This window comes from Genypterus blacodes, unplaced genomic scaffold (assembly GCF_046128005.1).
Source record: "Genypterus blacodes isolate CSIRO-AG114 ecotype Tasmania unplaced genomic scaffold, CSIRO-AGI_Gbla_v1 ptg000032l_1, whole genome shotgun sequence".
NCBI classification, from domain to species: domain Eukaryota; kingdom Metazoa; phylum Chordata; class Actinopteri; order Ophidiiformes; family Ophidiidae; genus Genypterus; species Genypterus blacodes.
Genome location: NW_027466845.1, coordinates 2,209,666 through 2,351,627, shown reverse-complemented (window position 1 = coordinate 2,351,627; position 141,962 = coordinate 2,209,666). Strand labels below are relative to the sequence as shown.

At 46.9% G+C, this 141,962-nt stretch overlaps 5 protein-coding genes across 9 annotated transcripts; 4 read left to right on the top strand and 1 right to left on the bottom strand.

Moving 5' to 3' along the window:
* The first annotated feature begins 21,721 nt into the window (after nt 1–21,721).
* cdon (cell adhesion associated, oncogene regulated) lies at nt 21,722–51,116 on the top strand. Its single transcript, XM_076146434.1, has 19 exons — nt 21,722–22,334; nt 36,703–36,841; nt 36,969–37,247; nt 37,699–37,848; nt 38,209–38,352; nt 38,439–38,729; nt 38,843–39,112; nt 41,771–42,051; nt 42,782–42,956; nt 43,194–43,313; nt 43,999–44,202; nt 44,345–44,526; nt 44,948–45,053; nt 46,679–46,801; nt 47,070–47,261; nt 48,101–48,396; nt 48,666–48,745; nt 49,516–49,772; nt 50,353–51,116. Exons 2-19 carry the CDS (start codon nt 36,769–36,771, stop codon nt 50,505–50,507), a joined length of 3,378 nt encoding a protein of 1,125 aa, XP_076002549.1. The 5' UTR covers nt 21,722–22,334; nt 36,703–36,768; the 3' UTR covers nt 50,508–51,116.
* A 17,925-nt stretch (nt 51,117–69,041) lies between these two features.
* On the top strand, nt 69,042–92,135 carry bcl9l (bcl9 like). 5 transcript variants are annotated; one of them, XM_076145943.1, is made up of 9 exons: nt 69,042–69,383; nt 83,942–84,015; nt 84,198–84,611; nt 86,522–86,641; nt 86,873–87,047; nt 87,155–87,239; nt 87,735–90,156; nt 90,242–90,496; nt 90,878–92,135. In XM_076145943.1, exons 3-9 carry the CDS (start codon nt 84,284–84,286, stop codon nt 92,050–92,052), a joined length of 4,560 nt encoding a protein of 1,519 aa, XP_076002058.1. In that variant the 5' UTR covers nt 69,042–69,383; nt 83,942–84,015; nt 84,198–84,283; the 3' UTR covers nt 92,053–92,135. The 5 variants fall into 5 exon arrangements, with proteins under 5 accessions (XP_076002058.1, XP_076002060.1, XP_076002062.1 ...); XM_076145945.1 differs by lacking the exon at nt 69,042–69,383 and adding an exon at nt 79,466–79,692; XM_076145947.1 differs by lacking the exon at nt 69,042–69,383 and adding an exon at nt 80,421–80,645.
* Nucleotides 92,136–92,586: 451 nt separating this feature from the next.
* Nucleotides 92,587–95,028, bottom strand: cxcr5 (chemokine (C-X-C motif) receptor 5). Its single transcript, XM_076145948.1, has 2 exons — nt 94,941–95,028; nt 92,587–93,985 (listed from the first exon to the last, which is right to left on the bottom strand). The coding sequence occupies exons 1-2, from the start codon at nt 94,959–94,961 to the stop codon at nt 92,885–92,887; spliced, it is 1,122 nt and encodes a 373-aa protein (XP_076002063.1). The 5' UTR covers nt 94,962–95,028; the 3' UTR covers nt 92,587–92,884.
* A 1,156-nt stretch (nt 95,029–96,184) lies between these two features.
* On the top strand, nt 96,185–105,171 carry ddx6 (DEAD (Asp-Glu-Ala-Asp) box helicase 6). The gene is made up of 14 exons (XM_076145953.1): nt 96,185–96,288; nt 96,964–97,612; nt 97,783–97,846; nt 98,049–98,153; nt 99,527–99,656; nt 99,778–99,924; nt 100,163–100,257; nt 100,371–100,493; nt 100,611–100,739; nt 101,130–101,246; nt 101,502–101,565; nt 101,821–101,922; nt 102,026–102,205; nt 102,391–105,171. Exons 2-13 carry the CDS (start codon nt 97,404–97,406, stop codon nt 102,199–102,201), a joined length of 1,461 nt encoding a protein of 486 aa, XP_076002068.1. The 5' UTR covers nt 96,185–96,288; nt 96,964–97,403; the 3' UTR covers nt 102,202–102,205; nt 102,391–105,171.
* A 150-nt stretch (nt 105,172–105,321) lies between these two features.
* Nucleotides 105,322–111,175, top strand: treh (trehalase (brush-border membrane glycoprotein)). Its single transcript, XM_076145952.1, has 15 exons — nt 105,322–105,733; nt 106,450–106,550; nt 106,629–106,776; nt 106,859–106,946; nt 107,076–107,176; nt 107,321–107,413; nt 107,493–107,609; nt 108,033–108,155; nt 108,251–108,300; nt 108,770–108,970; nt 109,054–109,271; nt 110,120–110,231; nt 110,625–110,737; nt 110,830–110,883; nt 110,985–111,175. The coding sequence occupies exons 1-15, from the start codon at nt 105,651–105,653 to the stop codon at nt 111,120–111,122; spliced, it is 1,740 nt and encodes a 579-aa protein (XP_076002067.1). The 5' UTR covers nt 105,322–105,650; the 3' UTR covers nt 111,123–111,175.
* Nucleotides 111,176–141,962: the final 30,787 nt, after the last annotated feature.

Below are 141,962 nucleotides of genomic sequence, written 5' to 3'. Positions count from 1 at the left end.
CTTACTCATATTTAGCCATGTAACGGTTTAGCCCTGCAAATATTTTGGTCCAGCTGTTGTGTAACCATAGAAGAAGAACGCTGTGTAGGAGCGCATGGATGGACAAAGAAATATTACAGAAGAAATAATGATATTCAAGTTTTCTTCTTTCTTCTTTTCACTTTAAAACTCCTCTGCCGCTGTACTGTAAAGCCTCACCAGCACCGTCCCTCTCGGACTCTAAACTATTTAGGAACGTTTTCTTTAAAAGTTCAATCACATCATCAGCTCTTCCATTACAAATTCCTATAAACCCTAAAACAAAAGTGGATTTCACGTCTCGCCTCTTTTCCTTTCTTTTCCAAGCGGAGCAGCTCAGGGTTCAGGGTCATAAAGAGTAACTGTAGCTCTCTACCTTGTCCTTTAGCAGTGTGCTAACTCCATCTGTTCAGTGTATAAAGTTTACAATCCTGACCAGGAGCCTCACCAGTCCTTTTTTCCCCTCTACGTTACAACAACTGGTCATTCTGCTGGTCCGGGTTGGAAGCCAGATCTAATGAGGCAGCAGGCGTTATTGTTGGCCCGGGGTGTCGGTGCGTCGCTCTGACCCTTCGTGCCAAGATGCCACTCTGGATCCTGCACGGAGGCATTTTCCATTCGCCTGCCAGTCTGGCTGCTCCGCACCCGTGCGACGCCCCACCTGTCCATCACTGTTTGTTTGCCCGTCCACCGGGCTGTCCTCCGCCGGGGCCAAGCCACACACACAACCATCTGCCCTTCTCCTGGCTCCTGTCCTCTGAGACGCCGATGGGCAGAGCTTGTTTTTCCAGTGTAAACCTCAGCAGAAGCAGAGGAACCCCGGCGCTTTGGCACGCTCCCGTATTGTCTCAGGAGATGTGAGACAGGCTGGAATGAGGGAAGCTGTACTGTAAGAGTGATTCCCTCACTTGGGAGCACAGAAGGCTTCAGACGGGACAGAACGTCGGGTCAGAGGTCTCCTGCTTCATCTGTTGAGGGGAAATACTGACACGAGGTACGGTTATTTAACCCTTGAGTGACCCATAGATGTAAATGCCATTAAGTGATGTCATTAGGTTAGATTTTCATTTTCAGTATTTCATTGTGATGTTTCTGAAGATCTTCCGAAGAAATTTCATTGTTGAATTGAATTATTAAGCTCTCATTGGATCTCTGTTTGGGGGGAAAAGTCAATCCCATCATGCATTGGGGTAAAACAGCCCAGGCAGGCCCTCAGAGCTGCATATGAAACACCCTCAAAACCCACTAAAGGCCTGGAACAGCATTTAGCCCCTCAGTGGACACGTGAAATGTTACATAAACGGGAAATTAGATTGCCAGTACATAACACTGAGCAGTTTGTGTAGAACAGTGAAGATGGAGACGCTTCATTCCTCAGGATGGAGGAACTTTCTCCCCCCTGTAGAACCTCTGCATCCATCCACCTCCATCTCCTCTCTCTCCTCTCTCTCCTCTCTTTGTTTGAAAACAGCTTTCAATTTCCTGGGTAGCCATCTTCAAAGGCGAGCGGGAGGGGAAGGGGGTGTGTGTGAGGGGTTCGGGGGGAGCAAGAGGCCGAGTGGGATGCCAGAGGCACAGTGACAGCTGGGAGGCAGGAGACTCCGAGACGAGATCAGAGGGTTTGAGTTTCTCCCCGCCACAGACACGCTGTCACTCTCTGAGCTCCTGCCCCTGCTGCTTTCACACACACACACACACACACACACACACACACACACACACACACACACACACACACACACACACGGAAGCAGAGCTGCACACGAACATGGCTCCATATGGTCGGGCATATACTGTACTATCAGCAGCCATACAGACAGAAATAGTCCTTTAACGGTTAACTCTCTCTCACACACACACACACACACACACTTGCGCATTTAGCCAAAAATGCACAGACTGGCACACACACACACATGCACACACACACCATTGCCCAGGCCGCTGGGATTGACTCCAGGCCCTGAGCGAGCGTGAAGAGGATAAGTTGGTGTAGAGAATGGACAGATGGATGTTACACAACTTCAATCAAACAACTAAAATACTTCATTTATACTCAGTTAGAAATAAAAGTCCTTCACAAGCAGAGGGAACGACCTCATAACTCCAATTAGCTCGAACTAGCCGGCACAAACCATCGGACAAATGAAGTGTGGGATGCAGACTTGCACGCACACACGCAGACACACACACACACACACTCCATACATTAAAGAAAACACCCAGCCGTGTGTTTACGTGAAGCTGTCACTAGGTTCACTTTGGCTGGCGTGGTTGCCAGGCGCACCTGCCCGACTCGGCCAGACGTCTGCAGCATCGCGCTCCGACTCCCAGGTGATGATGTAAGTGTTGGGAAGAGCGAAAATAATTTAATTCAATTTACATAATGTGTTGACTTTGGAAAGGAAACCATTCTTTGGGAGAGCAGGCGTGGAGCGTTTGACTGCCAGCTCTCTCTCTCTCTCTCTCTCTCTCTCTCTCTCTCTCTCTCTCTCTCTCTCTCTCGCAACACATTTTACTGATTAATGCTCTCAAACAGACTTGAAACATCTGTCTCACTCTCTCATGTGCCTGTCTTGGGCTTCCTGTGACCCAGTTGCTCCCTCACGCTGGTGCGTTTGGGCCCTCAGAGCGTCTCCCTGCTGCTTGATCGCACCTTTCTGGTGGCAGAGAGAGATTCCCTCGATAAAGGAGAGCAAATTGCGGGCGAATGGCACCTGGAAAAGTGATGCCAGGCTGTTTTTGTTGCTGCTTTGACATGTGGCCTGGCAACGCTGCTCCGTACCCCTGGAGTCGTGTGACATCATCCACCACAAAGCTCCCGTTCGCACATGAGCGGAGCGGTGGGATGGGATAGGATGGGGGGGGGGATAAACAGGAGAATCTGTTTGGAGAAGCTCAACCAAGCTTTGCCGCTCCTCACCTCAAAAACCAGAGTGTTGACTGCTGCCGTATTCCCAATGCATGTCGCACTCTCAAGGAAAAATATATGCACGAGTGGCAGAGGGAAGCCCGGGACTGGAGGTATGAAAAGAGAGAGTGAAGGGAAACGAGACGGTGGGGATTTGAGCCAGAGGGGAAAGGAGAGAGAGAGAGAGAGAGGGAGAGAGAGAGGGGGGGGGAGGCCGGCCTTTGTTAATCCCTCCACATCTGGCTTCTATTTGGATGTGGGGGCCGCTAAAATAATGTTTTTCACCCTACAAGCCTTTCTGTGCTATAAATTACCCACCAGCCACTGTGCCTTCCTGACTGAAACTCTTTCAGCCAGGCAGTTTTCATTTCTTAGTCGCTCCGCTCAGCTCAGCTCCTCCTCCTCCTCCTCCTCTTCCCTCCTCGCTCTTGTCCTCTCTCGTTTCTCCATTTTGAAACTCCCTCTAAGCGTTGACGCAACATAACGGGCCTTTCTTCCAGTCAGACGCCTGTATTTCCTGTCTGCGCTCAGGTTCTGTGTCGATGTCTCGGCTCTGTAGTTTGACTAAATCGACTTGGACCGCTGTGACAAGTTTGCAGTTTCATTAGTGGAGACGAGCAGCTTGAACTATTTTGATATCAGTCATCTACAATTAAGTCCAATGGTCTGGAAAGTAAAGTATCCATGTATCCACAGTATATTTTGTTCTTCATTTTGGATCTGCTAGTACCTAAAAATGGAGGAAGATGCATCTGATCAATCAGCTCCTAACCTGCAGGAGGAGCTCAGATGGTTGAAGCTTCTGCTGCTGAATGAAACTTCCTGATGAATGTTTGACATTTCTGCACTTATTCATTTGTTAGTGTCACCTTTTTAAAACTGTTATGGTGAGATGAAGAATGTCCTCAGTGTCTTCTGCGTCCTCGTGGTCCAGGTCTAAAGGAGATCTTCATCCAGGTCCAACCTGTCTCTGGTGATGTGTCTCTGCCTCATCAGCACCAAGGGTCAGACAGAGTTCAGTGTGCAGAGGTGCATAAAGTAGACAGGCTTTCGTGTGTGTATGTGTGTGTGTGTGTGTGTGTGTGTGTGTGTGTGTGTGTGTGTGTGTGTGTGGCTGGAGACGTGAGGGGTCTCAGGGCCGGGCAGGGGCCTTGTGATGGGGCCTGGAGGAAGGCGGGCAGGGCGGAGGGTCAGTGCCTCTTCACCAGTAACGCCAATTAGATAAATGAGAGCTGACAGGCCGGAGGATGAAAGGAGCCGATTGGCTAATGTGCAAATCCAACCGCACCAACTTGATTTTCTATCCATTAAGCACCTGTTTGAGAAGGGCAGCCGGTCCCAGGTGATCCCTGATACCTACACACATCTGTTCCGAAACCGGACCCCCCTGTGGGCACGGAGTCCTCTTCCTCCTTTGATGGCGACGTGATGGCGAGAGGGGATCAAAAATCGTGGCGAGACTTGAAAGAAGCGTCACCTCTCAGCTCCACTCCAACGCTTCACACACGGGAGAGTAAGGAGAGCCGCCACACGCACCCTCCACACACACCCTCCACACACACCTGGCACTTCATACGTGTGCTGCGGCCATGAAGAAGAGACGCTCGGGAGAAGAGAGGCGGAGGGATCGTGTGTCCTGGATGATTTATGTGTTATGATGAGGCGGAGTCACAGGCACACTGACTCAGGGGGGCTTAAGTTACTCCATTGCACTCCTGTGCACTTTTCTGATGACAGTAGTTTGACTTTAATTAGTAAATGTTGCTGTTGACACGTTAAACAAAACATTTTAAATTGTTTTGGAGCTTTTTGAAAGGTTATATAAGTCATTTGTTCTCTTATAAGCTCCTAACAGGAGCTTCATCACTTTGATAGGTTCGCACACTCACCTGCAAACTCTCCACCCGGCCTATCTGGTGACTGATCTCTTATGGAGCCTTTATCTCTCTAAGCCCGAGATAAACTCCTGCAGCCTGAGGAGACACAGGCGTCACGCTTACACACAACAACAGTTTAAGAATGTGAGATAAGCGCCATAAATCAGAGCACAGAAATGAATCTCTGGCTCCTTTAGAAGAAGAAGAAGAGGAGATGAATCTGAGGCCAGCATGCAGACATCCAGACAGTTGCCGGCTCATCTCAGCGGGCTAATGACACGGCTCTCTGCGGACATCTGAGGAGTTGGCAGACGGGCAAAGGAAGGGATTGGGTTCACTGAGTGAAGCTCGGCGAGGTAATTATGGGATGGAGTAATAGAGAGACGGGGGTGGAGGGTGTGTGTGATATGTGGTGTGAGGTGAGGGCCCGTCCACACAATGGGCTGACCCGTCCACACGATGGGCCGCGACCAGATAGAGTTACACCGTGCTGACATATGTTCTCCTACCTGTGCCGGATTCCAATCTGCAGGGATCGAAGAAGTGTTCAAACAAAGAAACACCAACCTGGGAAAATACACGGCTCAACCCTCGATCCCAGGTTGTTTCAGGTTAAATTTGTGTAAATCCGGGCAAAGACAAAGCATAATTCAGCTTCAGGACCTGTCGTGCAGTCAAACTTCTTCTTAAATAGGTTGAATAGTTTAGTGTTTACAGGTAATTGTACTCCTGTCTCACCTCATTGTGACAAATGGCAGCAAAAAGCTACAAACAACCTTTCATAACGCGACATGTCAGCCCGGCCCGGGAGACTAAAACCCACATCATTTCTCTGTCATGATCCATGGGATTATTTGGGAGGTGGGGTGAGTGTGTATGTGTGTGTGTGTGTGTGTAAGGGGGGCAGCGTGAACAGGAGGAGGCGATTCCTCCATGCAGGGGTCTAAGATATCAAAGCCAGAGGGCCGTGGGGAGGATGGAGAGGGTGGATGCGCTACGGCGGTGGGGGTCGGCTTCTTTTTGTGTGTATCAGTGTGTGTGTGTGTGTGTGTGTTGTGTTCCGACCCCTCTCCGGGATCCCCTGAAAAGATCACCGAGCAGGCCCGATTCGTCGCGGCTCCCGGCTCTCCCCTCTGATTGGCCGGGGCGGGCGAGCAGATGTTGGCGCTGGCAGCAGGGGGTTCGGTGCTCAGTGGCGTCCTGCTCACCGGCGGCTCCCGAGAAACAACCTGCTGCTGAATCAGGGGGCCCTCGCTGCTCACACACACTCAGGCGACTCTCACAAGAAGAAACACACACACACACACATATTCTTTCTCTGCTTCTTTACATCCAAACGGAACAGAAATAGCTTTTGGTTTGTGATTATTTAATTCATTACAAGTGTAAATTGACCGCCTGGTAATCTGGGTTAAGGTGGTTTTGCGAAACTAAACTTCCTGTCGTCGGGTGGCGAGGGTTTGTTTGAGCAGAGCTGACACAGAGCCAAAGCTTTGAATGTGATATGGGTTCGTTTCCCTCCCAGCGTGTTCCAATTCCATTCTCACCTTTATATTTACAGCCTTTACTGTGGCTTTGTTGCCATGGGAACGCAGATCCCCTACAGGGAATCACTGAACCCGCTTTCATACGAGCTGAAGTCACACGATACACAAGTCATCTTCTATAGATGGAGCAATGACAAGACACTTAGATGAGAATTTATATTTGGAGAAAGTTGTACGTGTATCTGATGGTTACTATGGAGTTTCTTTACAGATTTAGATTCCTGTCTTTCTCTCTTTGCTTGTACTTTTCTATACATTAAAATGACCAAAAACCTGGTGTTAGACGCTCCTGAAACATTCACAAACATATGGAAACGTGTGGCGACTAAAATAGACCAAAGCACCCCAAAGAAGCTGAGTGACGTCCCTGCAGGCTAATACCTCCACCCGCCCACCACTTAAACAAACTAATTAGAGTGATTAGCACACAGATTACTCGTCCGACGGTCATTTGTGTGATCCTGTTTCCTGACTCGGCAAGAGATCTTTGACCCTTATCTTCAGCTGCGGGAGATAAAGGGCACAGCATGTACGTGATGATGATGATGATGATGATGATGATGATGATGATGTGGTCTCCAACCCCTGTGAAGCCCTCATTGTAATCGCTCTGCTTTGCATCAACAGACTCCAGTTAAAAGAGGAAGATATCTGCACTATCTGCTGAAATCTGCAGGTCTGGAGCTGGAAACAGTCCCCGCACTGTCCCTCCTGCTCCTGGGCTTGGATGAAGCTCCAGAGTAAACAGCCAGTTGGACAGTGGTCTGGTTTCCACCCCCCCCTTTTCTCTCCCTGACATGTGCTTTTATGAGCAACAACCACGAAAACAAACTCAAGAAGCGAATCAAAACAAAGGCGATCCAGGAAACAAACTGACATAAAAAGCGATAAAGAAGAGACGAGGAGAGGATGACTTTTAATCATCTTGTGATTTATGACTGTAGGCGACTTCAGGTCCCGTCTGGTGAATCTCAACAAGACAGTTTCCGTGTTTAATTGTAGTAAATTATTAAACATTCAAACATAAATAAGAATTTACAGTGAAGGCCATATGCTTTTGTTTCTCTTTTCATCTTCATAAAATACTGAAGTCTGCAAATTCCGTGCTGGAGGGAGTCACACACACACACACACACACACACACACAAATCATAGCATTTGGAAGCCAACAAGGTCTCTTCAAACGAATGTCCCGAAAGATTTACGGGTCAATTTACGGCATTGCATTTTCCCGTTCGGAAACAAAACAGATGTAAGTGGCCGGTGATGGCGATGCTTTATTGACAAAAAGGCTTCGCCGAGCTGAAAACCGTTCAGGCTGCTGCTGGACAACTGCCACCAAAAATGAAATACAGGAGCGCAGTTGGCAGGACGTTCGCTCCCGACTAGGTGAGTTTATCAGAACCATGCCGGCTTCGTCCCCGAGGCCGGCCGATGCGTTTCAGCTTCATTTAACATTATTAGGTTTATGTTTCTGCCTGGCATATTTGCTGCTCCGCTTCCAGAGATCAGAAGGCCTTTTTTTTTTGTCCGTGCTGCCACGTTATGTTGCATGTTTCTGATTTCCCTGCGTTCCAAAAGTATGCAGAGACGACGAGTTAATGCCGAGTGATTTAAAGCAGCAGCAGGCGCGCACAGGAAGGCATCTCTGATTGATTGAAATAATGAACAGTCAGTATGTCAACGTTAAAGCCACAGGTCAAAGGTCAACGCTTCTCAGGGAACAGACAGGACTTGTCTTATCCAGTGAGGATCAGCTTGGTCGGGGCTCCTTTTGCGTGTACGAGTCGGGGCTCTTTGAAGCCGTTTGCTCCCGTAGGTATAGCATGGCGTGACTCGGGCTGAACGAGGGGAGGGAGGAGGAGGAGGAGGAGGAGGAGGAGGAGGCAGAGGTGTTCTGGTTGTGGTTATCGGCATGCTATGCTGGCATCCAGGCAGCACAGCATGGGAGAGAGATAACAGAGAAGGGGGGAGAGAGAGAGAGAGAGGGCGGGGGGAGAGAGAGAGAGAGAGAGGGGCCTTACCTTGTACAAGAAGTAAACATTATGTATTCAAAATCCTCTTAAGTAAAAGTTGAATTATACTTAAATATCCCAAAGTAAAGTATTCACTGTGTATATGAACCCATCAACAAGTTATGAAATTGTAGGAATTGAACAAGATTCCATTAAAATCCTCCACCTGAATCCATTTTTGGGAGATTTGAATGTTTCTGCTGATGTGTGTGTTTATAAATATCTTTAAACTGTAAATGTTCTGCAGTAAAAAGCATAGCATGTTCTCCTGAAGCATCCCATTACCTCAGACACTGTGCACTCGTCCGTCCCGTCCATCTCCTCACACACACACACACACGTTGTCCAGGCCTCCACCCAGATTTTGGACAAACTGAAGTCTGAGCCCTTAATGCACATCTGCGCCTTATTTTATTGCTGTTCTATTTCACGTCGGTATGCGCAGACGGCAACAAAACAAAGCACAGTTCCACCTTGTTCCCATATCCCAGACTGAGAACCCCCCCTCCTCTTCCTCCCCTCTCCTCCCTCTCTCCCTCCCCTCTGTGCGTGACCCATTTGGACATGCGTTGCGGAGAATGCAAAGGTACAGATCTCATATTGAAGTAGCATTCCAGCGTGGCCCCCACAGGGTAGATGACAGGGTTTACTTAAAAAGAAAAAAGGCAGCGGGAGACTCGGAGTCTGAAGAGGATATTAGAAAAATACATTGAAGAAAGACGCCTCGGGCTATTCCCTCTTTTTTTTTTCCACTTTCAGGAACAATTTGGTACCTTTCCTTCAGAGGGAAAAGTGTGCTCACTCTCTGGGCCTGGAGGGAAGGGAGGGATGCTGTTTTTTGTGTGTAGGTCTGAAGTGCAGCAGACGTAATGAAAACCAACTGGCAGGCCGTCACTATCTATCTATCCTGCTGCAGACTCAGAGAGGGAAAACAGGCCGGCCGCTAATCCAGCCGGGCCGGAGCTTCTCCTTTTCTTCCCTCTTCCTTCTGCTCTCTCTCCGTCTGCTTCATTTCGGAGATAGAAAACTTCTCAAAGTCGTTTAATGTCCTCAGGAAGCAAGATTGAGAATGACTGTGAAGAGGTAGAGAGAGTAACTGAGTACTTTTACTCAAGGAACTCTGGATGAAGCAAAGTTAAATTCATACGACAACGCTCCTGAGATCATTGTCTTTGTATGTGTGTGTTGACGGTTTTCAGCTGGTTCTGACTTTGTTCAGGCCACAATGAGACGAAGACCGAGACTAACGAACATGGACTCAGCTGAGCAGCCAAACCGCCACGACTGGAGAGCGACCAGAGAAGAGCTCCCACCAATCAGAGCCGTCTCTCATTTGCATACTGTCAACACCCAACTGAAACCGCTCACAGGGGATGGAAAGTATGGTAACTGTTTGCAGACCAAAGCTGAACTGAATCAACTGCATTGATTTGCAAGTACAGAGCCAAATTAATGCTTTAATAGAAATCAGGAAATAAATCAAAATTCAAATGATGAAGGTCAGATTTGTTGCTTTGAGTCTGGTGTTGGTTTGCGTGAACAGGAAGCATGTGTGTGTGTGTGTGTGTGTGTGTGTGTGTGTGTGTGTGTGTGTGTGTGTGTGTGTGTGTGTGTGTGTGTGTTTGTGTGTGTGTGTGTCAGAGCAGCAGGGCCCTGCCAGTGGACTTCAGTCAGCCGGACGAGCGAGCGTCATGTTGCGTCCCACCTGGCCACATGCTGAAAGCGGCCTTTGGAGCCTTGTTGAAGGTTAGACCTGCACCCAGGGGGGGTCGGGGCTGTGGGGCGATAAGACTCTGAAGAGAACTCTTTCACACCCACGCCGCTCGCTAATCCACACCGCGCCACCCAAACCACCAAACCCAATATTAGCTTTCCTGCAGCTGGGCCCGTCCAGGTAATGAATATGAGCATGTTTATGTGATGGCGTGCGTGTGTGCGTGTGTGTGTGGTGTTCCTGACCTCTGGACGGCTCGTGGATGTCATGGATGGAGTCATTTCATTCAATATTAACACACAAAATCCAGAATAAGTCAAATCAAAATCACCAAATCTCCACAGAGCAAATATTAGAATCAAACACATCGGTTCCCTCGGCTTGTGCAATCATACTGATGTCAAAACATTGAGTCAGGCTAAGCAAAAACACACGACAGCAGCTTGAGAGGTGTTCACATGGAGCATTGTAGTGCTTATTGTAGCTGTGAAGCATTCATGCCCTCTGCTGCGTAGTTAAACCTTTGTTGACACTCCATTTAGCCCTTTCTAATCATCAGCCATTAGTAAACTCCACCAGGCTCCTCTCATTAAGCAGCACGGGCTGACAGGTAGAGGGAGCTTTCATTCTCTCCCCATTTATTACAGCTTAGTAACTTTAATGAGCACTTTTGGCCATCACCTTGACTCTGTGATTTATAACCTTCTGAGCGGAGATCAGAGGCCCAGGCAGAGGCCCGGGTCTGAGGCCCGGTCTGAGGCCTGCGGTGCGCCTGCTGATGCCGGCAGCCTTTCCTGACACCCCGGGTCGGCCCGGGCACCGGAGGGGGGCACAGCTGGGACCAACATGGCCAGAGGTGTGAACTCCCCGGCCTTAATGAGCTGATGGGAGTGGCGGATTACAGACGGGGTCAGAGGTGATGGGACTGGGGCCAGAGAGGCTGCTCTTAATATCCATGAGCCAGATTAAAACACAGGAGATTAAATCATCAATGCCTCGTCTGGGGAAATTCCTCAAAGCCAAAATTCTCATTCTGGGAGAGGTTGCACTTTGGACAAGCAACCAAACGTTTCCTCAAAGGCTTTAAAATGAGGTTAAAGTGAATGATTATGAAGAATTTGCCGGTTTTTCCATTACAAGACTCTGTTCTTTTCGGGAATTTGCTCTTCTTGAATTAGATTTTGAGAGAGAATGGTTTTAAAGTGAGCAGAGGAGCGTCGGTTGTGAGGACGGTCGGTTCTCTGATGTCAGCAGGAGGCTTGTTTTGACAGTCACGGTGCTTGGAACAAACTACAAGCAGGGGAAATTGATTCTTTTTAAGAGGCCGGGGTCATGTTAGCCATGCCCTTCTGCTCCTCTGTCTGTCCACCAGCACATGTGCTCCGGACGAGAGCTACGCAGAGGTGAACACGCCACAGTTGCTGCAGAAACACCTCATAGATCCTGAACGCTTCCTGAAAGTTTGATCCCGGCCCTAATCTGTGATCCAAATCTGGATACACACTAAGGTTTAGAGCCCCCCCCCGACACATTAATGGCGCCGCCGCAAGAGAGTGCAACACATAAATCAGCTGGCAGCATCAGCATCCTGATGTCCTCTCACCCTGACCAAACACCGGGCTCACGGTCCAGTATCGCTGTGCTGAACCCGAGCCGCCTCTGCGTTCCCCATTGTGCCATCAATCCATCCTGATACTCAGACAGGAGCGCCGGCTGAGCCACAGTTTATCCAGGCGGCTCAGGTTCTTTGACACTCAAAGGAAAAATCTTCTTGTCTTCATTTTCATCTTTCATGGTTCACAGGATAAATCTAGCAGAAGGAGACAGTGTGCACAAAACTGGGGAATTAAAACAGAGAAAGGAAGTTAGTGAGGATTTGAAGCTTTTGAATTGTTTTGGAAATGTTGAAAGGAAAATGACAAATTGTTTTATTCCCGTTTTGCAAGTATTACAGATATGAACCTCGTTTCTTAAGTGGCCTGTGTTGCAGGGCCAAATCCAGGCCTGCAGTCCTGCAAAGAAGCACAATCTGTTGCTTCTTTTAAGTTTAGAAACCTACAATTCCAACTGGCGTTTAACTCGGCGCTGACCTCAGTCCGTCGGGGGCACAGAGGCAGAGAAAGAGAGGAAGTCCAGCGTACACCTGCTGGGCTGAGACATTAACTGTGGGAGCGCACAGGCCGTGAAATATGTGGCTCTTTGGAGAGAGCTTTTATTCACCTTTAACGGGCCTGTAAAGTGCCTCTCTGTGCCCCCATCAGGAGACCACAGGCACTGTGACACCTCCAGCTATCAGCCCCCAGACTGAATATGTGAGGCTACTGCAGGATGAGTTGTGTGGAAAATAACAGAAATACAAAACAAATGGAGAATCAACAAACAGGGAAACAGATTTCTTCCACTAAACAAGCAACAGTTCACAACAATCCAGCTTCTGCCAGAGATCTTTATCAGGACAAATTTAGAAGCTGAAATGGAAAGAATGGACGTGCACAAGTGTCCTCCATGTGAGCAGAACTACAGATGGATGACTGATGAACACAGATCGCTTAAACATCTCGGCTCGGTCTCTGACTATTGACCTCAGCCGGCCTCTTGTGTTGCATGTTAACGCTGCAAGTGTCGGCAGCGGCTTGGCGACTGTTGTCCAGCAGGCCTAATTTGAAACAGGAGTCCTTTCAGACAGCTCTATCCGTCTCCAGCTCGCACTGTCTTCTTCATCCGTCCCCGGGGGAGCTGCTGCGATTTATGCCCCTGGAACAGGCGCAGAGAATGGAGCTGAAAGAGGAGCAGAGGCCGCGTGGGATGGAGCGGATTGTTCACGGATCGCGCCGCTCTCTCTGGCATGAGGGGGAGAAGAAGGGGGGGGGGGGCGCCAAGGCCAGATAGCATGAGTGAAAGGACGGAAGGGGGGGGGGGGGAGGACGTTATTATGAAGACATCAGCGTCTGTCTCTTCACTTCACATCTGCCCAAGATTTCCTCCAGCTCGTCCAGTTCCGGGGGAGAGTCGTCCCTCTGGGGGTTTGATTCGACTCACACAATCTCTCGCCTCTTGTCTCTGATTTGATAGCAGACGTCATCGCAATGTGTGTTTGAGAGGCAAACACACACACACACACACACGCGCACACACACACACACACACACACACACACACACACACACACACACACACACATACAGCCTTTTAATTCAGCTCGCAATTTATGAAAAGCCCTTAAAATGACAAACAAGGACTTAATGAATGGGAAAGCTCCATTTATGAGGCGAATCCAGGGTTTTCAGAGTCTCAAGTCGTTGCCTCATTCTGTGTTGTTTCAGCACACACACACCAGGTGATTTGGAGTCTGACGCAGGTTGAAAGAAGCTCACACACACACAGATTTGTGTCTTTTCTCTCAGGACTCCAAACACAAAAATAAGCAAGTCAGTGGATCGTAACAGTTGGTTGTATCCATGTTTTTGCAGTGAAGCAAACACAAGCACACAAACACACACACACACACACACACACACACACACACGCAGAGACAGAGAGCGAGAGACACAGAGAGATACAGTCACACCATCCACACACACACATTGTCACACACACACACACACACACACACTTCTTTGTTTACTCTTGCTGCATTTCCCTGTGGCTCCACAGTGATTATCTGCTGATGCTCTGTGGTGATTGTGCCCCGGCTGCGGCCTGACAGGTCCCGGCGTCGGCTCTTCCTCTTGTGCTTCGGGAAAAGCGGAAGAGCGACTGATGTTATCTCCCCGCATGGTGTGTTTGACCAACGGGACGCAGAAAAACAAACGATAGCTCTCTGAGATGAGATGAGGCGCCGGCTGTGCTGTGATGGAGCGACAGGCGGAGATGAAGGTTAGCGGACGCTCTATCACATCCTGACAGCCTCCCTGTGTTTGCTCCTCTACCCACTGAGTCCAGAGTGTCCATCCTGAGCACAAGAAGAACAGAAAGTATCAAACCATTACATTTTCAAAGGATAGAAGAAGTAGAAGAATGTTTTATTGATGCAATTCTATGGAAAACCCTCTGCCACATGTTGAATTTCTGACTTTCTTACAGGTATTCAATGAGAGTTCCTTGCTTTGATTGTGGGATCCAGAGGGGTCGACTCAAAGGCCTACAGACCGGGTAAGTGAACGCCTCTCCAAAATGCTGCAATTTATGGGTGTAAATGACTGGAAAATCATGAAATTTAGTGGTTGAATTGTTCATGCAGTGCAGATTTGGTAGCAAAAATGGTTCTGGTTCCTTGGAGTGAAACAAAGGAAAGGTCGTTCTCATTCTGCTCCTGTAATGAGGATCCTCACACTCTTAGCTCATTTGAGAAAGGGAAGGAAGGAAAAAGGCAGGAAGGAAAGGAATAAAGGATGCCACAAAGGAAAGAAGGGAAGGAGTGTAAATCTAAATTTGGTGTTAAAAGTCCATGATCCCCCTGAAATGTGTTGGACAAGCAGAACAAAGACCCAAGTGAAGTCAAAGTGCCTCCAAACTCTGACCCAGGACAGTGCAGCAGCAAACACACTTCCTTACTTTTGACCCTCCGATTATTTTAGCACCTGTGGGAATTCCAATAACCCCAAAGGCCATAATGAGTTAAGTTTAAACATTCAAACATTTTAAGCATGTATCCTTGGGTTGACAAATGTGCTCCGCAAAAGCCGTGTTGAGGAATGCGTGATGACAGCTTCATGGTCTTGTCTCAAACAAAGCCGGCATGATGGATGGCGTCCTTCTTGACAATGCCAGCTGTTGTTTGTGTACACTGACATCTATGCGTGTGTGTGTGTGTATGCGTGTGTATGTGTGAGAGATTACAAGAGATCCCTTTCCTTCACCCCTGTGTCCTTGCCTCCGTCCTCGCCGTCTTTCCTGTTGCATTCCCCAGAGCTGAGCGCATCTACAGATTTATTTCCTCGCCTTCAACTTTTTGTCCCTCGGCCCCCGTTGCACCCCGGCTGGCGTTTTGCCCCCTCGCTCAGATCGTACAATAGCGTCTGAAACCCTGCAGTGTGACGGCAAACAGAGGAGCGACGGCATGCACGGCTCTCATGGCGGAACAATGAAGAGAGAGGAGCGCCTTCACAAGTCACAATGCACTGCAGAGGAATCCCACAAACAAGCAAATGACTCGGGAATTCCGTTGGATCGTGAACAGAAATCAAAGGGGGAAGAGAAAACTTGCATGCATATTTATTAAACTAGTTAATATCTGAACATTCACAGCATTTTCATCCCTGATCCGATCTGGATCCGGGCTACAATGCGGCCCTTCATCGACCATCATTAGTTTGGAAATCTGTGGACTTAAGAATTCTTCAGACTGATCTCATTATTCATCTAAACTGTCCTCCTCCTCATCATTGATATTTATGTGTCAGCTGTCCAATCTGCTCTGCACGCTCGGTTCCTCGTCTGCTTTCCATAACACAACTTCCAATTCCAATCATCATGAAAGGACTTTAGCAATGTAGAGCACATGTGGCGTTTGATCATCTGATTTTCCTTGTATGAGAAAAGAAAAAGCATCTTCAAATCTCTCAGATCTCATGTTTTTGCAGTGCAGATGAGGAAAAAAAAGTGGAATTCAGGCTCAGTTTTGCGGGTGTGAATGTGTGTGTGCCTGTGTGTATGTGTGTGTGTGTGAGAGAGCAGACGAGGGTGTGAGTGTGTGTTGACCTGTAACACCACCAGATCCATGACTTCTGTCTGGGCTTTTAAAATCCACACATCAGGGTCCTGGACTGAACCCACAGTGGACTTCAGTCGGTATAGACAAGAAACCCTGATGGGAGTCTGATTGTTTACTTAACGGCTGTTTTATGGAATACCTAGTGACAGGAAGTCCTTAAAACAGCAGCAGTTACTATTTATATAGTCCCTTTCGGAGTAAACACTCGCTCGCCCCTCCTCCCCCTGAGCAGACACCCTGCCGTTGAGGAATGCGCCCATTCACAAGCCGGTGGCCATGTTGGACGCTTGCCTCTCACTTCCTGTTTCCATGGCTACGCTCCAACGCCACGATGATAAGCGCCTCCTCGCATTCTCAAATCCTAATCCTCTTCATCTATAGCTCATTTTCTACATCGCTTCATAGCATTCAGAACGAGCTGGAAAAGCCAGTTAGCCTGAATGAGCGTCGCATTCTTAAACACGTCTAATCCCCTCGATTCACAAGAGGGGAAAACTGAGGGAAATTAACAGAAACGTGACTAAATTATGTTTTCTCCTTAACAGCTGGGAAGTATTATACTGGCCTGATTTGAACGTACCAAGAGCGGTGGGGTCCAGTGCCATTCGTGGGTCTGGGATACATGTGTGTGTGTGTGTGTGTGTGTGTGTGTGTGTGCAGCTATGGGGCAGCTGTATTCTGATCTGCTCCTCCAGCTCGACACCATAAATCAGCAGGTCACATGAGCCTGTGGGACCAGAGGAAACATCAGTGTGAAAGGGGAATGATATTTCACTTCAGCCTCTTCCTGCTCCACTATTCCCCTGGTAGCCCCCCGCCTCACCCCCTCCTCTCCCCCCCCCCCTCTTCATGACAGCTCCGTGTTGTGCTGATATGGTTGTCGGTAGCGATGCCAGACGGGCGCGTTCATAGGATTTACACCGGTACACACACTCCTCAGTGACATCTGCCATCAAGTCATTGTCCAAATGTTGTGTCCTAATCTTCCTTTGGATTTCCTTTCCCACCAAAGAACCAAGACCTTTTAGCTTCACAAACTATAGATCCTGGTCCATTTCTGAGCTCCGACTCCAGGGTTCAGACGTCTCAGATGGTTCTGGAGCTTCAGGGTCCAATTTGAGATGAGATCAATTCATCGATTCACCAATCATAGCAGGCTTACTCCAAATAGCAGACCCAGGTTAGGGGTTTTGTGGTGGGAATGCGAGTAAGAGAACTCCCCAAAGAGCCGGCGTAGCTCCTGCTCTGGATAGTCGCGGGTGAAGTCGTTTCTGCTTTATTTCTGAAGTTAAAATCCAGAATTGCCTCATAACTACGGGAGAACTGGGGGGCGTCTGGGCCTTTAGACAGTTTTATGCCCCGTGCAGCTTTTTGACAGACCCCTCAAAAAAAATGTGAAGGGGAAGCGAGGGGAGTGAATATAAGAGGGGAGGAAGGAGGCTGCGAGGACGGTCGCAGGATGCACAGGGTCACCGGAGTGTCAGGAGGGACACTGGCCCAGGTTCTGCTCCTCGCTGAAGCCCGGGGAGACGTGTGAATAAGTGAGATGTTACAGACTGATGAAATTCCCAGAGAGCCCACGATGGATAATGTGATCCCATCCCGCCGTGATGCAGAAACCAGATGGAGTGTGTGTGTGTGTATATGTGTGTGTGTGACTTGAAATTTCCCTCTCTCTCTTTCTCTCTCATTTTCTCTTTTTTACGCATACACACAAATACGACCGCAGCCGCCTGCCCGTACACACACACACACACACATACACACACACACACACACACACACGCACACACACACTGGCTCACACATGCACACCTGCCAAGTTAGGAGATATAAGGTCCTCCTCAGGGAAATCCTCTCGGTCTGTGTTGTAAAATATTGCGGTTTTTCTCACCCTGGTATTTGTGTTTCTTTGGCCCGTGTGAGGTTTCCGCTGGCCTGTGATTCCATTAGACTTCCTTTAACTACTACAGAGAAAAATGCAGAACGTAAACATTATTCTTCATCGTTTTCATCCGCGTCCTGCACGGCGCTCCAACGCTGAAAGTTACATCTTCATCATCTATCCCCATGCTTCAGGAGGCAGGATCGTATTGTCTCAGCCATCAAAACCCCCTTAACCCCCGAACGGCCCCCGGAACAGAACAGAGGGATGGAACTCCCGTTATCTCAAAGTGGCTTTTAATAGCGCTGGGAGGCCGGGCGTCCCTCAGGCCCCCGCTGACAGAGTCAACACAACAGAGCGGCGCTTGGCAGGTCGTAAACACTCTGTTGACAGTGGTCAGAGGCTTATTATCCTCAGAGCAGAGGACAGCCGAGTCGGAAGCACCGTATCCAAACAAACTGCAGCCGGCGGGGTTTGGAGCACAATGGCCTTGTTAGCTGCTCTGCTGCCATTTCCCAGAGCGGCAACACAACAACAAACGACACCTCTGTGTTTAGAGCATGAAGGGCAGAGGTGAGGAGGGACAGTGACTACAGATCCTTGATTCCTGCGTATTTACATTTTGAGTGACTTTGTACTCTTTTCAACATTCAACATTCCTTCCTTTCTTCTCCAATTCAACGCGTTTACATACACACACACACACACACACACACACACAGAACCCAGTAATTCGGTTAAGGAAGAGACACATTTACCCTTAAACTGATTTCTCCCTGAACAAAAGGATCTGACGTCATTGTACGACGAGTTCTGCGTCATTATTTCGCATGTGGGAATTGAGGTTCTTTCTCAAACCACAATAGTTCAGATGTACAGGCTCTTCTTCCTTCAGTCTTCTCCTGCTCTGCTCTTCACTTCTATTCTTCCCTCTGTCCTTCATTGTTTCTTTTCTTAAGCCCTCCCCCTTTTTTCCTTCATATCCTTTAAAAATGTACTTCTTGAGGACTTCTTGGTATTGAAATGTCCAACTTTGTTATCGTCAGACTGTAATCTCTCCTCATTTTGCTTGTCTGTATATAAAGTATAGACCCATGACGTTTTACAGCGTCTTTAATAAGCTTGTACTGACAAAATGAGCAGAAATCTATTAATATTTCATCAATCCTTAACTCAGTAATGAAGCAAACCTCATATCAGTTGAAGTTAAAAGTGGGTCAGAGGTCAGTGCTGCTTTGTGTCCTCAGAGTTGAGTTTTTTTTTGCTGCTTCTGCTGTGTGAAGGCGTCTTTTCTGAGGCCGGTGTGTGTGGAGTTGGCAGCTCTGCACAGATAAGTGAGCATGTACCCCCAGGGGGCCAGAGACAGCCGAACCCTGCGTGGATGAGAAGTGTCTGTGCTGTCAGCTTTGGTTCCCAGCGTGGCCTCTCCTCCCCGGTCCCCCCCGCTGCCCCCCGAGCCCCTCCCTGGCCCTTTGTGTGCGGACACTGCTCCCCGTGGACTCCCCGCTCTCCGGCCTTTCACATGCGACTGTGTCCAATCACCCTGCTCTCACCCCCCTCTGAACCCGCAGTCTCCATCTCCAGCCAGCTCCTGACCTCACACTGCAAAAGCTCCAACTCCTCAAGTCATTCTCCAAGTCATTCTCGCCTAGTTTGGCCTCCTGAAAGTCTTTAAACACGCATGGAAAAACTGCCAGTGTGTTGGAAGTTGTGTCAACCTGTTTGCATATCAACTTTTGGAGAATCAAGAGTTCCTTTTTCTGGATTCTCTTATTTTAATCCTCCTTGTTTTAGCTGCTTAAGGATACTGTTCTAATAAAGCAAGATGTTCCAGACTAGACAGGACCACTTGAGGAAATGACGAGGCGTCCCAGTGCAGCTCCTCTGAGCAACAACAGAGGGGAGACATCTATCCTTCATCAGGCCCCGTCCCCTCCACCTCCTCCGTGTTGTTTTCTCTCTCCTCCTGTGTCAGAGGTTTGCTGGTTTGTTGGTTTTGGCTCCGACCGGCTGAAGGCCCCTCGTCGGTCTGATCCAGCCTCGGGAGGAGTGAATCACACCTTCCATAGGAGTCAGCTGTCAGATGGTGAGCTGCACCTGCTGTCTTGAACCAGGGTGGGCCGCCACCGCCTCCAAAGACACCGCCGCCCCGACCCACGCACACCATTACTGCCTCAGAGATGATTATTCTGTTTACTCCGGCCCGTACGCACAACAGATGACTGTTTCACACACACATACCGGCTTCACTGGCTCAGCTCCCTCCCTCCCTCCCTTCGCCCCACCTCCCTCCGCGCAGGGCGTTTCACCTTCTGATGCGGAAATGGTAGGAGCCAACCAACATTGGACCCAACCAAGCAGATCCGGTGCCAAAAATGACCCCGTCGCTATTAGCTGTTCAAACATCTCCCTCCCACATAACTGTAATTCAAGTCAATGGGCCCAGTGAGAGCCGGTTTAATCTACGAGCTACAGGGGAGAAAAAAAAGGTTATTTTTGCTGCGGCACAACCACAGATAGAAGACATAGCTCACAGATTAATGATCAACTTGAAAACGGAGTGTGTGGATGTGACTAAACCATTCTGTTCTCACTAAACAAACATCTCCCAGGCTTGACAAAGTACATGAATTTTGGATTGAATTTTTTTTTTTCTTAACTTCCAGCTCCACTGCCACATGTTTGCCGTGGTTAACGCTGTCGTCTCAGAGCAAGACGGTCTGTGGTTCCAATCCGCCCTGGAGTGGAGTTTGCACATTCTCACTCCGTCTGCTCCGGTTTCCGCCCACAGTCCAAAAACATGCAGGTTTTGGTTTCTATACCTTGTGTGTGTGTGTGTGTGTATGTTGCTCTGGATGAAAGTGTCCAAATCTAAACTTAGGGATGAATCCATACCATGCAGGTGTCTGGGTTCTATCAGAAAGGACGAATATATACACTCAGTGTGCATAAAAAGTATATTTGTATCAAGAAATATTATGAATTTGTTTATATTCATAGCAGGTTTTGGTGTAATGATTATCTTTAGGACATCACAGGACACACACCATGTTATTGGAGATGCTAAAAACTGCAACCTGCAGTAAATTATGGTATAATTATTATTGTTTCTCGATCCACTTGAGCAGTGACACACACACACACACACACACACACACACACACACACACACACACACACACACACACACACACACACACACACAGTGGTTATTGCAGTGATCTGTAAAAACAAGACATCTAGCAGTGGATGATTACAACATAATGTAAACAGGAATCATTGATAGCTGCACCAAGCAATAATTCACCGCCGTGTGAGGGAAAGGATGGAGGTGAGGAAGGACAGAAGAGTGGATTGATGGAGGTGAACACACTGTATCTCTCTTTCCTTCTGCAAAAGTGCTTTATTCAAGTTTGTATTGAGATTTAAGTAAAAGTACTGATGGGCGTAAACTTATATGGGTCTGCAAAAGAAGGACAGGAAGCGAGGAAAGGAAGGAAGGGTGGAAAGATAGAGGGAAGGAGGGAAAGGAGCCAAGAATGTGGAAAATAAAATGGAATTAAGCAAATGACAGAAGGAGAGGAGAAAAGAAATGAGAAAAGGACATAAAGAAGCAAACGATAAGGTGGAATAAAGGAAGACAGAAGGATGGAAGGAAAGAAGGAAGCAAAGAGAAAAGAGAAGTCAGAAGTAAATACAGACAGAAAGAAGGAAAAGGGGAAGACTGAGGGAATTAAATAAAGAAGGAATGAAGGAGAAGAGGAACACAAAGGAGGACTCCTGGTAGCAGACAAACCTGAACTCTATGAACTAACTGAATGAGCTCTCACTCTGCAGGTGGGAACGATGTGTGTTTACCTGTGAAGTCACACAGGTAAGTGTGAACAGGGGAGAAAGAGAGAAAGAAAGAAAGAAAGAAAGAAAGAAAGAAAGAAAGAAAGAAAGCTACATGTTTTTTGGTAAAGTTGTTTAAGCAGAGTATACAGATGACCCCCCCCCCCCCTCTCCCTCCCTCTCTCTCTCTCTCCAGGAGCCGTGCTGGGCTGCGGGACATTCCTGGTTTGACGACCAGCCTCGCCGCTGCCATGATTTGCTGAGCAATTCGACACTGGGTTCAAAGATGCGTGTGTGGAGGAGGCAGCGGTAGAGAGAGAGAGAGAGACTCTGAGAGAGAGAGAGAGAGAGAGAGAGAGAGCGAGCAAGAGAGAGAGACTTTGAGAGAGTGAGAGAGAGAGAGAGAGAGCGTCAGGGAGAGAGCGAGAGGGGAGAGAGAAAGAGAGAAGCCACAAGAACCGACAAGAAACACACACACAGAGTGAGAGAGAGCGTAAGAGAGAGAGACGCACACCAAGCGTGTGTGTGTTTGTGTCTTTTTTTACGCGAACGCCAAACTTCCCCAAACAGAGCCGAGCTCCGCTCCAGTGAGACGCGGGGGGAGTCGTCGCACCTTGGCCCCGGAGCCCGAGCTGCTTTCCCGGCTGTGAGCTGAGCTCTCTCTCGGTCCTCCTCCTCCTCCTCCTCCACCTCTCCGCTCGTTTCCTCGCACTTTGAGCCCGTGTCTAATGGAGGGCCCCGTACGGATTTGCCACCAGAAGAATGCGTTTTGCTGCTAATTCGTCCGGCGGCTCGCAGCTTTCGTCCTCCTGGAAGAGAGGTAAGGCGGAGAGACAGAGACACGGGGCGGGGGGGGGGAGTCCCGAGCCGGGGCCGGGGCTTGGGGCTTCGGCTTGTCGGTGTTTGGCTCCTCGCTACGGCGCCACTTCACTACTTTTCCGCTAAATAAGTGTACTTTTCTAACTCTAAATCTCTTTTGTAACTTGCGCGGTGCTGGTGAGCGGGGACGCCCGTGTACGGAGCTCACTGCCCCGCTTCTGTCTTCACAAATTAACGCTTGTAACTCATATTTATGGCTCTCTAACTCTTGTCTTGTTCAGCTGCCTGGAAGTTTTGCTTTTCATTTATCTGGTGTAAAAAAAAAAGGCTTTAAGGTCACATAGCGTTTTCCTCACAATGACAGTAACAAGTAACCAGTCATAATTATATTTGTTTTATTATTATATTGTACTTTGACATAACAGTGTCACGTGTTAGAGTCATATAATACTCAGAAACTATTTAAAATATGAATTCTAACGTGGCAAAAGTCAGTTTAAGACAACCTCAGGAATCAATTTCAATATTTTGGACGTCGTAAATCGTCCAAATGTGTGGAAAACCTTCATTTTCGACAGCTTTCTGCATAAATCCCTGCAGTATAGTTCAGTATCACCGCCCAAACAAACTCAGAGTAACAATGTTAACAGTGGTGATGTGTTTTGTTGTATTTGGAAACAACTCGGTTCTGATTTCACAGAGCTGAAATGAAGGAAAGTCCAGTGTTTGTTGGGTGAAAGAGTTCTGGCTGTGGGCACATTTCTGCTCTGACAGATGAAAGAACGTCTCTAGTAATGGCAAATATGTTCTTCAGATGACACGCTGGTGTCACAGTCATAAAAGGAGAAAATGGACCGTGTCAACAAATCCCTGAAATATCTGAGATTTGACTTTCTTGTTCTTAAAGTTGTGTTTTAATGGAGCCGCTTCAGGAACTGAGTGTAAAGCTACTTTAACCACTGTGCAGAGACACAAATGCTTAAACTAATATTTGAAATTGTCCCACTACAAACAGAGAGAAAGAGAGAGGGAGAGAGAGAGGGAGAGGGAGAGGGAGAGAGAGCCTTTATTGTCTCAGTAATGCCCTGTGAGAGACGTCATCAGTGTTGGTTTGGTAAATCCGTGTTAGCATTGCTGTGTGTTTGGACACGTTAACAAATCAGATATCAAAGAACTGTAAAAACAAGTGTAAAAGTCAGTTTAAAAGTGTGTAAAAGTTGTTGATATTATAGTACCCAAAGTGATTTTTGGCTAGAGTCAAAGTAGTACAGTTCAGTCACACAACTGATAAAACCGCTGAAGGCAGAAGATAATGATTGAGCTTTAAAAAATACACTGGGAAGAGAAACCATGCCAGTTTGTGAACCAAGTCTGATGGAGATAAACAAACAGATTGTGCAGATTGTGATCGTTCCTATTGGTGCCCTCAGCATCAGAACAGAAGGAATAACCCAGAGGCGAGGAGACGGTGTGATCTGTCAAAACCAAACGTGTAAAATGTGTAGCAAAACAGCACAGGAATGTGTGTGTATGAGCTTAATTCACATCAGTCGGGCATTGGTGTGATCTGCTGCACTGTGAAGATGTCATCAGAAAGGTTACAGTGATGACCTGAGTGTGTAATCATCTTTTATCATCTTCTGTCCTCTAATAATCGTGCATTCATTTATTTAAAGATGAAACGACACACAGTGGATTTAAAGAAAGTTTAGATTCACGAATAATGTTGTAGTAAAGTGTGGGTAAAAAGAGGTAAAACTGTGTGTGTGTGTGTGTGTGTGTGTGTGTGTGTGTGTGTGTGTGTGTGTGGAGGCTGGAGTAAAAGTGTTCCTCATGATGTGGCTGCACAGATAAGTCCCTCACATTTTTTTTTTCTGAAGCAATTTCCTCCATCTGCTGCTCACCCCTATCATCAGAGCTGCACAGGGTCTTTTGTTACATGCGGGTTAGACTCAGAAAACGGAACACTTAAAAGTGATGGAGAACAAAGTCTCGCTCGAGTCACCACCCCTCCCCTTCCACCCTCCCTCCCTCCCCTCAAATGCATGACATCCAGTCAGTGGGACACACATGGCTGCTCGCAGATAAAACACTTTCAAGTTCAAACAGTTGCTGGAGCATTGTTACGTCGGCGGGGGGACAAGAAGACACTTCCGATAGCTTTCCAAATCCTTTCAGTGTTGTGCGATATTGGTTGAGCTTTTGACAGCGGCAGAGTGAGAGAGAGAGAGAGAGAGAGAAGAGAGAGAGAGAGAGAGAGTCGCCCTTTGTGCGGCTGAGGCTCAGACACACGATGGTGTAAAAAAGGACAAATCCACCTCAGGTACTAAATTGGTTTTCTGACCCAGGAGTTATTTTGTGATGAAGCGTTATTCCTTTTCCTGTTGCGCCCGCTTTCCCTCAGCCGTCCTCATTCATAGCACTTAAGTTAGTTCATGATTTCCTTTCCTTCTCCTCTTAAAATATACAGCGGTTTTGTGGCCGCATTGCATTCTGGTTTGTTGTCTGTGGAGAAATTGGTCTCTCTCACTTCTTCAGCTTTTGGTTTTCACCCCGTGTGACTGTGTTTGTGTGTGTGTGTGTGTGTGTGTGCGTGTGTGTGTGTAGGAATGAGAGAGTGTAGAAAGAAGCTCACACTCTTCTCTCACTGTTGATGTTTTAGCCGTTGCTATCAAACTCCTTCGTCACAGCGACATCAAATCTTCTTCGCTTGGCTCGTTAGTCTGTGGGAAATAAGAGGAATTGACCCAGAGATCCAAGCTGCCTTGCCAATGGCTGTTGCATTTCATTTTCAGTGTTTTTAGAGCATTTTGGTTTAATCCACTGCTGTTAACATGTGGGATTTCCCCGAATGGATAAATATCTGTTACAAACTTGATTGACTCAGACAATGGAAAAGCAAAGAAAGTTGTTTTGTTTTCACGTGTTTGTGCGGCTCCTAGAGAAATTAATAAACCGTTAGCGGCCCCCGGCTCTTATCAGGCCGAGTGGAACAAAGCTGGACTATACCATTAAGCGTACTCCAATAATGTTAGAGCCATTAGTGTGCTTACTAATGATAAACACATGTTGCTGTAGGAGAACTATGTTAAGTGGGGCAATTTGAATGTAAGCACGTGTAATGATACCAGCCCCTGCACTCATAATGGCTCTCTTGATTTTTCTGATGGAGTATTACAATCACACACACCATCAGCCCAGAGGGGGGGGATCCACACTCCTCGCACAGCTGAGAAATGCCGGCTGATCGGTAGTTGTTGGAGGTAATTACCTGGATTACACTACAAAGCGACGAGCGCTCATAAACAGCAACAAGTGGGGAAGGGAGCTTCACGCACGAGCAGGCGTTTTTAACTGGGAGTGTTTGGCGTGTGTGTGTGTGTGTGTGTGTGTCCAAAATTCAATTGCAGTCCAGTCAAATTGGAATAATATGATTAAAAAGTATTGAGATAATCAGATTGAAATCGGAGTTAATCAGATTACAATTGGCGTAAGCATTCTGCCCACTGGTGGACTTCCTGTCATAAACTGATTTAACAACAATGTATATGTATGTACGTATGTATGTATACGCAGCAAATGATGGCATAGATCCAACCATGTATACGTCTTTCTCCTCTTCTCTGCCTTCATCACAGTACAGACAGAAATCGGAGCACGGCGTCCTTGTCAACATGCTACAATTTACGTTTCTTTAATGAATATCTTGGAGAGGTCGCTGTGGTGGAAGAGGGTGTGTGTGTGTGTGTGTGTGTGTGTGTGTGTCCACAGGGTGGGTGACAAAAGTGTACGTTTTGAGGCCGATATGAGGCGAAGCAGCAAATCTTCAACCCCGGGCCAGAAGAAGAAGACAGAAGTGTGTTTAGAGCCTAAATCACAGAGTAGTTAGGTTGTTTATTTGGATTTGCGCCGTTATCTCTAATGTTATTGCTCAAAGGGATCAACTTTTGGCAGAGGAAGATGGAGATAAAGGAGGAGGAGGGGGGAGTCGGAATTTTGAGCTGCCAATTTGTCTTACATCATCGCTCCAATATTTTGACCTTTTTGGAATTAGGTTTTAATAATCATCTAAATCTCCAGTGACTAATCTGGGTCAGCATCTCAGTCTAATAAAGCTGAATTTAGTCGACTGCTTCATGGGTGAACCTTGACCCTCCAACAAGTATCCCCAAACTAAAATCTCTTCTGTTATGAACTATTGACACATTGCTCAGGGGTTGAGTCATGCTGTCGTCTCTCCCTCTGCCTCTCTTTCTCCTTTCTCGTTGCTTCCTTGTCTTCTAATGCCGGCCTTTACTCCACGAGGTTCAGCTCCTATTCGCCATGGACAAACCCAGAGCTCAGGGTCCATTAGATGGACACAGGGGAGGTTTGGGCTGCCTGCCAAAAGCCCCCATGTTCAAGGAAGGAGGGGGGGGTGCTGATTGACAACGCCCAGCAGCCATGAGCAGGGGGTCGATGGGAAAGATGGGCAGGTCAGAGAAAGAGTTTGAAGCTGAGTTCTTCTGACTGCTGGGATAGTGAGTGCACCCCGCGGCTGCACTCCATTTTCCTCCCCAAATTTATTCTAGGGACAAGCTTTGTGTGGAATCGGGGGTAGATTGAACCTCCGGGCCGTGTTGAAGTAGCAGGACAAAACGCGGTAGCCGAAGGTGTCACCGCTGTTTATACGGAGCTGTCATTAGCAACACTTCTTATCTGCTCCAAGCGCGCTCTGTCATTATTTTAGACTATACAACATGTACGTCTCTCAGTGGGACCCCCCGCCCCCCTCGCAAGGTGTTTCTCACACGTCCCGGGTCTGACAGATGATCCAAACAGCCTCCGCCGCCGCCGACTGGCTGAACCACGCAAGCAAGTTTCTCCGGGAGGTTACGGATGGGGTGTACGCTTTCTCTTGTTCGACCTCTCTGAAATGTCAGAGGTGAGCCGTCTGTAGCGCGGTGTATACACTAGCTTTCAACAGACGCTGTATAGGGTTTCTACAAATCCAGAACCTTGAAGGACCTGAAAAGGGGATAATGACTTTCGAGAGATTTTCAGAAATGAAATGAGAAACATCGGGGCATAATTGTTAAGACAAACAAACAGTTTTTGGAGCAGCAGAAACAGATGTTCCTGCCTGCCACTGAATGTAGCGGGATGAAGCCGTACGGCCGGAGAGATAGCGAGGCTAAGAGGTCTGCTGCTCTTTTCTATAATGTAATGGAAACACAGGCTTTGGAGAAATGTACGGTGTATGTCTGTTTTTCTGGCTGTAATAACGGAATGTAAACCAATAGCGCACACGTGGCGTGTCAAGGAAAAACATACTGTCCTAGCCCGGGGCAGATAATGAAAATACCTTTACAGCAGATGGTCAAGAGCAGCTTGAGACAACTTTGATAGAGACCATGGCTTTGATTATTGGGGGGGAAAAAAGAAAAATGACTCGTATCAAATCTGTGTAGCCGGTGGGCTTGACGCAAAGACCGAAAGAAAGCATAGCGCTGAATACTTACACACTCCCGAGACATTTATCGTCTTTGGATGTCTTTTATTGTGTGCTTGTAATCATTTGAAGGAGTGCTTTTGGCTCATGAAACCATAATGTATGTGCCTTTAACGTGATGCAGAACACCACATGTATGGGGGAGAACAGAAAGGGCCAGTTCCCTAGGAGCCTCCGACGTGGCGTTTTTGCACAATACACAACTATTTTTCTCATAGCTGTCCGGCGAACGCACGACGAGACCCTTTGTTTTCCGGCCCTGTTTCACGTCTTCCCCCTTTTCTTTTTTCTCCGGGTTGCACAGCAAATGAATCTCCAGCCCAAGGGAAGATTTCAGCGGGTGAACTTGTGAACCAGACCCTTGCTGACAGCTCTCACAGAAAAAAAGTATTTCAGAACATGCGAGGGGGGCGAATCTTTTTTTTTTTCTTCTTCTTCTTTGCATCCTCAACGTCTTCCTGTTTGCAAGATTCATTTCTTTTTCCCTTCCTGAAAACTGACCCTACTAAATATGCCTGACTTAGTCCACTGCCTCAGCGCGGCCCCAAGAGCTGAGACTCCTTCGCCTTAAAAGCTGTGAGTAACCGCAGCTTTCTATTTCAAATGCTGAACCAATAAGTCACATCTGACATGGGTTTCTGCGAACCAGAATGTGTGCGCTGTTGAAAAGGCAGCGAGGGGATCAGCAAGACTATATTAAGGCAAAACTAGTGGCTGGCACTCCCCTCCAGCTGACAAACAGGCTACTTGTTTGAAGGGCTGTTTTTCTCCCAGATCAGAGTGCGAGGCAGTGCGGGTAACGGCTGCTGCCTCCGGGCCTGTGGTTGTGGGTGCCATTTTGGGCCTTCTCCTGCTGGAAGATGTGGCCGTTTAGGGAGCAAAGGAACCCCTGATTTGTAAGAATATTCAGAGTGAGCGAAAGGAATTTAGGGCCGATAAAACATACGGTCGGTCTAGACTACCGCTGGCTGCTTTTACTCTCGGTGCACATGCCAGTATGTTTGCTGCCTGTACTGCGATGAAGGCAGAACTGCAGAGTAAGACGTGTGCGTGGATAGAATTGATAGGATTCACACGCAGGCGGAGGTTGCGTACACACTTACAATCATCTAATCACCTCTGATACCTAGAGTCAACCTTGATTATGCTGATTTGATTGTTGACATTTGTATAATTGAATTTGTTGCCTTGATGAGAGTAGAAGTTGTAACGTATTGATTGTTCTGTGAACTGAGGCCATACGTTACGTACAGCAGGAGTTGTGTTGAATTAAAACATAGGAGAAGTTTGACGCATCGAGTAAAATCAATCACTTTGGTGTTTGAGTGTGAGGCTCATACAGTAGCACGTACACAGAGAATATGTTGAGTTAGCAAATACCTTTATGCTTTCTGTTTTACTGCTGTCTGTGCTGTTGTCATGCGGTTGCGTTACTTTTGGCGCAAACCGAAGGCAGCGCGTCATCTACCAGCCAGTGCTCTCACCTCCATCGCTGCTGCCGCCGCCGCCGCAGCAGCGATGGGGCCGGATCCTTCACGTGTCGGAGCGCTTTAATGATTTGACCAAAAGCCAGGAGTGGAAAAGTCAAGGCGACGTTGTAGGAAGTATCGCCGCCAAGTTTGTTTAGCGAGCTCTCGATACCGGCGCAACAAGTGTGGAGTGTTGGAAGGTTAGACGAATAAACATTTAGACAAACTAAATAAAGCATTGGCGCGCTGTGTTTGGTTCTACATATTTATCTTCATGTCCTCAAACATGTACGTACAAGGGCGCGGGTTTGTTTGTTTGGGCTTTTTGGAAGAGATTTGTAGAATTGGTGAAGAAGACTAATTATATTTTAACCTTTTACATGTGTTTGTTTTTCTTCTGTCTGCTGGCCGCCCGGTTCAGGTTTTACCAGACAAGAGCAGCAAAGCTTTCTGTCCCATAAATCCCCCCCCCCCCTCTCAGAATATATGGCTGTGGCTCCATTATTTTTACCCTGCATCAATTTATCACTTTGAGAAATGAAAATATTGTGTGTGTGTGTGTACTTTCTCTCACATGCCGCAGAAGCAAGCGTACGCGTTCTGAAAGCGCCACGTTTTTCTTTGCGTATGTTCTTTGTGTAACTGGCCCTTTCTTGTCCGTATCTATTTGGACACCCTGTCATTTTGTTTTTGTTGCAGATGTTTGGAATTACATTATTTAATGTATGTTTTTGTTTGAAAGTACTTTTGGTCAGCAGCCAGAGACCTCTCTGCAGGAGACTGAGCAGAAACTGTTGTCTGCGTCTCTTGGCGCTTGTTGCCGTAGAGACATCGGCAGTGATGGAATCCAGGATAGTTGGGGAGGGATGGGAGATTGCGCCGAAGGGAGGAGAGGGGGGCAGCTGGATCAGATCACTCTATGCCAATAGTTCGCAGCCCACACAACTGGGTTTAGAAACACAGATAGTGTCTTGTGTAAGTGCAGACTCCCTAAAAAGGTGGAAAGTCTCAAGACGTCTGGTGAACTTCTTTTATAACTTTTTCCCCTCAGGATGGACGTGTTTTCCCATCATCCAGCTAATCAACGCTGATAGTGTGGAATGTGAATCCCTGGCCTCCTCTGCCCTGTGCCATGGCTCTACAAATCCAGATCCTCTCTCGCTTGGCGTGATGAATCAGACTCTTGGCACATGTTGGAGATCAGTGTTTTAACACACCCTGCGGGCAAGAAGGCCTTCTTGTGCATTCCTCCTTTCCATCAGAATTACCTTTCGTCTGAGCAGACGTTCCCCTGTGGGCTGAAAGGCCTGTGAAATCAACCGGAAGGGCCCAGAGAGCTCCGACAAAGGGGTTGGGTTGTTAGTTACATATGCTTTGCAAAAGGTCTGGAGGTGGCCTTGTATGGTGGCAATACCCAGGGATCTGTTTCCAGTGTCCGAGGCCACTATTGAGTTTCGCCCCTGTGGTTAATCCCGCTGTTCAGGACCTTGGGAAACAACCGTACCTCCCCACCCTTTCGTCCCCGCCTCACAAATTCCCAGGAAAAACAAGACATTGCAGAACAATCTCCAATTAAGATGGGTCTTACATACAGTACCATTCAGTCCCCTCTCCCTCTCTCTCCCTCTCTCCTTCTCTGTTTCGCTCTCTCAGTCCCCTCTCTTCTCAGCCTCCCGTGCTCTCAGCTCCCTTATTTGTGTCCCCGGCCAACAGGCCTCGGGGTAGAATTAGCGCTGTCTCCCAGGTCCCGGCCCTGGCACTTTGGGAGGGTTGGGCTTCGGTAAACGGGGGGGTTTGGGGGGTGGCGGGGAGGTGAAGAAGGGGGGAATGTGTGTACTTGGTAAACAGGGCTTTGTGGGTTGTGACAGTCTGATCCCTGGGGGCCTCCTCTTCTTTCATTCCTCCTCTCGTCTGATCCCACACCATGGCAGTGTCGCTGGGCTCTGCACCGGCCCTTCTGCGTCCGTGCGTCCTCCCAATGGACAGACGCGGAGACAGAGGGCAGTGTCTGAACAAAGTCTCCTTGAAGACGTGTCTTTGAGTCTCGCATTACTTTTCAGAAGGATCTCGGATTCAGACAAGGGCCGTCCTTTTCTATTATGGAAGCCCTGAACCCCTTGAATGTGATTCTCTCCTCATGTCCCATTGTAAACCTAAAAAAAGGACTCCTTCTAATTCCCTGTCTTAAGTCCAAATCATGTCCCGCTTTCTCTCTCTCTCTCTCTCTCTCTCTCTCTCTCTCTCTCTCTCTCTCTCCCTCTCCCTCTCCTCTGCTTATTCTCCTATTTTAAAGTCTGTCCCACTTTTAATAACGTCCCAGTCTTTAATCAGAGAGGGGTAGGCTCAGTGTTTCCACTCATTAGTTTCCTCCGTGGCCCCGAGCTCCCTCAGCCGGCTCACCCAGACCAGCAGAAGCCCATAATGGTCCCCTCTCTCTCTTGTCTGTTGTCTCGGAGCGGCTCTACGCACTTTCTGGGGTTTTTTAGATGATTGCTCCACGAACGTAACGGGCTGAATCATCGGCAGTTTGGCAGACATGCATGTGAGTTTGATTCATCATCTGCACACACACACACGCACACACACGCACAGGTGGGAAATAAAGACGCGCAGTATATCGTGCTTGATTTCAAAGGGAAACTTACTTTTGTACTTCTCGACATTAGTCTGATGGCTGTAGGCAGGTTATTACTTTTCCAGACTTGAACATTAATTTGAAAGAGAAGAACTTTTGCACGGTATATTGCTCGTTGTTGTCAGGTCAAGGTTGTGTCTCAGCCGGGCTTTAGCATGGAAAGCAGAGGAGGTCAGGGGATCTGGCGCCGTGCGGAGGAAGGAGCATGAAACCATTCCTCTTCCTGACACACGATAATCCTTAACGTTGCCAGATTCAAGGTTTTTCCTTAATGCGTGGATAATCCTGTACCCGGCAGAGACCAACGCTCCGCTATTCACATTTCCATGTGCAACACTCCAGGACACTTTTACTGCTCATACTTCTGTGGTACTAGTAGTTTGTATTTGTGTACTTCTTCTTCTTCTACTGCTGTCTGTGTTTCTCTGTCTTCCCAAAAAGGAGGCAGGAGGAATGAATCACAGCTTAGCAACTTTTCAACTCCCAGTGAATGTTTCACCTCTTTATACCCCCGTCTCTTTTTACTCCTCTCTCTCTCTCTCTCTCTCTCTCTCTCTCTCTGGCGTGGAGCTTTTCTTTCTATTATCTCTTGTCTTGTGCTTTTGCCCTTTGCCTCTCATCTTCTTTGCGTCTCTCTCTCTCTGTCTCTCTCTCTCTTTCTGGAATGTGTGCGCTGCATATCCTCTGTCAGTGAGATGTGGGGCGAGTGTAGACAGGTTTAGGGTATAGCATGTGAATCAGCTCCAGTGCACAGGTCAGATTAGACCATCATAGCAGAAACGACTTGGCTCTCTCTCTCTCTCTCTCTCTCTCTCTCTCTCTCTCTCTCTCACACACCGCCGCTCGCCACTCACTTCATTCCGTCCCTCACCGGGCTTTCAGTTAAGACTTCTTTCTCTCGTTTGAGAAAATAAACGGGTCAGATTTACGGAGCGTGGCTGCCGTTCGCTCCTGGTATCGATCTGCACAGCTGTCAGAATGGCCTCCTGTTATCTGAGCATTAATCAGCTTCGGTGGCGCTCTGTGTTTGCCGTTTGGCTTCCATTCAGCTGTGCAGTCTTGTGAAGCGGAGAGCCAAGGCCCCTTGCCTCAGTCGGCAGCACCAGTTGTGACCTGTTCTTCCCCTGCCCTCTGCCGCTTTGATGTGCCGCCATGTAGCTTTTGTCCCTGTTTACCCAATATGACAGGGATATGGGCCAGCCCCACATGGGGGCAGATGGGGCTTTATGTAGGCCCTGCAGAGAGGAGGCCAAACAGAAGTGCAGGTGCTAACCCCCCCCACCCCCCCCTCACCCCAGCCCCCCAGCCACTCTAACCCCTTTCCCTTCCCTGAGGGCAGCCTGTCAGCGTGTTTATTTTCTCCCGTGTCATCGCTGCAGATCCCTCTCGTTGTCCCTGCGAGAGGATAGATGGCACAATTCCGGTGTCTATCCTCCGAGTCGAGTTTAGTGTGTCTCTCCGGATGGTGCGGTGGCGGGTTGGGGGGGGGCGGGGGGAGAACATAGGGGTGCTACCTCTTCACCAAAGTGCTGGAGTTACAGTGTGTGAAGAGGGGACGCAGGCGTGTGTTTTCTTTCTCGCTCTCACACACTTAAGCCAGGTGTCAGTCAAATATTTCCCAAATCACGCACGGGTCAAGCCTGAAAAAATAGGGACTTTTCCACTTGAACTCACTGACTCCACCACATGTATTTTCATGAACTGTCTCTCTGTCTGTATATCAGCTTTCAGCCGAGCTGCAGCCCGGCCTGCTGTGTCCACTGGATGTCTCTTTGCTTTATAGCGAGTCGATCCGGCGCTGAGAGAAGCCACGCATCTACAACATAAGTGCAAAAACAGAGAGTAACTCAAGATTAGATTGGAGAGATGGGGAGGAAATCTGCGGAACAGGATTTTTCCTAAGCGGTAGAGTCTGGTTTTGGCGGAGGGGAGGAGCGAGGGAGTGGGACCGGCTGGCTGGATGTCAACTCTAAAGAGAGGAGACAGCTCTCAGGACGATCAGACTTCATTTGACAGGGACTTCCCTTTTTGTCAGAGGCTATGTTCCAGGGCCCTGCTAGCTTTTGTCTGGGTGTCTCCTCGGGGAGGAAGTGGAGACTTGTCTTGCCGGCATCAGGATGGATCCTCTGCGATGAGGGATACAAGATATCCGCACAGTGTCTGTCTCCACTGAGGCGGCTTCATGGTGGCGGATGTCAGAGGGAAGCCAAACAGATAAGGGGCTAGGAATGATGCCCCTGTGTTTCCTTGTTGTGCCAGATCAAGGGGCCAGATAGGGCAGCTGTGTGTGTGTTTACACTCCGAGACGCCGCTTTCAGTCCCCCACAACTGCTACACCCGACGGCGGGGAGCGAAGGGTTAAAACAGCACAAGAACGGCGGAGCGAGCGAGGGAGGGAGGGAGGGAGTAACAGTATCAGCTCTAGTTTCTCAGCGTACCGTGTGCCAATGTGCCCGTTTCTGGCTGTGCATTTTTATAGCTCTGTTGTTATTATTGTAATTATATATCATTATTCCGGCAGAGAGAGAACGATAGTTTCCACTGATGACATGGGGGCAGTGTGCAGGGCCTGTTTTGACTCGTGAGAAGGAGAAACGCTGGCTTCTAAGATGTGGGTTTGATCTGCCTGAATGAGCTTGCACACAGTAAAAAGCTTGTAAGCGTCTGTAATGTGCTGTGTGTTCCTCGCTGCCCCGGCTGCTTTTTTTTAAGCTTCTTCAGAGAAACCTTTCGAGCGTTTCTGCAGCGAGTTGTCGAGGCCAAAGCGAGTCGCAAGTCTCCACCGGCGAATTCCAAGTCCAGATGCAAATCTTTCAGGTTCTTTGAATAGAGTCTGTGTTCATTTGTTGGCTGGGCTGAGTGTTAAAGGGCACAGAGCAGATTTTTGAGATGCTTTTTTTAATTTTGCCTCAGTTTATTGGTAAAAGTTCTGCTGAGTGGGAAAATCCTAAGTCTCAGGTACACAGGTCTCCAGTCCTTATGACTGAAACTAGAATGTGTCCAAGTCTCCCATCTGAAGCTTCTGGCCACATGCACCACAGGCAGAATGCATTATGTTCCATATTAAATCCAAGATTACACAGTAACGACAGATGAAAAACAGCTTCAGTTGTGTTGTTCTCAATTTTTTCTCTGCTGGCCTAAAGCACTGACGGGATGGACGGGACAACAACACAACAAACACACATTAGTTTCCACAGAAGCTGAAACATGAAGAGTTAAAACAACAACTCCAACCTTTTTACATCGTTTTAAAAAGTAACGTTTCACCTATTTGGGCTGGAATGTTATTGGCAATGTGTGTAGAAGCTGTGAAAGTGTGTGTGTGAGGGAAGGGAAGGAGAGAGAGGGCGAGCGAGTTAGAGGTGACCTCTGGGGGCTGGTCCAGGGCCACCAGACACCCGCTGGTTCACCCTCTCCCTCTGCTCTTCCCTGACCCTTGACCTAGGGGTGAGAAGAGGGCGTGAGCCAGAAGCTGGGAGAGTTTATTATTTCCTGCCTCCTCTCTCCTCTCTCCTCCTTCTCTTCCTCTCAGGATGCCCTCTGAGAGAGAGAAAGAGGGTGAAATGAGGAGAGTTTGTGCATTTGTGTGTATTTATCAGTGTAAGGATTCATATTCATAGTATTCCCTTCTTTTTTTAGTAAATAAAGACTTTTGATATTTGGGTCATTCTTGCTGCCAGTCTGTAATTACTTTTACCTAGTGAGTAAGCTGAGTTCTTCCTCCCTTGCTGATCCCTTGTACCTGTCCACCACTCAGGGACCCTCGTCACTCTGCTGTCACGTTCCCACACCGGCGGTCTTCAGAGTGAGAGCTGAACAAAGTGACCTGCTCGCTTCCCCTTCAAGCAGAGAGGATGATGGCTCAGATTACAGAACGAGGTTTAGAAACCCGTTCAGGTTGACCGGTCCCACCCGGACATCATCCTTTTAATTTGACCCACCCGCCCTCCGGTCTCTCCCTTCCGCCGGCGTCCGCGAGCCGCCGAAGTGCCAGCGTGAATATCACAGCTGGACGGCCATTGAAACCCTCCTCCCCCCCTCCCCTCCCCTCCCAGCTTCAGGCTCAAACCCTGGGTTACCAACCAGGAACCCGGGATCAAAGACTGCCCCGGATTACTCCCAGAAAAGAGGAGGAGGAGGTGCCGCTGTCGGAGGGGGTAGGGTTGAAAAGGATAGAGGAATGCTCCTAATTACGTGCCTTCCACTCCTTTTCTGTCTCTCCCTTTGGGTCTTCTCTCGTCCCCCCCCTCCCCTCCTGTGTTTGCCCGGGCTTGCACTTCGGGCTACAGCGAACCTATGAGGAAGCAACACACTGTGACAAGAGGGTGATATTAAGAGTGAGGCGACACTCTCTCCACAGCCACTCCATCAGCAGGAGCCCTTAAGGCCGGGAGAGAGGGGGCGGCAGGTGGTGGGGAGGAGGAGGAGGAGGAGGAGGAGAGGGGGGAGAGACTGGAGTGGGTGAGGAGAAGGGTCATAGGATGATGGTGGGGAGGGGTAGAGATCAAGGAGTGTGTAAAGGGGATGTGTCGTAGAGATTAGAGGGATTCTCCGGCAGGATTTATTTAGAAACTAATAGATTTTCTTCCCTCCCTCTCCAGCCGGGGAACCTTTCAGTGATGCTTCAGCGCTCAGATCCACCCTTTAAATCCTCCTCCGGCTTGTTTGTTATTTATTTCCGCCGCGCTTTCTCCCCTCGCTGTCATGTCACCGTGCAGAGACCTGGTTTGACGTGTTCCTTTACCCCCGTGTGTGTGTGTGTGTGTTGCAGGTTTGCTGAACAGGCCAGGGTGTGTGCGCATGACAACACGGCTACTGGAAGGGGTACAAGTGCATCATGGACGGGGGCCTGAGGGTCCTCCTGTCCACTGTGCTGTGTCTCAGCCAGGCCATCATCATCAGCTGCTCATGTAAGTAGCTCCTCCTGGCTCTCGGTCCTCCAAACTCTTTCAGATATTTCTCAAACTTAACTGAGAATCTCCTGGCTCTCTAGTTCTACGTTCTGATCCATGTTCTCCTCTGCTTGTGTCTCCTCAGCTCAATATCCGTCTTTCCGCTCTGAGCCCGACTCAGCGGTACAGAGTCAAGGCTCCGTCGTTCGCCTGCGCTGCTCGGCGAATCCTCCGTCGGCGGCCGTTTCCTGGCGTTTCAGAGGTCTGCCCCTGGACGCCGCCGCCGCCCTGCCCGGCGTGGAGCTGAGGAAGGGCTCCCTCACCATCTCCTCCCTGCAGCCCGGCCACCTGGGCCTCTATCAGTGCGTGGCACGCTCGGAGCACGGCGCCGTCGCCAGCCGGCACGTGCACGTGGCCATAGCAGGTGCGGACGCGGGGAATTACACTTCCCCCCCCGGCTTTTATTCGCTTCAAAGTAGGGCGGCAAAGAAAGGGAGGAAGTAGATTTGTGCGAGTGAAGGCTGAACACTTGGCCAGAGAGCAGCTAGCATGGCGGCTCAGCGGTGTAAAGGAAGGAAGCGGTAGTTTTTCTTCCCGACCAGATGCCTCTTGACCGGCATCCTTAATGAGCCTCCAGCCTTCCTGTGCAGTGTGTTGTGTTCCTGACGGGAGGGCTGGACGCCGCTCGACACTCAGCAAAGTCTTTGACCCCCATCTCCAGCTGTATAAGGCTTTAATAGAGCCATTCACTGCTACAATAAACATCCCCACTGATCCAACACAAACGCTCCCACTGAAGCACTTCATCTCTGTACTTGAGTGACAGATGCTGACAGATGTGTTAACAGATGAATTCCTTCCTTCTCTCCTTGCAGAAATATCAGAATACGAGGAAGGCCGGCGGCGGCGGCCTTTAGCAGCGCAGGAAGGCAGCACTGTTCTGATAGAGTGTCCTTTACCGCACAGCGTCCCTGCGGCGCTCCCACGATTAAGAGTGCGAGGGGAGCGGCTAGAAGAGTCAACAGGTGTGTTTGAGCGCTGCATGTGACGCCTCTTAACCTTTTTATAGGGCACAGTTTTACCATATTTGCATGTTAGGAGGGTGAACATGTCTGTATGAGGGTTTAGCTGACAGGCATCCTTGTTTGTTTGTTCTTGAGACCAGATTATCTAACAGCCTGCCTGCTAAATATACGCTTCTCAGTTGTAATTACCAATTGGATGTTGACGTGAATGCGGTTTGCAGGCCGTAAAGTGGCATTTACACGTGACTCAAATGTGCAGTGTGTCTTTTTGCCTCCTTAAACACGCCGCCTGCTGCTCGCTGCTCCTGCTGCTCGCTGCTCTGATCCCCGCTCACGTCTTCACTGCGCTCCTCTTTACAGATGACTACTTAGTTCTTCCGTCTGGAAACCTCCAGATCCTCTCCGTTTCTGCCCGGCACCAAGGCATGTACAAGTGCGGTGCGTACAATCCTGTTACCGGGGAGACCAGGGTGCAGGCTCACGGCACCAAGCTCTCAGTCAAACGTAAGTCTGATGAAATTAAATCTAAGATGTTTTCTCTTTTGAATCTATTCTCTGTAGTTGTCTAACGTGACCTGTGTGTCCTTTAGAACCGGACTCTTCCTCCCCGGTGCAGATGGTCTTCCCCACAGCCCCCCTCTCCGTGTCCGTGCAGCAGTCACAGCCCCTGACGCTGGAGTGTGTGGTGTCAGGCAGTCCTTCACCGGTGGCCAAGTGGTTTAAGAACGGCAAGGAGGTCAAGCCGGGTCCGTCCCAGCTGCGACAACACAACAATCTGGGCTTTGTTTCGGCGAAGAGGAGCGACGAAGGGGTCTATAAGTGTGCTGCTGAGACCGAGCGTGGGACTGTGGTCAGCGCTAACTATACTGTGAATGTACTAGGTAAGAAACAGAACCTGATCCAGCTTCCTCTCTGCTTACGGCCATGGCGAGTCCCTTATATCTCTCCTCCTCCTCCTCCTCCTCCTCCTCCTCCTCCTCCTCTTCCTCCTCAGAGCCTGTGTCTATACTGGAAGGCCTGACCGACCAGCTCATCTCTCCCGGCTCCTCGACTCGCTTCACCTGCAAAGCGACAGGAAACCCCTCGCCGAACATCACCTGGCTCTTCAATGCGAACCCCATCACCCCATCGCACCGCTTTCAGATCTCCGGATCCTCGCTGGTCATCGCAGACGTGGCACCGCAGGACAAAGGCGTGTACCAGTGTCTGCTGGATAACGGGTTCGGCTCGGCACAATCATCCGCCGTGCTGACGACCCAGTCAGGTGTGTGTCTTTGGATCTTCACACATCGTTTAAAAGGGTTCGCTTCTCCCAAAGGAACCTTCAATGTTAGATAAATGGACTTCTTTGGGTTCCGTTGAGTCTTGTTTGTAATGATACCGCAGTGGGGCCCACGGAGCTGAAAGAGGACACGAGAGCGGAGCCCTTTTAGAAAAGCCACATCGCTGTAAACTGCCGCCGAAGTTCGCCTTGTAATCTGCACGCTTGGCGGTGCTGGAAAGAGTTAAGGCATCATACCAGCCGGGACCTCTGCAGGCCCGTGTGTATCTGCAGGGAGTCCTAGCTCTGCGAGTGTGTGTGTGTGTACGTGTGTGTTTTTTCTGAGAGTCGGTAGGAGAGGGCTTTGCCAAGGCCGCCCTCCTCCTGAGCCTTGAACTGAGCTTGAGCGTGAGAGTGAGCTTTGTGCACGCCGTCAGGGATAAGCCCCCGGACACTGGAATGTAAAGGAGTAGCCGTGGAGGGTTATGACGAGGAGCAGACCACCCAGCTGTCAACATCATACACAACTGCCTTTTATTTATTAACACATCACACCCCAAACCCCCCCCCACCGCCCCCTGAAAAGCCCACCCCCCCTCCTCGCCCTCCCTCAGCCGCTCTACGCCAGGGCCTCATTCCTCAGCCAGCCCCTCCATCTGCACAGTGATTAATTCAGCTCCATACTGTATATAGGGAGGCCAAATCAAGAGAGGACCACCACAGGAAGAAGAATGAGATATTATATCTTCCTGCTGCAAACCACGTTAATACACACACACACACACACACGAAAGCAGAATGTGAGGCCGATAAGAGGAAGCAGGAAACATGCTGAGGTCAGTCTGGTGTTTATCACGTGAGCCCTGGCCCTGAGAGTAAACTGATGGTTGATGGTACAGGGTTGTGTTGTTGTAATATCATCTCAGGGTTCTGAAATAGGTTGGGTTTTTCTGTTTCGCGGCGTTTTGCTCCTCGCGCCATAGCAACAGCAGAAATGATAATATTAGTGTAACGATACGACTTTGTTCCATTACTCAAAGTGAAAGTAATCCCAGTCGTCATCGCCGCCCCGATCCTCGCCTGGCCTGGCTGGTATCCTGGTCAGAATCGTCCCACGGCGTGTGATCCTGCTGCGTTTCCTTCCTTCCTTCCTTTCTTCCTTCCTTTCTTCCTTTCTTCCTTCCTTCCTTCCTTCCTTCCAACAGTGACTTTGATTTTGAATTTACTTGATTTGGAGTGTTTGGATCGCCTCGTGCCGCCTCGTTCGCTGTATCACCTAGTCAGGAACTCCTTGCCTCCTTGCCACATCTCTCCAGTCAGGAATGTTGCGGGCAAATCCGTCTGTGAGGCTCCCACGTCCAAACTAACCCTCTCGATTAGACGGTAAGCCTCTGTGATTTACTGTCTTATTTACTCCCAGGTGTTCCTCCCCTAATGGACTGACCTTTATGCTGGGAAGGACCTGGCAGCGTGCGTTTCTGCGCAGGTGTAGCCTCCTCGCCTCCTCGCTTCCTCGCTGGAGATGTATCGCTGCTCTCCATCACGTGGCCCCTAATGGCCCGCCTTCCCAACCTCGCTGAGTGAGAGCCCGGGCTGCGGTCGAGCCGTGACTCAGAGCCAGGGTGGGGGGGGGGGGGGGGGGGGGGGGGTGGGTGGGGGTGCGCTGAGCGGAGAGCCGGGCAGAGGGAGTGAAAGAGGAGGAGGAGAGTGTGTAGGACTGGATGCTGCACTGTGTCTGATTCTCCCCGGTATTTTAATGCTCGGTGTGTGGAATGTGCGGCAGCTGGCCACAGTCCCAGGATCAGGTCTAGTGTTACCAGCTCCGGGCCTGTTTGTTTTGTAAAGTGAACCGGTGCGGCACACACACACACACACACACACCAAAAAACAGCCCGGACCTGGACTCTGGCTCCCTGCAGCGTGCCTCCTGTGGCAAGCCTCAGAGCTCTACAACCGCTCTACACCGCTCTAACCTCCTGCCTCACTTGTTTAGGTTTTAATATTCAATTATGGTTCTTCTCTGCCTTCAGCGGTGTGGCTTAGAGGTGAGCGGCCTCCCCCCTCCCTCTCCCTCCCCCCTCCCTCCCCCCTCTCCACTCTCTCCTGGGCCATGTTCAGTGTCGTCCGTGAAAAATTCTGCCCGCGTCTCTGCCAAAGCGGTGTCAGCTGCAATAACGCTCCCACAGCCTGGACGCTCTCCCCAGGTGCAGCGCTCCGGCCCTGGAGCCGCTTTAATGAAAAAAACAAACAAAGTGTGATTATGCGCTGCTGCGGCCGTCCGGGCTCTCGCTGTTATTTTATGCAGATGGCAGGACTTGTTCCCAATGTAGAAGTTTCCAGCAGCAGCAGGGCGGCAGAGGGCAGCCGGCCTGTCCTCATAGAGACGCCTCTGTTAGGCTGAGACAGGACAACACTGAAGCTGCACGACTACAGTGAAGAGGTTTTAATATGAACAACACAAAGGGGCTTGTATTGGGAACTGCTTATTAACCCTTTACACTCCGCAATGCAACTGCTGCGTGGAGTCTACCTGCTTAAATCTTCCTGTTTCTGCTACTTCTTCTTAATTCCGGCCTTGTTTTGCTCCCTAAGTCCCTGTGATCATCCCTCACTGAGATCACACAGTGTACTTAATCGATCATCTTCTTCCTCCTCCCCTAGATCCTGCCGTGGAGCCCACCAGCAGTCTGCTCCCGGAGGCTTCGCCGTCGCTCCACCCCATGCAAAGCGACGAGGGGCAGGATCACTTCATCAGCGAGGACGAAGGCGCCGGAGACAACATGGAGCTGCCGTCAGACCGGAACAACGACCGTCCCACCCCGGAGGCGCCGATCATCACCAGCCCCCCTCAGACACACAAGCCCGACCTGTACGACCTGGAGTGGAGGGCGGGACGCGACGGAGGAAGTCCCATCAACGCCTATTTTGTCAAATACCGTAAGGTGAGTTGGTACATTGGTCAACATGTCTGCATCCTAGCCATCAACTTTACTTTATGGTGACAATATCTCAGTAATTGGGTGTTTTTATCATCAAATTCTTCTTTTTTTGGCTTTTCTGGCTCTTTCTGATTTCATCTTATCTAAGGAAAGGTCACACTTTGTTGTTATTGGTTAAATCTCACCTTTAGAACTTGTTGCCCGTGTTAACTGCCATTTTAAAACCACGTCCTTTCAATTCTGATATAAAATACATTCCTTTTCTGTGCCCAAACCCTCACATGTAACTATTCCCTCCAGCGTTTTTGTCTTAACCACCTGCCACCATTTAGTTTGTTCATCAAAAGGAGCAAGGCGAAGGCCAGGGCCTGTATTTACTCAAAGGTCACTTCCTCTTTAAAAGCCCTGTGTTTGCTTCACTAATAAGCTCGCTCTGACCATAAAACCCCACTGATAGCAGTTTACTGTAAGCCTGCCTTGGCTGCACCGCTCCAGAGTTCTTCCAGAGTTGGAAATTGTGACATAGAGAGACCACAGGCATTGTTGCTGAGGCTGCTCCCTGTTCTTGTTCTGCTTGGAAAGACTCAAAGACTGTGGGGAGCTGTAGATCAACACATGATTGTGTTTTTGTCTCATGGTGTGTTTGACTCTCTGTGTGTGTGTGTGTGTGTGTGTGGTTCTGTGTGTGTGTGTGTATCCCTGTGTGTGTATTTGTGTGGAATGGTTTTGCCAGGTCGATGAGATGGGAACGGTGGTGGGGAGCTGGCAGACAGTCCGAGTCCCTGGCAGTGAGAAGACGCTGCGGCTGTCTGAGCTGGAGTCCTCCAGCCTGTACGAGGTCCTGATGGTGGCGCGGAGCTCGGCGGGGGAGGGGCAACCGGCCATGCTGACCTTTCGCACCGGTAAAGGTCAGTCCAGCCTGAACGGTCGCAAAAAGACGGAGCGGACCTCTTTAGAACACAGGTCGATTGTGTTTGACAGCAATTTTTAAGCATGTTCTGTTTCCTTCTGAAACGCTTTCAGAGTTCTGAGGTGTGATGATGTCATCACTGAGTCAGAGTACTGTTGGTCTCATAAATCAGCTGGAGAGTTGTGTGTGTGCTCATGTAGTTCAGAACTCATATCTTTTGTCTTTGCTGGCCCAGAGAAGACCACGCCCGCTAATAAGAACCCGTCCAAGCCCCCCGTGGCCTCGCTGCCCCCCAAAGCCGACAAAGAGGACAAAGCCCCCAACACACACTTTGGAGTCGTCATACATGACAGAGGTAGGTGTGCGCACCAATCCAGCTTCTTACACACTCTGTGGAAAGTCATTAGCTTTTCTGGGGTGTGTGTGCGTGTGTGTGTGTGTGTGTAGGTATTAGGGGCTTGGTAGAGCAGCCTGGGCTGGATCCAGAGCGTCATGTTCAGATGTGCTCTGCTTTGTGTCTTTGTGCCTCCAAACACAAAAGAGCTGAGATGATAACAGACACGCTGTAATGACGTGTGTGTGTGTGTGTGTGTGTGTGTGTGTGTGTGTGTGTGTGTGTGTGTGTGTGTGCTTTACTCACATTACAAGCAGGCCTTCTTTGCTGAAACTCACATTAGTTCTTTCACTAACCCCCTTCTCTCTCTGTCTCTCTTCCTCTCTCTCCCTGTATCTCTCTCTCTCTCTCTCTCTCTCTCTCTCTCTCTCTCGCCTGCCCTCTCTTACTCTGTGGCTCAGAGCCAAGGCAGTAAGTACACATTCCTCCACAGCATGCTGCTCCACTGTGATGTGTGTTCCTTTCTTTTTTCCTTCCCTGTGAACTCGGTCCATCCTTACATGAGACGGGGTGTGATGATGGTAGCTGCCAGTACTGTGTGTGTGTGTGTGTGTGTGTGTGTGTGTGTGTGTGTCATTGTGTGTGTTCAAAAGTTGATCTTTCTTCTTTTCTTTGTGTGTTGCCGTCCTCCTCCTTGGCCTTCCAGTGCCCGGGGCTCCCGATCGGCCCACCATCTCCATAGGAACGGAAAGTTCGGTATTCGTCGCCTGGATTCCGAGAGCCAATGGCGGCTCTCCAATCACGGCGTTCCGCGTGGATTACCGGCGTGGCCGCAGCGCAGAGTGGGTTGTCGCCGCCGATAACATCTCGCCTCTCAAACTATCTGTGGAAGTTCGCAACCTGGAGCCTGGTGAGCGACCGAGCACTGGATTGTCCAGAGATACCAGACGGGAACTTGGGATTTTGTTAGAATAGGGAGTTTCTAAGGTTTCATCACAGTCAGTAACCTCATCCACTCTTCCCTGTATGTTTCCTCTCTCTCCTCTCTCCAGGCTCCACGTATAAGTTCCGTGTGTTGGCAGTGAACATGTATGGCGAGAGCCCCCACAGCATCCCCTCCAAGCTGTACCAGGTCCCCCAGGCCAGCCCACGCATGGCCGACCGCCCTGTGGTCGGACCCCACATCTCCTCCACGGACGCCATCAGCGACACACAGATCATGCTGCGCTGGACTGTGAGTAAACCCAGCATAAGGACGGCCGGTGGCAGAAACAATTTGGCAACCTCTGTAGCGGCCCTGTGATTGGTCGCCTCAATCAGGCCTTTAATTGATCCGGCCGGGCTGATTAGAGCTCTGCCCCGACGGAGATTAGGAGGCCCCTCCCGTCTAGTTAGATTCTGCCCTCTTCAAAGTTATTTCTCCTCCTTACAAAGTCTGCAGACGGACCATATTTCCCCACATTTACCCAAACTCCCGGCGTCCCATTATGTCCCTGAACGTCAGACAGATGTGCAATCACGATCTTGGCCCGCGGAACATCTGCTGATAACAAGGCTCGGCCATTAGTCGCCCCGGAAGATTTGGGCTCTTTGAATAATAATGGCCCGGCAGATTGCAATAATCTAACATAATCTTTTTTCCGTCCCAAATGCAGTACAGTCCCACCAGCAACAACAACACGCCCATCCAAGGCTTCTACATCTACTACCGGCCCACAGACAGCGACAACGACAGCGACTACAAGAGAGACCTGGTAGAAGGTGGGCGGGACTTATTTATGTGTTTATTTATTTATTATTGTTTTGTTTGGATTGGTCACGTTTGTCTGATTTTACTATTAGAAATTTGAAGGAAAAAAACAAAAAGGCCTCATTTCCTCTCAGTATGCACAGCAGGGCTACAGCAAGGAAGAGAGGAAGTAGATCAATGTGTTTATTTGCACATTCAAAGCATTGTGAAGGTTTCAGAATTGTTCTCCAAGTTAAAATAGCCACTTTAAAATGCGAGTCAGTCGGTGTGTGTGATCATTCTGCCTTAGGTTAGCGTCATGCTGTGCAGATGAACTGGGAGTCGGGGAAGGAGGAGGTAATGGACACCCGGCGTCCAGGAGCGCGTTGTTAGTGACGGGGGACGGGAGCGGGGGGGGGGGGGGGGGGGCATCGTTGGCGTTTGATGTATGGCGGGTGCCGTGCCCGGACGGAGAGGCCGTCAGAAATCTGTTCTTAATAAATGGCCGCCTTCTAATGGGTCAGGGCTGAAACGTGAGACGAGCCGGAGGAGAGCGGCTCAGGTTACCGGCTGGAATGCTAACAGTCGGGGCGAAGGGAACGCCGCGCTTCCAACTCCAAACGTCTTAACCTCCTCCACTGGCTCCTCGCCGCCAGCCGCTTGTTTACAACTTCATACTGTTCCAATGAGTTCGACCGGGAATTAAAGCCCAATACTCTGTTTATGTATCATACTTCACTTTTATATTGACAGGGATTTACTGCGGCTGAGCACAGATTTGTTGGACGATTACTTAACCTGAGTATTTACACATAATTAATACTCCTGCTGGAATATCCACGTCTGTGTGCTTCCACTACTTACGCTTTATTTATTTATTTAGTTCTTCTTCTCCTTCCATAACTCCTTTTGTACTTACTAAAGCTCTGTTATTCCTTCTTTCCCTCAGTTTGTCTGCTTTACTTCTTCACTCAAGTTGTTGTTCTGTTATTTCTTTAGTTCTATTTCTCCTAAAATCACAGATATCACAATGTCTATTTGTACTGTGACTGCTTAAGTACACAACACTGCTACATACATTGTTTGCTTATACTTGCGAGTGAGTATTTCTTCACTGTCGTCACTCACAGGAGTTGAAATGCACCTCTGGGCGAAAGTTACAAACTTACAATGATTTGTTATGTTTCATATTAAACAAACCCCGGGAACAGCAGCTTATTTCAGGCTCATTGGTTTGAAATGTAGCATTTCCATGTTGGAGATTGCCGTCCCATCTGTGATTACAGAGCACGTTGGTGTGATTGTGTGTGTGGAGTGTGTGTGTGTGTGTGTGGAGTGGAGTGGGAATATTGGAGGCGAGCCAGGACAAACATGAAGCTGCCGTATATGGAGCTCGTCTAGGGTAAAGCAACTGTCTGAGCCCTCGTTGGACTGAGGGGAGAGAGAGAGAGAGAGAGAGAGAGAGGAGGGGGTGAAGGAGAGGGAAAGAGAACAGGAACATGACCTGAATGAGAGAGAGAGAGAGAGAGAGAGAGGAGGGAGGGACATATTGATTACCAGTTTACACAGGAAGGAGTGTTTGTTTGTTGACAAGGCCGTTTCTCACCTTTGCCCCCTTCTTCTTCCTCTTCCTCTTCCTCTGTTGCCGCCTCCACAGGTGTGAAACACTGGCACATGATTGGCCACCTGCAGCCGGAGACGTCCTATGACATCAAGATGCAGTGCTTCAACGACGGGGGAGAGAGCGACTACAGCAACGTCATGATCTGTGAGACCAAAGGTAAGACACACACACACACACCCACACTCACACTCACACACACACAGGCTCCTTTTGTCCTGTAAGATGATGCAACGATGAGTAACCTTCATCAGTCGTCCTGGCATGTTTCAGCGAAGGCCGTAACTTTTAATAACAGCTGTTGCGCTCGTAATTACACCACGTAATCGCATCTTCTCACTTTAATGGGACGCACAACAATGGCCGATGTCTTCAAGTTGTTTTCCTCTCCTCCTCCTCCTCCTCCTCCTCCCTCTGTGCCCCGCAGCACGTCAGACCCCGGGGGTCCCCAGCCAGCACCCTGTCACCCCGCCCGGCCCCCACCCGCAGGAGCCGCCCAGCCCTCCGGGAGGCCTGCTGTACCTGATCGTGGGCTGTGTTCTGGGAGTGATGGTCTTCATCCTGCTGGCCTTCATCGCCATGTGCCTGTGGAGGAACCGGCAGCAGATCAACATGCACAGTGAGAGCAGTTTCCCTGCTTTGTTCTATGGCGTCTTGCATTCTGAAGAAAGGTTCCAATTTGTTTTTTAAAGGGCTTTGATGGAGAATTCCAAAGTGTGTTGCCGTGTGGTAGCTGGGGTTGAATCCCACACAGAGTCCCAGTGAGGAGCTTCTCAGAAACCCTCAGTCAGATAACAGAGAGAGGACATTGCACCGTTACTGCTGGATGTTGCATTTGGAAAACACCCTTGAAAAAGCCTCTCGCTCCAACTTGTCTCCACTCCAGCTTCATAACTCTTTCCAAATATGAGTGTGCAGGACCACCGGGCACACAGCGCCTCAGCCCCGACGCTTCCATTTCAGCCTCTCTCTCTCCCACACACACAACTTGAAAAGCTCCCTGGCCTCAAAAACGGCCTGTGCAGCTTATTCCACCGGTTTCATAACGCATGCGAGCATCCCACATCACTCACAAAAGGCAGCTTGACGCACTCGGACGCACTCCTGACCCCGGCAGGAGGGTTGGGGGAGTTTATATTGGACCCGTTGTGCGTTCCTGCGCTCGTAAATCACTGAGATAATGCAACAAAAAGGTGTTTGGGTCACTGTAGCGCCAAACATCTAAACACAGAGTCGCTTGGGAGCCTGCAGTTCCAAGGGTTGATTGACAGATCTGAGATATTAATCTGTGATGGAGAAAGGAAAGACTTTGTGTGACTTACTTTCTGTTTGTTGACCAAGTGAATCATAATGACTTCATCTTTCATTTTGTGTTGAGTTACTCCTTTAAATTGACTCACATTTGCCTTCAAAGTAATCAGTCCCTCTCTCTCTCTCTCTCTCCCTCTCTCTCTGTAGAGTACGATCCTCCCGGCTACCTGTACCAGCCGGCGGAGATGAACGGCCACGTCCTGGAGTACACCGCGCTGCCCGGTGCCGGCCGGCTCAACGGCGGCGTCCACGGCGGCTACGGCCACAGCGGCCCCCTGCTGCCCCAAGGGTGCCACCACCTCCACCACAAGCTCCCCAACGGCTTGGCCCTGCTCAACGGCTCAGGCGGTCTGTTCTCACCCGGCCACCCGCACGGCCACGAGGGCTCGCTGCCCCACGGCGCCGTGGACTGCGAGCACTCTCACCCGCACCACCACCACAACGTGAGTCCAGACCTGGGGAGTGTGTGTGATGAAAGGCTTCACACTGGGACTCTGGGAGTCTGCTTTTGTCTCTTTGTCTTCTGTTATGTTGTCCTCACCGCTAGAATGGCTCCTCTGCTGTGAGGGGAATGGTAGAAATGTCATCTGAGAGCAGAGAAACCCAACAACCCTCGGGTGTGTGTCTGTGTGTGTGTGGGGAAGTGAAGTCGTAAAAGGAAGTTTAGATTGGCTAAATGTGGTTCTGCTGTTCTCTCTCTCTCTCTCTGCAGGGTGGAGGTATGTACACAGCTCTTCCCCAAACGGAGTCTTCAGACTGCATGAGCTGTCAGAACGTCTGCAACAACAACAGGTAAGAGACGAGAAGAGACGAGACAAGCAGGGACGAGACAAGCAGGGACGAGGCGAGACCTTTTAATCTAATTCAGGTTTTCAGCTGAAAACATGTGAGCTTCACAGCGTCAGAGGGAAACTAAACCATCGCCCACGTTTCATATTTCATGGGAGGCAGCTGAGAGGAGGTGTCCTATTTTCGTGACCTCGCAATGTCAAAGATGCCTCCTAGTTCTCATCACATTCACACACTCACACGCTCACACACGCACACACACATGCATTTCCCTCCTGCTGGTCCTGTTTATGTACTTAAGGGGTCTCCAGCATCACAGTTTACCCTGTGTGCACCCAGCCAGCAGACCTAATGAGCCCTGTGTTTATTTACCTCCAACTGCTGGGAAAGAGGGGGCGTGGCCAGCGTCCAATCATGAGCCGATAGAGGGACGCTGACCGCGGCGCTCAGGGAAACTGTCTGCGGTGGCGGACGACTATTAGTTATTATTATTACTACAAGTACTACCGCTCCAGAGGGCCATAGAGCGACGTGTGAGCGTTACTTTACCCTCTGCAGTTAGGGAGACGTGGACGCTTCATCTTTCCTCAAACTGGGAAATCCTTTCTGCAGCTGTGAGCGAGCAGAGTGGGCTAGTTGTCATTTTTGTGCACACAGGGGTTTTGATTATACAGAAGAAGCGACAGATTCAAGAGAGAGAAAGTACATGAAGCACTCAGCAACCTATGGAAGCGTATTTAAAATCACCTCCTCCTCCCTTTGTCTCCTCCCAGATGTTACAACAAAACCAACGGCACTTTCCCCGCCGGCACTCTGCCCTTAATGCACCGCGTGGCGCCGTGCCAGCAGGACGGCCTGGAGATGGTTCCTCTGGGCCAAGTCTCACCGCCGTGCCACGGCTCCGACGGACAGATTCTGGACCGGGAGGCCGAGACGGAGCGGCGGCCGTACGAGCACGAGGACTCCTCGCCCTCGCAGCATTCCTGCTGTCTGGTCGGGAACATTGAGAACTGTCCAGCAGACAACACTGGTGAGACATTGTTTCATTCCCACAGAGGCTTTAAAGTATTCTGTCCTCTTCCGTCCCTCTCCTCTCCTCTCCTCTCCTCTCCTCTCCTCTCCTCTTCCTCCCTCTGCGCCTGCTTCCTCTCATAATGAAGTTAGAATGTAAGTCATGGATGAACACGGAGTAAAGACAGTTTGGCCTTGGCTCAGGAAGCAGAATTCCATGGAATGTTCCGAGCAGATATTTCAGAAAATTGTCATTGAAGATACAAAAATACTTTACAAAAACATTTAGAGTTTTAAAAAAGCACAAATCATAATGTTTAGGAGGGAACAAGCTTCTCTGCCCTTTCATCTCCCACTGGTGGCTTGTGGGTAATCTATTCTTTCACCATGATAGTGATCCAGAACCAGGCTGAACAACAGAATTCAAAGCAGATTGTGTGACGCTTCACACACACACACTTCTGAATCTTCTTCATGTCACATCCTGTAGATTGAGGAGTGAAAACATTATTGGTGTGTAACAGAAACACATATTCCTTTGTTTTCCTCCGTCTTAACCACAAACTGTTCTGTGTGTGTGTGTGTGTGTGTTTGTGCAGCCACAGAGGAGCCGGAGTGCGAGGACATGGAGGGCCCGGTGCTGTGCTGGGACAGCCTGGGCCTGCCAGACTTGGACTGTGACGAAAAGCCGGGGTGGATCTCCAGCAACAGTCTGGCAGGAGAGCTGATCCAACCGGGCCCGCAGGAGGTCTGAGCGCCGCCCACACACACACACACACACACACATAGAGACACACACAACACACACACGCTCACTCGACAAACACACAAGCTCTCCTGCAGTGTGGCTTCAAGGGAACCAGACAGAGTGACGGGACATGAGACAAGAGACAGTCGTGGAAACGTCACACGAGGACGGACGGGGGCGGAGTCAGAGACGCTGCACGTTGTTGCGGCGGAATGGACACACACATGTAAAGTGCCGACGGACTCCACTGCAGATGAGCGACGTGGGAAAAAGAGAGAGAGAGACTCGGAGAGACTGAGAGCAAAGCCAGAGGGAGACAAATGGGAAGAGACAGAGACGGAAGCGACGTCCCTCCAGAGAGACGCCTCATAAAAAGATTACAAACTCTTTAGATGACTTATTTATTTTTTTGTAGTAGTAAAATATTATTTCATATGAATGTATCTGTTTTAAAGAAAAAAGTTTGTCTTTTATATTATTTATGCCTTTTGGATGAGAAATACTTTTTATTTGTTGTTGTTGTTTTGTCCCTCAGTGTCCCACCCAGCGTGGAGATTAGCAATTGTCTTGTGTAAAGTTTTGTAATAATATAAAGAGAAGCTATGGAAGAGTAAACACACATGTCTCTGCTCTTTGGCGTGCCGCTTGGGATGACGGATGGCCCGAGTGAATTTCCCTCGCCTAGCTCCAAACCCATCGATATTCCTGGCGGGCCTCTTTGATGTGGCTCAGTGACGGGCTGCTCCACTGCGCTGACCCCGTGGGGGGGAGGGGAGGGAGGGAGGGAGGGAGGGAGGGAGGGGAGAGGAGGGGACGGGGGAGGGAGGGGAGGGGAGGTGAACACTCCCGTCACTGTGCACATTCAGGTTGCTGCTCTTTGCTTCACTGAATACTTGATAGCTCGTTACGTTTTGCACAAAATGCTCCGTTGCCTCGATTGGCACATTGACCTACTGGCCTCCAAACTGTTAGAGACCAGGATGCAGTTGTATTAAAGTCACACACACACACACACACACTCGTACATTCTATCTGCTCCAACAGGCTCGTTTCTTATATATGAGCACAAAGTGAGGTGAGCTGCTGTGGAGTATTAGTTGGACTTGTGTGTGCAGTTGTGTGTCTCTTGTCCTAACATTTGCTCTTCAATCAACATTACAGCGGTCCTGCTTTGGAATGTAGCTCATAGTGTTTTTACGGTTTAGCAATAAGAATCCAGAGATCTGATTGGCCGGTGCTTGCATCATATTTCTGCCCCTCCTGAGATGAACCCGGTACAAATCCAGTTCCATCCCCGTCTCAGGTTTCCGTGTGGAAGAGTCCAAACCGTTCTGTGAGACTTTGAGCTCTCCTCTTTTGGTTTTCAACCTAATCTCCATGGGGTGCTCAGGCTGATTTGAGCTGATAGGATTGCAGCAGGCAGATGACAGAGCCGGCTGTGCTTCACTGAGGATGACTGTGCCGTCTCTCCGCCTGATGCCTGTCTGTGTGCGTTAGTGCCAGGATCCTCCCGCCGCCCCGGCCCGCCTGGCACGTCTCCCCTCTCTGATGGTGCGCAGGATATTCCTGGCACCCGGATCTGGTTGCCTGCCGCTGAGGCGTGGCACCAGGCTCTTCCTCCTGTTATTTATAGTCGCCATGGAAGCTGTGGCAGCCGACATTTATCCGGTTAAGTTGTCTTAATGTGTTTGCTCACCGACTGCACTTCAGGACATTTTTGAGGGAATTGTATACGACTAGAGTATTTTAATGTTGTTGCACTTCCTGCCAAATACTGAGTACCTGAACTCCTTCAGCGGAGAATGCAGGAACATCTCTCTGACGTTTGTTTTCAGAGATAGTTTCAGATGTCAGATTTATGTTTCTGAGCTGTGGTTCAGGAGGGAAAAGGGTTTTTCTTCTCAATCTCTGTTTGCTTTCATCTTCATCAGCACTGTGTTTCCATGGCCTGTTTGTTAGCGGCTCACACAAGTGTCCATTATGGTCCCCCCGCTGCCATTAGGAAGAAAAGCAACGAAACAATGGGTAGGAAATGAAGCTGGAAATGAAAGAGAAACGTTCCGGGGAGGGGCAGAGAGAGAGAGAGAGAGATGCTGACAGATGCTGGCTGGGCCGATGAAGAGGAGATAAGGGCAGGGTTGTCTCTTAACGAGCCGCTTCTCCATCTCCCACGTCCGTCAGTCGGCACTCTCCCCCGGCCCGGCCCTGCACCCTGCACCCACGCAGCTACACCCCTTCATTAAGGAGCCCATGGGAACAAGAAAGCTCATTGTCCGGCCTGGAATTTCTACCCCTTGCCGCAGAGCCGACCTGTTAACGCCAGTCCCCTCTCCCCTCCGCCCACCATTCTTCTTCCTCTCTCTCTCTCTCTCTCTCTCTCTCTCTCTCTCTCTCTCTCTCTCTCTCTCTCTCCCTCTCCAGCACATCCTGAATGAATGCAATTCTTATGAATCGGGTAGTGTGTTGTTAAGTCGCCTGATTTAGCCTCTGGGCGGTTTCTTCCTTGAGATGTCGCGAAGAAACTCCCCTCCCAAAAAAAAAGGGCGAGCGGAGCATATGTTGTGGTTGGACTGACTCCAACGGCATTCCCCGCAAATGATGAATCGAATCATCTATTAGGGCCCTGAAGGATATCCGGCATTTATTTGTAATCGAGTTTGGGTCTTGGAAGTAGGAAGATGCCACAAATAGGACATTCAGTCGGGTTTCAGGATGATTTTCCATTTGTGGATGGTACCTGTTCCAATCTGATATCTGGGGCGGTTTGATGAATCAGCCTATTGATCACACACACAAGGAAATTAGACTGAAACAAACAGATCCAGATGTCTTAAAGCTTTGACATTGACGAGTTCTAGAGAGGAAAGAAGTCAGATGATGTCGGTTGATGACTTGTCGGTGTGGAACCTGTAATGAAAACATGAAAAGACTTCTTGTTCCAGTTTTTAGGTGAGAAGCTTTATTTAATATACTGCATTACTTCATCCACTACTGATGTCAACACACAGGTGGTGTTTGGAACGATCGATTGACTGTCAACACAGGTTTACTAATCACTGTAATCATGGAGGAGCAAAGACCGGCTCACTATTTGACATCACGGCAAAATCCAAACCAGAAGCTCATGTGTTCTCTTGCATTTAAATGTGATGGGTGCGTTCAGATCTGTTATCTGCTTCTCTGCAGCCGTGGTTCCATGAGGAGACCGACTGTAGTAAGGTGACATTTTCAACTCGTGGATTGTATCTCTGAAATGTGTCCCAGCTGCACAGATGGCATTTACTCTCAAGCTCGCCGTGACTGAGATCACTTCATAATGTGAGCCAGACCGCATCCATCCCCCTGCGATCTGCCATTTGGAGAGCGTTTTGATTGCCGTGCATTCTGTTCTACGTACTTCTACTTATCTGGAAAACAAATCTAGATGCAGATCACATTTTTATACAAAGTGGAAAGGAGGACGTCGTCTCAGTCCTTCTGGAATCTTGAAAGCAGGTATTATCACAACACACTGAAGAGAGAGAGGGAGAGGCTTGGGAGTTCTTAATTCAGTCGTCCTCCACCTCCAGCCGGGTGAAGTAAAAGGTGACCCTTGGCCCCTCGGTGGTGTCGTACAGAGCCTGGCAGGTGTACATCCCCTCCGCCTGCTCCTGGAGCTCCTCGATGACCAAAGAGGAGGTGTTGAAGGGGACGTGCAGTCTGCCAAGGCTGCTGGACCGAGGCTGGACCTTAGCGCCTTGGCCGTAGTTGTAAGCCACGGCGACGTTGCTATCGGTCCCTGGTTTGGTGTAGCCCCAGATGAAGATAGTGGGTTTGATGGAGCCGCAGTCCAGAGCCACTGAGCCTCCCTTTGTCCCTTTGGCTTGGGAGCGAATGTACTCCACCTCCTCGGGGTCGAGTATCTGCAGACCTGGAAACGGGAGACGAGCCCAGTCCGTTACTGGAAGGAAAGCTTTTGTGTTTAGGGAGAAGACTGTAGCATGTGAGGCTGAGCGTCGTGTCAGATGTTTGGTATTAAACGGCTTCAGAAAGCTTTTTCAAGGCCTCGCAATTTGTTGCCAATAGAGACTACGCCTTGAAGATGGAAAATACGCCACATGTAATTAAACACACTCACTTGTCTAGCAGCCCTCAGATGGCCTATTAGATGACACTCTGTTCGCTCTCAGTGTGCTTGAGATGTCGCAGACGGAGACGGGAGCTCTTACCTTGGAGAGGAATCGCCAAGCAGCAGAGAAGCAAACAAAGAGACGGCGTCATCCTCAGAAACAGAAGTGCGAAGACAGACGAATCTGTAGTAAACGCCGGTCCACACCGCTGTGCACACTGAGAGTGACTGAGCGAGGCTGGAGCAGTGACAGGGGAGATTGTTTCAAACTTTCAATTATTCATCAACGCCTCCACCTCCTCCCCAGCGTCGCCCGGCCCTCTGGCTCACCACGCACGCCCGGTCTAATGGTGAGACCTGAGCGCCGGCAGGTTTAGGGTGTCGGGTTGAGGCCGATTCCTTCATCTATTATTGAGTCAAACTGGTAAAGATAGCCTTGTTGGCAATTCCATCACTTCCAAATGGGAAATGCAAACCGGCATAGGTTGGAAAACTGGCATGGAGGCTCCCAAACACACACACACACACACACACGTGATTATTGACCCTGTGGGGAGAAGCAGCCGGTGTAGAGTTCTGATTGATCGTCTGATAACTTGGTTGCATCATCACAGACACTTAAATATGCATGAAGATCTGAATAATTCATTTATGGATATGAGTTCCTAAATCCCTCAAAGTGGAACACACACACGCAAGAATTTCTGCTGTAAAGTGTTTAGACATGATTTAGGGAGGAGACCAGTGGAGACCCCCAGAGAGTGAAGACCACATCACAATCAGATCAACTCAGATCCTCACTATCAGAACCTTCAAATGCATCATAACATCATCGTAACTGTTCAGTCAGCATGTTTCAAGTACAGCAATACCATAAACACGACCTCATTCAAATTGATCCCCAACATCTGATCCAAACTCGTCCATCGATGTGGACTAACTCAGGTAACAGCAGGCCTCTTCCTTTAGTGGAGGAAACCAGTGAGCACTTCCTGTTCCCGTTCCCGTGCTGCAGGGGGAGCAGAACCTCTGACTGATGTGTAGTCCAGATACAGAACACACTGACTGAGCAGTGTGAGCGACCCATAAACCTGCAGCCCCAAGACTGAGGCCAAGGCTGTAATTAACATGGACTTAGTTAGTGTACAGGGAGAGGGGGGAGGGGGGGGGGGGGGGGGGGGGAGAGAGAGAGAGAGAGAGAGAGAGAGAGAGAGAGAGAGAGAGAGAGAGAGAGAGAGTATATATTTAGAAGGCTGCTGGAAGACGTCATAAAAAAGCTCCAATATAAAGCCTGATGGTTTTGAGGTGAGGGTGGACTGAGAGATGGAGTTCAAAGAGCCGTCAGGGGCGAGTAAACACGTCTCATGTTCCTGCAGCTTCAAAACCTCCTGTTCCCTAAACGCTCTGACTAATCCTGCCCGCCACTTTCAACTGGAAGACACAGCAGAAACAGAAGATTCATGCATTTTTGTAAACCAGCAGAAATCTGATTTGTTTACAATCCAAGCGAAGGAATAATTCAGCTAAATGAAGGAAATTGGTCCGGGCGTTTTCATTCCCCGCTGAAGAGAAACAGCTCAGCGTTACATTTACCAACGCAAACGATCCATTAAATACGCCATAAAACTGCCATCCAATTTGACGGATCTTCTTCTCCTCCTTCTTCTTCTTCTTCTCCTTTCTGAGGCCAGCGTTTTGGTTTACGCCAGGCAGCCGTGTCCAGGATAGCACAGAGGAGAGAACAGGCGTGATTTGTCATTAACGAGGAGCCTGTTGGGGTGTAAGTGCCCAACAAATTCTTTTCTGCTGAAGCACGTCGCCCCTTTTAGAAAAGCTCCAAGTCCTGCACACACAAGGCCGCCGCTGCTGCTGCTGCCACATCTGCTGGCTGCCCGCCTGCAGAACAGAAAATGGGCAGGAAGAAGAGCAGGCGACTGGAAAATCTGAGTGGCTAAGAAACTAAATGTTTGGGATGGATGGCGGCCGGGGGGTGGAGGTGGGGGGGGCAGGGCGAGGGGGGGGGCACGGCGAGGGGGGGGGGGGTGAGAGCTGTGGACAAAGAGAAGGTCACGCGTCTTATCTGGACCCTCTGAGCCTCGGCGCCACGTCGAGCGGATGCGGCCCGGGCGGAGCTTGAGCTCAACCTACTTTCCTCTTCTTTTTTTTCTTCCTTTTCTTGGCAGCACATCAGAGAACACAATCAGACCCAGATAGTGAGACTATATGAGGATCTGGGTAACACATTACTGACACCCCAACATGTGCCACCCGCTCAGACGGGGGTGTGGCAGCGTGTGTGTGTGTGTGTGTGTGAGAGTTTGGCAGCCCTCCACTTCATGCGAGAGCGTCGGCTGGTGGAACAGGTGGGCTCACTTCACGGTGCCCTGTGATTAGATCAGTCATTATCTTTGGCATTGTTGAAAGCAAAGCTAACCTCTTATTTTGAAGGACCACCTGTAATGGAATGCGTTGCCGCGGCTCTAACAGCCGATGATTCCATCTCTGGATGAGAAAAGGCTTACGGCGGGCATGTGTGTGTGTTTCCATTTAGCCTTTAATGAGGTTGTGATTTTCTTTTATGTTCCTGGTGAAGGCTGAGTGTGTGTGTGTGTGTGTGTGTGTGTGTGTGTGTGTGTGTGTGAAGCCACTGGGTTTGTGTTTCTACCTCAGGTTCAGCGACCCAGAGACCTCCTCTTCCTCCTTTACATACGGCCTGACAAACACACAGATTCTGCCTCTCATACTTCTCATGCCGCCTGCAGCTGCGAGGTTCACTCCTCCTCCTCCTCCTCCTCCTCCTCCTCCTCCTCCTCCTCCTTCTCCCTGCCTCTTCCTCAGCTGATGGTTGTGTCAGGGACCACACAGTGAGGAGGTGGAGCGAGACTGTTCTACTACTCTGCCAGACTCTGCTAACATATATTAGCCGACCTGACGTATATTTCTGCTCTATCATCATTTATCTGCCAGGCAGGCCGAGGCGAGTCGAGCCAGGCTGCTGCTCGTAAAGCACACAGCCTCCCCTCCTCCTCCTCCTCCTCCTCCCTCCATCCCCCCCTGACCTCCATCTCCCTGCTGGCTCACTCCTCATCTCCCGGCCTCAGACCTGAGGGCTCCCTGATGGGCCCCTACCTGAATCACATCACAGAGCCACAGCCACAGTTGACTGGCCTTGGGACAAGGGCGGCAGGAAGAGGCCTCCTCTCCTCCACTGAGCCCTGTGTGTGTGTGTGTGTGTGTGTGTGTGTGTGTGTGTGTGTGTGTGCACAAGCAGAAAATATTACTTTACAGGGAAAACTATAGGATAACCCAACAGTTCCTTCACTCCAGCAGCCACGGCTCTCATTTCTGTTTCTGCTGAACATCATTGCTCATTCTGCTGACGTTATTAACACGCAACACAATGACATATGATGCTGTTATTCCACCTATTCAGCAGATTGCTTCATTAGCTGCAAAGAAAACAAGCAGTGAGTCACATCAGATGGATAATTATTGCCGTATTCTGGCCTGAGAAGAGAGAAGAGGCTCCTAAACGTCTCTGCAGCTTTGTATCTGCTGACTGCTCTCAGGGTGTAGCTGCCTGGAGCTGCGTCTCTGAGCTCAGCTGGCTTTCACAGGCCTATAGAACCCTTTATGTGGCTGACTTTGTTGTCCAAGCAGAATATAACTGTCAACATGTGGCGATCTATAAGTGCAGAGGTAATAAAAGCAGAGAAAAGATGCAAGAATAAACCGGACAGCCGACTATAAAGACGGCTTTAAAGGTGTTCAGCTTACATTTATAATAATGATGCACACATAAACACAATCTCACTTCCTGCTAGACATACATACAGTAGATATATAGATTTACATGATGTATTCCGCCTCGCTATTGTGCCTACTGAGTGAAAACACACTCTCTATAAGCTGATAAGCCCACAAAAAGCACAATATGAGCCGGAATTCAACATTTAGACGTTTACATATAAACTGTAAATATCCTTGCATCTATTTGAGCTTTTATGCATTTATAAATTCATATTCTGCATAAAACAAAAAGACAAATCTGCCATTTCCATGACACAATCTACATTTGTTTGTTTCTTTTCAATTAGAATCCATTTGTGTGGAGGATTTAGCCGAATCAAGTGTCGCTCTCTTGAGACTCGCAGACTGTTTACTCTGCCTTGTCTGAGGTTGTTTAGACTTCCAGCGTCTGTAACAAGAGAAACCAGCCTGAGCTAAACACGCCTAATCGCACGCCACTTAGAGGAGTTTGCATTTGCTCCCAACAAATGTGACTTCAAGGCTAAATGATGCTAAACACGTCGTGAGCGCTGGGATTTTTATTTTTTTCGTACAGTGCGTTGGCGTGAGGAGAGCTGAGGTCACGCCAGGCCGGGCGTGTAAACCACAGGGCTACACTGGGTGCTGGCAGCCCCCCTGCTGTGAAGCCAGGGAGCAGGTCCATGGCAGGGAAACGTGTGTGTGTGCGTGTGTGCATGTGTGAGTGTGCGTGAGTGTGAGTCCTGGACGAGCTGACCTGGAAAGAGCCAGATGGGGATCGGGGGGTTTAAGCACCATGGAGTCCTTCTGCAAACAACATGTGGAAAGGCTTTGCCCTCTAATGTAGCGTGGAGTATTTATGGACTGGGTGCAGACTTGACCAGTGTCCATCAGGATTCGGGGCTGCGGAATCGGTCCACATATGGGCCCGAGACCACTGCAGCGCCCAGTCCACCTCCCCAGGTCCACTTAGCCCAGTTCGACCCCCTCTCCCCCTGCAGCCCCCCCTCTCTGGCCTCCTACGGGACCCTGGCCCTGCTCCTTGTTCAGCTGTTTAGTGTACAGTAGCTCCTACCCACAATCCTCTCTGAGCAGGTGGTCAGTCATAGGCCTCTTTGTTTCTCAAGCGGCTCATGGCAGCTGAGGACAACAGGGACATGGACTCAGTCTGGGTCTGGCTGACTGAGACCTGTGAAGTGGTTTGACATTTAATCAACCAGAGTAAACGACCAGGAGACGACAGGAAGCACAAATGAAGGAAAACACAAAAACAACATTCACTTTTAAAGATGACGGATTGATTCTTAGGCGTATTTAACAATTTAATGTTTATCCCAGCAGTCCTAAATGACATTTGATGAATTGTTGAGTTGATCCTCTATTATTTAAGTGTTTTTATATGCATCATTAAAGGAGCTGATACACTTTATGGCTGCAGAAGTGAATCATTGTTTCTCTGCCATATTCCAGAAGTCAGAGTGAAGCTGTAACTTAAAGGTTTATAATGTGTGGGTGGGTGTGTGTGTGTGTGTGTGTGTGTGTGTGTGTGTGTGTGTGTGTGTGCGTGTGCGTGTGCGTGCGTGCGTGTGTCTGTGTACACAACAAGCAGCAGCAGTGTAGGATTGTGGGAAAAAGCCAGTGTTTTAATCACGAGAAGGCAAAATGCTCAATAGTGGCAATCGAGAGGAGAAGGAACAGATCTTCGGTTTGCCAGCCGTAATAACAGGAGGGTGAAGAAACCGCAGAGCTTTGAGAAAGAGAGCGAAAGAGGGCAGGCGGCCATTTACAAGACCGAAATAAACCTGGAAAGCTACGAATACGCTCGAGTGTGCCAGTATCGTTTCCTTTCAAGCAAGCCGGGATAATCGGGGAAATGTTGCGCAAAATGCAGTTGTGAAAGCCCGATTCATTGTGTGTCATTCATTTTGATAGATGGACGAATGGATGGACAGATGGACGGACGGATGGATGGATGGGCTGATGCCTTAGTGATCCTTTAAAGGAACATCCCAGTGTTTTTGCAGGGTTTATAAATCACTGCACACCACTCCCCAGTTCCTTTCAAAATCAAGTTTATTTTCCTACTTCACATGCATGTAAATACTTTAGCGTGAATCGTTGTAAACATGCTTAAACTCTGGCCCCGGCTGTTTAAGAGGCTTTGAGTCTTTGCGCAGACGTAACTTCTCTCCCCCCGGCTGTCAGGAGGCATATTTCTCTGTCGCTGCGACTCTTTGTTTTCTTCTTGAAAGTGTTTATTCTGCAGCCGTTGCGGAACACTTTGTATTATTATCCAATTTATCACCAGATGTTGCGACAGTAAATTATCAGACTCGCTCCAACAGAGGCGCAGCGATGTGGACAAGCCCACAATTTAAATGTCGAAATATTTTCCTAAAAGCAAAAATTAGCTTCAAAAAGATTTCAGACGTGACAGCGAAACGACTATTATGTCTCTGTTGGCGTAATGGAGTAATGGAGTTGTCAAACACAACGCTTTAAATCCGTCCTCTGGGTCTCATTTAGAGGTGAAGCGCTAATTTGGGAGAGTGTGAATGTTCTGTGATGTCTGTAGGTATCGATGTAGTAATGAGTGCTGGCGTCCATCGCAGCCTTAGAGGACGATATCAGGTCAGGTCAGGTGGGGTCACAGGAGGGGGGGAGGAGCTTCACAACCTGGCAACTCTGCTTATTGCATCATGAGCGTCTCCTCGTGCCAGAACATGCAGGGGAAGTTTGCTTTAAAATGCAGAAATGACATCATCAGCTGGAACAGAACTGGATCTCGATTAGTGTCAGAGCCGTTTCTATCCTGCCAGCGTATTGGCCAATAAATATCAGAGAGGAATGATCATCTGAAATTGACTTTGACTTCCCCGTATATCTGGAACAGGCGTGTTAGTAAAAAGAAAAGACAGAAACGTTCCATTTGAATAATCCTGCTTTGGAAGCGGAGATCACTCTGACTGTTTTATGTCCCTGTTTTCTGCTTTATAAACTCATTTGATTGCTCCGTTTGTTTTAGCAGATTAAGTTCAGCACCTTTTCTTTTCTTCTACGACTTTCTTTGGCTCGGCAAGTGACACCGTACACAATTCATGGCTCACATGTGGGGCAAAACAGACATGAATCGTGAACATGGAACCATTGGTCCCACATTTATAAGTGGAAGTAAAATCTGTGGAGTATCTGATATCTGCACACACACACACACACACACACACACACACACACACACACACACACACAAACAGACAGATTTTAATTTCCTTGTCGTTCTTGCTCACGTTTCAAAGACTTGTGTCACTCCTCTGCTTTGTCCACATGTGAACGATGGCTCACGTCCAAGATGCAACAAGTGCAGAATCCTCCTCTGCTCCTTCAAAGATAACGACATCATTATATGTTTGAAGACGCTTTGTGGATTAGATGATAAATGTTTGGCTGCTGATCAAGGAATCATTCCGTTTATGTTCAAGCCACTTTTTTGAAAAATGATACGGTGTGTTTGTGTTGATGATGTACTTTAAAGATGTGAAAGATGATGGAGGGCTTCATAAACTATCATCATCATCATCATCAGCTGGGTGTTACAGTCTCCCGTCAGCTCAGAATCACATGAACGCAACGCGAGCGAAGATGTTTTCCATTTAAGGGAAAGTCTGTGAGACGAAGGTGCATCTGACCCTGAGCAGGAGACTGATTCATGTTCTAATGGCTCTTACGTCGTCTTCTCGTTCACTTCAGCTGCTTTAAGAGCTTCTTAAATGGATGCTCGGTCATTTTGATGTGACTGATGCCGTTTAAGTGGAGGAGGTCACAGAACACTGGGTGGGAAACGTCTCTATAAAGTGAGTAATTTGGTGTAAGTACAACTATTGCCTTTTTCCACTGAACAGAAGCTTAAAGGAAACTGTAGATGAGAGATCAGAGAGGAATAACACAAATGTGATATGGGAGACGTGTAGCAGATTGATAGTTTTGGAGCTGAGACTTGTTTCTTCAGTATTGTCATCGCGAGCTGCAAATGTTCTGTCTAATCTGGACAAACCGCTGCCGGGAAATCAGAGTCGACGACCCCTCAAACGTTTCAGAACCGACAACAACAACGACAATCAACCGGCCAAACTCCGCAAACGCTGGTGAGAACACAGAGCTGCATTTATGGAAGCGGCTTCCCGCCCGTCCCGCCTGCCAAACCACCAACGGCGTCACTAGAAGTACAATGATATGTTTGCCTTCGTACATACAGTAGCCATGTAAACACGCAAAACAAACAAAGATAAACATCTCAATGTCGGGGCCTGTGTGAAACTTCAGCCTGGCTCCGGCCCGTGTCACACACTCCTAGGTGGCTCCTCCTTCGGTGCTGCACGGTTATTGTAAGGTAAAGACATTAAAGCATTACATTTAAAAAACAAACTTGAACCCTGGAGTGCCTTTCCCATCTGGAAGCAGTAGAGGGCTTGTCTCAAAGATAAAAACGATATGAATCGCTGCTGGCAACTCAAATGTCCAGTCTGGGATCAATTACATAGACAGGATTCAGAGAGAGGAAGGAGGGGGGGGGAGGGAGGGAGGGAGGGAGGGAGAGGGGGGTACGACACACTGGCCACAGATTCTGTATCAAGCTCTGACCCAGCATAGGCATGTAGCCTGCACACACACAACGAGACACACACACACACACACACACACGCTAAACAAACTTGTACAGCTTGTGCACACAGTTCCCAGTGTCTGGTTATGGATTGGCTGAGACCGCATGCTGCCATGTTCCCGCCCCACTCACACACACACACACACACACACGCACACACACACACACACACACACACACACACACACACACACACACACACACGGCCTTTAACAAGCAACTGATGGCAGTTCCAGATGAGGCCGCTCTCAGCCAGCTGCTCTGTCATGTGAGGGGCCGAAGACTTCCAATTGGATCAATGGAGCCAGAGTTGATTTTCTCTCTTTTACAGCTCTATATAGTTTTATGGCAGACAATCGTCCCATACAAACATGTGCATTAGTCCATTTTTGACGTTTCATTTCCCGGCTTTACGTCCCAACATTAAAGACGTTTCAGAACCCGGATTTGAGGAAAACATCTGCCCAGCAGTCTCGGCGAAGTGCATTGTGGGACGCCAGGGAGGGAGAGGGAGGGAGGGGGGAGGAGGGGGGGAATGGAATGAATATGAATAACTCAAAGTAAAAACAGAGAGCAAAAAGCAGGAGGGGAGAATGAGAGAAAGACAAAAGGATCTAATGGGATCCAGATTGTTTGGAGCGCTGGCTGTTTCAAAGGGAGATATTTCCATACGCGTCTGAGAGCTGAGCGGGCGAGTCGTGGCATCCGCTGCTTCACTAAAGGTCACAGCAACACCTCCAGTCCCCATAACCTCTCTAAGGTCAGGCTGGAATTCCCATATAGTGCAGGACTTCACCTCATGTGGCCCTATTAAAGTTCATGGGCTCGGCCACGTTGGGTCTCCTGTTACCAACACAAACATACATGCACACAGGCGCAAATGTTAACGCTTCGTGTTACTGTGCAGACATAGTTTGAATTGTTTACCTTTTACATGTATTGTAGATTCTGACAGAAGAAGTAAAAAGTAGTGAAATGTGTTATTAGAATTAGAATTAAAGGCACAATTGTTTTCATCTGGAAACAACCTTGATCACCTGGTGAGTTCAGGTTAAAACTATAATTAGTATTCCAAGTTTCAATCTGCCCACAGACCCGTTTTGTTTTGATCATGTTTATGTGCATAAGTCATTTTCTACCAGATTACCTAATAGTTTCAAAAGGTCCAGTTCAAGTTAAGTTCACACTTTTCTCCGAAATTTTCTCCGAAACTACAAACTTCACTTCTAAATGTGTTTTCCCCCAACATGTCAATATTTTGTTCCAATTAACTAAAACAGTGAAATAAAGGGTTAATCTGAAATGTAGTGCAGCACTTGATTAAAGGTACATTGTTACTTTCCACCTCTGACAAAAGTAGACCTATGAATTTATACAAAACAAGAATTCAATCCCTCATGTCCACATCATTGTAACCTCTTCTTCTTCTTTACTGAATCGTACCTGTGTTTGTAGGGGAGGCACGCCGAGAGACTGAGCAGGCTCAGATTCGATGGTGCAACTTTACTGCCACCTGCTGTCTTTGTTTTGTCATTGCGGTTAAATATGTCCTCACATTTCTCCCATTTATGCAGCTTCTTCTGTATGGTGAATGCAAATGTCTCATTACAGACTCACACACACACCCACACACACACACACACACACACACACACACACACACACACACACACGCACACACACACCACTGCACCATTCAGGACAATTGTGGCCACATATTTTCCATTTGCAAATTGTTTTCCCTTTTTTCCTAACACGACTAAGCGTTCTAACAAAAGCGTGGCTGTGTGACATCAACCTTGATCACAGCACAAACAAGCCTGCACAGAGAGATGAGCCTGACTTCCACAGGCACCCACAGGCGTTTCACTCTCCTTGATAATCAACAAACAGCTCTTTCCTGTAATGAATCATCTGCTAAACCATCAGATACCATTAGCCATCTGACTCCTCCTGTGTCAACATATAGGGCACCTCCACAAATTTGCTTTATGAATGAAAATCAGTGCCGCCTCCTGCGCTGTTTGCTTCCTCGTCTCCTCCGCCTTTGTGCAGTTTGTCATCTAAATGTTCTGCTGGCTGGCCTCCACCAAAGATCTGCATAATTTGATAATCAAGGAAAACATGATTGTTGCTGACTTTGCCCACCTGGGAAACCACCTGTTAGAGAAGCTGCTCCTCTGCATCAGCGACTGCACCACTGCCACCACTGCAAAGGCTTGACTCCCGAATTACAATCGCCCTCCTCACTCACCATAACAGAACATGCACACACACACACACACACACACACACACACACACACACACACACACACACACACACACACTGGCTGACTGACTGAGCACTTAAAACCTTCATGTGGTTGTCAAATATTGTGAGATGTTGATGTTTTGTTATGAAATCTATGCATTCATATAGAATTTGCATAGAATTTGAATGCAGTAGCAAACATTAGTGTGTAATGGGTGAGAGGTACATCAACAATACATTCATCAGTGTGAGCATGTAAGCAATACACTGTATAACCTGAGGATGTACGATATTTCTGCGCTACACACACCTTTAAACACATACTACTGTTTGTGTGTTCTTGGATGTTCTCTGAAAGCTTGTATGGTGGAGATTGAAGGTGAGGGATTTGACTTTCTACAGTACACACAACGGCAGGGGTAGTGTTGTCACCACGGAAACCATTAGTCTCTTGGCAACATTCATATCATCTCTAGCAGACTCTAAAATTGAATCTAATGATGGGATTCCAGCAGTCAGACGGAAAAAGAAAGAGAAAATAAAAAAACGTTAGAGGAGCAAAGACCCGGCAGAGGTTTTTGGAAGCGTGAAAAACACACTTGTGACCGGGAAATTCATTTTAAGACACGTACAAGTTTGTTTTTTCATGTTGTTTGCTTGAAATAGGTCTGTACAAAATGTCAGATGTGAGATTGGGGCTTGGATCTTCTCATTATGTGGAATATCCTTGAAATTGTAACCGTGAGGTGGTTGAGATGTATCCAGTAACAAAGACTGTCAACCTGTTCAAATATGGCAATCTGTGCATACAACAGTAGCCGAGCCACAACACTTGTTTACCCGCATTAATAATTCAATCAGTCAGAGCGACCTTGGTGCCTCCAAAACTGCACATCTTCATTAGGTATTTGCAAATAAATGTGCACAAAATAAAAGAGGAGAGTTGATCATGCTCTCCTGTCTCCTGTCTCCTGCCTCCTGTCCCCTGTCTCCTGTCTCCTGTCCACTGTGACACTTCAACACGTCTGCTCAGCGAGAGAGCAGCGAACACGTGAAAGCCCTCACATGTAAAGGCCCTGGTTTGCTCATTGTCACTATGAAATATGGAGTTTTGATTCAAATCACTTTATTTCCATGTAATGTTATAGAAGCTCCTCCCTTTAAATGCGTTTCCCTGCTTATTTCTTCCCTGTAGCGCCATCACATTCCCTAAGGGTAAACCAATTTACATTCTTGTTTTGCTCTTCAGATCCATGCCAGTTTCCATGACAACATAGTTTCACTTTCTCATCCTCTCCCTCTCTCTCTCCCTCTCTCTCTCTGTCTCTCTCCCTCCTGTTCTCTCCTTCCCTGCTGCTCCTTTCTTATGTTCTCTTGACCTTCCTCAAATGTTTCATTTTCTCTCCCTCTCCAAATACCAAGCTCCAATTCCTCCGCTCCTCTCATTTCCTCACCTAATTGAGCTCCTTCCTCTGCTCTCCATATATCAGCAGAGAATAATGGACTCGGAGAAAAAATATATATCTCTGGGGGGAAATGCGGAGTATCTTTTGCATTTCTATCTTAATATACTCGTGCAGCGTATTCCGTCTGCGGGCTATATCTCCCTCACTCACTCTTAAATATCCTGAGGCTGCTCCATTTGACAGACGAGCTGCACAGAGCCTCCAATGATTGAATAAAAAATATTAATGTGCAGTAGATTAAAAAAAATAAGCCTGTTTGGCAAGTGGGTTGAGCTCCGACTAGCACATGACAATCAAAACAACACAAAGTCCTCCTATAATCCCAACCGCATTCCCACATTCAGTCCCTTGATCAAACAGGAAGCACCTTGTGTGGTGAGGTAAACACGAGGTCATTACGTTCTCTGATTGAACCGTTTGCATTTGCATTTAAGAAATCCCATTAAAGATCTCAATTATTTATGGTTAAAAATGTGATGTCAACAGGTGCGGTGCATTTGAGGGAGAAGCTTCCTCCATCTGTTCCCTCCATGTCTGCAGCAGGTGAGGCTGTTGCTGCCTTTGTGCTTAGTTCTTATTACTTTTCCATAGCGTCGTGTTTTCCCACCGTAAACCGGTAGATTATTCTCACCGCTTGGTCCTTGTGGAGTTGGCACAAGTAATTATGCTAAGCTCATATCCAACTGGCAATAAAAAAAAGGGGTTTGCTCTTCACCTTACTAACTAATGAGCTGTATCCAATACATAGTGAATAATGCAGTAATGTGCAGTCTAAACATAGGACATATGGCTAAGAGGCTGGCAGAGCTAATTCGTGAACTAGTGGGAATTATTTGGATTAGTGGAAAGAGTGTGAGAGGTGATCTAACACAATGTCTCATGCAGTCTTCAGCATTGGTCCCATCTTGTTGTAAGGGGTGACGACATGTGCTATCAAAGGGCTGATAAATGGATAAATAAATAAACATGAAACCTGGTAGCGTTGGGATGAAAGTACACCTCGGCTCCCCGGGTGAAGATGGCTGACAAACTGTATGACACGTTACAAGAAAGGCGGTTATCCTTCTGTCTAACCCTCTATGCATTCGCAAGAGATGCCTTTTGATTTAGTTCACGTGAGGATATCATTGCAAGTCTATTCATGCAATCCATACCACCAGAGGGAGTATAGGCATCTGAAAGAAGAGCAGGGTGACAACGCCACAACTGGGTCGACTTTATAATGTTTCCTTCAAACATCAAATGTCTGGAGTCAGTTTTCAGTGTTTCCCCTTTTTCTTCTCCTTTGCATGTGAAGTGTGTGTGTGTGTGTTGCCTGATGCAGGATGCTGCAGCTGCCCATTCGTAATGTGAGCTGAGATCTGAGATGCTGTTTCAGAGGCTGATTTGCTGGTTCACAAGCAGAATGCTCAATGATTGTTGACTACTGGAGGAGCCATAGAATCATCCAGGTTAAAGGGAAGGTGACAGTGGGTTTATGAGTTTGGTGACACTAATATATGTAAGGGTCATTTTAATCAATACATTGAGAAGGTAGTATTATAAAGATTTAATATAAGGGACCTGAAGAGTGTAAAGTAATCCCTGTTGTTGATCCAATCAACAAAAAAATAAATAAATAAATGACTCTCTAAGGCACATCAGTGTAATATACATTATATACAGCTGTCAACCAGAGTTCAGTAAATTCCGGTCTAAAGGGGCTTTTGTGGTTCTTCTAAAAGAATCCAGATGATGCTGCATTTGTAAATACCAGGAAACCGTGAGTGGGGTGGGGGATTTACACAATTTACATTTATGAATATGAATGATGTATGAATAATAATATCTTAAAAGGTTGTCATTGAATTGAAACACATTATATCATTCAAATCATAACAAAATATGATGGAAAAGTTGACAGAAGGCACAAAGATCTGTAATGTATTCATATTTATTTGGCAATAAAATAAAGAATGTTTAGAATACATTACAGCAGAATTACAAAATGTTGCTTCATGAAATAATTATGTTTATTCATTTATATAACAAACAAACATTTAGTGTGTGGAAATGAACGCATCACGGCTTGTATCTTCCAAGAACTGGACGAGGAGTGAAGATCGATGTTGTGTTTGGATCATATGAAAGTAAAACACACACACACACACACACCAGACACACACACACACACACCTCCTCGGTCAGTCCCAGTCACTCCTGTCATATCAGCACAGTGGCGACCGTTCGCCCGTGTGGCCACAGTCATTATTGTCAGTGTGTGGACTCACTCACTCACTCACTCACTCACACTCTCTCTCTCTCTCTCTCACACACACACACACACACGCACCGTCCTGCCCTTCTACATCTTCACTAGTGGGGAGTCATGAACCGCTGCAAGGTGACGCGTCCTCCGCTTCCAGCCGAAACTTCAGCCTAGACGCGCCGCTGCTTCTTCTCGCCCCTCGCCGGGCACCAGCAGCGTCCTTCTTCCTCCTTCCTCCTCCTCCTCAAGCACCGGGAGCGTCTTGCGCAGTGTTACGCCGAGCGGAGAGCAAGCGGTGGCGGGCGGCCACTCCGGGAATGTCGGCCGGCCGTCACTCCTGACATCGGCCTCTTCTGATCCGAGACACCAGCGAAATGTGGTATGAGTACACGTCCGAACACTGTCACCGCCGCGGCGCTACATACAGCTAACCCCGCGTCCCGTCCCCCCCCTCCACCCGAGCCGCCATCATTTAAGCGCGGACTCGTGTGCAAACTTTAGTTGTTTTTGTTGTAGGAAGTGTTTCTGTGATAACAAAGTTCGAATCCCGTTAGCTAGCAACTGGCAGATGTGCGCTACGGCGACGTCAGCTTACACCAAGTAGCCTAGCGCGAGACGTGAATTAGCATGCTAAGTTAGCCGGCGGAGCGGGCGGAGCGGAGCGGCGCAGCGGCGCAGCGGGCTCCGGGGTTCACACCGGGGGCGGCGTGTGTCCTCAAATCCTCCCTAACAACAGCCCCGGCGCGGAGGGGAAACTTTTACGCTTTATGCCGCCTGGTTTGGACGGGTCCAACATGTTAGAACCCCACAAGATGTGTAAATGACTTGTATTAGCCTGTCAGCTAGCTAATGTGACGTTTGGAGGGTTTTTAGGCTAAGCAGCTAAGGTGACAGGCAGAGTAACGACGTCTGTCAGCGGGGGGACAGAACACACGCACGCTCGGCGGCACACACTCATGTGGACGCCGACACGCCGCTTCATCACGCTGCCGCTTCATGCTGACACTGTTTGACTGTTAATAGGATCACGAGTGAAGCAAACATGTGATGTATATGTTTGTATTTGGCATTCTGTGTTGGGATTCACACACAGCTGCACGTAAAGCTAAACGTACGCTGACGTTACGTGTCCACCTGCGCGTGTGTGAGCGAGTTGTCAGCGTTGCTATGTGAGTTACGTCATGTTTGTGTTGAGTGTTTATTTAATTTAAGGCTCGTTTAAAGTTGTAGATGCTGCAGTGCAACTCGGGGTTGTTTACGAGGACCAGAGGAAAGCTGTGTTTCCTGCAAAATACTGTCCTGTCTCACCTGTTTGTGTGTGTGTGTGTGTGGCCCATGTCTTCTTCTTCAATGAATATGCTGTGATATGCTGCTGCACTTCATCCTCTTCATCCCCATTGTGCTTATTACTGCTGCAGCCTCTCAGTGTTTGTACACTTGTGCCTGCTGCTGCTGCTGTGTGTGTGTGTGTATATGTGTGTGTGTGTGTATCCACATTATCCCGGTGGATCTATATATAGCACCTAACAGAGTTTGCAACTTGATCCGAATTGTCTTTGAGAGCTCCAGTCCGCTGTGTTGCTCTCCGGTCCGAGTGGAATTCCTCTCTGAGCTCTCCCTCTGGTTCATGGCATCGCTTCATTTCTGACCTGTTTAACTGTCTGTGCGTCTTCATACAAGCCCGGTTTATTATACGAAGGTGTGGCGTGTCACAATGGAGATTGGGTTCCGAGCTGTGAGCTACACAACATTAATATTTTGGTAAGCAAAGGCAAAGACCTCAGGAAACCTTGGATACACCTGGTAACCAGACAGGTGATGATGATGATGATGATGATGATGGTGACTCTGTGAATTTATCATTCAGTCATTTTAGTGGTGTGACACATTTGTATGAGTGTTTTGATTGGCATGTTGGAGGTATGAATGAAAGTCTATTTCCTGACTTTTGTGTCGTTCGGAATTGATTTGAATGGATAAGCACGCGACACACACACACACACACACACACACACACACACACACACACACACACACACACACACACACACACACACACTGCTCGGGTGCAAGCAGAGGCAGATTTGGTGAGCTGCTGACAAAGTGCTTCTTATCTGGTTAGGTGATCTGAGAGCTTTGGGGTGAGTTACAGGGAGCACTGCTAAGGTGAGCTATGAAAGAATAATGTGATATCGAGAACGTTTCCACAAGACAGAATATACTAAGAGAGCTAACTGGACTCCACGCAAGGAGGCCTCAGTCTAATCCCTAAGCAGACAACATTTAGGCTCAGCGCTTCTTTCCTCCGTTCCATTCTAACGTCTCGGTAGCCATTGTGGTTCTCTGCTCCTTTGTGAGCCGGTCTGTTGCATGTGTTTGCATGTCGTGGCGGACACCTTCTCTCGTCCAAACTGCGGCGACTTCCTCTCCTCGTCCTTCCGTGTTACATTAAAACATTCATTAACGCTAAGTGGCCACTTCACCTCTGTACAGTCCATTGTTGTTCATTATAACGCCACATAATACCGCCTTACACCTGTCACGGAGGTAAATCAGCCCCTCTTGGACGGAGCGTTGAACCTTTAAGATAATAAGGATTTACTGCCATGCTCTTATGCTGGACTGCAGTGGAACTCACAACCGCCACCACATTCCAAAATTAAGGACTGGGACCTGCTGTCACTCCTACATTGATTGGCATTTCTTAAAAATGGCCTGAATAACCTCAGACCAACCCTAGAGAAAGTTTTCAAACATTTCTGACGCAATTTCAGGTGTCAATTTCGAATTACTATCAGTCCATTAGCATACATACATATGTTATGAAAGTTACACACCGTGCCTTTAATTTCACTACAGTTTGTTTGATCAGATGAGTTTGCTGCCATTTGAGCTGTGCCTTGCACCAAATCAGCACCCGGAGCATGCAGGCTTTGGCCCCTCGCCAAGCAAACTGCCTGAGCTCATGTACTGTACGCAGCCTCATGGGTGTAAGGAGACAGATGTTCACCTCTGTTTGTCAGCAGTTACTCATGCTTGGAAAGCCTCTCGTAATAAAGTGAGCCTCAGCTAATGCACATATTTTTCTGTTCAAAACTGACTGACGAGCATTCATCCATCCATCCGTCGGTCCGTCCACTCTGCACCCGCTCACCTGTTCAGGGGTGTGATTGGTTGGATGCAGCCCATAATCAGAGCTTTTCCACAGTGGTGCAGAGTAATCAGGCTGTAGCAAAACGAAATATGTCCTGGGAAAAACAAAAGGATTGTTCCTCAGGTTTGGGATAATGTATTTTTTCATCCAAGCTTTGTTGGAGATTTTTGGGGGATTCTTGGGAGATCTGGCAAGTCTGAGGATTCATTCTGGCTCTAACGACACATTGATGACTCTCTTGAGTGCTTAACAGACGTCTAAATATAGTTTTTTCCTCAATGAATCCAAATGGTGAGGATTTAGATCTTTGTGGTCTTTAGGTTAGTTTCAAAACAATCACTTGGCGGCTGCTGTAGATTGTAGTATGCTGTTCTCTCTCTCTGGGTGTGCAGGTGGTAGGCCGAGGTAGGTCAGTCAAACTAGTTTGGCGTAAATAACTGCTTGTTAAAGCCGCACAACTAGAATCCCTGAACAACATCCTACTTCCTGCTATGTGGCTGCAGACGTTGACTCACACTCTCCCTCCTGGTGGAAACTGGGTTCCTCTGAGACGTGACACTAGATTAGAAGAATTAATTCACTATAGATTTGGCTTATGTGGCAATTAAATACCCAGAGTCAAAGGAGTGATAGAGACTTTACCAACGTGATGTAGTACCTGAACTCATCGTGTATGTAACTCACTGTCCCCATGTTGTTTTAGCTCTAAAACCATAATGTAAATGCTCACGTTCTGAAGAAAGGTCTAAGAAATTAAGGACATATTTTGACAATATTGCTGGATAAACAGCGTGCAGAGTGTTGAAGAGGCTTGTTTAATAGCCAATGCACCGGCTATCAGATTGGACAGAGTGGTCTTCTCTTCCTGAGCAGATTGTGTGTGTTCAGCATTAAACAGAATGGCTTCTGTCCATCAGCCTCCCCTTCTCCAACTGCTCCTCTGCTGTTCCGACTCCCTTCTCCTTGCGCCGAGGCTGCAGTTTGGGCTCTTTCCTTGCTCTAGTTGGCCGTCTTCCCAGAATGTGTTGGATAGGATACAACCCTTGACCCTGTGTACAAAATGAGTCCAGCACTTCCCTGTCCGTGAGTCGAGGCTAATCCATGAAGTCGCCGTCTGCAGTTTTCTTGCCACTTCATTCCCAGCCTGCTGGAGAGACATTAGTCTGGAAGAGACGAAATTTCCATATCTACGGCTAAATCCCCCTTAAAGCGGGACAAGTTGACACAATTTTACGATGTTCAGGAAAATTCCATCTAAACTGGCTCACTGGCGTTGCTTCCTTGTAAGCCGGAGCGTTTAGGAGATATTTGGCATTAACCAGGCTGTTAGACCGTCCGTGGAACTTGTTGGAAACCCTTTTGAAAGCGTCTCTACATTAAGTTGCACGTTTAGCTGGATACAAATCTCAGGAAGTAGTTGTACTCTTGAAACATTTGCATTTATTTCATGGCTCGGTCTCCTTCCGGTTGTGACGTCGGCCTTATTTATGTGAAGTGGCAGAGAGAGAGAGAGAGAGAGAGAGAGAGAGAGAGAGAGAATGTTACGATGGTTTACAGCATGTGCGGCCCGTTATCATCATTATAGGATAATACAGTTCTAGATGGGAATCCAGAACATGAGGTTAGCTTTTATTGCATTGGTAATGGCTTGATTGACTCTGAACCAGTCACTCTTACTGCTAACATATCCTATTTCCTTCCCTGCTCCATCCTTCACGTTTACAGGCGCTGCTGTGAAGACTGTAGATTTCCCTAAAGGCTCCACCAAACAAATATGGCTGTAATATCTTTACACATCTCCGGGTTGCCTTTGTTTTCTGGAGCCTTTCCTCGGTTGCAGGTCTTCCTCTGTGCAGATTGCCTACTGGTTAGCCTGGATTTACTCAGCCCCATGACATGTTTTGTTGCCACAGCAACCTGCCACAACTCTCCTCCCCATTGCGCTAATTTTTTTTTTCCTTTTTCTTTTGCTGTCACCTGTGTACTTGGCCCACAATGCAACACAGTTTACCTCCAGTGAGCACTATGAGGAGACTTGTGGAGGATTGTCAGGGAGAGCTGCTGCAGCGTGAGGTGACACAGACGTACACACCACATACGAGTAAGAGTGTGTTTGTGGGTAAGATAAAAATCCATTTATCAAAGCAACAAACTGCTCAGCCGCCTGTTCTCTAGCGAACGCGTGGCTCAGATGGCGGCTGACCTGACGTAACCTCTTGGTATGTTGGTCGACTCCTACATTCCCACAAAAGGCTGCAGGAAAACAAGAGAGGAGAACAAGTGTGTGACTGAATGAAAGAGGGAGGGAAGAGAACGTTGGTATGGCTCAGAAACAAATCAGACGATAGGGCCGAGCGCGGTCAACAATCCATGAAGTGGTTCATCCCCCACCCGTCACTCGTTACCCTGCACCCTCACAAACACACCGGGGTGTTTTCTCTGACCGCCTAAACGTTTTAAAACATGCAGGATATTATCTATCCTTCCTCCTGCTGGACATTAACAAGCAGCAGTTGTGTCCTTTTATGTCCTATTTCCCTTTACACAGAAAGCAGTTTTCCGTTTGCTTTATCTCCACCGGCTGCATTAGTACCAAATCATCCCGGCTGTGAATCTGTTGCTCTGTTGCTCTGTTGCTCTGTTCTCAGTCATTGACTTTGCGCTGCTGTATGAGATGCAGGCGTCGATGCGGCCCAGAGGCTATAATTCATTGTCATTACTTGCACCAGAAATCACTTAAGAAAGCAGCGGCGTCACTCAGGAGTAATTTTGACATTATTAGCCTCCGTCTTCTTTGAGTGATTGTTGGCAAAGGGTTGATGGCTGATTCGACATATTTGAACCGCTGGCAATAACGGTCCGTTCATCATCATTGCTGGATTCGCTCAAAATTGCGTGGCTAGCAAATCAATTTGGCACCGAGGACGAAATTGTAGCTGACGGAACTGTTTTTGTGTTCTATTTAAAGTTCTCTTTCTAATGCGATGATCTTAATTCGGAGTTGACTGCAGCTTCCTGATAAGAGGTTTGTTGTGTTGTGTTGTGTTGTGTACTTTACCGAACCAGGGAGAGGACTCTGCTGTGTTCTACCTCTGCAGGTCTGATCGAAACTCTGCTAATCCCGACCATTCAGTCTCCGGTCTTTCCTTTTGTTATTCATGCTGCTGCTGTGGACACACTGGCAGGACATTTTCTTCAGTGTAATCTATATCTTTGTGTTGCTCCTCAGCAACAGGGGGGTGATAGAAACAGCTTATTGGGTGATTACGATCAAATAAGTTGCATTGTCAGCCTCGGCTAAACTGCAATATTGCTGCACGCTGCAATGGCGTTTCCCAGGGGCAGGGAATTGAAAAGTAATGCACCAAGCAGCCCAACCAGAGACTGAGACTGAGATTGAGATGAGGCCTACATATTCAGATTCCGTGTGATGGGAGTATGTTTGATATTGCACAACAGCACTTTTTTAATAGAATAAGCTCCTTAGTTAGAAATTGGCACATGTCGATTCCCAGTGATTATGTTTGGAATAACGTTGATGAATTCTCTAACTTTCTATTGCGCAACAATTTGGCGTTCAAAACTTTCTTCCAAGATTTTAACAGTGCACTTTGGATTTAATTAATTACAGATTTTTTTTACCAGAGGCTGACAGTTTAATTCACCAGGAAACCCAATGAAGTGTGTGTGTGTGTGTGTGTCTGTCTGTCTGAGCACAAAGTGGTTTTGTTGTGATTAAGTGACACTTTAGGGCTTGTTTGAAACCTGTGTGTGTGCGTGTGCGTGTGACTTGTCATGATGTGATAATTACGCCTGTATGTCAGGAGGAATTTCTTGCTGATGAACACAAAGTGAAAAAGGTTTTGTTTATTTATCGTCAATAAATCCGCCGGAAATAACGCACGACATCGCTCAAAAACACATTCCCTGCTATTAATAATGACGAAGTTCATTGCGGTTGGAGTCGAGTCAAAAGTTCAGACATTTGTATATTCAAACTCGGCACACGTCCGCCTGACCGCAGCGGGAGTCGCAGGGAAAACGCGCCTCATTTAGAATCCTACCTGCTCAGCGCACATCAACTCTGCCTTCCTTATTATTTTCTGTGTAAACCCAAACACCAGTGAAAGTGAGTTGCATGTCAGCGTGGGCGGACGTGAGGCCCTAAAAACCCGAATATGCCTCCTTTCTATTTTCCCAACATGGCTGCAGAGCAACACGTCAGCAACACGTCGTTTTTTTCCTCTTTTTTTGTGTTGTTTCTCCGCCTCGCCGCCTCGTTTGGCACTTTTCAGCTACTCTGCCAGGGCCATTCCTCTTGTCAGGTGACAGCCTGTCTTATTTGCTGGTGTTGTAGCCGTCATAGTGGACAAGGAGAAAGTTACAGTTTTAGGTGTAAAAATATCCAGACCTCTCCAACCCACACTCCTGGCTTTATAAAGATGTCAATAGCATGTGCATTAGAAAGAAATACAGACAAACAAGCTGCCTGCTCCTGACAAGTCCAATCTACAATAACCAATAAAACATAATACAGTAAACAAAACATTTCAAGCTGCAACAGATGACCATCAGCTCATATGTGGGCACCATGCCTGAATGTGGCAACAGTGCTGTGACCTCAGTTAATCATTTTTGCCGTTACGCAACGTAACAGCCTCGGGGGTGAGAAGTGCCTCTAAATGGAGTATAGTCCACGGCTTCATCCTACAGTGACACTGTAACATAGTCATGGTCCAAATGTTTGTTGTGCAGTTGTTGAATCCCTAATTCACTTCGACATCCTGCAAACAATCCATCAGACTAATCGATTAATCGACTGGTTGTTGTGATTATTAAATCGAGAAGTTTAGTATTTATTTTAATGTATTTACATTTTAAATATATTCATAAACTATATTGTATATTGTATATTATTATTATTATTGTTTATTAGATATAATTGTAAAAATAATCAGTAATTAATTAGATTTTCCATTGAAGACATTGGCAAAAACACAAATGAAGAAATTGAAATCTTTCCGGAATGTAAGCGGCTACAACATCCTATCAACCTTCAGGTATCCCATAATGTGGTTTAGAAAAAATTCAAGTCATACATTTAGTAAAAGTCATTAGAAAGTAAAGTTAATGAGTGTCCGTCTGCTTCCTATATGCTGGGAGCCTTCAGGCTGTTGCTGATGTCATGGACAGCCTGGCGCTTGATAACCAAAACAAACAAATTACGTGGAAACAAATTCGGTCTCTGCCCGATTTGTGTTTGGGAAGTTTGGGTTGGGGAGTCAAACGTCTCTGCCTGGGAGGTGCGAGGTCATCGTGACAGCGCGAGAACCAAGCGTGCCCAGACATGTGGCCGGCCCGCGCCCGCTTGGCCTCAGCAGCTCCGTGGCCTGTGTACCGATAATTAGCTGACTCATCGCATCGTCTCAGGTCATTTGTCTCTATTGTTCCATTTCTTGTATCGCTTCTTGACTTTTTCACCTCAGTTGGCTCTGTAACCCGTACATGGTGACTGTTATGCTCTGAGTTTTTTTCCGAGTTTGTATAGCTGTGCCAACATTAGCTGAGGATAGTACAAAAGTAAATATTAGCAAATACTATATTGTTTAACATTGTGCTCGCGAGTGAGGTAGGGGGATTAGAGTGCGAGTGTGTGTGTGAGCCCAACCTGTAAGTCACCTAAAGCTCCGGTTTTAACACCTACAACTGTAAAGAGTCGGTATGTCTGCAGGCACAGTACAAGTTTGATTATACTGCAGGAATTTCAATCAGCTTAAATGAAAAATCCTTATTATGAGTAACAGACAGATGTATTTGACTTCAATTCTGTTCATTCATGCAGGTAAACATCACATTCAGAGCCTCACATCCTGACTTTTCTCCCCTCACACTGTTGTTCCTGTAACGCCGAGCTGTGAGGTCACCGTCATTATTATTAGTTTATAGTTATTAGTTTAAAGAACAACCTGTCGGACATGTCGGTGCTCGGTTTAGCCAATCTCCTAAGATTGACTTTGTTAGCTGCGGCGCGGTACACGCTGCGTTAGCCCGCCGCACACAGCAGCAAATTGCATTCACCTTATTTATAATGCAGCTTGTTAGGGAAAGCAGTTTCAGCCGTGCGTCTCTGCGTAACTCTGTGCGTCATTTAGATTATTCATTCGTCGTCGCCATTAAACACTTTGGCCTCGCGGGACCAGGGCTCTTTGGCTTCTGTGTTTTGGACTCTGCTCCTTATTTTCTTCTGACTTTTGCTCCTGAATTCCCAGGGTTCTCTGAGTCTATTAATACGAGCCAGGTCTCTAAATATACACAGGACTGTGTGACCCACTGGGTCTAAATAGGAGCTCAGACTCCAACCACACACATGCACGCTGTAGAATGGGCCTACTATTGTCAATGGATTTACATGGAAACTTGGAGAACACACGTGACATTCAGCCATGGATCTATCATACAAATGTCTTTAGATGGATGTGTGAAAGGGTTTTCCACAGCGAAAGGCAAATATGCTGTGAAACATTCAACACAACCTTCAGGATTAAATGAGAAAACCTTGATGCTGAAGAAATGCAGGAGAGAAAGAGATTGTGTGTGTGTGTGTGTGTGTGTGTGTGTGTGTGTGTGTGTGTGTGTGTGTGTGTGTGTGTGTGTGTGTGTGTGTGTGTGTGTGTGTGTGTGTGTGTGTGTGTGTGTGTGTGTGTGTGTGTGTGTCCTGAGCACATTAGCTTTATACAGTACATAAAGAGCATGTGCAGTGCATTTCAAACTCATTGAATTATTCCTCCTAATTTGCTAGCCGCTGCTATTGGACGCGTCTGAACAAGACCCAAGTCTCAAATAAAATTTTTTTTTCCTCAGATAATTTGTGAAAATGTCAAATGAGAAAAGAGAAACCAGAGAACTACTTCTTTTTTTGTACTGGATTAAAGATTCTGGGGTGAATTAGTGTGTGCTCAGACTGACAAAAACACTCTGGCACAAACAAACTGCAGCTTCCTCATTCATTTGAATACCACTGTTGCGTCATGTCAGCGGAGGTCAGAGCAGCGACGCTCTGCTACACTGCTTCTCTGTTTATACTTTATCTTACAGCATTGAGATGGAGGACAACTTTTGGTGGAAAGGGTATCAGAGTTGTTGACTTCTCCCCGTAGAGGATTGTTAACCACTCTGCTGTGTTCTGGCACTCAAACTAGAATTCCTGGTTCGTAGTTCTTATCCTAACCAATGAGCCCTGAAGCGAGTTCACCCAGCGCAGACGTGTGTGTGTGTTTGTGGTTATTTGTCAGCTAGCATGTTTACTTCCTCCTCTACCCTTAAAGGAGCTTGGACTTAAAAGGTAGACGGGCTGGAATGATCTACATCAGGGGGTCGACGCAGTAACAACCTGTGCCCGCCTGTGTTTGCTTTAAGTTTAGGTTTAATCATTTCTCAGATCCTCTTGTTCTCTGCTTTGTTTATGAGCGCAAGGAAATCAATGGTAGCAAAAGGGGACCAGCTGACCAGTTTCCTTTGCCAACTGTTGATGCAGGTAATGAACGCCAACATGTTCGTCCATCTTGTTCTGCCAGATCGACCTTGATTGAACCATCGCGTGTTTGGATGTGGCAGGGATGCTAGTTGAGTGTATGGTATGGGGATGTGACACTGTAACCTGCTGTACTCGTAGACAATACCTTCTTTAGCTGCTGCCACCGCTCCCTGACGAGTTCACCAAAAACAATCTTTCTTTTTTTCGCCATGTCTTCTTTCACTTTCTGCCACCTTGTGTTTAGTTCTCAGCTCGGTGGGAGATCTGCTAGTGTTTCTACATTAGTGTTACATTCTCTCCGCCGCTCCTAACTGGAAGGTAGTTACAGTAATTGACCGGGTAGGATTTCAGCGTCTGCCACCACAATCGTTTTTGGTCGCTGCCGGTTCACGTTTGCTGCTGTGGGGATCCAACCTGTTGCCATTTTAGTAGCAGTGAGAGTCTGCAGAGTAACATTACTTCCACGCAGCCATGCAGTAAGACTTTCCCAGGCATCCAGGGACCGACTGATATGTAGTTTTCACCAAGCTGTAACTGTGTCTTCCTTACGGTTTGTCTGTGAACACTTTAAGCTACTGAATAGTTGACTGACAACTTCAAGCAAATTAAAACATCTGTAAACTTGCGTGATTTACCAATGAGTGTACATTTTATTTATGCAGTCGCTCAGTCAAACTAGTTTGTTGACATTCTCAGATGTCGGAGCAGCGGCCTGTCAACACAACAGGATCAACTCTGCTGGACTCGGATCAACTCTATTCGATTCAGTACAAGCTTCAGATTGGAGAGGATTCTGCGCTTTATTCGCAAAGATTATCCCGATCACTTCTTCGTCTTGCTTTGCATTCCGTCTGTGTCCCGTTGCCAGCTGATGAGAGTAGCCTTTCACACAGCACAGTTGAAGCAGGCGCGGTCAGCAGTCAAGATTCACTGGGCAGAGAGGCGACCAAAAGGTAAACTCTTACCCAGAAAAGGACAAATCTTATTATGAATTACGAGTTTGTTTTCCCTGTAATTGCCGCGAGCATGCAGGTCAAAGCGGTGCAACACAGAAATTGCTCAAATTATATTGTGAACTTTGATCTGTTTTTTTGTTTTGTCTCGTTTTTCATTCGATTCAAGGCAAAGGTTCCACCGGGATTTGGCAGTAATCATCTCTGAAGGCTTTTGGAAGTAACTGAGAAGCAACCCTGGTTTTGTTTTCGTGTGTGTTCCGTGTAATTGGTCATGTGCTGCTCACTCAGTGACGCCAGCGCCTTAATTAGTCCGTCTCTACAGACTCCAGGTATGTCTGATTAGTCATAGGAGTCAGCATTCTTTATATAACAAGATCAACCCGTGTCACTCTGTACATCTACCAACTGTTTCAACACGTTCTTTAAGCGGCAGGAGTTGGGTTTTGATCCAGTTCTTTTTCTCCCCAACGTTTTCAGAGAATGAGGTGAGGCTCTCAACTGACGTCAAACTCTGGTCAATTACGTATGTCTTTAAAAAGATAGTTTATTGTTGTCTTTTCAAGTTGGAACGTGCAATAAGCAACGCTCTGTAGTAGCACAGAAGGAGATCAAACGAACAAAAGTCATGACCCTCTCAAAACCAACTACATAGATCTTTATGGTGATGATTTATCACTGTACAGTACATGTAAGTCCAGTGAAACGGGGAGGAGTTAAAGCTGGAAATGTCCAGATGAAACCCGTCCTGCTGAAGAAGACGCTACGTCGGGCTGGAGTAGCTCCGTCTCCGAGAGCCACATGTCTCTCTGCTGAAGTCCCTGTGCCATTTGAAGCGGTCTAGTCTAGAGGAGACCCCGTTGACAGGAAAAGCTCCAGTCTGCGAGGCCAGATGGAAAGCTGCAAGCTTATCAACACGGACACAAAGCTTGACTGGAAACGCATGTTCAAAACTGCTTTGGCAGCAACCCTGCAGGCTGGAGACGGGGGAGGGAATGTGAGGAACCCTCCCCAAAGGAACATTAACTTTGATTTTATAACCTTGATTTTTTTATTGCAAATTACTTTCATAGCAGCCGGGATGATTTGATTCAACTCATCATTCAGATGTCACCGTAATTAAGAACGAATCATTTTTTTAAGCCGAGCAGTTGAACGTCTTATTTTCCCGTCTTCGGCTCAGAAAGTGATGACTGCAGACGACACCCGTGTTCCTCTCCAGTTGAGGACCGGCTTTGTCCCATGTTTAATCTCAAATATACTCTGATATACAACATTATGTTTAATTCATCTCTAATCATACGATCCCGTCTGTAATGGCCCTGACGTTTTCTCAGCTTTTGGAACACAAATTGGTTCTTGCCATCTGTTGATGCTTGTAAACAGCCTCGTTCAGAGACGGAGTATCTTGGCTTGAGTCGGGGAACTCGCCTTGTGTGAGACCTCTGACTGCATAACAGCTCAGTTAAACATTAATTCACTCACCAAAAACTACTACTCCTGCCTTCTACTGAAGAAAGAAAGGCCCGGAAAAAATCTCTTACATATAATAATAGAATTACATTGCCGGCATTTAGTATCACCACTGTAAGTTTTATAAAAAATCCTTTCTAAATAGGGTTTTAGCTGCTCTAAAGTGTCTATAATGCACCGTTCCCTGTGGCTGATTGCTTAAATATAGGCTGCACACTGCACGTGGCATGGAGTGCGTATAATGATAGTGCTCGGCCAATCCCAGGTTTACAGAATGTTCTGGTGAGACACAACATTTACTAGAAGGCCCGGTGACTTGTACCGAGGGCCTGTAGCCGTTTACTCAACGCCACACAATTACACTCCAGACTGAGATGGATCCAACTTCTCCTTTACCTCCCTGATGATGTTAACTACAGCATAAATCACTGGAGATTTGAAAAGTGTGACTGTAGATATGCCCTATCTACGCTCTAACTGTCTACTCGGAGGTCAGAAACCCTGCGTGTGATTAGTCTGCCTCCACTTTGTGTTGCACAAAGCGAGTGAGTCACACTGTCAACAGCAGCGACTGTCTCACTTTGTCTCTGTTTGAGTTAATGAATGATGGAAGTCCTCAGCCGGTGAACAAGGCTCCTTTCTGTGCTGACTTGAGCCGGTGGTAGTTAATGACTAATTACAGCGTTGTGTGTTTACCATTACCTGCCAAGGTGAGTGAGAAGTACAGATGGTACGGCGTTTAAAGAGCGCGACAGCTGAGCGGGGGTCGACTGAGCTGCGTGCAGCGGTGCGATTGTGTCATCCGGCAAAAATGGGGACCGTTGGAAAGGTTCACAGGAGGTCTGCATGATGTCAGCCCTGAGATCCAGGCTGCGCTCGCTGGCTGCAACGACTGTTTTGACCAACTGTTGTTCACGTGGAACAGGTGTGGAAGTGACTTGTCGAGACCTGCAAAAGCGATTGACGTGCACGTCTTTGCACAGGCAACAACTGAGCTGTGTGCAGACGACCGTGATATGTATGGACACACAGTCTTATGTGGAGTGAACACAAACTCTTTGGGAGTAGCACACACACACACACACACACACAGCACACCCCTGTTGCAAAGGTTAAAATCAGAGGCTTGGGGTTATGGACACAGGCAGGTGGCGGTGTCAAGAGGGCGGCAGCGTGCAGTTATGGACTTGAACCTCAAATGAGACCTCTTCCTTTCATAACATTGGCCATGAATACTCCTCAGTGTTGCCCCATGTGTGTGTGTGTGTTTGTTTCCTCAAAGCCAGTAGTGACTGGGGTGCAGACTTCGATCCGGCCTCTCAGGTCAGACTAAAAGGGGATTAAGAGCAATCACAAGTAATGCTGATAATCCCGGGGTTTAAAAGAAAATCTATAATGAGAAGTTAATAAAGTTTGATTATGTGTGAAACGGAGCGAGGAGGTGTGAGAGCGAGCAAGGCAGAGACAGGTATTGCTACAGATAGTGTTGTGGAATGTGTGGTGGAGTTCTTGTGGTTAGCAGAAGTGTTTGGTAGGGGGAGGAACCTAAAACCCTGGAGAGCCACTTGTGAGTTGCAGGCCCCTCCCCCAGCTGCAGCTCTTTCTCTCCCGTTCTCTTAAAGGGACAGTCGCACCCCGAGCGCCTCTCTGGCCTTGCCCCTCTTATCAATGATTCTGACGTCTTCTCTCTACGTTTCCGTCCTCATTCGCGAAAGGTGATGTTGACCCAGAGAGCGTCGACACGCAGAGACAGATTGCACTGACTGTAAATGTTGCTGTCTGACTCCCACTTGATGATATTATTCTCCTCTTATCTCCCTCAGGTCCATGTGTGGTCAGTGAAGTGTCCCAGGGAGCAGCATGGCACTAAGTCTGATGAGTGTCTGGGTGAGATGAGGTGAGTAAACAGGCAGAGGAAAAAGTGCTTTCATGGCCGAATCAAGAACTGAGGTGTCAATAATCCAGTCAGAATGATATCCGTCCTGCAATTGTTTGTGTTTAGTTTCGTGTTACCTCAGATTCACTGTATTACGTGTAACCCTGAAGCAGTCCTAACACTGTTCCTCTTGTCTCCATCAGTGTCGCCTGTATGAGATGTGAGCACTGACAGACAGGCAGAGCTATTCTCCATACCAGACCTCCACCCTCAATCACCAGCCAATCAAATGCTCACCGACAGTAAACTGGCCAATCATGGCAAGCAAGTCACCAGTGACAGCCGGTCCCAGATCCCCAGCGTAAACCAGCAGGCTCAGCAGCAGCAGCAGGGAGCCGCCGGCCACCTGGGTCCAAAGGGCGCCGGGAGCCATGGGGTCAAAACCAACCAGATTTCTCCTGGCAACCCTGGGTTAAAGGCTGCGGGCCCACAGGTAAGCGGCGGCGGCGGCGGAGGGATGCTGAAGACCAAATCTAAGCGGGAACGAAGCGTCTCCATCGACTCCGGTGAAGCGAGAAATGCCATTCCTCCATCGCTGGAGACAGATGCCAAAGGAGGTAAGACCCAGATACACACAACAAATGCGCGACGTGTCAAGCGTGTTCCTGAAAGTGTCATAAGTTCACTTCCTTTACCCTCCTATCGCCGAAATCTTAACCCGAAATACCAGATTACGTGTATTCGCCTCCTCCACAGCAGGAAGCCCGTGTGCGGACTGAGAGGACAGAAGAAGTTGTTTTCTCCCTCGCTGTAATGTCCTGACCTTTATGCGAAGTGTCAGAATTTCCCCCTGGTTTTTTTTTTTTACTTGACGGCAATGCAATGCCCGCGCTGCTGCTGTGTGACGTGAACACGATGAGCGAGCAGCAGGGCGCCCGGAGGGAGAGAGAGAGAGACGGGCGGTGGTGAAGATGTGAGAGTGTAGCGAGCTTAGAGAAGGTGTTAGAAAAGCTAGAGACCAGAGAAGTGGGTGGGCACATTTTAAGTTCCTTTTTTAGGGGGGGGGGGGGGGTTGGTGTCTCACTGTATGTTTTGTGTTAGACGAGGCCATTAGGGTCTTCAGGTGTTTAACTGTAGCTGCCATGTGGTGTTTGTAATGTTTTATAGGCTTTTGGAAGGTGATGTGAATGGCTGAGTACAGAACACGTGATGGCTTTGTGAAAGTCGCCCGGGCTTCCTGTATATGACTTCAAGCTTGCTCTTTTCACACACACACACGCATACACAGACACCACACACACACACACACACACACACACACACACACACACACACACGCTACTTGACATACTCAGGGGGAGAGGTGTGGCTCCGACACAAAGAAGAGCAACAGGCTGAAAGAGGGAGAGAATGAACGAGAGTGGATACTTTGAGGTGAAATCTCTACGACTCCCTCACACAATAACACACAAATAACAGCTACACGCACACACACACACTGCCCCCCTCTCTCTCTCTCGCTCTCTCTCGTCGTCTCACCCTCATGATCTAATTTCTGCCTGTAGAAAAACAAGAGCCTCTCTCAGTGAGGCGTCCGTCCTCCCTCTGCTGTCCTGACTCTGTATTGTCACAAAGAGTCAGACCTCTGAGAGATAAATCTACTAAACTGTCTTCCTTCGTCTCGTCTGATTATCTGAGGGTCTAAAGGGGGACACGGGGCCTTAATGCACCCTCTTCAACTCATCCGGTGATGAGTTGATGTTGCTCTCCAGGGATCTAAGCACGCTTTGTGTACTATAGCGTTAAATTCACACCGTGGTGGTTGTAATTGAGGATGAGTTTGTTGATGTTGATCTGTGGAGAGATGCCACAGGATGCAGCTGCTGTCCTCTGATGTCGCTCGCTGCCTCGGCTCACAGTGTGCGGGGATGTTTTGTCTCTTCTGAGTTCCCATCCCTAGACTTTGTAGTATTTACCTAGCGATCACAATTCCAAGTTCAAGCTGTCAGACGTTGAAACTCACCGATATCTTCGTCATAGTTTTTGCTTGTGGAAAATGTTGTATAATTGTGTTTGTAGGCATATTTTTGTCAACATTAAATCATATTGATAGCCGTCGTGTATTTCAAGTGATGGTTATGTGGAGGAAGCTTTAGAAGCCTGTAACATCCATGAGGTGAGGCCGACCTGCTTCACACAGTGTTAGCTTATGGCTGTGGGAAATGAATTGGTGGCTTTTCAATAATTAATGTGATGGATTTGAAAACAAAACCACACTGGAAGTACTGCTCTGTACATGGGCAGCAGTTTGCCAGTTGTTGGGTGAAATGTTGATTTGCTTCCCTGTGTGTGTGTGTGTGTGTGTGTGTGTGTGTGTGTGTGTGTGTGTGTGTGTGTGTGTGTGTGTGTGTGTGTGTGTGTGTGTGTGTGTGTGTGTGTGTGTGTGTGTGTGTGTGTGTGTGTGTGTGTGTGTGTGTGTGTGTGTGTGTGTGTGTGTGTGTGTGTGTGTGTGTGTGTTGTCCTCCAGAGGGTGTTATGCGCAGCAAGCGGCGCTGTGTCCTGGAGAAGAAGCAGCCGTACAGCGGAGACGAGTGGTGCTCCGGTCCCGACACAGAGGAAGATGAAGACAAGCCGCACACGACCCACCGTGAGTCTCTCTACCTCCACACAGCACACACACACACACTGACTGACACCGCTCTGGCTGCAACTATGGCGACGGCATGCATTACATGTAGAAACACCCTGCCCCCTGTATGTACACACACTATTAACGCTGAGGCGACGCCGTGTTGGAACAGCGTGTTTTTAGCTCCATCTAGTGTTCAGATGTTGGATGCAACCGTGGAGAAATCAAACCAGTGTGTGTTTTCCTCAGGGGAGCGAGTCCTGGCCGTTCCTATCCAGGGGCTCTCTGACCGGCCGTCTGCAGGGCCCATCTCTGAACCCGGGGCTCCAGTAATGGGATGTGGAGTGGGGCCGGGGTTAAAGGCCGAGCCGTCCCAGCCTTCCCAGCAAGTGGTGTATGTTTTCACTACTAACCTCGCCAACAGGTAAGAAACACTGGATCTATATCTGATCAAGAGGTTTCAGGAATGGAGCCTCAGTAACTACAGTATTTATGTTTTCATGTATAATCATACCGTACTTGTTCCGACAGCGCTGCAGAGGCGGTGATGAAAGGACAGACCGATTCCATCCTTCTGTTTCACCAGCAAAATGTTCCACACACCAAGCTGGATCAGGTCAGACATCCACAGCTCCACAGCATACAAGTATACAGGATTTAAACTTGTTTGGTTTATAATTAATACGACATTGTGAGGAAAGCTCCGTCTAAATAAAGGATTATAAAAGTAAAGAGCACAGAGAATGTTTCTGTCATTTTCAGATTTGGAAACACTCCAGTTTTGTTGTTTTTGCATTTACAAGTACAAAAGTCAGTTTAATGTCAGTTTGTGTTTCAATTACACAATCTACATGTATTCAATCAACACTATTTGCGTTGTGTATATTCTCTATCCTTTCCTGCAGGCAGCTTGTGCTATTTGAGAAACTGATATTACACAACTCAAAGTGACTTATGGCATTTCATATCGTTTTATTATCATCCAAATAAGTTATCATGCATCACAATTCCTCTCCATATTGTACAGCACAGTTCATAAGTAATGGATGTCATATAACAGCATTAGTAGGAGTAGTAGCGGTCTGAACTCTTGTCTTTGTGTGTGTGACAGGGCCACCAGTCAGGGAAGTTGCCCAGCCTCTCTGAGAAGATGAGCTGCGTCAGCTCTCCTCCCACAGGGACCCCCAAATCCCAGAGTGGAACACCGCGGCCAGCCTCTGCAGGAGTGGGCGGCCATTTGCATCCTGTGGGAACGCCGTCATCAGCGGGACACTCTGATAATGAATCCTCTCAGAGCAGACCCGGTGGCGCCTACAGCAATAACATCAGCGTCATTGCCCATAAGTCAGAGGGAGGGATCGCAGCCGCACCTGCAGGCACATGCCCGGGATCAGGAGATGGGGGTGCAGGTGGCATGCCTCTTCCTGGTGCTAATGTCTCTCCATCACAGAGTCCCTCCATCCTATCAGCGCACCTGCAGAGCGACCCGGGCCAGAGGGGAGGCCCGGGGAATACAGATGGGCTTTCCAAAGAGCAGCTTGAACACAGAGAGCGCTCTTTGCAGACACTCAGAGACATTGAGAGGCTGCTGTTGCGTAGCGGGGCCGGTGGAGATCCAGGAGGCCCCAACAGCAATCCAGCTAACAATCCCTCCAACCTGAATAACAACAACACTGATAGGAGTAGTATTCTTGAAGACAATGAAAATAGTGCTAATAACTCTGATAATTGCGGTGGTGGTAATATTCTTTCATCAGCCTTGGCTCCTATGACGGGGATGAAGAAATATGAAGAACCGCTGCAGTCCATCATCTCTCAGACACAGTCCCTTGGTGGACCTCCCATTGACGGTCCTCAAATGGAATCGCACCATCATAACATGCCACAACACTCCCATCACCAGCTTCCTTCTCCTGGGTTGGACATGGGTCCCTTACTTGGACCAGAAGGTCTGACCCCTGAGCAAGTGGCATGGAGGAAACTTCAGGAGGAGTACTACTTAGAGAAGAGACGACAACAGGAAATGCAACCCCAGACTCATCCCCAGCACTTCAGGATGATGACAGAGATGGGTATGCATGGCAGTCCTATGATGATGAGAGGACCCCCTCCTCCCTACCACAGCAAGCCTGGAGATCAGCAGTGGGGTCCTGGCGCTATGATGGGAGGAGGAATGGGTGGAAATGCACGCATGATTGACATGCACCAGGACGGACCCCGTGGTCCAAGGTTCCTGGGACAGATCCAGAGAGCCCCCCCTGGTGGAGGGGGGTTCCCTGGTAGTCCGGGGGGAGTTTTATCAGTGGAGGGACTGGGACCCCAGAGGCCCAACAGGCCAGGGATGATGTGGCTGGACGATATGCCCAACACCATGGGAGGTGGAGGTCCCTTTCACGGCTGCTACCCCGGTGGACCATGTGGCCCACCTCAACACCTGCAGGGGGAACCTGAACGTCTTCTAACTCGTGAGGAAATGTTCCGTATAATGGAGAAACGTCAGATGCAGGGCCTTCACAGGTTTGACCTGGACAGGTTAGCTAAACAGCAGCAAGGCAGCCTCGGCTCAAGAATTATAGACAACTCTGGTGTCCCAGATTTTCCCAATTTGGGAATGGGGCGAGGTCCACATTCCAACAGAGGTGATCCTATGGACTTTCCTGGGTCACGGGAAATGATGGTCTCTCCTGGGGGAGAGGGGGGTCCCCAGATGAGAGACTTGGTGGATTCTTCTTTGGGGGGCAACCTTAATATGAACATGAACCCACAGATGAATCCTCAGCAGCAGCAGCATCAGCAGCTGATGTTGGCTCAGAAGCTCCGAGGAGGTCCCGGGGGAGGGGGGCCTCTAGGTGAGATGTTGAGCCCTGGGGAGATTTCACGAATCAGGGCTGCTCAGAATGGAAGAGGCAGAAATAAGGTAATGATCCCAGGACCCGATGGGCCCTTCCAATTTCCCAACGCAGGTCCCTTCCCTGGAGGTCCGGTACAGGGACCCTATCTGCAGCAGCCTGGTTCTGAGATGTTCAGTCCTGACCAACAGGGTCCCACTCAGATGGGTGGCACGTCACGTCTCAGTCATATTCCAATGAGCGGAGTCCTCAGGGGAGGAGAGCTTGGTCCTCGTCACCCGTCTGACCTCTCACTGAATGTTAACCCCCTGACCTCTCCTGCTATGCCTCCTCATCATCAGCTCAAGTCTCCATCTCTCAGCCAGGATCCTGCTTCTCTCTTACACTCCCCCTCTGCTCCAGGACTCAAGTCTCCCTCACAGGTCTCATCTACAGGACCCCACCCCCCACTTTCTTCTGCCTCTGGTGCTGGGACTCCCTCTTCTTCCATGAAGTCTCCCCAGGTATTAGGCTCTTCCAACCTTGGGATGCATTCTCCTTCTGTCTCCCCTGGGCGACTGAAGTCTCCAGCCATGGCTGTGGCATCTCCAGGGTGGACATCTCCCAAAACGGCTCTTCCAAGTCCAGGTGTTCCAAACAGTGGGAAGGTAGTGGGCAACGGAGGAAGTAGTTCCACCGAGACAGGTCAGTCCAAACTCCAGACAGCAGTGTTGTACTTGTTACGGTTGATGTTTTGCTGTGACACTAAGTTTCTTTTTGTCCTTTGCAGGCCCCTCACTGCCCCCGAGAAGCTCCAACTCTACTCCTATCAGCCAGCCAGGCTCTATGAATCCTAGTATGCCATTTGCTTCCTCTCCCGACGCCCCTCCCACCCAGAATCCCTTGTCTCTGATCATGTCTCGGATGTCCAAGTACGCTCTGCCCAGCTCCACTCCTCTTTACCACGATGCAATCAAAACGATTGCCGCTTCAGACGATGAGATGATGCCTGATCGACCTCTGCTGTCTGGTGTCAGCATTGGAGGTATAGTGTGAAGATAACAACACACACACACACACACACACACACACACACACACACATACACACAATACAGTGGAATGATCTTTCCAGCAGCTCCACAGCAGTGTGTCATGGAGCTACGGGCGTTCCACCGTGACCACAGAGAGAGAAACACAATTTGTGAAAGAATAAACTAACTCATAAATGCTGCTTCAGATGACGATATGCTGCCTGATCAATTTGCCGTTTTTTTTATGGAAACCGTCACCATTTAAATGATCTTATCATATTATAAACGTACTATCTGAAAATATGAATAGGCCTTTTATAATTCCTTCATAAGTCTAATAAGTTCTGGTTCATTTTCCGCAATTTTCACCTGCTGGCTTTGTTGTCCCATCAGGAAACCTCGGCAACCACCAGACGTCCCAGATACTGGTCTCCCAGAGCTCCATGGGTCCCCACAGTGATCCCCAAAGCCCCATGGGACTCATAAACCAAGGTCAGCAAGAGTTACCCCATGATGCCTCGGGAGCCATGCTTTCTTCCCCCAACCCTATGGGTATGCCTGCCATGAATGCTGCCATGATGGGAGGAGGCCCCCCTGATGGAATGGGGCCCTGCAACGTGTCACCGATGTCACAAAACCAAATGGCGGGTTTTGTTCGCATGCAGCCAGGCTCCCATGGGCCCATGCACTCACCGATCGGAGGAATGTCACAGACCTTTGCTCAGTCTAATGAGGACGCTTTGCCACCGCAGCAGCTGCATCTGCTCAACAAGGGACATCCTCACCAGCGACCCCCTCACCCCTCAGACTCCTTTGCCTCGTTGCCCATGGGGGATGGACCAGATCTAAGTGAAGTTATACGACCCAGTCACACAGGGATCCCAGAGTTTGATCTCTCCCGTATCATTCCGTCTGATAAGCCCAGTAGCACCCTTCAGTACTTCCCCAAGAGTGAGCCGCATCACAATCCACATCAGGGGCAGGCATCCCAGCAGCCCACCCCACAGCAGCTCCTCAAACAGCTCTCCTCTGCCCCCCCACACAGCAGTGGACCTTCCTCCAACCCCCATTTAGCCAACCTGCAGAATATGATGGCAGAGCAGCAGCTGCCACCACACCCCTCTCGCCAAAGCATGGGCCTTACTCATGGGGGATCAAGGGGTATGATACCCGGTGGGGGCATGGGCCCTATGTGCCCCCCTGGACATATGATGGGAAGGACAGGCATGGTGCCCCAACAGCACCAGCAACAGCAAGCCATGATGCCCAACAGCCTTCTCCACCATCCCTCCCATCCGTACCCGGGCGTGATCTCCTCCCAGCAGCATCCACACAATCTGATAGCACAGCAAAACATTATGATGATGCAGGCCAAACAAAGAAGTATGTCAATGACAGGGGATCCCTTTGGCCCCCAGGGTCCCCTCATGTCCCCCCAGGGTCCCATGATGGGCCCTCCCCATCCGCAGTCAGGTATGATGGGCCCCCAGTCCCTCAGACAGCGGGGAATGTCTCTGGATAGTCCCATTGGCTATGGCCCTGGAGGGATGGCCAATATGCCATTCTGATCCAGCCCAGTTAAACTGTAAAAAAAAAGAAGCAAAAACTAAAAAAAAAAACATATTTCCTGTAGGTTACTTTTCCATTATGTCCTAATGTTTTCATTAATGTCATTATTGCAGTTGTTTGAAAGGAGGAATTATAAAATAATGATATATCAAATCTTCAAATTTTGAAGTACAGCTGATTTAAAAAAAAGAAAACTTAAAAGCACCTTCGCACGGTTCAATAATGAATCTGAAGCCATTTTCTAAAATACTGTAAAATATGTATATTTCACAGATGTGTGTATTTGTTGTCGGAACAGCATGGCAGTTGGGAGAGGAGTGCCTCAAAATTTCTATTTGTTTTAATATCATTGATTTATTTTCTCCAACTACCAAACTGTTGTGCAAAGGAAAAATATATAATATATACTTGCTGTATATAAGATGCAATTTGTGATCGTTTGCAGTTGTTCTGTTTTACTGTGTTTTAATAGAAGTATAAAAATAGAATAATACTGATCTATCCCATGGTTTTAGTCTCTGTTATTGTGTTGACAGTCACTGTTGACTTCAGAACATTCACAAAGGGACACAGTTGCTGTACAATGTATGAAATCTTTATTTCCTTTGATCAAGGGTATTTAGAATACAAGTAAAAAAGAGCTTTTACAACAATAACGGACAAATGTTTTTGCTGGATAAATAAAACTTAAGTGCATTCAAAATAACATTGGGTACTATACTGTTAATACAACTCAGTTTGTTATTATAGATGATATATGATTACTTGTGAAATAGCATAAAGCAAAAGAAAGTCGTGTATAAGTGGCTTGGTCAAGAGATGAAGGTTGTTTCAGTAGATAGCAGTGCTGGTGGTCGTTGCTCCGTCAGTCATTGATGGTCGGCTGTGACCTTGGACTCTGATGAAAGGCAGGCAAACACGACCGCAGCCCAATTTACAGAGTAACTGGATCAGCTCGTTGCGAAATCGCACCCCGACAAAGGCGTACAGGAACGGGTTCAGGCAACAGTGTAACAAACCCAGGCTCTGCGTCACCTCGAGGACTGGTTGAAGATGAGCAAGAGAAGTACAGTTTTTAATGGAGATCACATTCAAGTCATACAACGTGCTTATCAGTAAGGCGATGTTGTACGGCAGCCAGCAGAGGCAGAAGACGATGGTGACGAGTAAAGCCAGTCGAATGGCGGCTTGCTTCTCTTTACTTCTCTGACTGTTGCGTAAAGTAACGACCACTGCGGTGTAACAGTAGCTCATGATAGCCAGGGGTACGAAAAAGCATACATGAGTTAGGACTTGATGAGCTTTGTCCCAGTTGTATGCATGGTTACCGTGAGCATGAAGGGTGCAAGAGAGCTTTGATTCGCTTGTGGCAATTCTTGTCACAGAAAGAAACACGAGATTAGGTATTGTTGAGCCCAAACACACCAGCCACAGTATGCAGCAGGTTAGGTGGACTGTTTTGGGACGCCGAGTTTGCATGCTAGGAATGGCGTGAACAATTGCCAAATATCTGTCAAAGCCTATACAAGCTAGTAGGAAACTCCCACAGCAGAGGTTAAGGCTTTTCAGTAAGCCCAACAGCTTGCAGAGAAACCCGCGAAACACCCATCCAGTGAATGTCTCGGTGATGTCAAAGGGAAATGTCAAAAGGAGCATGAGGTCAGCAACCGCAAGGTGCAGTAAGTAGATCTCGGTAATGCGCAGAGCGGTTCTGCGCCTCAGGAGTACTGTCATCATCAGGCCATTCCCTACCACTCCCAGCAGAAAGATCAGACTGAAGAGCACAGGCTGCAGCACAGCATGGAACAACTTCAGGTCCACGTCTTCACCACAGAAGTATTCATCCTCAGTAATGTCGCACGGCGGCACGTCACAGAAGGATAGATTCCCTGTAGTATTGTCTTCGAAGTAGAAAGGTCCCATGTAGAAGGTCTAAAGAGCATAAAGTGACAAAATGTTAGTGTTGTTATCATAATTGATCAGTGTGTGTGCAGTGGAAGAAGACACCGTCAAAGTAATAACTGTGATTATGCTTTTCACGCCCCATTTGATATGCAGGAAACGTTGCATGGTACAGACTTTCTCACTTCCTTAAGTTTCAGATGTTTCGGAAAAAATATATCTCGATTCACTTGTTCTGCCAGCAGTAAATACTGGTATCTATGATTATATTATATTCCCTTGCGTACAGCACCAACACGTGAATTGCATAATCTGTGCATTTTAAACGGATATCACAACAGCAGCAGAAAAGAGTGAAATATTTGTAAACAGACACATTGTTACTACAGCAAACTCATGAATTATAATTATTATGTCACTTAGTGTGATGATAAATTAGCTGATCAGTCACCATTCTGCTCTAATGCATGAAATACTGTTTCCATGTTATGTAATTCCATGCAAAGTGAAAGTTTCCCTTGTCTATTCCCCTTCATGAGTCAACAGGAAACGCTGAACACGTACTTCATATAAACAACATCACTTTCTGTGCATTGATCCAGTTTAGTGATTCAATATACTGGAATTTATAGATTTTGCAACACAATCTTAGAACAATTTAAACAATTCTGTATTACACTTTTAGACGAATCAAAGCCCGATGCCGCTGTAACGTACTGACTTACAATTGAAGGACGTTTGTGCTTTTATCTTAATTATCCAAATTATCGTTAGTCAAACATTAAACATGGCATGTATTCTTATGAGAATATGGAAACTACACATGGAACATATAAATCATTTTGAACATTTTGACAATTGCAATATTTAACTGAAAAGAATTATATCATTAGGCCCATGTAAGAACAACAACAACAACAAACAATTTAACAGTGTACTTCATTAAATCTCAGTGAAATCTCATTTAATCTCAAAAAAATCTCACCTCAAATTCTGTTACAGCCATGTTGGTAGTTTCTGGGCGCTTCAGTGTTAACACTCACGCTGCCAGAGGGTGAAGAATGACTATACTTCCTGCCACTGCTTCTCTTTTAAGTACATTCACGCTGATTTCATGCTGGGGGTGTATTTGCAGAAAACACACACTCGAAAAAATCAAAAGCTTGGTTTTCACACCTAGCCTCTGATTGTTTCGAGTGTATGTATCTTTGTCTGTGACATGCAGAACACATCTTCTCATACCCCAGGACTTCATGAATCCCATTAAAATATACAGTGAATGTAGAAAGTATCTAATGTGCTCTTATTTACCTTTCATGAAGTAGACATACATTGATATGCAGTGCCAGCAGAATATAATCACAACATCATTCCTCACTGATTTCCCTTTATAAATGTAACGGCCTGAAAGTTACTGATCACTGGACAAACACACGGGTTTACCAAGGGGTCATTTGGGACCAGATGGGCACTTGGGTGGACTTGACAAAAAGTGCATCTTGTATCCACCAGAGAGGATTCAGGGTGACTGGAATGACACCTGGGACAAACTCAGGTGGCATTTGGGGGGCCAGAGTGGCTCTTGGATCAACCAGAGCAAGGCACCGAACCCCAACCTGCTCCAACAGTGCTGGCTGCCCTGCTGTGCCCCTGTGCATGTGTGTGTGTGAGCGGTGGCGCGAACTTCAGATGTGTTTAAGATAACTTCATGTAATGTAAATGCATGTGTTTGAAACTGAATTTCTCAAGTCTTGGGATAAATAATTGTTGTTGTTGTTGTTGTTGTTGTTGTTGTTGTTATTCTTCTTCTTCAGAGATCATGATGACAACAGGAGCATCTGAACTGACCTGAGAAAGCCCCGACTAAACAGATGGAGACCAGAGAGGGCTGTTGGGTTGTTAGGTGACTAGAGGTGACTCCAGAAGTGCACACAACGTACCTTCGATAATATTTGATCTGTAAATAAACTGTGCGTGTACGTGTGCGTGTGCGTGTGTGTGCTGAAGGACTGTTGTGAAAATGAATGGATGTTATTGCAATTTGGTCGATTTGAAACGAGAACCAAACAGGGAAACAGGGATAGAATTGAGTCCAAAAATGAGACACAGAAGAGCTCGACGATAAACTATTAAAACATAGATGTGTTATTTTGCCGGGATTCGACCCCTGATTTGAAATGAAATCAGCTGATGAGTTGACTGTGGGCGGGCTCAAATATGAGTGGACGCCATCTTGAACGCTCGGTTTAGTCCGACACACTCTTCGTAGTCAACTCAAAATTGATTACGCTTCACAAACAACACAAGAGAATCGATTCTTTCACTCACATAAGGTAAATGACTCCACATCTTTCCCACTCGTTATTCACCGCGTCCCCATGTATCTAATAATCCGTTTTGAATAGCTTGTCCTCGGCTTAATTAATAGAAAAACCTGCTTGTCTTAGTTCGCCATCGTTAGCCGGCAAAGCTAACGGTAGCTACCTTGAGTCAGCTTGGCTACCCTATATGAGCTAATATAAACGGCTTTATAAGTGGGATAATGTCGTTAACTGGTCGTTGGAACCTTATGTTTGTTTGAGTGTCATTGTTGTCATGCAGGGACTCTGGTGACTATATTTTGTTTAGTCCGGGCTAAGCGGTAGTGTCACTGTGTCTTCTAGCACAACATTGGAAGCTACACGTCCTGGTTAGCCAGAGGTCGCTAGTAGAATTCGCACCTTTCTACTTGGCAATAAAGGCAAATGTTCCCTCAAAGTACTCGCTTAAAGTCCACGTTGTTGCTCTGACACATTTAGAAGGTAATGACGTGACTGTCGTTCTTCAAATGTCGCCGAAACGTTGATTAACGCTTGACAGCCCGTCGCGTAACTTAAGGCCAGTCATCCACTGCTAATGAGCCAAATGCTAACCAGCCAAATGTCGACGTTGGGAGGAAAGTGTCCCATCATTTTGCGGTGTTCGTTTGTTTTTGCTCCTCTGATTCTGATGTTTCCCGTTTGTTTCAGAGTTGGATGAGCCCCCCTAAAAAAGAACGAAGTGGCTCAGTAAAGCTGAACAAGATGGCTAGCTGAACAGTGGGCCGGTGCTTGGAAGCTCGCTAAGCCCTCCTGGTTTATGGTTTTCCCTAATAACGAATTTCATCTGTGAAAGCCCGAATTCTCCCCCAAAAAGGAGTCCCGTGCTTTTCCCCTTCCTTCGCTTCGACAGAGACACTTTGTTTCTTGACGTTTGGTGATTTGTCCCACAGAGAACAATATTGTTGTGGCACCTGCAGGGGGAAGAAGACTTAAAAAACATTTCCTTTTGCATCTGTCACTGTTAACCACAAGAGTCAAGGACAATCGAGTTTGGAGTCTTCTGAGCAGAGTGGACTTTCTTCCTTTGCCGCGGAGACGGTCAAGCGTCATTGCTGTCGGAGCAGAATTACAAAGCAAAAAAAGGCAAGATGAGCACCGTCAGAACAGAGAACCCGGTGATTTTGGGTTTGTCCAACCAGAATGGCCAGCTTAGAGGCTCGGTGAAGCCTGCAGGAGGACCACCGGGTGGAGGCGGAGGGGGTGGAGGTCCTCAGCAACTGCAGCAGCTCAGCCAGATGAAAGGCACAATCAACAATGGAAGCTCCCAGCCGGCCCCGACAACCAACGCCATCATCAAGTACGTTCACAGGCGGGAGATGGCAACAGATTTGGGCCCGAGCCCTTTTTTTTCGTGCATTACACGTATTAGTAAAGTGGGAGACATTAATTGGGTTCACTATTGTACACAGTGCTTACTAAGTTTACCATTACATGTAATCCTTATGAAAACATTCTCTTCCTCCCCAGACCTGGAGATGACTGGAAGAAAAATTTGAAATTGCCTCCAAAAGACATGAGGATGAAAACTTCGGTTGGTACAAAATTATATTTTATGCATTGTTAATCTGAATCCATAGAGTAAGAGATGGATGAGCTTCATTTTTGATCTGTGAAACACTTTGGGGATTATTTCGGGGAACTATTGGTGTGATTTCTTTCATGTTCGCTACCTGTGAACTGTCAACATCTCGGTAACCAATCCCACATTAATTTGCTCTTCACTTATTTGACAGGACGTGACAGCAACTAAAGGCAACGAGTTTGAAGATTACTGCCTAAAGAGAGAACTTCTCATGGGAATCTTTGAAATGGGCTGGGAAAAGCCATCTCCAATCCAGGTAAAGTTATTTTGTACTAGAGTCCATGCGAAATGAGAAATATTATTGAAGCGGATGCTTTAAAATTAAATTCTGGTCATGCTGATGCTCATGCTGAGTAAAACATAACGGGTTACTTAATGTAATGAAACAGGCCACAAAGCATGACACAATGTAAATGTACATAAACGTCCCCTTTATACTTACAGCAATGCATACATGCTTTGGGTTTAGGATTAAAATGGTCCAGGATCAGGATTGTATTGAAATTTGGCCAAAATCCAATTTATGGACACACAGTAAATAAACAAGTGGCCCTTTGAACACTACGATCTAAGCGCCCCTTTTGAAACACTTGTCTTTTGTCACCTGATAATTGATGTAACATAATCTACATAATCAGTTTTTAGTTTAATCCCAGAGTCAGGTCAGGTATGAAATGAAAGCAGATCTTGGCCCTTTCTCACATTGTGTCCTTACTGAGAGTCAGGTGTTGTGACTGGTCAAGCTAGTTTTCACTGCCTATTGTGTCGCTGCACATGTTGTGCCAAACCTTAGCAGTGAATGTTTGGTATGTTGTGTTCCTGCAGACACGATTGCATCAGTGCCAGATAATTGAGTGACACTTACCATAACCCAGCTGCAGTAATTAAGCTGTGTAGTGTCGAGACTTATCCTCCAATTTAATTTTGAGATGCATAATTCTGTTCATTTGTGGAAGATTTAGGATTGTCTTTTTTACAATAATGGATAGGAAAGGAAGAATGTCCTTCACAGTATACGTGGGACACAATTCAGTTAAGTTAAGGTAAGCTTTACAGCTGGAGCAAGAACATCTTGAACAGAACCTCATATAAGTGCTTTAGTACCATCAGCTCTTTGGTAGCAGTAGATTATGAAATGCATTGGTTATATTGGATGTGGCTGTAGAATCCGCTTTTTATCAATATGATAAAAACAATGTCAACATAAAGAATGTTAGATGTATTTTTTTCACCTAGTGTAAACAATAATATGAAAAGCCTCCATCTCTAAGCCTATAGACCTCATCCATGATGGCTTCCATAAGACATATCCACCTGCTCCAAAACAGCAGGTTCTTTGATTAGTTTGGAGAATGTGTCGTCTTGGTCATAATGTGTCCTTGTGGTCGTCTGAGAGGAGTGGGGAGGTCTTTCACTGAGGATCCAGTTACTCATACAGTGGTTTCAGTCGTTTTAATAGGTGCCAGAGTCCCTTGTTGCTCGCAACACTATAAGAGCGTAGAGTCTTAGGGATCGCAACTGAATATGTTGCCACAGTATTTTACATCTGAAAAGCACATTTAATAAACTTAATAAACCAAACCGTAGTGTCATTTCATTTACACTTTTGTTTGTGCTTCTTTAATGCAGGAGGAAAGCATTCCCATTGCGCTATCAGGAAGGGATATCTTGGCCAGAGCCAAGAATGGCACGGGAAAGAGTGGAGCCTACCTCATTCCCTTACTTGAACGCATTGACCTGAAAAGGGACTGCATACAAGGTGAGGAAAAGGGTGTCTGGTTCTGTATCCTGTTTCTGTTCTGCGCTCGACTGCACAGCCGGTGTGTACATGTCTGTCACCACATGGTCCCCTCTTTAAAAGTTTGTTTGTGTTCCTCCAGCTGTGGGTATAGTGCCCACTAGAGAACTGGCTCTACAAGTGAGCCAAATATGTATCCAGGTCAGTAAACACATGGGCGGGGTGAAGGTCATGGCAACCACAGGCGGAACCAACCTACGCGATGACATCATGAGACTCGACGAAACAGGTAGCTGTACTTAATGCTCACAGATGGCTGGAGTGTTGATATATTTGTGACTGATTGACAGGCAAGGGTTGCTAAACATTAAAACATGTTTACTATTCAATGCACACACACGGGCTGAGAAAGAATGGAAGAACAAATAAGGCATGATGGATGAAGGGAACAGGATAGAGACATGTCAACTTTGTCCCATTGTTTCTGTAAAAAGCTGTACTCACTGTGGGTTTCTATTTTTCAATAGTTCATGTGATCATTGCTACGCCTGGGAGAATTTTAGACCTCATCAAGAAAGGAGTGGCCAAGGTCAACCAAGTGCAGATGATCGTTTTGGATGAAGTGAGTGTCTTTATTTTTACTTCTGTGTTGGCCCGTGCTGATGTCTTATTCAACCCAGCTGACTTTACAGCAGCGGCACGTTGAGTTGAACTGTTCTTTCTTCTGCTCAACAGGCTGACAAACTCCTGTCTCAGGATTTTGTAGTTATGATGGAAGAGATACTGAGCTTCCTGCCAAAACAGAGGCAGATTCTGCTTTATTCTGCAACGTTCCCTCTCAGCGTGCAGAAGTTCATGGTACATTTTTCTTCTCTCACATTTACTCACCGGTGTTTTTGTTGCCCTTTCTTACTTGCCTTATGTAAAACTGTAGCACAGCTCTGTCGTCACACTTGGCTTCACCTACTTTTACAGAACTCGCACTTGCAGAAACCCTACGAGATCAACCTAATGGAGGAGCTGACACTGAAGGGTGTGACTCAGTATTATGCTTATGTAACTGAAAGGCAAAAAGTCCATTGCCTAAACACCTTGTTCTCCAGGGTAGGTGTTGCCTCTCTGCACTTGGAACTGTTTGAATTGCCAAAATTGAGATGCGTCATGAGGGAAAATGTTGTAAAAGTGCCGTGGATGACTGCAGGCTATTAATGAAATGGCAGCTGTGCAAACTTTGGGCAGGGATGATGTCATATATACTGCAGAAATCTCTTTATGGTGCTAATCTTGTGTAATGGTGTGAATCCTGTTTTGTTTCTCCCACTGCAACATATTATTCTCTCAGTTTTAGTTCCCTGATTGAAATGAGAATTGCAATAATGCGTACACACTACAGAGTTGAAGATTTACGTTAAAGTTTTATACACAATCATATTTAAACGTAACTTAAAACAAGTTTATTCACAGTTTGCCCTTTTTTTCTCTGCTTTCCTTCAGCTTCAGATCAATCAGTCGATAATCTTCTGCAACTCCTCCCAGAGAGTGGAGCTCCTGGCCAAGAAGATTTCACAGCTTGGTTATTCATGTTTCTACATCCATGCCAAGATGAGACAGGTCAGCTCCAAGAACTGCCAAAAAAAAGTGCTTTTTAAAGACAAAAATACTATTTAGTAGTATTTAGGCTGTAATGCATCCGTTAAAGGAGGTGTCAGAAAAGCCACCACAGTTGCTGAAACATGGCTTCATTCTGATCTTTATGTAATGTGCTTCTGTGCAGAGCTCTGACTTAGTTGTTGCCTTTCTATTAGTTGGTGCACGGATTTAATTTAAAAATGAAGACTGAATACACTTTCATCTTTCTGCTCTTAGGAACATCGCAACCGTGTGTTCCATGACTTCAGAAATGGCCTGTGCCGGAATCTCGTCTGCACTGGTAAGCTTCTCCGTGTTAAAGAAGTGACTCACTCTGCAAGGGTCTTTGTTGGTGGGTGGGGGTGGGGTGTCATGGCAGCCCCAGACCTGTTTTATAGACACAGTTTCTAGAGACGTATATGGAAGTTTACAGTCTCAGCTGGCTTCAGTGTCTTCACTCATTCTCTTAGACACAGAATCTGCAGATCCTATATTCTTTTTATTGTAAATATCAATGATGTTGACTTTTGGTTTTGATTTGTTTGCTTTCTCCCAGACCTCTTCACAAGAGGAATCGACATTCAAGCTGTGAATGTTGTGATCAACTTTGACTTCCCCAAGCTCGGTGAAACGTACCTTCATCGCATCGGTCGATCCGGTAAGACCCTGAACCTGCTGTGTGTGTGTCTTTGTGTTGTGTGCAGTGTCTTTTCTTAGGCGCCACCTAACTGAAACAAAACGGTTGTAAACACTCTTAACAGGCCGCTTCGGACACTTGGGTCTGGCCATCAACCTGATCACCTACGACGATCGCTTCAACCTGAAAGGCATCGAGGAGCAGCTTGGAACAGAGATCAAGCCCATCCCAGGCATCATCGACAAGAGCCTATATGTGGCCGAGTACCACAGTGAGAGTGGCGAAGAACTCAAGCTGTGAGCCAGTGAGTCACACACATTAACTCATAATAAGGAGTTAACATAAGCTTTCAATAAATACTGTTTTCAGTGTGAAAGTCAGGATATTGAAAGCACATTCTGAATATAATTATTGCTGTTGTGAATAATTGAGTATAAGTTATTTGAAACCTGATCTGACTTCATCCCTCTCTCTCTCTCCTCTCTACAGATCAGATCCATTCCCCTTCATACCTTTTTAGTTTTTTCCTCATTCGTCTCTTCCATCCCCGCCCCCGCCCCCTTTTGTTTTGGACATTTTTTTTTTTTTCTTTTAATGTACAGCTTCTGTCCGTCTTCCTTTTTGGCCGCCGCCATGAAGGAATGTGTATTTGGATGGACACGTTTTGGAAGAACTCATTTGCCTTTTCTAGGCCTCTGTGCTGCTCTATCACACTTTGAAGACGAAGCACCGGGAGGACGGCAGGGGACCAAGTTGAAAATGAAAGTGCACATCATGCCGATTCATATCCACCAATGACGCAGAGCCAGCACCGACAGACCCCCATCACATAGCCTCCACTTCTTTTATTTTGGAAGTTTTAACCGATTTATACAAGTGCCTTAACAAGCAGTTCAACTTGTTCTAAAGTAATAACCCCTCTGTGCATCACCTCCTCCATTTCACACCACAAAGTCACGTTCACCTAATTGAGAATTTGTTAAACTTAACGTCCAGCAAAAAGAAGGTGAACTCATAAGTGTTCAGTTTGGTTGCTTCATCCGTTTGTTGTGAAGAAGAAATAATTTGGAGGGGCGGCGGCTGCGGCAGGGGGGGCGGCGCTGGTCTGAATGATCGTTTTGCTGGCTTTGCTGCACTCAAGTCTGGCCAAAAGGACACGCTTGGATTTTCCATGGACAGAGATGCTGGATTTTCTTCCAAGAGAAGGCTAGACTGTCAGTTTGATTTTGAAGAAATGTGCTTCTAAGAGACCCAGACCCTCTCCTCCTTTGTCTTCAAAATAAGAACACTAAAGAGTAGTAAGCACTCTGCAGCCTCTCAACACCTGAGTCATGAGGATTCCTATTTCAGTGGAGTACAAAAGGGAGGGAACGCTGTTTTGTTTTTGTCCTGTGTTGTTTCACCTTCCTATGGATGGCCATACTTTATTCTGCAAGAACTGCAGCTGACCTGTGGGGTACACCTTGTATATACCTTCATTTTAAGATTGTTTTAAACAAGTTGGAAAGGCTGTGTGACAAATTGAAAAACTCTTTCTTTTCTCTCGTTAGCACTGGAGACGTTTTCCTTAGCCGCCCCCTTGTTTATCTGCAATATTGGCCTGTGAATTTATTTATAATTTTAGAAATTGCAGAATTTATTAGTCTAAAACATTTAAATTACCTTGTGCATGAAATGTTTTCGAGGCCAAACTTGTCACTGAATGTCCCTGATGTTTTAGCCCCTCCCCATTTGACCGGTGCAATGACTCCAAGCTGCACTTGAGCCGAGATGGTTTAAATTATTACCCACATTCTCCTGCTGCCAGTGTTAACAGGTTTCCAGGCTAGACAGATGTCTTTGTGGAGCGTGTGCATTTGAATTTTTGTTTTGTCACCAGCCTTAACTTGTGCAACTGACATGAGACATTTGCCAAGATCTCTGTCATAGTAAGTGTTGTTAAGAAGAAAAGAAAATAATATTCTATCGGTAGTACTACTCGCTGCAGTGCAGCTGAATTGGCAGAGACAATTTCTGTTTTCTGGGGAGGTGTTAGCTGTTACGTTGCGCTGTGTGCTCTTTCATCACAGGTACATTATTTGCAAATATTTGGGAGGGAGATGATGGCCCTAAAGAATCAAAAACGAACCATCTGACCTAAAATGTAGCAGGAATTCATTCTCTGTACACTGCAAGTGAGCTGATTTGACTAAAACCAGCTAAAAGAAGATGCTTCGCAATATGCAACCTTAGACGGTTGGCCTGCACTTAAGTACGGAGGTTTGGGTTCAGGCAGTAACACTGGGCCCGAGTGTATGAGACGCAGTGCAGTCATAAGGGCGGGAGGGTTATAGTGGTACAATGTCTCAAGGGGTGGGAAAGGATTAGCAAACTGTTATTAGAGAGACTGCTTGCTAAATCATCTGGGCACCTGAGTCTGCAGAGTATGTTTCCATTTCTCTTTGCCCTTGTTAGATATTTTGGGTTTGGGTAACAGTTGCTCTCGGCACTTTTGCAAAAGAAAAAAAACGACGACAACCTTATTTTCCATTAAGGTCCTGTGACCTTTCGTTCAGCCGGAGCCTTTTTTGCAAATTAAATTCCCTTTTAAATTCGGCGAGATGCTCTTAAATTTGGTCCTAATCCACGAGAAGTATTTCACACGTAATTCGAGCTCTTACAAATTTGGGTAGAATCACTGAACCGTTCACCAGTTTCTCGTTGGTTAGGACTGTGACCCCTGTTCTCTCAGTTCTGCTGTCGTCCCCCGGGGAATACATACATGTGCGTCTAATTTGGCTGTTTCTGTGGGGGTGGGGGTGGGATCTGTCAAAACCAAAAATCAATGAAGCATTAGACGAGTGAACAGGGGTCCAATCGCAGACACCTGGCAGATGTCTGTTCCCTTCCATCCCGCTGGCAGTAGCAGATGTTTAATGTCGTAAGAGCCTAAATCACTGGTCATCAAGATTTAGTGCCTGGCCGACGCCGCTTCACTGCCAGGGGCCGGGGGGAATCCGAGTACCTCAAAGACTGAGACGGGAGCATCTTGCCCCAGATTGGGTGACTTTAATTGGTTTTGAAGTAAATTGTCTCACTCTTTGAGGTCTTTATATTAAATTGGGGTGGTAAAATTTGGTGCGGTACGCTGCCCTGATGCAGATGTTCCTCCTTCCTCCACGGTTGCCCGACACGTTGACATAACAGCTGTTGTGTGTAACGTGCCCCGGCCTGGCGAGGAGGGTTTGAAAACAGGATGCATCAGTGAAAAATTCCCGGGGAGGAGCCTTTGGGCGTGACCTAAAACAGGATTACATGATCTAAGGATCCAAAGGTGTGGCTGTGGGTATGAAGATTTTTCGGAAATGTACCCCAACATTTGGATTTTGTTTTCTGTTTCTCAAATTTAAAGTTCCAATGGAGTACACCTTTATTTAAAAAGAAAAGAAAGAAAAAAAAAGACGAAACAAGACTAAATTTAAACGAAGCAATGAAAGCCTGAGTTCATTATTTTACGTTTGTTAGAGATTTGGCTCTTATTTAATTGGCACTTTTTCAGTGAAGCAAATTTTACAATGGACTTCAGTTTCAAAGATGTTGTGATTATTATTGGACAAGATGGAAAATTGTGTTGAAAATAAAGCTCACTGGAATTTACCGTGCTGTGATTGTTTTCATGCTCCTGCTCCTGCCGCTCTGTGTGAACTTTGACCTGGAGGGAAACGCTCGTCCCTCAGCTCTGTGCTGCAGTAAGGATCTCACAGCTCAACATGTCTAACCTGATGGTCTTTTGCTTTTTATCGGTGCTTCCTCTCACTCGAGCGAAGACGGCTCTCCCTCCGCCATGCGACAGGTGGGGTTCTTAAGTATACAGGCTTTAAATAGACCTCTTGGTAGATGGTTTAAAGTTACAATACTAAAAGTTTAAAGGCTGTTAGAGCATTCAGAACGTCTTCCAGCACTGATTTGCCGAGGGATGAGTTCATTACATTAAGGCTATAAAACTAATAACCCAACTTTAAAGTTTCTCTTGGCAGCGTGGATAAGTTTGATACTTCATCATATTAAAAACCACATAGGACCTGAAACTCTGCACTCCTCCCCGCTCTCATTAAGGAAAGTATTCTTCAGGTGTGCTAATATCTGCTCCTGTAGTTTTGTATCAAGAAAATCTGAAGGAATATCCGGCAGAAGAAGCTCTGCAGCGTTGTCTGGCTGTTATGCAAAATGAGGTTTCATGTCTGCTACCTTGTGTTTGGCAGCTGAAGCCTCATTTGTTAAAACATTAAATCGACTCCATACCGTTGCCCTGCAGGTTTATGTTTCATATAATTGCTTAATCGTCTTGGTTAATATAAGTAAGTCATCAGCAGCCCTTTGGCCTTGTTTACTTCAGCAGTGTTTCATCAGTGTTTTATTGCTATGGGACTTTACTGACCTGCTTTACAACACAGAGCTGTACTTCTGTGTTGTATGATTATGTCCATATAATCATGTTTAGTCGGGAAAGAGCTGAGATTCTTGGTGTATGTGTGTTTTGTCCGGTGATTAACTCCTTCAATATTTCAGTGGCATATTCTGTACGGGCCCAGTCCTGCATCAAGTACAGAAAGCTAAACTCTTTGATGATGACAAGCACTTTGTTGACATGAAGTTGAGAGCTTCCCCTGGTAAGTGAGCCTGTCTGCTCATTTTCCATTAGGTCCAGTGTGTTTGCGTTCTTTGCTTCCCTGTGTCTTCACCCGCAGATGTGGTTTTGTCAGCATTTCACAACCTTACAAATAATTGGCCCAACACGACCGTCCCACCCAGTGAGCTACAACACTTCCTCAGGACTTACTTTGATGAGCTAGGGACTGAATTTGGGTCTTGGACACCGCCTGACTGGCATGAAAAGTGAGTTCCAGGTCCGTTTTAAGACTCGTACCGCTTATCTGTAGTTTCCTATTCTTGGTGACGAGCTCGTTTTTACATGCAGGCCAAAGTTCCTGGGAAAAATAGCAGACCAGAAGTTGCGCAACTGGGCTGAAGAGATACATTCTCTGTGGAAGTCTCTGGGTAGGAAGGTGAGGATCTGATCCTCCTGTGTTTGTGCGAAATCCTCCTCTTAGTTTCATGTTAACATTCGGCATGTACATTCAAGAAACCATCAAAGTTCAGTCTTTAAAAGAAAGGAAACTCCATTCCATTGCTAGATGCGTGCCAGTGTTGAGGAGCACCCAGATCTCTACTCTCAGATTCATACCCCCTACCCTGTCGTTGTGCCAGGGGGACGCTTCAGGGAGTTGTACTACTGGTGAGTGAACAAGGTCTACGGTTACTGTCAGAACATCCAGATTAGAGTCTCGCCGCGTCAGAGCCCAGGGTGATCACAGCCGGGGGTCTCAGCTGGGAGCCCGCATAGGTGAGACACTGATCTGAGATCCTCTGTGCCCAACAGGGACTCCTACTGGGTCATCAACGGGCTTCTCCTGTCAGAAATGACAGACACGGCCTACGGTATGATTCAGAACTTCCTCTACCTTGTCAACAGGTGAGCCATCGCCCTCCCTCAGTGCAGAGCAGTTCAGCCCCAACACTTTTTAGCCTTAACTTCTATTAATATCCTTCAGATACGGTTTTGTTCCTAACGGTGGGCGGGTTTACTACGAGAGACGAAGCCAGCCTCCCTTCCTCACTCTGATGGTGGAGAGCTACTATCAGGCCACCAAGGACAAAGAGTTCCTCAGGTGATGTTCGGGCTAATGAGCCAACCGGACACGTTATCGCTCATCCACAGATACTCCACATTAAACTTCATTGAGCGTGTCTCTATTGTTTTGCTTCTGCTAATCGGCTTCATTACTGTAGAGGTATGATTCACCTTTGAGCATAGCAATACAGTAGATAAAGTATGTATTTTAGATTAGTTTAGCAGTTGCAGTTTCTGCCTGACCACACTGTAAATATCACTCCATTCATCTTCATTATCTCTATTGTACTGCACACCTGATATCATGTGATCTCCAAGTGTGTTTTGTTGTTTTCAGGGGCCCTACATGTCGCTGCCTGTGGATTTGGTCCAAACGTTGCCCTAATAAATCTTGTATTTATTTTTAGTGTTTAGAATCTAAAGGTCTCTCCCTGTTGTTTGATCTCCTGTAATGGTTCAGAGCAGCTCTACCCGCTCTGGAGCAGGAGTACCTCTTTTGGATGCAGAACCGCTCCTTGATTGTATGGGTAAACGGGAGAGGACATGTACTGAACCGCTACCATGTGCAGGTGGACTTTCCCAGGTATGGATCTGTCTAATATCTGGATACAGTTTCTGTATACACTGTTAGGTTTGTCTTGTCATGTGTGACTCTGCTTCCTATTTGCTCTCCATCAGGCCTGAATCCTACACAGATGATCTGGAACTATCTGAGGGACTCACAGATGGTACAAACTTTGTTTGTGTTTGTTGCACTCAGCCTTGGTGGCTGAATCAAACACCGTTTTTGAGCATTATTATCCTGTCATGGTCGATCCTTTTATCCCAAATATATGTGTGGCTGAATGAAAGCTCTGTCCTCTAAATGAATATAACTTCTAATTAATCCGCAGCAGAGTGGAATTAATTTCTCTGGTTGCAAAAGAAAGTCTTCACATTTCTCAGGTTGCAGCTGAACAGTTCGGCCACACATTTTCAGTAAAGCTGCTGGAGGGTAAATTGTTTTTGTGAAAAATGTTAAATACAAAATATTCCTTGGCCTCATTCCTGTCAACATGAAGTTATTTCCTTATTATTTCAAGAGGCATTGATGTGGATCATGTTGGTGTGTAGTTCTGAGATGTCTTTTCTAAATCAAACGGACCTTTTCGGCACACCGGTTAAGAAATTATGAAAAGTTTGAATTTTTCCTTTCAGATCTGCAGCAGCGGTTGTGGGCAGATCTGAAGGCGGGTGCAGAGTCTGGGTGGGACTTTTCATCCCGCTGGTATGTAGACGGTGAGGGAAACAACAACGGCACCCTCAGAGACACTCGCACCAGTCAGATCCTGCCCACCGACCTCAATGCTTTGCTGTGTCTCACTGAGAAGAAGCTCGCCTCATTCAACCGACTCCTGGGTGAGAGTTTGAGGCTTTGGATCTAACTTTGTTCTGCTTCGAAACCTTTTAACTTCTGACTGCGATGTGCTGCTCCGTGACAGGTGAGGGTCAAGCGGCTGGGCGTTTCGACCAGGCTGCAGCCCGCAGGATGGAGGCCATGGAGGTCGTGCTGTGGGATGCTGAGAGGGGCGCTTGGTTCGACTTTAACATACAGACCATGTCCCTCAACTTTGAGTTTTACCCTTCCAACCTGGCTCCCGTGTGGGCCGAGTGCTACTCTCAGCCTGAGATGGGAGAGAAGGCGGTACAGTATCTGAAGGTCGGTGGATGATATTAAACATGTGTGTTTCACTCCAGATGTAGGAAGTTACTTCAGTGCATTGCAACCTTTTGATATAATTGTACTTTTTCTTAATTTTCTGTGTCTGGGAGTATTTTCTGCTTTTTGCTCCTTGACATCCCAGAATACTTTTCGTCACCATAGTATCAGAGTTCTTTCTGTCCCCAGACCTATTTTGAGTGCAGGGCTTTACAGTTCTGCAGCCTCACTGACCTCCATACAACGTTTGACCTTTTAAAACATTTTTAACCACTGAATTTGAAAAATAACACCACGAAAACATAAATCCTCCTTCACTGACTGAGGTCATGTGCTGCACTATGCTTTGACCAGAATGCCAAACCTCATAACACTGAGGTCACGTACATTTATCTAGTTGTAGATTTAGTCCCATTTTCTATTCTCAATGAGATAAATGAAAAAAAGACTAATGCTGGTTTACAAATCTCTGAAAACTATGAATATGATCTGTATGTTTGGATTCTTGACTATTTAGTATTTTCTCTTCCACATTTTCAACCACAGATGTCTTACTCTTCTACTTGTATTGGTTTTGTTTCTATAGTGTCACTAGTTTAATTTAAGTACATTATTTAGCAAGTATGTTGTAAACAAATGGCAGTACAACGACACACAGTCACACCTACAGTAGGTGCTGCTGCTGCTGCAGAGGCAGTTGAGGGACTGCGGTTGAATATCTAATACTCCAGCTGTCATCCCTCTGGTAACAAACCCATGAAGCTGTGGGTTACAGCCAGCAGATGGCAGACACGCACTGTGCGGTGAAGTTTCTCCCAGCGGTTCAGGTTTGCTCCTGGTTTTCACAGGCGAGCGGTGCTCTTCAGTTCCCTAATGGAGTGCCGACGTCGCTGAGAGACAGCGGGCAGCAGTGGGACTACCCCAACGCGTGGCCTCCTCTGCAGCACATGCTCATCCAGGGTAGGAAGCTTCATTTAGCTGTCGCAGAGGAAAAGGCCTCAGGGGAAAATTAGCTGCACAGTGATGATTCATGGTTTGTTCAATAAGCTGGGATATTGTGCCTTTGTGGGATGATTTATTAAAGACACAATGTGGGATCCAAATACAAACTAAATGCTTACTGATATGTTTACAGGGGAAAAGTCTACGTTTTCAATTATCAACTCATGAACAAATGAAGTGAGGATGCAGTGATTCATTTCAATATTATGATTTTGTTCAAACAAATAGCCAAAATGAATTCCAGATCGGGACTTTGACCTCCATCTTTGGTCGCCCCCAGCGTGTCATGAAGTGGTTTTATGAAGGTGTCATCTGGTGAATGGGTGATTAAGAGGCTCTCATGGTTTCCAGGTTTATCCAAACTGCCCTCTGAGAACGCCAAACAACTAGCCTTTGACTTGGCCCAGCGCTGGATCAGGACTAACTGGCTGGCGTATGTGAAGTACGAGGCCATGTTTGAGAAGGTGAGTCTTAACACGGCGGTGATTTGAGCGCTCGTGCTGTGCAGCCATAACATTACAGGCCTGACAGTTTGTGATCTTCTTCCTCTTGACAGTATGACGTCAATGGAGATGGGAAACCTGGAGGCGGAGGGGAATATGAAGTCCAGGTATTTGTTTTGATATGTTGATGGAGTAAAAAGAGAATCGATACCAACAACAACAACAACAACATCATCCTCTATGTTCCGCTTTGTTGCCTTTGCTCTAGCTGGGCTTTGGTTGGACCAATGGTGTGGCCCTGCAGCTACTGGACCAGTATGGGCCCGGTCTCACCTCTGGGTTTGGACATTTGTCGTGCAGTCTCCTGCTGCCTTTGGTCATCTCGGCTCTTTTCATGCTCCTGTGACTCTGAAGTGTTTTGGAGTAGCTCAGGTTCACATCACTCCAAACTTAATTAATTTAATTCAGGTTCAGATTGTGAACCAAAGTCTCCTTGATGAATATTTGAGTGGTTTCTTGTTTTATGAGAGGACGCAGCTCCTTTCTGCATGTCTCTGGTCTGGCCCTCACTAATGCAGGCAGTTAGTGCTCCTTATTGTTCAAATCGGAACATTAACTCACATTTTTCCGTGATCTTGGAACGGACATCGCAAACAGTTCTTCACTTAATTCAATTATGGGTTTATTGCTTTGCCGTAGCTCAAATCCCAGCGAGTCCTTTTATTAGCACACAGGCCGAGGCCGCAATATTAAAGAGCTCATTGTGCCTTCATTACACGAGTCGTCAAAACTTCATTTATCCAAGAAAACTGATTTTAATACGAGAACCTAAATGCTCTTGCTGACATTGCCGACGTTCCTTTTGTTCCTCCATGGACACTCCAGGGCTGAACACACCTGGAGCTTTATACACTTTATACACGCTCCTGAATGGTGTAAACGACCTTTACAGAAATATAAGGGAGGCGAGCTCAGGAAACAAATTCTTATAAGCTTCAGCAATCAGTTTCAGCCTCTGTTCCTTTGTGAAACTTTGAAAATGTTTTTCTCGCTTTGATCTCAACAACCTCTTCTGTCTCGGTCTCTGTATTGATACAAGGTGTTTTTGTTTTTGTCATTTTTTATCGTAATTCAGTCATTTTGTATACCACAAACAAATTATTTGTATTTGATGCTTTTGTGTTTGGGGTTCCTTTGTTTTCTGTTATTGTAATGAGCTTTGTTCCCTTTTGCGGCTGCCACAGACGTCCTCTAAACACTCTGACATGAAGCTTTTGTTGTATTCAGTTGAGCGACAGTGAGTCAGAGGGTTTGAACTCTGTATCAAGGCACCGTGACCATTTAATTGCAGCTTGGACAAATTTACTCTTAATTTAGAAAAAAAAACCCACCCAGACGATTCTACATTTGTTTCCATTTCCAATTGTTCCAAGGAAGTCATTCTCTCTTTTCCATTTCTACTCAATCTGTGACCAAACGCAGGTCAAGCATGAAATTGGGTCCCTATAGATATTCAAATGGTTGTCAAAAAAAGTGATGAGAAATTTGCCTCCTTAAGAGAAACTGCATCCCTCTGGTGGCTCTGCAGATACCAGCCGCACGCTGGGGATTTGGCTGCATCCTGCTCCTTGGCATGAGTGCACACAACACATTTACCCCGCGACTTAAACACGCCAAAAAAAAGGCCAGGGGCAATAGGTGCAGCCGCCCGTGCAGCGGCAGAGATCACACCTCGGTTCTGTATTATGGCCCGGGCCGTATCGCTTGCCCTGCCCGTTCACACATCTGCCACACCGTCACAGTAGGAGGAGGAGGAGGAGTGTGTATTATGCTACTTTGAGTGAGCTTTAACAGCAGCCGGCAGCACATTATGCTCTCCAACACTCGTTGACAGCAGCGGCGCAAGTAGAATCTGCCCATTTTTGTGTGTGTGTGTGTGTGTGTGTGTGTGTGCCCGTGCTCATTTGCATTTAATTACATAAATGTTCCGACATGCACGTTCCATGGTCGAGCCATGAATTGGAAAGCGGCGTTGACGAGTGCATTACATGTTGTTGTGAATGTAAAGGTCAGGGTGTCTCGTCCTCGGCAGTCATCCAGTAACTTCCGTCGCATACAAACGAGGCCTCACACGCTAACTTTCCTCCACCAACCAGTCGGCACCGCTCAATTAATTCAACGCAGAAAGTCAAGGTACATTGTCACGGAAAAACAGACTTCAGTTTTACTCTCCATGCGTTTGAAGCCGCCTGATGAAAGGCTGCACTGTCTTTTATTCAAGGGTTTCATTTATTCATTTGCTTTTAAAATTCTCCACGTATCTCTGCAGCCAGGCTTCTCCGTGCCTCTCCGGCCTTGAGATATGTAAAGAACATACAGGACCGGCCGCCGTTGCCCCAGACGTCCATAACGAGAGTAAGATGGAGGATGATATGCTGAAATATATGAAATCTTATCAAAGAGCAGCGCATGTGGGAAAAAAACCAGGAATGGAGGACAATGGAGGTGGATTCATATCTCTGGATGTCTGTGCAGCTTAAGACGAAAGCCTATGCTTCATTACTGCTCCCTGGCTCAGACTGCACCGGCCCCTGCAGCACACATCACAAAGGCTGCTCATTTTCCACTGAGTCCTCGTGGCGTGCCAGGCCCACTCGGTGCTGCGCCCAGCCCTGCTAGGGATAAATCCTTCTCTGGTCCCCCCCGCAATCTGTGAAGACCCGTGGTGTGGATGTGCAGGGAGGCAGAGCGCCTGTCCTTTGATGATGGATCAGAGAGCAAGTGGGAGAGAGAGAAAGAGAAAGAAAGAGAGGGCTACCACACACTCCCGTGCCCCTCCATTCAATACGTCCTAATCAATAACTCATTGAAGGACCGTGGCTGTTTTCCTTTGTAATGTGTTTCCCTAATTATGACTGTTGCATTCACGAGGAATCGGCTCTCCCAGGCTTTACGGCTAAGTTGTTTGGAGAGTCGACCAACTCCTTGACCTCTAAAATGGAAAGATTGGTGACTGGAGGCATTAAACGCAGATATGAGCTGGCTTAGTGGTATTGATTGAGCTCTGTCCACACAGATCTGACTTTTTTTTCATGATCGATACCTCAAGGAATCCTTCCCATAGAATTTCCTCCTGCTTAAGAGGAGACTTTCAAATCCCATTTAATAGAATAAGAGGCTTCAGTGAGAGCAAACTAATATTGTCTCATCTGATCTGCACTCTTGAACTCGGGGGCCAGACAGACTCAAACAGATCCGCGTCACGAGCAATTAACTCGCTTATGCTAATCGCTCCAATGATTTGCATAAATCCACCGAAATGAATGGAATTAATAAAGCTTTACTCTAGCTTCATCTCTCTGCGATGCTGTTAAGTGCAGGTGTCGTTCTATCCTATTCTGCTTATTCAAGTATTCATGTGATGAATAACAGTTTTGTCATCTTTCGCTCTTCCTCTCATGAACACTTTGTACCTGTTCTGAATCTTTATGAACTCTGACTCATTCATATTCATTCAGCAAAAACAAAATGTATTTTTAAAAAGGAGATGTCTTGGAAAATAGCTTCTTCTGTATTTATGACATATAATTACAGTTTCGCAATTTCTTCTAAAATGAACTTGGCTCCATGAGGTTTGAACATAGATGTGTTTTTGCTGCCCCCTGCTCAGTTTTCCAGGCATTACACTGTTCCCATCGTTATGTTTGTGATGGATTCACACTTCCCTCACGTTGGTTTATTCCTTTATCAGACTTTTTTTTGAAGAAGCATGAACCTGCAGACTTTTACCATTTTGAAGTCCGTGCTCCTTTTTAGGACAAATCCCCCCTGGTGCCACTGTGAGGCAGTAGAGTTCTTCATCACGAGGCCTCCTGTGCCTAATCTGCCCGGTTTTGCAGGCATGCCATTTTGTTCAGACGGGCATATGATCAATATGGACACCACAGAAGGCTATCACCATTTGCAATGTAGCAAAATGTCCTTTTCTCCTGATGGGAGCCTTTTATCAAGCTCTTTAAATAGGTGGAGGAAAAACAAATTACATTCCCCTGAATTTGTCTTTGAAGACAGGATTGTTGTATTTGAACTTTATAAGAGGGTCAAAATCTATTTCTGAATACTTTTTCCATTATCCAGCCGAGTGGAATGTCAGCATGAGGACTGTTGATCACTTCAATTATTAACTCTGCTCTTCACCAGGAGAGGAGGGTGATTTTGTCCTTTTTGTAGTAATAATTGAGTGTGATCATCCATCTTGTGTGTCACAGTGAGAGCGAGTGCAGTCTCACATTCGTGCTTTGCAGTATTGTGTTTGCCCCGTAAGATGAAAGCAGTGTTGTATAAAGTGGCCGGGCTCGCTGTGTGACGCAAAATGATGAGCCATTTTTGCACAGGCTGAGTCTGACTGCATGGTAGCTGCATTGTGGGACACAAACCAGTCAGTCAAAAATCCAGGCGGGGGGCGGGGAGAGGAGGAGGGAGAGAGAGAGGCCATGCCTGGAGAGAGGTATGAGCTGGAATCAGGAGGGGGAGAGCAAGCGAGGGAGTCGCAGAGAGCACGAGAGGAGTCCTGCTTATTACAGCTGCACAGATGGCACAGCAGATGAGATGGGAGGGATAGATGGATAGATGAGGAGCGAGGGTGAGACAGGAAAAGAGAAATGGCACAAGAGCACGTGTGTGACAGTGTACATAAGGAGCGCCGGATTGGAGAAGTTCCAAGGGAAACATTTCAATATTTATTGTTCTGAGGCTGGTCTGGTAAAAACTTTCCCTCTGTCTTCAATTCGTCAGCAAGAAAAATGGTGGAGGAGCAGCCTGTGAAATATTAATTCCTGGGCAGAGAGGGTGGATGCTGGTGTGTGGAGCAGCATATGCTCCTGAAATCCTGAGGGGAAGAACACGCAGTTCAAGTCTCTGCAGACCAGAGGAGGTGGGCGATGGGAGGAGCTGAGGAAAAGAGGGTGGAAATGAGATTACTGAGGAGGATTCATGACTCAGGGCTTCATGAGTCTGCATCTGCAAGCCGGCAATATTAGAGAGCCTTTTTGCTTTGTAAGACATTATTCTGTGTATATTTAATATTCACTCAGATGGCCTGCCGGTGATAAAGGCGGCAGAAATGTGAGGAAGAGGATGATGTTTCATACCAGCATGGAAAAGCAAACAAAACCAATCTGAAACTTCCTAATCACCTGTAGGTTTCAGCTTCGCATATTAAGCAGCTGCAGTGTGTGGAGTCAAGGTTTCCCATTCCTCTGGAGGGAACCCCCCCCTCCAACCCCCCACCCTTAGGTGCAAGGCCAGGGCACGGCTGTGATTGCGAGTAGCAGCAGAGAAGAGAGCGCATTCTAATCTGGCAACAGCAACTGACACTTGGCTGAGCCTGATTGGTGGAGGATTGAATATCAGACAGCTGGTCGGGTTAAGTCAGAGTTCAGGATATGTACTGCAGCAGTAACGTGGTTAACTAAAGATGGAACCTTTGCCAAGTTAAATTTCCTGCCAACTGATTCCACATTCCAACATGACTGAACTTGGATTTCTGCGCTATAGCTGCTATGATGAATTCTAAGACGTTCTAATTAGGCTTAACGTTACATCCATGTGTGTGTCAGGCTTCAGTGCTCAGGTTCAGGCTGCTTCATTAAGGTTTACACACAGGGCTGAAGTATATTTGATAGGGAAGCTGATTCACTCCCCCCAAAAAACACGAAGGGCTGAGGAGCTGATGTCTGTCGCTCTTCCTCTTCTCTCCGTGCTCCTCATCAGGAACGCACCACATCTCGAGCTACCAGTCACCTCTGCTCCCCAGCGTCCCGTTGTGTCTCAGGGCCAAAGGAAAGATTTCACCAAAGAAACCATTACATCCCCCTGAAGACGGTTTCATTTTCATTTTCATGTTTTATTGGAGCCTCAGACCTTTTATTACTTCTTGATTATTATCTAGTCCGAATTGCAGTTTGTAGATGCTGTATATGAGCCCACATCGTCTTTGTAACACATCGGGCTCCGGCATGATTATAGCTGCTTTAACATCATTTGCATGTGGAATGTGACCTTAACTCGTCAGCTCTGGACGACCGACCTGAAACCGAAGTTTAAGGAAGAACAAATGACGACCAAGGACTTTCTGAAAGTGTTGCAGGCCACGACTTCCTCCTCCCTCCTCCCTCCTCCCTCCTCCCCCTCCCTCCCCCCGGCCCCCCACCTCCCGCCCCAGTGTGGGCTTGAGAACCGCTTAGAACGCCCTCCCAGGTGTTGCTCCACCAGATGGGCTCGCCGTGCACTGATAATATATTCCCCGAGTGTTGGCTCTGTGTCTTTGAAACATGCCGGAGCCGAGAGAGAGTGTGTGGCCCGACGCTGAGGGGGGGACAGATGCTCCGATAGTCCAGCAGGGATATATACGTCGCTGCGGGCCTCAGGGGGAGGGAGGGAGGGAGGGAGGGAGGGAGGAGGTATTGGGTTGAGTCACGCCTACTCAGAGCCTCCGGGGCAAGAAGAGGAGGAGGTGGGAGACGGCAGCAGACGGAGAGATGTTGGCCGACTATTTCAGAGTCTCATTCCAGAGCAGACGTCCACTTGCTCACTGCTCCGTTATTTTACAAATCACCCCCTGAAACCTAATACGTCTTATTTTGCCTTCGACCTACACAGAACAACAACAAAACCACATGTTTAATATCAGAGTTATTCTATTTTAGAGCGTGGGGGAAAACAGATAAATGTGAACTTGTAGTTTATCACTGCTGATATTTTGCAGTCCGACTTGTAAATCTGAGCTAAGTAACACAGAAAAAACTCTGTGTGTGTAATATGAAGAGTATTCTATATGACAGAGCCTATAGCTTAACAAGATAAGAGCAGTCTCTGAAGAAAGGACAGGGAGTGTTCCATTTTGCATCATTAGTCTGAAAGGAAGCAGGACTGGGCCGCTCTCTCTCTCTCTCTCTCTTGTTGTTTCATCACAGAGATCCTGCCTGTTTGTGCACGGACCGATCCGGTTACGTTCCCATTAAGGCTGATTAGAGGCAAAGTAAGAATATGAACAAGAAGTCTTAGCAAATGTGAGGAGGACTATGAGTAGGATCAATGGGAGCCTTTCAGAGGGAAACCAAAGGATCTTAAGATTGTAGGTCACAGGGTCTCTTTAGTTCTTTAGAGTCTGAAGTGTTGTTTCTTCTCATGGACTCCACTGAAGAGGTTTTTATTTGCCACGGACATTTTAAGGCTTTTGACAACGACAATGTTCAGTATTCAGGGTCCAATGAAAGCTGTACATTCTGAGAAAATTTTATTAAAAACTATGGGGGGGAAATTTTGCCATTTCTAAAAAGAAAACCTTGGAAAGATTTCTAGTTTCTTGTCCTTTTGTAGTAAACGACTGCATAGTGAGCAACAAGCAAATGAATCCCAAATCACTCTGCTATTGGAAGACAAAATAGTCCAAATGATTTTATTCTCTAGAGAGTTGAAGATTCTTTACTTTATTTGTTGTGGACGTCTGAATGGATGTAGGGCAGAACAGCCACGTTCCCTTTAGTTCAAGGTGAACGACAGCAATTACAATGGCGCTCATTTGGTTCCGGGAGTAAATGGAAGAGGTGCTTTGGGAAGACGCGTCCCTGCGCCGCGCCGCGCCGCCGTGGCCTTGTTGAGGCGCCGGCTGACTTTATCACTCTTAATGAGAGACTCTGCAGTAGGCCACACTCCATTACGCCTCAGCCAGATGATAAATTGCGTCACCTTCTGTGACTCTTTGACCTCGAGGGATGTTTAATTAATCAGAGGCCGGACATCGCCGCCATTAACGGAAGGAACAGCGTCTGGAGCTGCCCCGGCCACATTCTCACTCCCACGCTGCATCACTCGCTGCACCCGCTCACCTTGGCTGGCAGGTCTGAATATACACACACACATACTCACACACACACACACACGCACAGATCCTCCAAACCTCAAGGGGGCTGTTACCAACACTAACTGCTATTTGAATGTGAAACAACCACAGCTCTTAATCAGGTTAGAATATGAATAATTGAGTCTCTAAGATTAAGCCGAGAGGAGGAGGAGGAGGAGGACAAGGAGGGGGTGGTGTTTCTGCCGGTGCACAGGTTCAGCACTCGTGCGGCTCCCAAAATGGCCCCTCTGGAGCCCGGGAGGGGTGCAGGACGGAGATCAATGGGGTTTGTGACAAAATTAGCCCAGGCTTAATTCAACTTAAATTTAATTCACAAGAAATTATCCCAATTAGAGGAAGTATTGGACCAATGATCCTCCTGATGTTTTGATTCTCAGCACTATTACTTCCCCGTGTACGACGCACGCTGTTAATTCGCCGCTAAATCAACAACAACAGTTCTCCAGTTAAGCGACGGCGTCCCTGGGTTGAAATCTTATCAAGTGAGACTTCCTGGCCTAATATGAGTTAAATTAAAATGAAATGCATGAAAACATCTCAGTTGTGGAGGAGATGATCCCAAAAGGATGTTAGCATCCATGGAATATAATTAATCTATCAAATCATTGAATGCATCCCAGGAATCTCTTTTTAATCAGATTAGATTAGTGAAGTCGCCCCGTTGTTGTGTAGTAGAAGAAGAAGAAGAAGAAGACATGACGTCAGGGTTCAGGGGCCGCAGCCAATAACGTCGCCGCGCCTTGATTGATGTCCATCGCGTCCTGAAGACCTCCTTCTTTGGCATCATAAGACGAGTATCTCCTGCCCACACTTTGATAATTAAAGCACATATCCATCATGTTCCCCTCCCATCACCATGTCACATTATTACTCTAAAGCAGGACGTCTCACTCTCCTCTTCCAGACGCTCAAAGGCCCTAAAATAGGAGGCTAAGCCAGGACGCGTGGGGTCTTTGAGTCCTTCATGAAGCACAGCCATGTTCCCAGCCTTTGATATTAGTGACAGGCAACACCGCCGCTTTGTTGGACCCCCCCTGGTGTTAGGATACGTACACACTATGTTCTCTCTGTTTGCATCTTCACAGGATGCAATGTGCTCAGTGTGTGTGTGAGAGTGTGAGTGAGTACAGGTGCAAAGGGATCCAGCCTGAACCAGCCACCTAACAGAATGTCAGGGGAGCCAATAAATCTGCTCACTAGCTTCCTTCCTTCCGTCCTTCCTTCCTTCCTGTTTTTGATTCAGCTCGATTGGCGATTTGGAAAGCAGCAGAGGGAGTTTGGGTTTGTAAAGGTTCAGGTAAGTGTGAGATGTTAGACTAACACCTCTGCGAGTTCCTTCACTCCCACTCGGCTGCACTACAAGAACATTACTCCAGATTGCTGCTTTGGCACTGAACGTTGGCATCACATATCAGCATCCTGCAGAATCCTCCAGTATTGACATTTTTAGCTTTGGAAAGTCAACTTTGTAGTCTGGTGACTTTTTTTTCCTCTCTCTCTCTTTTTTTTTGCAGAGGAAGGGAAAAAGTAAGTAAAAGTCTAGCGAAAGTTAATTCACCCAAGTCTTCATTTTCCTGTAGATCCCAGGAGATTGTGATAATGCCTCCTTACACGTTGTGAGGGCCCGGCTTTCTCAAATCACCGCCGCAGAGTTTCACATAACACCTGAGCTCTGCCGCCGCTGACAGAAAGCCTGCGATGTTAAGAATCTCAGTGCGGACGCCTGTTTGCCTCTGTGCTCTGCAGATAAAGCCTCATTCAGCCTCACATTTAAGTGCAGTTCACGGCGCCTGAACGGCTTTAAGGTAGCGTGTAGGTTTACGAGAGACTAGTCCTTGGCTGGGGCGACTGAAGCGTCATGACTGGCAGATCAGGGTCTTATTTTAATCCATTTTTGATGCATCTTTGGCAGAATACATGGAATATAAATGCAACTTGTTACAAGGGAATTATTCCTTCGAGCTGTCAAGATTCTGCTCTATCGTTTCCCGATCCCTTTTTTTTTCTCCTTCCTTCCTGTGTTGTGTTGATTGTGATCTGGCAACCTTCAGCACGGCACTAAAAATTCATCAGGCACCAGCGGGTTTGAGTCTTATGTTCAACAACTTAGTCTGACTTTCTTGGCCTGTAGATTCTCGGCAGCGTCTCCGGGTGCTTCTCTGCGAGGAGCGTTCTTCCTCGTCTGGAGTGTTTTGTCGCCACGATACATTCATCTGCAGGAACGCCGCGTCGACTTCACACGATTCCCAAATATTCTGCCGTGATTTGACATTGATGGGGGCAAATAGCTCCATGCTTATTCCTCCATCCATCCCATTTATATTGTAATTGGCAGGCTAGCGTATCGAGGGGGGGAAAAGACTCCAGCCTGAATTTTTACCTCTGAATTTCACTTCTAAAAAAGTGAATTTGCTTATGATTGAAATTCAAATGTAAATTCCTCAGTGGGAGGGTCACAGGGACGCCACTAAAATACCCTTAGCTGCGGGCGGCCAGCTGGTGCCACATTCCAAATGGGGCTCCATTAGAGACTAAAGAGTGCCTGGCACACTCACTGAGCCCAGATCACTTTTGATTTCCGATGAAGGTGACGCACAGACATTTCTGCTCTCCTGGATTTGACTAAACTGTCCTCAAATCACTGAAAAGACGGGGCTATGATGTGCAGGTACGTCTGTAATGGGACAATAAATAGCCAAACAAAGTCAAAAGCTGTCAACCCGACGTCGGTAAGTGGGCGCTGTTCTTTCATGACAGCAGCGACTCTCCAGCACTTTGGAGTTTAATCTGCAGAGAATCTTCAAGGACTTTCTAACTTGCATTCCCTAAAAAGTATACATTTTTGGTTTAATGCATACTTATGGTTATAAAGTCTGAATGGATAACTCTGCATTCCACATTCGTACTGGAGGACAAACAGACATAATAAAAGAAATGTATCAATATCTGAAGATACTTTTTAAGGCATTTTACTCACAGGAAGCCTTCATCCCTTAGCTTCATTTGAAGTTTGGGATCATAATGGAGAAAGTGCCTTTTTTACATAATGATCACTAGTTAATTATAGTAACAGATTGTTGTTGTTATTGATGGCGGTCAATGTTTCCAGTGAATGTGAATGGATTTCTCTTTGCCAGCTTTGACAGGAAACTCTTCTACCTGTGGTTCTGGCAAAATTGTGATGTATAGAAACATCCTGGTATAATAAAAACAGAAATCAGACGATAGATGAAGAAATGTGACCTCATCTGCCTTCAAATTAACTGAACGACTTAAAACGAGTAAACTAAGAGATCCTGTATGTAAGCAATGAAGGTGATGAAATGCAGATCAAATCTGATTCAAATTAAAAATAGAAATTGTATAAATTCATAAAAATTGGTAAATAAATGAATAATAAGAAGGCAGTGAGGCTGAAGAACTCAAAGATTCATCACGCGACGATCAATTCTGGAATAATTTTCTGAAATCGAACTGTTTTTCTTCACTGTAAATAAATTCTTCACCATGCTTAGACTCCAGAGTTCTAGAAAGTTTGTGTAGATGAGCGAGTTTGTCCTGGAAACATGTTGAAACTTAAGACTTAGGACTTTGAAAAATGAGGTTACAAGTTCTGAAAAATTAGCGAGTTTGTTACTGTGATTGATTTCCAGATTTGTTTCTCCTCGGCTTGATTTGAAAATAGACTCGACACCTTTCAAAGACAATTCAATAATTAAACTAAGCTTTTAAATGATGTGGCGGCGTAGGGTTTGTTTGAGCAGAGTGTCCACAACGTGTGTGTGTGTGTGTCGGTGTGTGTTCAGCGTCTGCTCCCTCAGCTTCAGCCGGCCCTGCTGGCTCCTCTGCTTTGTCTCATCTGCTCCCCGCACACTGAGCATCTTCCAATCTGGCCGAGAGCGACGGAGAGCCTGGCACTCTCGGTGTCAGCTCTCCTCAGGATTGTCAGAAGTCCTCAGTCAAATCCCCCTGCCGGCTGCTCCTGCAGGCGCCGGGGAAATTAAGCAAAAAAGAAAGCGAGCGGGGCGTGGGGTGACACAGGCAGGAAGCTTCTTCTGTTTATGCTGCTACAGTATTACTTTCCAACAGAAGACATCCTCCATGATCCCTGCCAGCAGTCGTTTGATTTTGGGCGACTTTCAGTGTTTGCTGAGGAACACTGAGATGAAACAAACGTCTCTGGGTGGCAGAGACCAGCAGCTCTATTTGCTTCCCGCTTCAACTTTGATGCTTTCCTCCAAGCGATTCAACATGAACCTTCCATGACTCCCTCTTCCTTTCCTGCTCTGGCGAGATATTAACATTTATTTTGCTCACATTAACTTTAGATATTCTGAAATTCTGTAGCGGAATCTGACCTTATCGATTAGAGAGGAGCCTCCTAACAATGGCTGGTTACTGGCCAGAGTGGCTGCAGGGTAAATCAACTCCAGCCACTGACAGGCAGACTTCACCAGTGTTCGCCTGGAGTTTGTCTTCTATCTTCCATCAACTTCCTGTGGTGCTCAGCCAGCTAAACCTCATACAAGATGAACTTAACTCTTCATCGTCTCTGTGCACTTCTTTGGCTCGCATGTATTTTGGTGCAGTGTGATCAACGTTTGAAAATCTTATGCAGACACACACGCACATATTTTTTGCAAATTTTAAACTGCTGTGTGTGTGTGTGTGTGTGTGTGTGTGTGTGTCCTTGTTCAGCTCCTCTGTGACTTGTTGCAGACCAAATGGATGCAATTCCAATAACACAACACTAGGGGGTGTAAACTGTTACCCAGTGCTGCTTTAAAGATATTTTTAAATATTTGCAAAATCAAACTAGTTCATATTTCTGATCATGAATGACTGAAGTTTAGGCTCCATGTCATGTAGCTGCACTGAGGCCGTTGTTCTGCACCCTCTCTGCACCCTCTCCCTCATAGTTTTCCATCCTCCATGATGCTTTGACACGAGCCGGAGGTCCCAGTGATGATGTCACAGCAGGGGGCCGCAGAATAACAGCAGCTTGTTTACATATTCAGCCTGATTCTTTCTGCGTTTCCCTAACAGCCAAATGAGTTGAAATGATCTGTTAAGGCCAACCTGTTGTGTTGTGGTGCCGGGCTGACACGGCGTCGCTTCACGATGTGTCCAGAATAGACGTTTAGCACGATTGCAATTACCCTCCACTTAAGTGCCTTTTAAACAATATCGGAAAAGTCTAACAAAGCACCAACGCGAGCAGACGGGGGCGTAAGAGTAAGAGGCCGGTGACAGAGTGGGATGAGGAGCTAATTGCAGTGACAGCAGCGAGATGTATGTGTATACGTTTTTCACCGCACAACAAACAGAAGAAGCTGTGTGTGTGTGTGTGTGTGTGTTTATGTTGTGAGTGCACTTGTTAGAGTCGGCCTCTCACTTGCAAATAAAATAAATTGAAACGTGCAGATAAAAGTGAATCAGTGCCTGGCAGCGCCCCCCCCGGCCCCCCCCTGGCCCCCCGGCCCTCCTCTGTGCCCCCCGTGACTTCAGAGTGAATTCTGAATACAGCCCGTCCATATGGTTCATCATAACGGCTCTGCTTTCCAGCTGTTCAGAGGTTCTTCTAGTGGTGATTATAATGAAGAGGAGTTCTGATGAGGAGGACGAAGCGAGAGAGAGAGAGGAGAAATGGGTTTGATCTTCAAGCGTGGAAAGGGTGTCGGAGTCCTGGGGAGGGGGGGGGGGGGACTCAGCTTGCTAAAAGGTGCTTGTAGGCCCCAGGGGGACGACGCTCACACTCCTGCCGTCGCACACTCCTGCTGTCTCACACTCCTGCTGTCTCACACTCCTGCTGTCTCACACACCTGCTGTCCCACACTCCTCACCAAACCCCTCTGCGACTTCTAGATCAATGACGATGGACAATTTCCACTTTTCGGGAACTCATCTCGGCGAAATGATCCTCGGGTAGAGATCAGCCAGCGCCCTCCCCCCTCCCCCCTCCCCAAACAGACGACACACATAACCCCCACGCTCTCCTCCCTCGTTACTCCTTCATCTTCATCCTTCTGCCCACTCTGAGATCATCACAAGTACCACAGGGACACTGCAGGCACTGTGAGTGGAGAGCTGCTCGTGTTTGTTTCCATCCAGATCTCGCTCGTCTCTTCTCTTCTCTTTGTCTCATTCAGCCACAACTGACAAAGGAAGGGATGAGATGGAACCAAACAGATGAACTGTAAGAGTCCTTCTGGCCTATTTCTATGGTTTTCTTAAGACAAATAGCTACAATAGGTCCGATCGTTTGCAGCTTTCTAATGCAGTAGTTTCAGTTTTTGCATTGTGGTCCATGTTGATCCCCAAAGGAAGTTAAACTCCTAACGACCTCTGCACTTTGCACTGAATTGAGCTGGAGGAACAGACTATTCTTATACTGGGTTATGCACAAGTGTGTGTGTGTGTGTGTTTAATTCTTCTGGCGCTTAATGCGTCTCTGGATATGCGGTTGCTTATCTCGCCGTGGATGCCGCTGCCCTTTCGCTCGTGCCGCAAGATAACGAGCGCTACAAAACATCACAATTATCCTTCTGTGTGTGTGTAAACAACTGTTTGCGCCCGGAGTTTGCTAAACTGATCCCAAATGAGCGTAATGATGAGCTGAGAGCACAGACCTGCAGGTCTCTGATGCCGTCCGGGGCCGCCGTCTCTGTCAAATTACAGCCGGCTGATTCCTCTCCCACGTCTGAGGAATTGATTGTGACACTAAATTATATTGGTTTATTCAACATTAAACCAAAAATCAGAATGAGCAGCAAAGATATGAACTCCTGCTGAGCACTGATTGAGAGAATTGTTCACCTGTATTACACGTGTGTATTATATTCCGCATTAACAGGCGGCGATCTTTACGCCTTCGTGTTAATAAAGGCAGTTTAACTGACGGGGCAAACTGACCGAGACAACAATCTGCCTCCTCCTAACGATAACAAGCTCCATAATAACAGCACAGATGTGTAGGAGCTTTGTTATTGCAGTTTCCAGCTCCAGACCAAACTGCAAACGTGTGAAATGTGACAAAAAAGACCAAAACAAATGAATAGAAATAACAACCTCATGAGGTTCAGAGATGTTTGGTGGTGAGTTCAGTGTCTGACTGTCTCACTAAAACACAAATTCATGACTTTTTGAGAAATCGTGCTTAAACAAACAACAAAGCAGCCAACAGACGAGTCTGAAAACAACCTGAGGTACAAAAACACCTCAAAACAACAATATTGCATCAAAACCTGCTTCACATTCTTATTTATATTATTATTCCATGTATATGTTATTGATGATGTTGTTGCATCTTGATCTTGACACGTTTTCAGGGCAGAGCTGAACACACACTCTTACCTCACACACTCTGCCTTCACACACTCTGACATCAGCTCCAGGTTTCATGTTAAACGATCCTCAGATTTTTGCATCAGCAGTCTATTGGAGGATTTAATGTCTTTTAAAAATAATTCCCCTCAGACAATTAAAATGAGTATTCAGCTTTCATGCTTCCTGGTCCATTCTGCTCATCGTTATCTGTTTCTGTTTCCAGCTGATTAGATGCTGTTTAGTTCCCCCCAAAAAAAAAAATCCAAATCACCCGACAATAAAACAGGTAGTTAAACTGGAGCTAATATAATTCTAGTATAATTGCTTGAAATATTATGTTATTATGAAGTTCTCATCAGTAAACAAACCCTGGGCCCTCTGCACATCACACACATTCAGATCACGTGGAGCGTTTGAGTCGATGGGTGTGAAATGAAGTGACGAGCGCTCGTGTTTCACTCTCAAGCTGCCGCAGCTCAGCCTGTCCCTCTCTGAATGCAAACTCATCATTGTTATTTATCCAATATTTACCTATTGGAACAGAGCCTGAGAGCTCCTAAATTAGAGCAAACAAAGCTCCCGCGGCTGGAGCTCCTTTAAAGTGCTGACAGCCACATCCATTCACCTCACAGCTGCTTGATTCCCCAGCTTTGCATTGTCGTGTTTTCCTTTGCGTTCGACAGGAAATGCAACAACCTGGAGGATACCGACATGTTTTCTGGCCCGGGTGAAAGCGTTTTGCTATTTACTGCCTTTGACGACACCCGCAGGCCCATTCAGCCGCGGCTAATAGCCATATTTGTCAAATCCATCATGTTTAAAACATTTTGTGGAGCAGAAACAAATCTTATCAGTGCTTTTGCAAGCGGCGCCACAGAGTGAGACCCCAATGAAGGACAGTACATTTGTTAATACTAATATCAATATTCCTCTCAATCTCTAGTGCAGCTGTTAGTGGGGATGGACGGAGGCTTTTGCTGATTGGTTTGCATTCTGTGGAAAAGGCAATTGAATTCTTCTCCTCCTTCCTGCAGACTGGGAGAGGTTTTTTTTTCTTTCTTTATTTTTGTGCCTTCCTCTGTGAAAAATGTCAACATGACTTTGTCAGCACTAAGCACATTCTCCACTGTGACAGATATCACCTGACCCCAATTTATGAAAGGCGCAGAAGAGACGCGTTTCTGTCGCACAATATGAATATATTATCCTCCCCAAACGTCCTGTATTCAGAGTTTGAGAATTATATTAAAGGCGGAGGTGGAAATCCAAGAAGCTTTCACTTAACTAAGACAAAAGTGCTCCGTCTGTCTGGATGCCAAAAAAAAGAAACTCATGAATACGCTTCACATGCAGCCGCCGTCTCGCTGATCTGACTGTCAAACGTGGATCAAATGTGAGTATCAATCAAAACGCCGCTTCAAAAAGTGGATCCGAAAATATATTAGAAAAAAAAAAGGAAATCTAAAGCCTCCACTGGACGTCTGCGCTCCAACATCCCACTCCTCCTCCTCCTCCTCCCCCCTGATGCCTCTGACACATCAGTACTGAACCCCCTGTTTCTCTTCTCCACACAGCAGCCAGGCGCGGGTTCACACGGCGCCCGGCTCCTTGATGGCGGCGTGTCATCACCGCGGCGATATTGGCTTCCTGTGAGGACGGATGTTGGTCCTTCCTCAGCTTTGCAAAGGCACACAGCAGCCTCCTCTCTCCCTCTAATGGTGCGTGCTGCCATTCTCACACACACGCACACACACACACTCATACACACACACGCGACTGGGTAATGTTTATTGAAGCCTGTAAATGCAGATGTGACGGCTGTGTGGCCTCAAACGCCGACAGGGAACAATCTAAATGTGACACAAAGGCACGCAGAATACTCCTCCTCCTCCTCCTCCTCCTCCTCCTCCGCCTCTTCCTCCTCCTCCTTCTTCTTCTTCTGCGCTTCTTCTCAGACGCGTGCCACAGTTTGCCTTGCGTGTGTGTATGTGTGCATGTGTCACACGCACACACACACACACACACACGCACAAATTGCATCCCAAAGATATCTGCCATCATGTGACCACGAGGCATTCAGATGCTCCCCTCCAATGAATATAAAGTATAAACACTCCTCCAAATTCTCCACCTCTGGCCTCCATTTCATGCCATTATCTGGGCATAATAAACACATTAGCCTCTCCCTACCCAATTCCTGCTCCTAAGATGAATCTTTCCCCACTATATAAAATAATTTGCCAACATTATATGTGCTGATGAATAATTCAGGAGGGTTCACGGAGAGTTCCAGACTGGTCCGAGTCCTGGAGGAGACGCAGCTGACAGACGTCGGGGCTGCCACGCTTGTTTCTCTACCGTCAGGGCGGAGAGTGCTGGCTTTCCTGCTGAATGAGCCTTTTAAAATGATAAACACTCCTTTCTATTCTCTATGAAGGATACTTACTCATCGTCTTGGCAGTAGGTGACATGTAGAGTAATTTGATCGCGATTTGGATTGTAATTATTGTTATTTCTCCCCTGGACTTAAAGATGCTTAATCAAACTGTCAAATTACAGAGATAGAGGATGTTGCGGTGGTCAAAGGAAGCAAGCCGCTCAAACTTAGTCCTTTGTGTTGAGTAGTGATGGTTGTTGTAAGCATCAGGGTCATTGTTGTGGTCTGAGAGCAGGAGAATAGGATTTGTACAGTCTGAGAGGAGACATCGCTGCCTGTAAGACTCAGCTCAGGGCAGCAACAAAGTAACAGCTCTCCTGGTCTCTCTCCCTGCTCCAATCACAAAGGAATGTCTGGATGAAGACATGAGGGAGAGAAAGAAATAGAGAGCGAGAGAGGAATTTTCAATTTCCCAGTAGAATGACGACACTTGAGGAGTGTGTGGCGGCAGGCTGAAGTAATAACTAATACTGCCTGCACATCTGCATACACACTTGTTATACCAGTGTGAATGTGATTCCCTTCACTGCCCCTGCAGCCACAGCAGCAGGTGACTGAAGGGACCAAATCAGCACAGGTTGCCTCTACGTGGTCGCCTCACTTCAGTCTAACAAGACGGAAAGTCACGCCTCCGTCTGTGCCGAGCCGCTTCCGTTATTGTGATCGTTGAGTTCTTGGTTGATCTCGTTAGTCGGTCCACAGTTCTCCTTCCTCTTGAAACCTCGCTGTTGCTTTCACAGCTTCTTGTTTCTATGGGGGGAAGCTCGTCTCTGACCAATCAGTGGGGTCGGAGCTAAAAACAGAAAAAGGTTTCTGCACCAAAAGGTGTCTTGGCTCCCATGGGGTGAAAATACACACACACACACACACACACACACACACACACACACACACACACACACACACACACACACACACACACACACACACACACACACACACACACACACACACTTGATCTCAGAGTACAGTATGTGAAAGAAGTATTTCCAGGTCTACAAGAGCCACGACTCGGCAACACGCAGCTCTAAGGCAGTTTTGATACAAGGCCCACTTTATTAAACCTTCATCCCACCAGAGCGCCTCTCCTAACAGATGCTGTACGCCGCACTTGCTCATTGCATACTGATTGAATAAATATGTCCGCTTTGATCAGGTGTTGCTCCAATGCTTTGGAGTTCTGCGAGCTCGAGGCAAACACAAACACACAAACACTCGAGAGGTGATGAGCTTGGTGTGCAGCTTTTTCCAAGGTATAGCATAGAAAAACTGCAATTATGTGCTTCTTCACTCTTCTTCACTCTTCTCCCCCCCCCCGATAACATTACTCACGTCTGCATATTCCTTTTTTTAAAAGGGTTTTGGGCTTAAATATAACGGTGAGTCATAAAGTTCAGGCATTATTATCTACCAACACATTCCCCTCACAGTCGCTCTAATCATAATTTGCATAATTTAGAGTTCTTGTTGTTAACAAGTGCGGTTTTATGGAGATACATGTGTGCTGCTCCACTGAGTAAAAGCACAAGCTAATTAAAATATTGTAAATGTTAATTTATTTGAGTTGGGAGCCCAAACTTTATGGACACGGCTGAGTAAGAGAGCCGTTTATTACACAAGATCATTATGGGAAAGTGTAGAGATGGAGACGTTATGGGAGACAAATAAGCCACATAAAGTGCTGTGAACAGAAGGAACAATAAGAGATCAAGCAGCTGACCGCTCAGGGTGGGGGAGTGTGTGTGTGTGTGTGTGTGTGTGTGTGTGTGTGTGTGTGTGGGGGTGGGAAGGGGGGTTATGATGCAATGTTCATGGCTGCAAAGAGTTCAGTAGTAAGGGAAAGTGGATCCCCAGGTCAAGGTGGTGTTCAGGTCTTCGGGCCCCAAGGTGCCGTCCCTGCCTGAGGCGAAGACGAGTCCACAGCAGCTCTGACATCACACAGCTGTAGGCGTTCTGTTGGTGCTTTCTTTAGCCAATCAGGATCAAGAACACATGTGGGGAGGTGTGATCCTAACATTGGCAGAAAAATGGGATTTGCCAAAATTGTGTTCTGTGGTGCGGTGATGTAAATGTCTTGTTGTCACTCAGAAGCCGAATCATCGTTTGCAGCATTTCTGTTGCCATGACGAGGAGGAAACTCTCACTCTCTCTCATGCTGAAGAACTTAGTAGAGACGCCTATCAGGACAGGATTTAGATTGTCGCTGCCCGGACGATAGTTTGCAGTTAACATGTATTTTGACATATTCAAGTCAAAATGTTGTTTTTCCAGTCCAAACGTCCCTCTGTTACTTTTTCTATCGGTGCGACTGCAACCTGAACTTTCCTACGACTTCGCCCACGTGCATCTTTGAAATCTCACCGCCCTCACTTGAGGAAGCTTCACACTGCCGACTGTTTTAATAATGTGACAAAACTGCTATCGGAGAGAAGCTGCAATTTCATCATAACATATTTTGATGTACGCTGTGACATAATTGATTAAAGGGGATATGATAAGCAGTAATGGGCTGTCACCGTGTTATCTGGTGCCAGGTGATGGCTGGGAGGAGGGAAGGAGCTGCAGAGGAGGGAAAGCTGCCATGACAGAACTGTCTCCTCCCGAGGCCAATGGTGTTATTCTGTGAAGCAGATTAACAGGCGGGGAGTAAAATGATCAAAACTGAAGGCAGGAATCATTTTCAATAAGTAAACTAAGTGAACAGCAACAAAATATAAAACCGCTCGCCGTCATTAATGCTCTGAGGAGGACGGACACACACACACACACACACAGACACACACACACACACACACACACACACACACACACACACACACACACACAGACACACACACACTGCACAGGTCTAATAGGGAGGATTCTCCCACAGGTAATAATGTCTTTCCTCTTATTTACTGCAGCTCTTGTCCCCTGTGCCGAGTGGCTGGAGAACTCCTTTACACTGTGTGTGTGTGTGTGTGTGTGTGTGTGTGTGTGTGTGTGTGTGTGTGTGTGTGTGTGTGTGTGTGAACTCGAGTGGCAATGAAAACCTTTGTGCCAAGATGTGATGAGTAAATCTACTCATTTCCAAACGGGAACACAAAGCTTCCTGCCAACTCATTTGTGACATTTTCATTAAGCCGATCTTCCACAATAAGAGTCGTGAGGACATATTTCATCTTCTTTAAAGGAACAGAGGATCTTTACACTGCACACAGGTCGGCTTCATTTCCAAATGTGAATGTGGCACAAATTGTATCTTTTTGCTGTTTGCATGCTTGCAATGCACATTTGATTTGTACCAGATGATCAAATAATACAATCACTGGTTGTGTAAATTAGAGATTATTTAAACAATTTGTCAAACTTGGAGCTTTTCAGCCAATTTGCAAACTAATGGCAAACACCTTTTTGCAATAAATCACCAGATTAAATGTAAACACAACTATATTTTAAGAACAATCATGATAATATGCAACATTTCAGACTAGATGCTGAAGTTTCCATACACAATCAAACGCATCTTTGTAAATAAAAGCAAAAATAACCTGCAGTGTGTGTGTGTGTGTGTGTGTGTGTGTGTGTGTGTGTGTGTGTGTGTGTGTGTGTGTGTGTGTGTGTGAAGGTGCATGAGTGAATGAGACGATGACGCTGTGAATGGAGTAATGTCTGCAAAACGATGTGTTGTAGTGAAATAAAAGCCATTTAAACAGCAGCTTTGTAAAATGAAACAAAAATCCAACAAAGGACAAAACCCAAGCTGCATACTAACAGATAAAAGCCGAGGTTGAGCCTCAGAAAGACGCTGAGCCTCCTTCAAAGTCTCCTGATATTTGCGGCCTGATTAATGAAGCTCCAGAAAGTGCTGACTCGTGCGCTTTATTATTGTCGTGTTTATTATTGCTGTTTACATTTCCGGTTGTTTTTTAAGTCTTGGGGGCAAAACAGAGTTCTGATTTGAAAACACTCTGCACCTTGATGATAAAAACAGCAAACGTAATGTAGTGGCTGTTTCTTCACCAGTGTGTTTGTACCTGTGTGTGTGTGTGTGTGTGTGTGTGAAGTGAATTTTGTTACCGGTAAACATCTTCAGCTCATTTTGCAGTCAGAATATTTGTGGAGATTTAAACTAAAACGGCTTTAATTTAGGTTTCACACTTATCTATGTCTTTTGGCCTGAAGGGAACCGTGAACTGCATAAACTAACAGAGCCAAACAAACCCAACATTACATAACAGGTTACAAGGTTATAAGTTACATAACAAACTAATGTAATTTCAATTTGAGATGCTAGTTAAAGCACAACAGGTCACGTTTGAGTCAACATGGGGGCGACGCTCTGAAATCTGCATGTGTGAAAGAAAAGTCATCCTGAGTTCAGCTTCTGTCTACATTTTTTGTACTTTTTTATATTTGGGAACCTCCTCCACTGGGTCAGACTGTCATGCTGTCGTGTTCTCACTCAGTGGGCACAGAGCTGCCTTCTTTTTGGTCTCTCACACACTTTGGACCATTTTCTCCTGCGTCACAGAGTCATGAGACGTGACCACGGCACGTTGATTTGTCTTTAGTCTGCCGTTGCCATGGTGTTTGTTGCTTGTTGCCTTGTCCTTGCGGCTTATTCTGACTTATCGTACTGCATTGCTGCTGACTCGACACATTCTGACCTCTTCACCTCGTCTAACCTCTTCTTGATTAAAAATCTCTCATATGTGAGCCAAGAAATTGCTACCCTAAGCGTCCAGGAAGTTTACGGAGCCGTTAAGTGAAGCTACCGCTCGACTTTCTCCACCAGTCGCTTGTTTAATTTGTCTCTCAGCCTTCATGTTGACCAAGTTAGTACCCAGTTTACCTCCACCAGCAGCTCTTTAATCCCTCTGAGCTGGTGAGAAACCGAAGAACCAAAAGAGGCTGAAATCTCAGAACATCTGCGATATCAATCAGTTTTCAGAAATATCTCTTCTAGTTGGTTTGGATGCCGCAAACACACGTCTGTACTCTGTGACAGATGTGTTCAGAGGCGATAATCCTGCCTGTGTAGAAGCAGATCAAGCCTCCTGGCAACAAACCTGACAGCGAAGCAGGGGGGCTGAAACCGAGCGGAGATGAAGAGACGAGCCAAAACCCAAGAAGGGATAGGATGGGGATAAGTTAACATGCACCATCCCCGTAGTTACGCTAACGTTTAATCACTGTTATTATTTTTTAAACTAGAGACCCGGCGGCCCTAACCCGGGTTAATTCCTCTTCTGTTTGATCAAAGCCGACGCGTTACACGGAGGAATCTTGCTCGGGTGTCCCACATGGCTTAGGGCCAGAAAGAAATGTTCAATCAAAATGCAGCAATGCTGCAAGACACACTTGTTAACAATATCTGCTCCTACTGTCAGGTTTTACAAATTCAATGCGTGTCTGACTCGTCTGTATTCTTAGCTTAGCCTTAAGGGATGAATCTCAATTCATTTGATTCGCTGCTGCTCATTTCCTGTCTTTGTGGAGTCTTCTTCAGACCGTCGGGACCCAGACAATGCAATACAGGAAGAAGTGCTTGGTGGCAAAATACTCCAAAGTGAAACTATAGATGCAAATGCCTTCACTTTGCACCATGGAGTACTTAGTTGTGTAACAGTTTCACAAAAGACACAAGTGTGAGCTTTTGGAAACTTCCAGGGCAGGTCGCCAGGTCTGCGCTGGGCCGAGACGGACTCTTGTGTTTTAGGACTGGAGGAGGAAAATGCTGGCGAACGCAGAGACAGAGTGAAATGTCCACACGGAGCGGAGCAAGAGTCAAACTAAGGGTCTGAGTCAGCCTCTTTCTGCAGCAGTCGCACTCTGTTTACCCGTGGAATGTTGAATCTGTTCCTCTACCCAAGTTGCTTCATGCATCAAGGAAACAACATGTCTTTTCCAAATGAAAGAAGGTATAAACGTCAGCATGCTCACAAAACTGCAACAAACACTGGAAATCACATTAAGTCATTGAACCAGCAGCGCGTCGAGATTGAACAACAGGGCGAGCGGCGGCTCAGGGTGGAGAGTCTGTCTGCTGAGCGTGTTTACAGGACAAGAAATGAAATTAAACTGCAATCTCTTTGACTTAGCACGTTGTTCTATGTCTAGGCTTTATGTAACACTTATTTGTTTGGGAGGTCTGATGGACCTCTGCAATCTCTTTCAACGCACTTATTCTGCACTGCGATCACTTTTTTTTTTAATTGGCCTCCTTCAGATTGCATGAGTGTAAACATGTGGAGTGGAGGTTGTTCCACTCGCTTCACAGCTGCTGTTCCTTAAGAAATGCATGTGGCAGCTGATCGTTTTCATCACGGCTGACGCTGCCATTACCTTTTTTTGAAGGATTTTTAGTTTCATGATTCTAGTTTCCTCAGCGTGGTTTGTAACCATCTTAGGATGTGTGTAACATGAGTGAGAGTCAGAATGGGTCTCCCTCTGTGTAAAGACGACACGGAAGAGGGAGCAGGACCGAAACCCCCCCGGCGGTCATATTCGGGTAAAGATCATCACTCACACAAAACTTAATCTGCTCTCTCCCTCGGAGGTTTTCTGTCAGAAAACCAGCAGTCCAGTGTGCTAAAGTTGTAATCTAATTCAGAGAGAGTAACAGGAAAGAGCGATGGTTTACCACACTGGCTGAAAGAACAATTGGGTTAAGCGGGGTTGGATTTAGGGGTGCGTGCTCTCCGCCCGGTCCAGCTCGGAGCCTCCGTGACTCTGGACTTGTGTGGCTTTTCATCTGTCTGGATGGATTATTCCCCGAAGCTCTGAAGTGTGTTCTGCCATGTGGATTATTGTCCACCTATTGTGGTTGTTAATCTGTGAAAGCTGCCATCATCTCCCCTCTACAACCGCAACCAAAAGGGACTCTCTGTCTCTGAACTCCACGCCTCTGAAACACTTGTATACACCCACATATCGACTCCTCTTCTTCCACACATCTTGAAATCTTGATTATTGTCGGAGAGGTTCCTGTCCCATGATTGTCTGACTCTGACTCACTCTAGACACCAACACTGACTCCCTCTAGACGCCACTACCACAACATCTCTCTTCTAATAAGCCAGCTGGCCCATCTCGCTCTCATCATCTGTCTCAATAACTGACTCACTCTCACACAACCTGGTTCACACTCCAAACTGCTAATTTTGCTCTCTTCAACGCTCGATCTCAACAGCAAGGCGCCGTTTATTATCGATCTGGATATTGACTTCTTGGGTTTGACTGAAAACTGGCAGCAAACCAAAGGACCGAACCGCAATGTGCCGGCTCACTGTCAGCACCTTGATGAGCCTCGACCTTACTGACTGGTCTTTGGGGTCGACTTGCAGGTCTTCACTTCAGCGTTTAGCGATGTGGCTGTGTGGAGCTGTATTGCCCTCTGAAGGCTTCATCTGTGTTTCTCACTGGATGGTCTGAGCTCCTCACCTCCCGCTGCTGCTGTCTTGGTGCTGGGATGTTTCTGCTCAATCTTATCTCAGCATGTGCTCTTATTCCTCAGATTAACGTCTCGATAGTTAGTATCTCTCACCGTATGTGCTCAGTCTGCGTGTCGTTCTGCTGCTCAGTCACCAGAAATGTGCTTTTCCAGATGTGTTGCAGGGAAATTCATCGTTCTGCTGTTTATTTGGTACATGAGGCGACTGATGAGAACGGCGGCTCCATGTTCCACACCGCAGCTCTCCAGGCACAGAGCAACTTCTTCCTATTTTCATTGTCTTGCTGCTGTGCCATGATTGACAATTTTCTGTGGAAGCAAATCAAAGAAGTAAACAGCTCACAACATACAAAGAACCTCCAAGTTGTACTTCATTATAGTGCTTGAGTGGGGTACTTGGTTTTCTCTCCACCTTTGGTTTCACAAATTAGAATCTTTTCTCTCTCATTCGGAAAAAACACAGGCAAAGACGGACACGTTGGATGGACGAAAGGATGGACATAGGTATTAAGGTGGAACCATGACCCCCCGCAGAGTAATGTAAGGCCTACAGATGATTTCCTGGTATCAGGAAGTTGCACACAGGGTGGCCCATCAACACCACATCAGGAAATCTACAGACTCAAAATAGCTGTGGAGCAAGAGGAGCAATCAGTGGACTACATGTTGCGTGGAAACAAGCAGGGGGCTGATTACCTCCAGTCGCTTCACCCTGGAAAACTGATGCCAAATCAATTCTTCAAGCTGCACCTTTGACAAACACGCTGCCATGCTTTTAGAAATGGGAGGAAATTCTGGTGAAGCATAATAAGCATCCTGGCACTGATTCAATCAGATAACGCTGTCAGGGTGACAGCTTTGTCTGCAGAGACGCTCGACGCCTTGTGTTTTGTTTCGGGATTTGTCACTATAACAACGTACTGGATGGTAATTCAATTGAGTTATGCAAAAAAGAAAAGAATATAAATAGCAGGACAATGAATGAGGGATAATAATGGGATGATAATTGGATCAGAGGAGAAGACGGAGCAAGTTTGAGTGATTAGACAGAGGTGGAATTCAGATGTTTCTGAACATTGATTATCTCCCCTATTTTAATGTATGGATTAGATCAAAATGAATTTCCTCTTGTAACTTGGAGGTTGAAGAAGCAGGAGTGTGAGCACAAGGTTGTTGTTCCATAAATATAGATGAGGAAAGAAAGACAAGTTGATCCAGAGATGATTCATATTTATAAGCTTCATGAAGTTCTTAACCTTCATGTTTTCCTTTTTTCTTCTTCTCACTATATGGCAGCGTCACATCGTCCGTATCTGCCTGTTCCGCTTCATGAAGGTTACACAGTATGCCTTGTGCGTCATTGTTAACATTTTCCTTGTATAGTTACTCTCCATTAGAGTCTATAGTATCCATAGTACAGGGTAAACTGTTGGAGGATGTGGGTCATTCAGCAGAGGTCAAGAAGTTAAGGATGTGAGCACTGAGGCCATTATGATCTTCTTTCATTATTTAGCAAATCCGTATAGGAAGTCTAGTAAAAGTATTTATTTATTATGTGCAGCACGTATCATATATTACTCTACAAATGTAAATATGCCTGAATTGATTTTTCTGCTTCCAGTTGGCAGAAGAACACTTCACCGACCACTGGCTAAAGGCACAACTCCAGATCTTCAACCTTCGCCTTTTCCTATTTTTAAATGTTGCAGCAGGAGTGAACTCTATGTCGAGCTCTGAGTCGTAACGCAGTTCATCCTAAATTAATATGGAGGAAGTCCAACCTCTGCTCTCAGTTAAATGCTGGAACGTGGCTGCAGTGATGTGTTGGCATTAGTAAACGCTGCCTCTCTCAGCGCTCCGGCTGATTCCCACAGCAGTTTGATGGGGTTGAGATCAGAGCCCAGTCAAATCTCCAGATAGTGAGCACCTAAGCACAATTTGAGTCGCGTCAACATAACAAAACTTGACTGACTCTCTGCTGACTTACTTAAAGAACTTATCTGTAATTTCCGCTGGACCAGATGACCTCAACAATTATATTTACCTTGACTGCAGCAGCTTAAAGAATGCTGACTGTTATTAATGATTGACAGAAACAAGTATTTTTGTTCCAAACACTTACTGAAAACACTCTGCTTTCCAAAGGTCTAAAGTTTGACTCCCCCATACCACACTTTAAACTCCCATGTATTTTTCAATTTTCTCTATAGCGAGTAAATATCAGGGATGTCAAACTGGAAGTGTGGAGGTAACCTGAGGGCACGGTGGTGCTATCTGGCAACACACAGAGCCCAGCGTGACACGCTCTCAGTCCATGAGGGCTAAAGGCTGATTGATGTCCCTGAACTAAGAGCTTCTGTCTCTGCCCAAGGAAGCGGGTGGTGGACCAAGGAACATTACAGGAAGGAGAGAAAAAAGAAGAAATGGGCAGAAACTGAGCGTGAAACGAGCACGGAAGTGTCATTGAAAATCTCCATGTGCCTTGCAGATGTGTAACTTTATGACAGACATTAGATCTCTGAGGTGCTGAGGTGTGTGTGTGTTGGAAAAGGTGAGCGCAGGAATCTGAGTGGACACACCTCCAGCTAAATCAATTGGACAGGTATGAGATTAGGAAAGGCTGTAGCTCTTCTGTGCTCCGGAGTGTGTGAAAAGTTTCCCCCGCAGCAATCCTGCGAGACGGATGAGCAGCATGTGGCCCCGTGCGATACAGGAGGATCCGGTGGCAGGTGACCTCGCCATCTCCTCTCTGCTGGGGCTTGTTTATGTACCGGTTCCCTTTTTATCACACCTCGCCACGGGTCTAATTAACAGGCTTTTCACGAGATTCCAGGGCCAAACCTTCATGGTGCACCGTGCAGGAATACTCCAACACCGCTAACTGGACTCCCACAGACCCCGGCCAATTAATACTAATAAAATTAGAAAGTGCTGAGGTTCAGGGCGTCGGATATTCCTCTCCCAATCTTTGGTGTTCCTGTTTCCTGCTGTCATCCCTTCACACAGATATCTCCTGGAGGTTCTGTTTGATGGAGAGCTCACAGATGATTCTTTGGCATTGATTCAAGGATACGTCCTCTGTTGTATGATGAAACGGAAAACATTTTTTTTTCAGTGTTGGAATTGATGAGGACGAGGACAAGGTTGAGCAGAATCATTGGGGCGCCGAGCCAAATGTGTATTGTGCTGTTTAGAGGTGATGTTTTCCTCCAATACTAATAATTTTGGGCCACACACACACACACACTGGCAGGTACAAGTGATCCAATTCGGAGGAACAAAAGGGTACAGCAGTGCAAGCCGCATGCAACAAGTAAAACCAAAGCCCACATGGATTCTTAGATTTGTTTTGAGCCTCATACTACTGCAAATAAATTGGATCTCCACCTTAAGAACCAAATAATGTGTTGCAAACTGGCAGCAAAGCAAATATCTTCTAATATAATTCTCCCTCTCTCTCTTTTGTATCCATGGCAGCATTCGGTTTGGCTCATTTTTAGAAACTCTACAGACTGATTCAGGTCTGAACTGTGAAAGCTATGATGTAAGCATTCGTAAACTAAATTGGTATCGGTGATCGCGGAGAAGACTCAAAGTAATTGCTCCACTCTTTGCATTTTCTTTTGTATTCAGTCATGCATGTCCCGTGTAACTGTCCAGCTCTAAATCAAAATGCCAGTACATCTCTTCTTGATATATGGGAATGCTACAAAAGTAATTTACACCCTTTGCTCTGTTTTGAGATTGGATCAGCCGCCTGCCCTTTTGTGCGATGGCCCGACCTTTTCATGTGATGCACATTTGGTCAAAGATCAGTGTCGTCCCCGGAGAGGGCGGCGGAGACGGTTGATTTGCAATATTGCGTTAGATGTTGCCCCCGGCGTGTAGCGGGATGGACGTATGGAACAGCTGACAGTCTGAGCTCAAACTCACCAACACTTTCAGCTGCTATTCCCACCTGAGCAGCTAATCCCTCAGACCGTCTCTGTAGATCAGTCCGACTTCAGCCTGCTCCATTAGAGGGATTTAAGCCTTCAGTAGCTTTTGGATGGTCTGGTAGCTTAAGTCCAGCATTTATTTTTCTCTATAGCAGTACAAAAAACTCTCCCCCCCCCAGCAGCCGAGGTGCTGCAGCTGAACAGTGAAACGATTTTGGGGAAATGTTTTAAATGTCAGACAAAATCGACCAAAACTAAAAAAACTGCTGAATTTCTCACAGAGATGAAAATGGAGAACAGGAAGCAAAACTGAGAGTAACGTATTGATGCACAGCATTGATTCTTAAAGCAAAACAAGGGCTCGTTAGGCTGCAGACAGTTATACCCAATTAAATCTCAATTTATGAAATTATATAATAATGTGGGCGACAGATGTTGTTATCCTTTTCTCACTTCTTGCTGTCTGCCCCTGTTTGTCCTTAGATGATGTTCTGTATCAGTATCTACAGTTTATGTCTAAGCCAAGAAACCCAGACTAAATGCTTGACTGACTCCAAATGCAAACCTTTCTATCTTTACATGCAGATGACAACACTCTCTTCTATTCCAGCCATTGCCTCTGTTATTGTTGTGGGTGGCAGTTGGGTTTTGTTGGTGGGTATTGATGCAGTGGTGACATCTCTAGCTCTAATTTCTGCTAATCTACATGGCGCCTAAAGTGTGTGTGCATAAGGTGCTGACCCCATATTCTCTTTTACTTTGCTTTCAAAACAGCCAAAGTGAATTGAAACTTTGCATTACACTATTAGGGCAGATGTCAAAAATGTGAAAAGAGATTTCAAGAGTACAGTTGTATTACTTTGAGAAAAAAAGTTGAAATTGTTTGAGAATAAAACTGTTATCATGTATATTGACATAACAAGCTTAGTTGCAGATCAGCAGAAGGAACTTTTGTATTTTGATCTCTCAGCACACTAAGATCACTGGACTCATTTTAGTATTCAGCAGTTTCAAAGCATTTCCTGCACAGAACAACAACATAGGCTCACTAAAAATAGGAACAGTTAACTATTGAGTGGATGAAGGATTACAGTGATTTACATTAATCATAGATATGAGCTTACAAGTGTACAGTTTATGGTTTAATGGCACTAATGGGAAGAAGGAGAGTTGTACTGATGTATAATATGGCCTTTTTTAGCATGTATGTGATGACTAATTGACGCAGCTGAAGTCTTTGTCCTTTGTAATTCAAGGGGAAACATGGGGCGAATATTATTGATGTTCTGTGTCTTGTTATCCCATTTGGGATTGATTCATTGGTTCATTTGTTCCTTCATCACTAAACTCATTATCTAAATCTGTAAGCCATGTTCCTTTTCCCACGCGCCCACATACAGTAAACAAAGTGGATTTAATGGCTTCTAAATATAATTTCCATCAGGACGTGGAGTCACGATTTTAACCTTTTTATCCGTGAGGCCTGCAGGCCCCAAGTGAACACACATTTATAACGAAGGTCAGCCTGCTGTCACCGTGTCCTTTCTGCTGATCCTACCCCCGTCTACCTCACTGCCCTAACCTCCGTGTTGATAACGGCCCTTACAGCTCTTGAGGTGCGGTTTCGCACTTCAGCCGCAATCTCCTGCTCGGTTCAAGCCGTTGTCTCACCTCCTGCCATGACTGGATCTGTCACCTATATTTCACTCTCGCCAACCTGTTTCCCCTGTTCCACGCGAGCCTCCTGTCCCACAAGTCATTTATCACCCTGTTTGGACAACTCTCCTCCTGCCTCCCCACCCATCCTGTAGCAAAAGCATGATTTCTAATTAAACCTTCTAACTGTGAGGTTAAGAGCCAATTTCATGCACCTTACTCTTGATAAATAGGCAGTGGCCCCTTCACACCTTCAGTCTTTCCCCTATCTGTTGTGCCCAGGCCACTCTGGCATTACCAGGAAGCCACTCTTCACAGATAGGTTTCATCAGTAATAACATATATTAGTAAGCCCCTTTCTCTGATTTGTCATTAATGAAGAGTCCATGAAGTGCAGAGATATGAGTATGGATGGTTTAATAAAGCTGAAATAATTCTTCCACACAATAAGAGACATAAATCCAAGCCTCTTCAAAAGATATTTTATGAGCTACTGGGCGGAAAAGCTAAAAACAGAATTTGTGACTTCA

What these genes read in the sequence shown, in the direction of transcription:
- bcl9l (XM_076145943.1), top strand. Translation starts at nt 84,284, where the DNA reads ATGCTCACCGACAGTAAACTGGCCAATCATGGCAAGCAAGTCACCAGT. An exon ending in GGAGACAGATGCCAAAGGAG is followed by an intron (nt 84,612 to 86,521) that starts GTAAGACCCAGA and finishes GTTGTCCTCCAG; the next exon opens with AGGGTGTTATGCGCAGCAAG. An exon ending in CAAGCCGCACACGACCCACC is followed by an intron (nt 86,642 to 86,872) that starts GTGAGTCTCTCT and finishes TGTTTTCCTCAG; the next exon opens with GGGAGCGAGTCCTGGCCGTT.
- cxcr5 (XM_076145948.1), bottom strand. Translation starts at nt 94,961, where the DNA reads ATGGCTGTAACAGAATTTGAG. An exon ending in TGGCTGTAACAGAATTTGAG is followed by an intron (nt 93,986 to 94,940) that starts GTGAGATTTTTT and finishes TATGCTCTTTAG; the next exon opens with ACCTTCTACATGGGACCTTT.
- treh (XM_076145952.1), top strand. Translation starts at nt 105,651, where the DNA reads ATGTCTAACCTGATGGTCTTTTGCTTTTTATCGGTGCTTCCTCTCACT. An exon ending in AAGGACAAAGAGTTCCTCAG is followed by an intron (nt 107,610 to 108,032) that starts GTGATGTTCGGG and finishes GTAATGGTTCAG; the next exon opens with AGCAGCTCTACCCGCTCTGG. An exon ending in AGGCGGTACAGTATCTGAAG is followed by an intron (nt 109,272 to 110,119) that starts GTCGGTGGATGA and finishes TGGTTTTCACAG; the next exon opens with GCGAGCGGTGCTCTTCAGTT.
- cdon (XM_076146434.1), top strand. Translation starts at nt 36,769, where the DNA reads ATGGACGGGGGCCTGAGGGTCCTCCTGTCCACTGTGCTGTGTCTCAGC. An exon ending in CAAGAGAGACCTGGTAGAAG is followed by an intron (nt 45,054 to 46,678) that starts GTGGGCGGGACT and finishes CCGCCTCCACAG; the next exon opens with GTGTGAAACACTGGCACATG. An exon ending in CATGATCTGTGAGACCAAAG is followed by an intron (nt 46,802 to 47,069) that starts GTAAGACACACA and finishes TGTGCCCCGCAG; the next exon opens with CACGTCAGACCCCGGGGGTC.
- ddx6 (XM_076145953.1), top strand. Translation starts at nt 97,404, where the DNA reads ATGAGCACCGTCAGAACAGAGAACCCGGTGATTTTGGGTTTGTCCAAC. An exon ending in ACATGAGGATGAAAACTTCG is followed by an intron (nt 97,847 to 98,048) that starts GTTGGTACAAAA and finishes CTTATTTGACAG; the next exon opens with GACGTGACAGCAACTAAAGG. An exon ending in TAAACACCTTGTTCTCCAGG is followed by an intron (nt 100,740 to 101,129) that starts GTAGGTGTTGCC and finishes GCTTTCCTTCAG; the next exon opens with CTTCAGATCAATCAGTCGAT.